Source organism: Diadema antillarum, unplaced genomic scaffold (genome assembly GCF_040938485.1).
Source record: "Diadema antillarum isolate AM-2024a unplaced genomic scaffold, OU_Dant_1.0 seq00001334_RagTag, whole genome shotgun sequence".
In the NCBI taxonomy this organism is placed as follows: Eukaryota; Metazoa; Echinodermata; class Echinoidea; order Diadematoida; family Diadematidae; genus Diadema; species Diadema antillarum.
The window spans coordinates 192,333-336,511 of NW_027272104.1; the positions used below are offsets into that span (position 1 = coordinate 192,333).

Below are 144,179 nucleotides of genomic sequence, written 5' to 3' on the forward strand. Positions count from 1 at the left end.
GCTAACTAAATTGATGAAACGTCCCCAGATTTCATTATTTAGTAAAAAAAGCTCAATGGGTAATGCTTTTTGTAACACCCAGTGTGCAGTGTGGATACAATCATACAAACGGCACTGACAAACGGGACAAACGGCTCTCTGTGGCGCCCTCTGTGGGCATTACTCAGTATGTGTATACGATCGATCACAAATGAAAAGAAACGTCACGGATCAAAGAGCGAAATTCAAAATCGTTTACATTACCCACGTACATCCCTGTGTGTGTAGTATCTTTCAACGCAATGGCGAGCATTTTGAGGGAGTTACAACCAAATGATGCAGATAAAAGGGTTAGTGCAAGCTCTCAAAATAACAAGGTTAGTCGAATTCTTATGATTTACAAAGTGGGCTGCAGGCACATGCAGTTTGCAGAGATGTCCAGCACTTCTATGTCTACCGAGTGGTGTCCTACACTGCTAGTGCTACAGTCCCTGACGTTTGATTACGTGTGTGTGACATGACCAATTTAACGACTAGACTAGCTAGATCTAGGCCTAGACTTTTGTTAGAGTAATTAAGACATCGCACTCCGAATGAGCTTATTTCATTGATTAATTAATATGAGAGAAGAAAATTGTATCAATTAAAGAGTCAATGTTGTTATGTTGCTACATGTATTAATATTTTATCTAATTCATATAGTGGATTTGAACTTCTACAGTCAATAGACTTGACTTAGCCAGGCCTTCTGTTGTTACTAATTGTTAGTAAATCAAATGATGTTACAAATACAATAAATTTGTGTCAGAGTTCTAAAGTAAATCCTGCAAGTAACTAGTATTAGTAATTAGATAAGGTCTAACCAGTTAGGATAAGGCAGAGCAAGGGTATGGTAGCTCTACATATCGACCACCCTTATTCTATTGAAACCTACTGCGTAGTTTTGGCGCACAGAATGCTTAGATCTGGTAGTACGCACTGCACTGCGCGCAGAGCACATATGACATAAAAATGGATTAGCTTTGACAAGTTGATGAGGATGGGTGGGAAACGCAAAAATTCACTGTCCATTTACTTTTAATCAAGGACAAAATTTTGAATGAATATTTTCAAGCGAATCGTACATGTAATGCAATGTCAATGGCATTTCTAAAAAAAAGCTTCGTACAACACGGTGTTCAATACAAATTTACAACTCGGGTTGTGTGCATTGTCAATGCAAAAACAGCGGTTGATCTCATTTACTCAATATTTAGGAGCATTGCCATTACCGATGTATAGCGATACCTCGGGGAGCTGAAACGAGGCCACGCAAGTTCGACGGCGATATTTTTGCACTGAAACTTTGAATCGAAAAGGGAACAACGGCATTTATGTAGTGCTGGATTTTCTCAATCACGTAGGTCAAGTTTTTATGTGAATTTTAGTGTTATATATTCTTATCAAGCAAATAAAGATTAGGCGGTCGATGTGTAGTTATGTAGGTCCATCCATACCAGTATTCGGTCAGCTACCGGTATTCGGTCACTTATCACTTGTCACCAGCCAGTAAGTTCAACTGTCACAACACACGCAAATCACATCAATTCACATACTTGCACACTCATTCACAACAGGAAACTCCCCCCTTAGCCCCCTCCAAAAATCCATCCAGAATCCCAAATTTTACCGTCAAAAGTTCAGAATTGGCGCTCCTTTTCAAAAGCGCGGGGATTGAACCCAGTTTTAAGAGTACGGGTCGCCGAAAAAGCGCTAAAAATTGAGAAATACGCCATTCTCTCGCTGGATTTTTTTTGCTTATCGCAAGCTTGGAGTGTGATGGTATCCTCAAAAACGCAAACGAAAAACAAAATTTCCCTACGTGCCGATACAGTGTCTCAATGTACAAGGGTTGAATGCAAGTGCCGATTCCCCAGTATTCGGTCACCAACGGGTGCCACAACGTTGCCGATGCAATTTTGCACCAACAAGGTAGCGCGCGGCGCATTTTTCAGCTGCCTTGAACGCGCATATCGCGTGACCGAATACTGGTCGCGGTGACCGTATTCTGGGAAATTTTCAAGGTGATATTACATTTGTATATTTGGGGATTTTGTGAAATTCTGTGTGATGTTTAACAAAATGAAAATTTTTTTTGAGATTAAAGAAATTTGATATACATGTATTTCACATACAATGCTGTAGATATAATGTATGTATGTATTATTTTAGTTTGAAAAATATCACAAAAAAGCTTAAGTGACCGAATACTGATGGTGTTGACTGAATACTGGGGGTGTTACCCTAGGCATAGAATAGATCTAGGCCTAAACTTAAATTCACTTAGATCTGGAATTAGAATATCTAACCTTTAATTTGTTAATGTTAGAGCTTCTTTTAGAACTTAGAAGTAGAAAATAACCACTAAGCAGAATTGGTTTAATGTAAACAAACCTGCACTGGCCATTCAATGCAATACTAATCCTATATCACTACTACCGACTAGAGCTAGTGTTGTTCAGTTTCTTCTTGGACTTGATTTGTTTGGAGGTAGGACTAGAAGTCTCTGCCGCAGCACGCGTGTTCGGCATGGTCGGTAACGTGTCTAAATTTAATGTCCGTCTGTCTGCTTCTGTCATTCAACCATGTTCCTTGAATATTCTTGCTTCTGGCATGATGATGATGATGATGATGGTATCATGGTCTAACTGGACACTTGGCACTTGCTACATGATATGAGTGATAATCCGAATTGGCGAAGTTGCGTACGAGAAAGGTGATTCTCGCCTTTCCGGATACTGGACGGGCCCTGGCCTAGACTAGAAACCTAACTGTTAGATCTACCTTATCTTTTTGTTTGTTTTGTGTTGCTTTTGCTTTTGTTTTTAATCCCGCGTTCTATTGTTATGGTGATTATGGTCGTCATTAGTCTCTTTAAACAACTGGTCTAAATGTATTTGAATTTTGCCTTTGGCAATCAAAGAATGCAAATCACAGTAAAACACATTACACAAAATGAAATTAAATAGCAAATGAAATATTCCCCATAAAGAGTATGCTGTGTAGACCCTGGTCAAAAAATGTATTAAAAATAGAGTCTAGACTATAGACTCTGTCTAGATCTATCATGGAAATAAAGCTGAATCTTGTTCTGAGCGGATGAGTCATAATCTTGTGACAAGTGTTTGTTTCGGTTTTGGCTTTTGCTCTTTAAAGTTTGCACTTAAATTAGACATTTTAATTTTCCTTTTATTTTTATCAGACTTTGTACAGTACATACTTGTGTGTTGCTCTGGCAATGCATATAATTCTGGATTCTAGTAGTAGAGGCAACAGTGTGTTAAACATAAAATTTTTGCTCTAGGTCTAGTAGTCGGTACTCTCACTACATTGGTGGAATCTACTCTAGTAAAATTATAGTTCTTGTAGTAGGATCTAGGCCTATTATAGCATTGCATATTTGTAAATGTTATAGAGGACTCTAGTACTCAATGCCTGACATTCATTATGTATATTTGTATGTTTTCCTACAGGTCCAGAAAAATGGGCAGAAAGTGGTACCTCGCAAGCCTCCAGTGACAAAACCCAAAAGGTGTTTCCAGAAGGTAACCTCCATCCCCCTTCCCATTAATCCTCGCTTGCATACACATCTATAGGGAAATGGACCGATGAGGAAAGGGACTTCCTATCTTGTGCTCGTAAATACAATGTATATTAATTTTGCTTTCAATGATAATGTTGTCATTCACCATCACTTGATAATAGAGGTGTATCCATCTCTCTTTACAAAGAAAAAAACAAAAACAAAACCTTCGGAAGCACAAAGTTACTGTGGAGCCCTTTGAAAGTCGTCTCAAAGAATCTATTCATGGAGTGTAATCACAAAAGACACCTCAACTCTGATACTTTTGTTGATGAAAAGTTTGCAAACTTATGAAGATGCAATAAATTCTATTCACTACAGAGTGTGGACTTTGCAAGAGACGTGCCATATATTAAAATTGTGTTATTTCAATCTTTAGGAATCGCTGGGAGAGGGTCTTGGTGTCAAGTGGAAGTTTCCAGCAATCCAATAAATATATTATGAATTGTATGATGAATTCAACGGAATGGCTAATGTTGAATAGGTGCTGATTGATGCAGTCAAAATGATGAGCCAAAAATCTCAGGAATCTATTGTGCTTGGTGTCTCTCGAAAAGATATATATATAGTAATCTATCCACACAGGGCATGAGAGTTTGGGTGGCTGATACCAGGACAGACTCTCAGGAAGCCTGGCAAGGTACAACTATTGCGGGACCAGCGAAAAATGGGAAAGTTCCAGTGTGCTTGGAAAATGGAGAGGTAAGTGTACCAGTGCAGTACTTAACCCTAACTTACATCTGGGCTATTTTGTGAGCTTAAAGTCCTGGGGGCCATGATGGCCCCTCCCCCCCCCCCCCCCCTTATGATCTCAGCCGCGATTCGCACGTTCGTTACAAAAATTGGCACACACATCACTCATGACGCAAATTATAGGGTTGTGTTGTTAAATTTCAATAAATCGCTTTATTTTATATTATATGAATTAATTATGTTAATCTATGCATAAAATTAGAATTTGGCTGGAAATCATTAAATAAAGCCCCCAAACTTCAAAATTTTTTGCTTGAGGACTCTTTGGTGAATTCTGATTTAATTTAGGTTAAAAAAAAATTTAAATCAATTTTAATCTCTTATGTATTTTATTGTTTTTATAATTTCGTATGTATTCTGTTCTTTTTTTTTTACTTTTTGTTATTTTATTGTTTTTTTTTCACTGGGAATCATTGGCAACACTATTTCAATCATAAGAAACATAAAATCAATTGCTTTTAATCACTAAAATTTAAATAATGATACAATTACGAATTTCAGATAGAAACCTGATTTACACAAAATCACATTTTTTGAGCAATTTTCAGTCTGACATGCACTTACATAATGTTGCGTAACTTCGATACCGCGTACCCAGACTTCACAAATTTGGTCTTAAAAGTTGCGCTTGGCTTCAAGGTAAATTGTCATGAATCGCCATGTGGATGCGTTTTCACGTTGCGGAGATGTCGCGCGAAGTGTCGAGGGGGGCCATTATGCCCCCCCCCCCCCCCCCCCCCCCCCCAGGTAAGTTAGGGTTAAAGGGGCAGATGATGCAGGTATGAAGAAAAGTGAACTTTGCTCTATGCTGTGGCAAAGCATCCCTCCGTCATGATATTCAGTTAGTTGTTATCCTTTTCTGTTTGTATCAATTTTCCATGTGCCTTCCTTGTAATTTGTTTATTTACTGGTCAGTTAGTAAGTACAGTGTTTTTTTTTTTTGAAAGCATATTTATGCAATATCATCACTACGTTTATCAAGTACCAAAAAGCAATTTTTTGAGAACCAATGTACATGTTATTATGCAGGTGTAATTTTTTTTCATGAAATATCGTTCTCAAGAGCTTTTAATGATAGTATCTAGTGTGAAAGATTGATATTATGGCAATTCCTAGAACTTGTGCACTGTTAATATATGGTAACAATAATAACTAATAATGGTATAATATGAGACCAAGTTTTTATGGGGTCAATTTGATCCCCCCTTCAGATCTCGGTCGCCGATCGCGCGATCGCCGCAAAATTTTGCCTGAACATAGAGCCGGATGTCAACTACAAGATTACATGGTCATACAATAGAAAAATGTTGATTTTATATTTTTTAATAAATTAATTATGCAAATTTATGCATGAAATCATATTTTCACCTATAACTCCATCAAAAAGAATGAAGGATTGCTAAATTTTTTTTTCAGAGTTCCTCAAGACATAAACAATTTTCTTGTAAAGAATAGCGCAATCAAAACCAGTTTCTTTTGTTTTTTATTGTTTTGTTAATTTCTTATGTATTTTATTGTTTTTTGACTTTTTTTTTCTATTGTTTTTTTTTTCCAAAATTTGTTGCAGGCACTTTTTCTAGCTTATTTACATTAGACTTGAGTAATTTCAATGTTCAAAAGTTGAAATAATCTAATTTATATCAATTAAACAAAAAAACACAATTTGCATTGGATTTGCACACGAAATCATGAATTTGAGCTGTTTTCGGGTTGACATGCATATGCAAAACATTGCGTAACTTCAGAACGGTGTACCCGGGCGTAGCAAATTTGGTCTCAAAATATGCGGGAGACTTCAATAAAAAAAGTCATGAAACGATGCAGCAAAATCTTCGCGCGTTGCGGAATTGATGCGCGAAATGTCGAGGGGGGGTCAATTTGACCCCTCGCCCAGTTAAAATAGGGTTGACTAATTTTCAGCGTCGTAACGGTATGTGCGATTTTCGCGAAAATGGTGTCAAAAGATGTGCGAGACTTGAAAGTAAAAAGTCAGCAAACGGCGCGGTCAAAAAATTTCGCGTGGCGGAGTAGCGAAAAATGTGGAGGGGGGGGTTGATTCAACCCCCCCCCCAGCCTTTTTAGGGTTAATGCGGAAGGAATTCTCTATGGATGGATGTCACAGAGCTGTGATTGATTCAAATGTCTGTCTTGCATTAATTATGCAGGTGCGGGACATTCCCATTATCAAAGAGGATGTGCTTTTGCTGCGTGGTAGTAACAACTACTTGGAGGTTGACGACCTGACCCAGCTGTCGCCTCTGAATGAAGCAGAAGGTGAGATCTTGATTTGGATGAGATCGCAACAGTGACTGTCATGATGTCATTCTTCAAACTGAAAAGCCCTTAGACAGTACCAACAATCTCTTTTGACTCTCTCTCTCTCCTGAGCACTCAAATCACTCCTGGTGAATGCAAACCTAAGGATGTTTTAAAACTTACAATCATTGTTAGTCCTACACTGTATAACTAAAGTACCACCTCACAAAGAGTGCATTGTATCAAATTCATTGATTCATTTGTTTTATTTCATTCTTCAGATAAAAAATAGTAAAATAACAAGCATTCATATATACACAATATGTACAGGTATGAAAATGTTTAACAAAATATTGTAGCATATTAATGCAGTAGAACAAACAGAGTGCATTATAATAGAGAAAAATGACATAGGATGTACCTAATGTATCAGTAAAAGCCTTTGAGGCTTGACAGGTAAATACACTCTTTATGTGTGACATAAAAATAATTACAGCACAAAATTACTCAATGTGTGTTTGTGTGAGCATGTGTGTGTCGATGAGTGGTATATAAACTGTTATTGTTAATGTGAAGAAGCGAGAATACCTGAATGTGCTCCGGGCACACTGCTAGGGACAGAACAAGAAGTTCTCATTGAACCATGTTAATTTGCATATAGCCTCTCAAACTATAGATCTTCTATCACTGTGAGCTTCTCTTCGTTCTTAAGTGGTGCCCATCATACCATCAAATGCTTTGGTCAAGTGGAAGTTTGACCTGTTGTAAAGGAGTGATACAGTTGTTAGTTCAAAGGTGCCACTGAAATCTGTTAATCGTAACATGATTTCATGGTGTATTTCTTCATGAGCTCATATCAAACTTCTTTAAATCAGCCTGTAACTGGTCCTCCAATCAAAGATCTCTTTACTTTCTTCCTCAGTTCTCGAGAGCCTCAGACACCGGTTCCTGAACTCTCACGTCTGCAGCAAGGCAGGCATCACGCTGGTCTCACTGAACCCCTTCAAGGAGATTCCTGGTCTCTATGAAGATGAGGTCATCCAGAGCTACCACCAGCAAAGCAACTCACAGGTGGGTGGACAAACAAGTCAAATAATACATATTAAAGGGACTGTACAGCACTGGTTGAGGTGAGGATTTAGCTTGTGCAAGTAACGTTTCATTTCAGAAGCTGGTGGACAGAATGATCATGTGTCCCAAATAGACAAGAATAATCATGACATTAAAGGACAAGTTCACCTTCATAGACATGTGGGTTGAGTGAATGCAGCAATATTAGTTGAACACATCAGTGAGAGTTTGAGCAAAATCGGACAATCCGTTAAAGAGTTATGAATTTTTGAAGTTTCTGCTCAGTCACGGCTGGATGAAAAGACTACTATAGCTTGTGATGTCACATGAGTACAACGATATAAAGAAAGAATAAAGAAAATTCAACATATTTCCATTTTTCTTGCGTAACAAAAGAACACGCGACTTCTCTCTTTCAGAAGGCAGGGGGAATAATATCACCCTTAACATACCTCAATAGCAAGTCGAAGAAATGTGCACTTTATTCAAAAAGTAAAGTCTTGTGAAATTCTTTTTTAATTTTCCTTATATAGTTGTACGCATGTGACATCATACACTGTAGTAGTCTTCTCTTCCAGCAGTGACTGCGCAGATACTTAAAATATTCGTAACTTTTGAACGGATTGTCCAATTTTCCTCAAACTTTCACTGATGTGTTCTACTAATAATGCTGCATTCTCTCAATTCTTATGTATATGAAGGTGGACTTGTCCTTTAAATCCTTTCTCCAAGGTGAAATAAGGCACAGAACATTCATTATCCACTCCTAATTGTATGTTTCTTCGTAGGACTAATTGTTGTGTTCATGCAGACGTTTTGATGAGAAGTGCACTTAATTGTTCCTTTGTCCAGCTTTCCTGTGTAAAGGAAAAAAAAATCTAGGATGGATGAAACTACAGTTATGTCTTACATGCTACAGGTTTTGACTGCAACAGACACATTGTCTTTTCTCACAGAATGGTAGCCCTCATGTCTTTGCCATTGCTGAGAAGGCCTTCTCCAGTTTGCGCTATGCCCTCGGCTGTCCAAATCAGTCCATCGTGGTCAGTGGGGAGAGTGGTGCTGGAAAGGTTGGTCTCCATTCATTTGCTCTCTCTCTGGCATGTGAAGGGATTTCATTCATTAGGACTTTTAAAACTCGTCTACATTGTACTGAACCACTTTTAAAGATGAGAATGCTGCAATTTCTTCCCATGTAGTGAAAGTAACAGCAATTCTAGCTTGCTTCGCATTTCATATGTACACTCAAGCAATGTTTATTTCATAATGATTCAAGAATTTGTATACATTCTACCCTGCATACAGCATTTGTTTGGTTATGCAATTGAAAATCAATAGCAATTTGAAACCGATATCTGCACACATGTAATATTTTGGAATATCTTTTTCAAGCTGGAAGTATATACTACGAAAGCATATCCTTTCCAAATATTTTTCCCATATTCTATGTGGAATACACAAATACCTCTGGATTTACTAATTTTGTATGACAGACAAAAGATTGTCTTTAGGTGAACCACAGTAGTCACTCCTTTCACCGTTTCCAAAATTATATTTTCTGATAATGACCTTTCTGACTTCAATATACAGTGTATATCAAACATCATCAAACATTATCAAATATTATGAAACCTAGTGCTACACTGGCCAATAATAGATACATAAACATAAACATGATTATTATTATCTTTATTTGTGATTCTCTTCCATCCTGCACCTGAAGACTTGGAACACCAGATGTCTCATGAAATACCTCACATCGGTAGCACTCTACAAGAACCCAGGGTGAGTTTGATCTTGAAGTCACCATGCCTCAGATCAGGAGCTCCCTCAGAAATGAATGATGGCCTGAAATGTCATCAATGAAAAGCTCTTGTTCCTGTGTTTTGATATTGTGATAGGACTGCATATTATACCCTTTCACTGTGGGTACAGTTTGCAGGGCATGAGTGTTGCAAATACTTTTGAGCAGTATGATGTAACATTGATCATCACTTTTAATATTACTTCTCTATACCCTTCAAGCATTGCAAAATGGGCTTCCATTTCTGTGACATGGAGATTGTATGGAACCAGTAATAGTAATGCAATATGATAATAACAACAGTAATAACACTGTCTATTAAAGGGATGATATAGTATTGATGGAGATGAGGATTGGGCTGTTCATTTTTTTTTTTTTTTTTTTTTTGAGATACCAAGAAACCACTCATGAAATAGCACAGAGCATGCCATTCTAAGAGGAATTCAAAGTTTATTTGATGAAATTCGGTTTTGGAATGGCTGAGACATCCAAAAACAAAGTTAAACAAAGCTATTGTAATAAAACGTGGGTCCCACCTTTTCATAGGATTGCTCTGTTTCTGATATATCAGCCATTTTAAAACAAATTTTCCTAAAATAAACATTGAATTCCTCCTGAATTTACTTGTTCTTTCACATTTCATTAGAGGTTTTTCATTACCTAACCCCCCCCCCCCCCCAAAAAAAAAAAAAAAAAATGGCGATGTTAGAAACCTGAAGTTAGGTCTAAACCAATAACTATACAATCCCTCTAAGCCCACACCTGTAATGTGTACTATAAGAAAATTGGGGAAAGAACCTGCAAAGAATCATTGATGTGCATGGGATGGTGACCCTATGATGTAGGGAAGCAAAGAAGAGGAGGATGAGTCAAAAATATGTCATGCCTACACCATGTGAGATTTCCCACATGTACCAGTCCTATGCATTATAACTCTTGCTTATTTGTCAGACTCGGCGTACAGCTATATTGTTTCTTAACTTCTTTCTGTTACTCTTTTTTTACTGAACTTATTTCTGTTTCTCTTCTTTTTTTTTCTTTTTTTTTTTTGCAACCATATAATTATATATATATCTTTTTAAAAAACATTTCTGTTCCTGCACTGTTTGCATTCAAATCTATGCGTAAGAGCTATGAGTTGTATCAAGGTGAACAAGGTGAGAAGTGATGTGGTGGAACCTATTGAGTAGAGTAAAATTTTCATGATTTTTGTCGCCAGGGGCTTTTCTCCACCGCCTGTCAAGTGCATTGAGAGGAGGATCCTGGATTCAAACCCCATCTTGGAAGCCTTCGGTGAGTCTCAAGTCTTCACTGAGGATTTCATTTTTCTTGGAATTGTCATGGAAGCACCACATGTCATTACATTCTATGGGATCTGGAAAAATTACATTCCAACAGTTAGTAGGGATGATAGTCATGTGATTTGGAGGAGGCAAGAGTGATGCTTTCTCAGGTGATGGCTTAAATATTAGTGCATTCAGGTAACTTGATGGCTCACAAAGTTTGATCCTCAGTGATTTGATAGCGTGAAATTGTGAGACATGTTGAAAGAATGCTGTTACTCTGAATGAAGTCAATTCCACTGGAAATCAGGAAAAGGCATTGATCACCACTTGGTCTTAATCTTGGCTTGCAAAAGTTAGTCTCTTTCTTACTGCCTTTTTTTCTTTTTAACAAAAGGAAGCACTAAGTTTCACCGACTATTTTTTTTTTTTTGACTTGCACAGGATGAACTAAGGCAAGGTTATCTGATTTCAAAGAGACATTATGAAGATACGTGATAACATTTGTGGAAATTGCCAGGAGTACTCTGATGCACCATGAGATCTGGGTTTCTTCCAGCATGCACCTGAGCATCAACTGCTGACTGTCAAAATGATATCAAAACTTGGTTGAGGTCCTATGTAAACCCTTTGAATAGAAATACAATCCATCAAAATAAGGTACAATTTGAATTAGTGCAGGATATGTTTTGCTAGGAAATTTAACCAAAGTGAGGTTTATACGAAGCACAGGTCTACCTGTGTTGACAACTAGACACAGTAGTTAATGTGTCAGAATATATTGGTTCTTCATACCTCAGGTAATGCTGGAACCCCAAGGAATCATAACAGCAGCAGATTTGGGAAGTACATTCAACTCCAGTTTGACAGGTGAGATTTTCTTATTGTTTTTTAATTTGTATCTGTGTCAAATGAGTTCTAGCATCAGCTTTTTCAGGAGGAAAGATTCTGTATTTTTCTTTCCATGTAAAAGTTTGTATTCTTTATCCACCTCTTTCAGTCAATCATTCATTTAGTTATTTCTCTTCATCCAGCTACATTGTAGCTGCCCAGTTCCTTTCCACATCATATACCACTCCATTTCCTGCCTCTCTCATCTTTGCATCTATTTTTTTTCTGTCTGCCTATCCATCTATCTTTCTAACATAATTGAATTAAATGTAATCATATCTATACATACACTTTACAGATTTAATTCACATAGCTCCTATCAGCATTGATGATGCATGATATAGATTAAGGAAAAGAGAATTTGAAGTGTAGTGTGGTAGTCTTTATATTTCCATTAATGGATTACAGTATTTAAAGCTACAGGAACAGATAAATGTATTAAGAAAAATGTCTTTCATTGGCCTTGCTTACACTCTGGAACAATTTTGATATCACGTACCACATGTAGTCTTGATTTGGAAATGGTGTCCTGGAATGTGTGCCATGCTTGTGAAATGCTGAAAGTTGGTTCACATGATTGGTACATCCCCTTCACAGAGGTTCCCATGTTATTGGAGCTTCCATCCAAACCTACCTCCTGGAGAAGACAAGGGTGGTCCATCAAGCCACAGGAGAGACCAACTTTCACATCTTTTATCAGGTGAGATCGAGATCTACTGATGACCTATTTCAGCCCTATGAAATATCTGACCACTCCAGGGAGTATCCTAGCTTGCGAAAAAATGGTGTGTAAGTAGAGTTAATCTTGCCTTGGGCATCCTGTCTATGGTGGCCACCTGCCATTTACGACCACTGAAAAATCCCCCCAAGAGAACAGCCATAATAAAGACCCTGTGTGTAGAGGCTACCTGCCTAACGCAGCCAGGGACCACCAAGTTTATATCTCGCAGAAGACTTTAACCTGTGTTTATCAGCCACAGATCCATACAAAGCGCGGCCAAGTTGATAATTCAGCATGTATTTCTGTTTTGCAGCTGTGTCAATCAGGCATGGTGAACAGTTCAATGATCATTCAGGCAGAGTAATAGACTTGTGAATAGCTCACCTACTGTAATCACACTAGGGTACAATAACATTTTCAATAATTGCATTGTTCAGTACATGAAATATCACATACGTGTACATGTAAGTACTTACAGGTGTCAATCATGATAATATGTACATGTATGTGAGTGATACACATGACATAGTAGAGAGCCTGCCTATATGGCAGCCACCTGTCTACGTATGTAAAATAGCAACTCTTTTATGTCTCTGTTGGATGGTCGCTATAGACAGGGCAGTACTAACATGTAATGCTCCTAACTCTGAACAATTCTTGCTCTGTAATACTTTCACATTCTTGTCTTTTGAGATAACATGATAACTGAGGTATTAAAGTCTTCAGAGATAACATGAGAAATACTGTGGTATGTTGTACATGTGAATTCACAAATGGTATTGTCTATAAACAGTATTACCCTCAAGTATCCCCCCCCCCCCTTTGTTCCAGCTCATCAATGATTCAACCAGTGACCAGAAGTCGGACTGGGGTTTGACCACACCCACTGGGGATGATGTCACGTTTGCTTACCTCCCAGTTGAAGAGATGGAGCATGGGGTAACCAATGAGAACCAAGTGTTTGCCAAGACCCAGTCTGCTATGAAGAGTGTTGGCTTGAACAACTTACATCAAGACAACATATTTCAGGTGAGATATTCCAGGAGTTTTCCTCTCTCTTTCAACATGTTTAGCAAATAATAGCAATAGTGGAAAAATTCATAAAGAGTACTAATTGTACTACAACCTGATATTAAAATGAATTTTTTCCCCTTTGCCTCTAAAACGTTAAGGAAACGGATTGTCATCTATGTACCTTGTTCTAGCAATATGTATTAGTTAGGCCATGAGATAAACCAACTGCATAACTGTTACCCATGTGAGATGTTAAAATCATGGTAGCTGTCTGTAAGAAAATGATGTCAGTCATTTGATACTTGTAGTAATGATCTTGAATCATTCAAGTTTTAGGTTAGAAAAGATCACTAATTTCTCATAGATGCACTTTTTAACTCTTCATCATTTCATAGATGTTCTTGAGTCAACTGTAAATCAGTGCTTAGACATATTATGTCAAGTCTTTTGATATCAGACATACTGTAAAACATGATATTTTAGCAGCATGAAATTTTTGCGAATTGGAACTGACAGCCTTTTTCATGGCATGAAATTTTTGCAAAGTGCCTCTGGCATTCAATGGTTATAGTGTAGACAAGAGCCTTCACATGCATTTTCATTTTGCGAGTCTTGGCTCTTGCGAAATTTACGAAATTAAAATGCATGGGAACGTTTCTCATTTTACAGTAGGAAAAACAATATTACATGAAATCTAGTTGGGCACCATTACATGTCATTGCATATTTATTTTCGGGTTGTTTTTTTTTGTGAGTGATTAGTTCATTATTGCCAGTTTCTAATGGTTTCATACCTGTTCTGACTGTACATTGTGAAAGATCTCTCACTTAAGTACATGTATATCCCACCCTCCAACAGGTACTGAGTGGTATTCTTCACTTGGGCAATCTTGACTTTACATGTGAGGAGGAGTGTGATCCATGTGAGCTCGATGAAGAAGGTATGTCCATCTATTACCTTGGCATTTCATACAGATAATTATAACCTGTGTCGAATTGTACTGTCATGAGAAGTGTTCTGTAGAGGCAACTGTCATAAGTTTCGTACCTTACTCATTGCATACTAACTTTGCAAGTGGCTCAAGTTTTGATGGATCACTGACAGCAGATGAAAAAGTTTTAGAAGTAAGTAAAGCTCAGTGCCTAAGCACATAAATTGTCAAATAGAATAATATGCAAGTTTCTCTGGACTTCTATGTCAATGTATGATCCTAGTTTGCCAAGATAACTTTCGCATTCTCACAGACAAACATGCTTACAAGTCAGCACCACTTGCTCAACAAGCCAGTTCGGAGTTCCAGTTTCAGGACGAGCAGAAAAAAGGTCATTTGTCCTGACAAGAATGTTGGTTTTTAAATTCACTGAGTTAAATACAAGCATCTGTGATGTAAGGTTTATTCAAGTAATTGTTCGTGAACGGTGCTTTTCAGTACATCCACCTGACAGCAAAGTGGTATTTGGCAATCAATACAAAAAGATTTCAATACATTCTATAAAAAAAAAAAAATGAAAAGGACGCTTTCCCAAATGTTGATTGATGGACCATTCTGCTCACTTGGTCTACACAAGTTCATCCTTTGGTTGAACATGACTACTGCATTCTGTAAATTGTCATGGCAGGCAAGCTTATGCATTTCGTTGCTTTGAAAATGAGTGAAGTGCCTAACCAACTGAGAAAATAGTAAGGTCTATGTGCACATGAGCTAACTTCAAACTGGCTTTAACCCGTTGCAGATGGGCTGATTTTACTACAACACGCATTACCCATAGACACTTGCCCGAGTATACTTGGAACTCGTCCTCAATTGGCTAATATTATGATATTGTTCTGGCTGTGTGCTCTCTGCAGAGTGTGGTCACGCCTTGGAGCAGGCCTGCCGTCTTCTGGGGCTGGACCGGGATGGTCTGCTGACAGCGCTCACCTTCCGACGCATCACAGCCTCGCACAGCAAGAGGCAGAGCGTCTTCATGAAGCCGTGCTCCGTAGAGGAGGCTGGGGTTAGGAGGGACTGTATGTCAAAGGTCATCTATGCCAGGTGGGTTACATAGTACAGTAGAAACTCAGTATAACGAGATCATGGGGACCAAGACAATTTGTTCTTTATATCAGATATTTTGTTATATCAGTAGTCAGTAAACAATATAAAACAAAGGAAATAAATTCAGTAGGGCCGGAGTAATTAGTTTGTTATATCAGATATTTTGTTACAGCAGATCTCTTTATACTGAGTTTCCACTGTAGTGCGCTGGATACAGTCAGTCATGTGAACTGCACTATTTGTTTCAAGACCCAGTAGCATATGTATGGAGGATTTATGGGTGGTCCAATTGAATTTTCCTGTGGAAAACAGTGCTCTGTCATGAAACTAAAAAAAGAAATGACTATTTTTACTATTCAGCACTTTTATTGAAGCTAATTATGGTAGAAAAGTGGTCCATGACAATTTAAACATTCTTCCATTAAAAAAAAAAAATCTTGCACATTACAACATGGGTGTCAGGTATGCCAAATTTCATTGTGATTGCGCTACTGATGGCCGTGATCTAGGGAGAGGGGAGGGGCAGAATCAGCCCCCGCCCCCAATAAAAAAACAACAAAAAACAAAAAACAAAACCCCCTGACCTGTTTAGGGTTAAAGAGTTGCTCGTTTCAGGCCTAAATGCAGTTGCAGACAATCAAGATATGTTTTGATTATGTATGTATATACTTTTTTGTTCTGTTTTATATCTAAACTATTTGTGCACGTTGTGGTGCTGAGGGAAAATTAATGTGTTGATATGTGTTCCTTAGATGCAATGATTAAGAATGATTCAAGGGAAAGTCAACAAATTAATTGAAATCCCTTGCATAGGAAAATTTTTGCATGTCTAGGGTAACCACCTTTCTATATTTCTTACAAACATTTTCACTTCTGTCTACAAGACGCTTTGCAAACTGATTAACAATATTACTGGAGGAGAGACGCTGATAATTGCATTGGCTTGCTGGTGATTAAGAGTGTTAGTTCCTTGGGCTATCAAAGGAATACTGATTTGTGAAATCAAATGTCATGGTCCTGATAAGTTACATTATAACCTATCAGGTAACAGATAAGCTGTTTCAACTTCAAACTTTTAACAGTTTTAAATTGACTGATTTCAATAAACTGTTTGGTCCAATTTTGTGGGCATATTTGTTTCAGACTCTTTGATTGGCTCGTTGCCTTCCTGAACAAGCACACCTCAGCCAATCAGTATCAATCTTTCATCGGCCTGCTTGACATCTACGGCTTTGAGAGCTTCCAGAGTAACAGCCTTGAGCAGCTCTGCATAAATTATGCAAATGAGAAGCTTCAGCAGCACTTTGTCACCCACTTCCTCCGCTCAACACAGGTGAACAAAGATTTGTTTGACACTAGTCATGATCTCACTTCAGACATTCTTGCAATTTGTGAGGATATCAGTGTTTGTTTTAGAAATCTTGGAAAAAATTGTGGCATTTTTCACCTTTGGGGAGAATATATTGTTTAGTTTTGGCATTGATGTCAAGTCATTTGAAGGTGATTTGACAACTTAGAGTGGTATTATAGTAGTCATAGCACATTTACAGCAAGAGATGAACCTCCATTCTTGTGTGGGAATATGAAGTTAGTACTTGCTGGGAAAAAAAGAAATGGTCTGATATACAATCTTGAGTGATGCTGTACCAAAACAGTGTTCATGTCCAAAAACTATTCTGATGTATCAGGCAAGGTCTTTTTGGTTCATATGGTAATCAAAGACATGTTGACGTTTTGCAAGAACACTCGTGTTGTATCCCAAGGTCATAATTGTGAACAAGCACCGTAATAAAAAATATATGAATTGAATAGGAGTTGTGTTCTTTTCTTTCGAGCAGAGAGGAAATGCACACTGAGACAAACAGTTTAAACTGGCATAGGAAGGTTTTATGAATATGAATAGTGCTTGCTAACTCCAAGATTGCACCTCTAATTGATGGATGTCCAGTTTTTGCATGGTATGGAATGTAATTTACAGTGATGTTTTGTTTGTGCAGGAGGAATATGAAAAGGAGGGCATTTCATGGACCTTCTGCAACTTTAGTGACAATCAGCCTTGTGTGGAGACTATCGAAGGAAAGCTGAGCGTCTTTTCTCTCATGAATGAGGTAGGGATAAAATCATGGTGGATTTTTCTTCTTTTTTTTTTCTATTTGCTTTGAACTGCCTTGATGTCAATTGGTTTGATACTGCAAGTCTTCATCAGTAAGAAAATGGCTTCCAGTCTTTGCTTCTTTTTGTGATTTTTTTTATGTCATCAGTTCTGAGAAATATCAAGTCACCGAGTTTGAGTTTGAGATTAGCATATGGCAGCGGACCATCTTTTGCTTCTTCTTGAATGTTTTGTACAAGGTATTTATGCTTTTAAAGACACATAAATAGGCCCAGTAGTTCCTTGATAACTTTTTTTCCTTTATTGAAGAATGTTAAATGTTGTGCAGTTTTGCACCATTTTTAAAGTTGTAAAAGGTACTGGCTGGTGTGTGACAGGTTTTCAGTCTTCTGGACAGCATAACTGACCTCCTTCAAGAATAAAGATGACATTTTATTAACTGAGTCACATTTCTGCCCATTTGAAATCATTCAAAAATTATAAATTCAAATTCTGTTATATCTGTGTTTCTGTTTCACTGTGTATATCTTGAAAATCACCAACAGGTTTCTGTTCAAGTTTGGTTGTGATGACAGACCTCCTACATACTTTACGTTTATTTTGTTTTGAGTTTGTGATGTTCATCCGTGCACTTGAAAATGAAATAAACAAAACATGAAACATGGAACATTAAAAATGAAACTTGAATGAGAATTCTTTGCAGCCTGTTCATACTTTTTGTGACTCATGTCCCTCATCACTCTTGCTCCCCCAGGAGTGCAGGCTGAACCGACAGTCAGACATGACTTCCTTTGAGACCAAGCTGCTGGCTGCTGTGGAGAGTCCCTACCTCTCCAAGGCTCCCCTGGGCCACCCCCACCCAGCCTTCACCATCCGCCACTATGCTGGCAACGTCACCTACAACGTCTACGGACTCATCGAGAAGACCAAGGTCAGATGAGGCACTATCTCAGAGATGCCAACTGTTACTCTTTTTTTTTTGTGGGCAGTTCTTTGTACTGTGTGTCTCCCCCTCCCGTCTCCCCTCCCGTCTCCCCTCCCCCCCCCCAAAAAAAAAAAAATACTGCAGGTTTCATGGACAACACTGTTATTTCTCAAAATGTATGGTACATGTATGTCTATTGCGGGAGAGGTAGAAATATTGTTCTTCCACACAAAAATGTGCCTTTTCAGCCTTCAAAATACTGCAGTGCTGTTCACAAGGTTGGCATCCCTGCTGTCTGGTAGGCATTTTTACGCTCCAGTTGCTTCATAGTACTGTAGTAATTTGTGGGACATAAACTACTGTAAAAGTGGATATTTTCTTGCGAGTAGTTTTTCGCACTCGGCTTGGTAAGATGAATTGTTTTTAATTATGTGGAATCAGTACAGTAACTTCTGGAACGTATTCATGCAAAAATATTCATATGCCTTTATTTTCACGCTAGCTTCTGGTTGCGCAAAATGCAGGAAAATTTCCATACTGCGAAAATCCCCACTTTTACAGTATTGGGTAGAACTCTGGCCAGTACAGTTTGTAGAAGTTTTTGTTATCCAAGAGATATGTAGATTAGATTAGATATTTGTGATGGTGATATGCAGGGAGATAAAGATTGATAATTCTGATTAGAAATCATAGTGACGATAATGACAGGTAAAGAGTGATATATTTATCAACATTTAGCTGGGTGAGGATGTATGTGGAGATTCTAATGTCACTTGCAATTTTGATAATAAAATTGGGAGAGATGGAGATGGATTTCCAATTTCTGGTCATCCTGATGCAGGATCCCATCCCACTGGAGCTGGTAGAAGTCCTCCAAGGTAGCACCAGTCCTTTCCTATCCAAGATCGTGGGACCGGAGCTAGCCAGGATCCAGGTGAGGCTTATGATAAAGATGTTCATGGAGGACTCGCCTCATCTGTCAGGGCAGAACCCGCATTGATTTGCTTTGAAATCAACAGTTAGAGCCACTCTTTTTTACAGTGTCATCCAGGGAGAGACAAGTTTAGAGCACTATGGTAGTGTACATCGACAGCCCTTCTCATGCATAAGTTTACATGTGAGGATGAACACGAGCGTCTCCATGGAGATACCAGTTATCTCAAAGACCCTCTTTTGGCCTCAGTGATGGCGGCAATGCCACTGTCAGATGGTAGCTGCACCCAGTGAGCATTCATACCTCTTCTCCAACAACAACAACAACAACAACGACAACAACAACAACCACAACAGCAACAACAATAACAACAGCAACAGCAACAACAACAACACATGCGCTAATGCAACAGATCATGTAATATCCATAGTAGTAAAACTAAAATGATGACAGATCCTGAAATTATAAAGTTTTAGAATCTCTTGCCACTGATTACCACTGATTGCAGTTGAAGAACAGAGAAAGAGAAAGAGTGAAACAAAACAAATGAATAAATCAGGCCAGAGAAGCTATGAGACTATAGAAATGATCAATATGCATCTTCTTTTAAAACAAAGAAGTCATACTTGCAATAGTTGCATAGTTTTACATGTGAGAAGTTGTGTGTATATGCATATGTATGCACCTGTGTTTAGACTGTGTATCATTCATGTCTCACATTTCTTTTACATTTCAGGATCTCCAGAACAAGAGTAACAAGTCCAGTATGAGCAAGACAGTGGTGTCACGTTTCAAAGTAAGAACCTTAGATGGTAGAATACACACTAATGTTTGCCCCATTTGGACTTGTGTGTTATGTAAAACAAGTCAGTAGGGATTTCAACAGTAGTACTTTTTTGATTATTATTAATCATTGTTGTTTATCTACTCATTATGGCATGACTCCTGGTAACCGTATATGGAGGTAGCCTTTTTTATGGTGTTGTGAATAATGCCTGCAATATAAGGTAAAGCAACCCAAGTCCAGGTCATGCAACTGTGTCCCTGATATAGATTGCTTTTACCTAAACAGCTGGGGAATTGGGAAGAATGTATTCTTTCTTGGGTCACATTAGGTCACATTTGATTGTGCTGTTCTTTTAGGGTGGAAGAAAGAAATAAGAAACCGTCAATGTGACAAAAATGGACTAGTATCTTAAAAAATTAGTCCTGCACACATCACAATTTTAGTTAAAGTATCAAGCTATTGTGTCATTGTCTCATGACTGTATTAAAACCACTTAGCAGCAGTTGCAACCAATTCCAATCCTATTACAAAGGAGTTTTGGTATGACCTTTGACCCTTGACCCATCACTTGAAATGTAGGAATCACTGAGTGAACTGATGAAGACCCTGACAGCGACGAGTCCTCATTACATCCGATGCATCAAGCCCAACAGGCAGTGTCAACCCGGTTCCTTTGACAGCCGCTTTGTGGCGTCCCAGCTGAGGGCCTGTGGAGTACTGGAGACTGTTGCCATCAGTGCTGCAGGCTTCCCTGCCAAGTAAGTGGACAAGCTTTTCTCTGCTACAAAATGATGTTACGGATATTAATAAAAAGTGATTGGACTAGAGCTGTCATGTGACCAGTGTTTTTATATGCCTAATGAAGGCCCAACTTTGTGCCAGCCAGCAGGAAGCTAAGGTAGAGAAACAATAGAAAGGATTCATTATTGGGAAGTAAGGCCATTTTCAGCATATTATGTGTGTATGGGTGGAAATGAGCTGCTTAGCAATGGTCTGTACTCTCTAGTGCTTTTCTAGTTTCTATGCTTTTTTTTTTTTTTTTCTGGGTTGACAGCGAACCCACACGTTGTTCTCATCTTTGTCCACTTGCAAGTTACCTAATGTTGACTGAAATTTTTTTTTGTGTGTGTGTATTTCAAACAAAACAAACAAAACCATAATCTATTGTCTCATAACTTTTCATGAATAGCAGTCAAAAAAGCATGGACCTCCCTCTGCAATTTTTAGTGTATGGAGGCAGTCTTTAAAAAAAAGGGATGATAGTAGGATGTGTGCACTACTTGAAAGAAGTTGTTCTGTGGATCAAGGAAAGACAGCTGAATAAATCTCTTTTTACTATTTCATTAGAAACCATTACCATTATTGTCCTCTCATCATATGTAGATTGACTCATGCTAGCTTTTGGGAGAGGTACAGAATGCTGGTACCACACCGTGATCTTGACAGCACTACTCTGTCACTGAGGGAGAGGTGTAGACTCATTCATAGGATCTTGTTTGGTGAGGAGAACAAGGAAAATGAGTCAGATGGCGCAAGGGGAGCACACCTTGGAAAGACCAAGATTTTCCTGAGAGAGGGACAGGTAAATGTAATCAGTTGAAAATTTGTGAAGGCAGAATTACAAGTAAGGGCTGGTATTATTGGCATTTTTCTACTATATTTTGATTGTTTGAGATGCAAAGCAAAATGATATGATTTGCATATAATTTATGAGAATTTAAAGATCCCTAAGATGTCCAGATCCTGCAAATATAAAGTTCTCTCCATTTTTTTTTTTCTTTTTGGTAGGCTATCAGATGAAAATCATTTTAATCTGTAATGTACAATGTATGCCAATGTTAGAATTGGGCTAACTCTTGACCGTTGGGTAACACTGAAGTCAGCATATGTTCTGTCTGCCTAGATTTGAAGGAGGCTAACCATTGACCTTTGAGTAACCCTTGACCTTTGAGTAACACTGCAGTAACACTGCTAACCCTTGACCTTGAGTGCCACTGAAGTCAGTTTACGTTCTGTCTGCCAAGACTTGAAGGATACTAACACTTGACCTTTGAATAACACTGCAGTCAGTGTATGTCTGCCAAGACTTGAAGGATACTATTACCCTTGACCTTTGAGTAACACTAAGGTCAGTGTATCTTCTGTCTGCCAAGACTTGAAGGATACTAGTAACCCTTGACCTTTGAGTAACACTGAACTGAAGTCAGTTATGTTCTGTCTGCCAAGACTTGAAGGAGGCTAAATCCTTAACCTTTTAGTGACACTGAAGTCAGTGTATGTTCTATCTTTGTAGCTTGAGTATCTGGAAAGCTGTCGTCTGAAGCAGCTGAACCACTGTGCTGCAGTCATCCAGAGGAGCTGGAGGCTACACCGAGCACTCCTGCAGGGACAGAGGGAGTGGGCCGCTACCATACTGCAAGCTGGTAGGTTGTGGGTTCAAATCCCCATCACATCTTCCTCTAGTTCTGTTTTTCACATACGTGTAACATGTCTTGTACAGATGACTGTGACAATGCTTGGCAGTTTTGTGTGAATCACCTCCAATGATAGTAACTCTGACTTTGATTCATTCCACGTTGATTGCATGTTTTCATAAAGATATTTCCATTTCAATATCTGGCATATTCATGTTGCAAGAGGTTGGTGTCTATACATTAGAATTGTTACTCATTTCCGCAAAAATAAGCATATTTCCTAATAATCTCATTGCTGCTTTTTTGTTTAGAAATATTTGCAAGAAAGACTGATTAATTTTGGTTTAGAGTTTAATTTCTTTTCTTACATACACTCTCATGGCTGATATGAGGCTTTACTTCACTTGATTTAAGTAGTGACAAAAAAATTGCAAGTGAAAGCCTCCCGCTGTTTTCTTCATGATGGAATAAAGATAGTGCCTATTTTCTGCATGCTGCTTGCAGGTTACCGAGGTTGGCGTGTCAGGCAAGCCATCCAGGTCATGAACGATGCAGCCAGAGTCATCCAACATGCCATGCTGGTCTACATGATTCAACGGAAGAAGGAGAGACTGCAAGAGAGAGATGATCACATGACACAGGCAAGCCTACAAACTCAAAGACAAACAGACATGACACCAGCAAACATACAAGTACACAGATAAACATTTTTAACACAGGCAGACATACAAGCGCAAAGACAACAGTCCAGGCAGAGGCAAACATACAAGCATACAAACAGACATGACATGGGAGGCCAGATTCAATAAGCTAATTCACAGTTACAGTCTGAACGTATGCACATAAAGGTCATTGCAGACCTTCTCTTGAAATTGCCTGGTAACTGAGGTATTTGAAAAGCTGAATATGTCTTTATCAAAACTATGTTATAAGATGATATTCCTGTATGAAGTGCAACATGTAGGTTTATGTTGTAATGAACAGGTGAATGTGCATTCTTTTCAACCAAATTAACACAAGTTATTCATGCAGCACTAACATATAACTTACCACTTTCTCCATGCCTGTTTTCAACTGCTCTTCTAATTAAAAGATGAGTCCATGTTTAAGAAAAGTCTGTGGTTCAGAGGTCATTGGAGACCATTGCTAATTGTGAAGAGGCTTTTGGACTAAAATTCGTCGGGTGCCCGTGCATTGGCCGCTAACGCAATACAAATTGTATTGCGTTAGCGGCCAATGCACGGGCACCCGACGAAATGTTGTACGTCAGATCACCAGAGTGATAACCTGATCAGAGTAGTGCTCTCATTGGCAGGGCTCAGCATTATTGGTGGCCTAGTGGCCTGGGACCACTAAAAATAATTGATTCTCAGGAGTGTACCGTCATCTTCTTATTTCAAACAGTTTGAAGCTTACCAGATGATAATATCTCATGAATTTGTATTCCCCCCCCCCCACTTCCCAGGATTTGGACCCCATTGTGTCACCTATGCGAAACAGGAAGTCAGTCCATTTTGCTGCAGACCTCACCACTGTCTACTCCCCGAGTCCCGCCCAGACCCCATCTCCAGATTCCCCAGTGTGCCCCGCCCAAGACTCAACCTGGCCACACCCATCTGCCCAGCCCCGTCCACCTGCCCTGGTCCTCAACAACCTCATCTTCACGGAGAACTCGCCCGACTTTGGATCCCTGTCTCCCATCAGTGACTGCGACCAGGACATTGCGGGCTTTACTGTCGATGATGTGCAGAAGGAAGGGAAGGATGAGGAGGAGATGGCAACTGGTACGAGGGATGAAGGAGGAGTGGTTTCCATGGTTACTGGTCTTCTCAAGAAACCTGCCGTGGATATTGCCCTGATTGGGGCAGTGACAGCCCTCTTGATCACTGGACCTCTTAGGTGGACTTAAACACGTCATGCTAGATCTAATCCAAATGTTATTAGGGGAATGAGTATTATGTGGCATTTAATTTAGTAGAATTTTATGCAACAATGATTTAAAAAAAAGAGTCATTATATGGTGCTCTGAAGATAAAGTCTACTGCATCAGCTTGCTTTGATCAGATCTGCACTGATCTGTCGTAGCTTTGGAAGATTGATACACTCAAGGGTGATTTTTGTCAACTTCATGGTTGTCATTTATACAGCTTCCATAACCATGGAAGAACAAGGAAGAGAATCACTCAAGTTGTATGTAATTCCTCTGCGAGAGAGAATAGCCAGTGATATGATATATGCTTGCGGAATTTTATGTTTTTCTACCTTGCAGAAAATGAAATGATTTTATTATATGTAGTGTATGTTGGTTTTGAATTGGAGATAAGAGATAGGAGCAGATAGGAGATATGAACAGAGTATTGATTGATATGTGGAATCATTAGTGCAATCTGCCACCAAACATTAGCTTTGTACAAACACCTCAGAAAAGAGTGATTGTCCATGATTATTCGTCAGTGCATCATAGTTGTATTTAACTTTTAATACAAATGCTTTTGTCACAGAGTGTCTCGGTTTAAGTTCAAGTTTCTAATGTCAAAGTTTTAACACTCGGGTTATAGAGATTTATATGTAACGTGAGGGACAATGGAGATCAAATTTACAACAGTTTAGAAATTCAACAAATTAGCCTACTTTTTCGTTGCAAAAGTAGTTTATATTATACATGCTCATAATGGTTGCATACCAATACCAAATGCTAGATTTTTGGTTTTCTTTTCTGCTCATTTTCCATTATTTTTCACTTTTTAAACAGTACATTTTCATCTTTCTTATGTTACACTGTAATAAAATCTCCCATTCCCCAAATGGGGCCTGTGATTCAGTTTTGTGTAAACCGAAATTATGGAGGCTATGCCAAAGGCATTGGACCTTACCAGTTGTAGAATCAAATATCCAGCAATGACACAGATGCAGTGTTTCCTGTCTTGTGCCGAGAAGGAATCCAAAGTTGAATGATGTAACAAGAAATGTGTAGATGTTACCAAGCATGTTTGTATTGTGCCAGATTATTACACAGTAGTTTACTTAAATTTATGCTTTGCACTCATGTGCTCAAAAAGTTCAATATGCATGCAGTACCTCCAACATTCCTAGGCCATCTATTACTCGGTAAATGTAGCAAAGTGGGCCTTTCAAAACATCAGGTCCTGCTTTCTTGGTTATTTCTGGTGATCAGTCAAAAGTGATAACTTACAAGAAATCTCAGATTGTGTAGAAAAGTTTGTTCGATTCTTGTTGGCTATCTCGATAAGATAATGTTAGGACCGTCACGCCTCATACCTCAAATAAGAAGATAAAGTGCGCTTTAAAAATGCCATTATCTCTTAATTTGATCAGAAACGTTTGTTGTTTTTTCAGCTCGAGGGAAAATTTGAATTACACAACCTTCCCGGATTTGAAAATTTTGCAGTTTGGCTTGACAATCCTGTGGGAATATATTTCAGATCTCGATTTCATGTTATGAATAAGTCTTCTTCCTGCATCTCTCAATTTCTCCCTGTTCCACCGAGAATGTCAGGTTGCTTCCTTGGTAACTATTTTTCCATGTTTGCTTTTCATGTCACTTTGAAAGGATGTTAGAAATCCTGAATTATCCGGTATATGCTCATTATTGTAGAAAGTAGGGATTCTGTTAAAACACTAAGAAAAGTCTATCAACTAGATAGACTGAGAAAAGCACATCAACTAAAGCGATATTCAACTTCTGCGTGTTCAGAGATAAGCATGTAAGCCTGTGAAAGTAAATTGTGACTTTTGATTTTCATTAACTTAGCCACTTATTTGACATGTGCGTCGATGACTTGCGTGGAGTTGACTGTATCTGGGGCCACCATGTATGTCAAGTGTATTCATTTCAGTTGTGTTCCATTTAAAGAATTGAGGTTTTCCTTAGAGATTCTTATTGATATGACTGTATTCAAAAGTGGATATCAATATTTGAAGTCTTAGATATGATTTTAATTACAAAGTTAGAGAAATCATGACTGTTTTATGGGTGTAGATTGAGTTAGTGTACAACTTTGTGCAAAACTGTTGTGGAGAAGAGGGATTCATTGATACATAAATTGTTCCTTTTTTATTTGAGACACTGTGGAATACATATGTATTAACCTTGTGTATAACAACATTAATAAGATCAGCTTGTATTCCATTTGGCAAAATCATGTTTGAATAGGTATGTAAGTGTAAAATTTATGAATATGGTGCTTGAAGTGTATGATGAGCTGAAATGAACATGATTTAAACCTCCATGTTGTTCACAGCTATATACAAACTGCAATATTGAATAAGAAATGTGCTTACTATAGTATCCTGGTAATAAGGATACTACATGTATTACTATAACAAATTTATTACAAATCTAGTTCATATATTGTTGTTTTTACTGATTAATACTCAAGGATAAACATAACATTGTTTGCAGTGATACACAAGGACCCATAAGAGATGATTGTACTACACTGTACATTTATAACCATTATCATTGTTACTATTCCTTGAAACGCTTTTGAAACGAAGCAATAAAAAGAAACTACACTCACATTTTGTTTCTGCACATATTTCCCTGCACTAACCTATGGTCAATTCATCATTATGTCGATAGAGCTATGAAGTCTGTAGAATTAAAGAAAGAAAACACAATATTATCACATATAGACAACTGTACAGTCAACCTTGCTTAAGTTGACCTAAGTCGAATAATCGCCTGAATCGAAGGTTTTTTCAAGTCCTCTTTTCTTTATGTTCTATCGATTTTTATCCCTCATAAGTCGATTTTTCTCTAAATCAAAGCTATTTCTTCAGTCCAATAATAGATCCAACTTAGGCAAGGTTGACTCTATTTTAATAGTCACAGAATACAGGAAAAATTCAGCGAGGAGTTGACGTAACCTACAGTACACTACAGATGTATCACTATTAAAAGACAGTTACAAACAGTACAATACCCCCACCAAACACTTCTGTTCTGATACACTGCTGAGCATAATCAACAGTAACTTAAACACATACAACAAGCTGTAAAATAATAGCTAATACAATAATAATTGCTACACAGACATGGATGTTAACTTTCCAAAAAACGACAAATCGTGTCTTACATTTTAACTTGAAATAACAGCTACATTAAAAAAAGCAATAAAAGAATATGAATATGACATTTTATTTGAAGTAGAAGTATCAGTTATGCATGCTGCAAAATTTGTTGTTAATTGTAGGACCATAATGTACTGTTACCATGGCAACTTTCAGAAAATGTGTCTTTCATGTCTTTGCCTCGTGTCACTTGTGGGCTAAATTTATTCTTGATTGCTTCAAAATTTGGTAAAGTGGTCCACATTTTCCTGATTTTTGGCCATAATGTGCCAACGCTATGGTAACATACTTTCTGCTACTTTTGAAAAATGTTTTACTTTACATTACAATCTCCATTTGCCAAATTTCTTCTCAGTCGCTTGCAAATTGAAAAATTACAATCTGCAAGGCTCTTTTCCTGATTCGCGGGCCATAATGGGCTGCTTTCATGGGAACGCACTTCTACCACATGTAAAAATCTGTCCTGCACAACTTTGTATTACAGTCATCATGTACCCCAAGTTTCCTTTAAATTGCATAAAATCTAGAGAATTTCAACACAAAGTGTGCAATTCTTTTTTCTGATTTTTAGACCAAATGCACTGTTACCATGGCAATGAACTTTCCAGTACTGTTAAAAAGAAGGACGAAGAGGTATTGGTGTCAGGGAGATAGTGTCAGGTTGTCCACGAAGCCATCTTGAAAAGTATTACATGTATTTGCTTTTCCTCGCAATACTAACACTATTATGCATTTAGATATCACAAAATGAAACATTCAAAGTTTCACTATAAGTATCTGGGGCCCGTTGCATAAAACTTACCATTGAATTTCAGTGGTAACTACCGTCAAAATTAGGCATCACAGCCAATCAGCATCAAGGATTATAAAATTTACCGCTGATTTGAAGACTTACCGCTAGAAAGGAGCGGTAAGTCCAGCGGTAAGGGTTTTATGCAGCAGGGCCCTGGTATGCAACATGAAATTGGAAAAAAAAAACAACAACAACAACAATAAGCACACAAAGTTAATGTGCACCAAAACTCTGGAATTCTCTTCCTTCCCATCCCCGAGATGCATCAACTGTCAACAGCTTCAAGAACTCACTGAAAACTTACCCCATTTCGCACTGTTACACTCAATAATTTTCTGTAGATTAAGTTTTCTTTATTTGTTTGCATTTTTTTTCTGTTTATGCATAATGTTATGAATGTGAACCGCATATAGAGACTTATGCTTTTGTTATGCGCTATATAAGACATCATTCTTATTATTATGATTAAGTACGGCAAAATTTCTACCCCTTATAAATCTCGGTGCGTAAAGAAATTATGCCGTCACACAAATAATAGTACACTAACACATGTAAGAATCTCTCGTTTCATTTAGCCTATTCAATCCAGTTATGTGAGGCTTTATCGTGCTGGTGATTACCATGCTATATACAGTACTGCGCCTTATGACAGAAATGATTCTTGATTGTAGATGAGCCTGTACAGGTTCCGTGATATTTGAGAAAGTAACCTTCCATCATAAGTGTGAGACATTAGGTTTGAGGATTATTCAGCTTGCATCTCGGCAGCTAGCGATCAGTGACTTATCATTGTCTAAAAAAATAATAATGATTAGGGTCTATGTAATTACAATGATAACAATGAATGCTTCTAGAACGATTGTATTGTTGTCATAATTAATACCCCATTACCACTCATCACTACTGCTATCATTATTACTATCGTGAGCGCTATTTTCTATGATTATAAATTGACATTACCTTTTCTTTTGTAGGGATATACATTGTGCTACTGCTACTCCAGGACATCCCCAAAACAAAACAAAACAAAAAATAAAAAAGCAACAACAACAAACTCCTCTTCATCATAGATATCAGAGAATTTTTCCCCCATGATTCATCGTTTTCCATGATCCACCTGGTACTAATACCTAGACAAGAGCAGCGAACCCAACTCGGTTGTTTCCACGGTCGAACATCGTGTATACACTGCGAAGAAGGGCTGTCCCAAATACCAGATTGTGTGATCACCAAGATCGACGAATGTAGCGAGACATACGGCTTCACGACCTCGCGTGAGCTATATCAAACACAAAGATGCAAGAAGGAGAAAAACACATACACAACTGTACGTACGATACACGTATCGGAGATAAATAAGTAAGTAAAATAGCTAAAGAATTAAACAGAGAAAAAAATAAAACACACGCACACACACACACACACACACACAATTTTACTTTAATTTTGTGGCTCAACACAGGAATCTCTTGGATCGAAAAGATAAAGAAAAACACACACTGTACAAAGAAAAAAGCATATGATACAACATGAAACTGATAAAAAAAGAAATAATTCTTTGAAATTTGCCAGGTATGACAAAGTGCTTTAAAGACCATTATGTATGCCTACTGTGACGTAAGATGAAAGAAAAAAAAATCTCGAAATTTCAACATTCAATTCAATTCAATTCATTTATTTTCATTCTTTTTTTTTCTTTCAACAAAAACACAACACAAGATAAATCAGGTATTACATCATAAACAAAAATATTTGGCTTTGCAATAAATAAATGATATCGATAAACATAAGAGCGCATACTGGTTAAAAAAAATAATACAAAGTCATGCTTCAGTTGAAAAAAAGGAAGAAAGAATAGAGAGGTCCACGAAAAAGCAAAGCTTGTAGATTGTGAACCACTCATAAAACTTATGAATTACTTATTTACAAACACTTGTGACAAATATGATATACGACAGGACGGGACAAAACAGAAGAAACACAACAACATGACACAACTTGCCAGAATAGATGAAAAGTATGGAAGGAAAGAAAGAAAAAGAGAGAATGAGAGAATGAGAGAATGCCTACACGCTAAACAAGGGAAATGGAACAGGGGATGGATAGAGAATGTGCTTTATAGAGTTGGCGCTGCATGCAGCTGTGCAAGGATTGTGATGGCTACTTCTTTACGTAATAATGAATTCAGTGATTGAATGATTGGTGGGTGGATGATAAAACCTGAGGTTGACGAGACCTATATATAGCAAAGGGAAAAAAAAAGATATCAGAGAGGATTTAATAGAAAAGATTTCATTAAATCAGAGAGGATTTAATAGAAAAGATTTCAACTTGCGCTTAAAAGAATACAAAGATGGGGAATTTTTTATTTCACAGCTCAGTGAGTTCCAAAATCTAGGACCGGTGTATATAAATGTATTCTGAGCCAATAAAGTTCTCAGGAGGGGTAAGTGAAACTCATTAGATTGTCTAGTGGGATAATCATGAAAAGACTGGTTCCGTGGGAACATTGAATTGAAAATACTGGGAAGTGCATTTGCATTGTAATTAAACATAAATTGACCAAGTTGCAAAAAAAATACAAATCTTTAATTTTCAAAATCTTACATTCAGTAAATAATGGCTCTGTATGGGAACGTGGCGGGACGCCACAAATAATAACGAATAACCTTTTTTTTTTTTTTTGGTAATAACAGTAGTTTATCTAGTAAATTTTGATGAGCACTTCCCCACGCTAGGAGTCCGTAATTAAGATAAGGTAAAATTAGAGAAAAATACAACGTCAACAAGAGGACAATGGAATATGAAACTTGAGTCTATCAATAATACCAATATTGCGTGAAATTATTGTACTGATGTTTGTAATATGCGGCCTCCACGAAAGTTTATCGTCCACTGTGATACCAAGGAATTTTATATGAGAAACTCGTTCTAACAAAGTGTCATCAAAAGCAATACCTGCGCCTAAATCTTCTAAAGAATTACTATAAAGCATATACTTAGTTTTCTGGAGATTAAGTGATAATTTATTAGATCTTATCCACTGAGTTACTTTTTTCAATTCGGAATTAACGATGCGTATCTGGATTTGGTAAGAAAAGAAAATATCTTTCCGTGTATTCCATAATGAGACAGTTTATAAAGTAATATTTCATGATTAATTGTATCGAAGGCCTTGTAGAAGTTCAGGAAGATACCAATAAGATGAGAATGATTATCAATAGTATGCGCAGCGTGGTCAATAAACTTTAAAAGAGCATGAATGGTGCTGTGTTTCTGACGAAACCCAAATTGAGAATTTGTAAAAACATTATGCAAATTCAGAAAATTAATTGTTCTTGTAAATATCAATTTTCCCAATATTTAAGATGAAGATGACAGCAAAGAAATAGGTCTATAATTACATATATCAGAATCATCTCCTTTTCTAAATAAAGGGAAAACCTTAGCTATTTTCATAAAATCAGGAAAACGCCACTTGATAAGGATTTATTGAAAATATATGAAAGTGGGTCAGCAATTGAAGATATGATTCCCTTTAAAATAAAATTACTGATATCGTCATAACCGGCACTTCGCTTGTTATTCATTGCGGTAACAATATCTATTATTTCATATTTTGTTGTTAGAACAAAAAAAAAAATAGAACTAGAATTGGATTGACCTAAGAATTTAGAAAAATGTATATTTGACTGCGGAATTTTTTCTGCCATATTCTCTCCAATCATTGAAAAATAAGTTAAAAATATTGATTATATCATTGGGATCTTCAAAAACTATATTATCATGTCTTATTTTTGTAATTTCTGATTTCTTTCTTGATATATTCATAGCCAGCTTCAACACCTTCCATGTATTTTTTTATATCATGTTTATATTTTTCTAACTGAATCATATAATATTTTCTCTTTTCCAACCGTATAATCTTAGTTAAAATAGTTTTTATACGAAGTGTATTTATTTTTTGACTTCTCAGTTTTTTTTTTGTTTTTGATTTATAATATAGCCTATTTTTTCTATTTATTGAGCGAAGAAGAGATTTTGTAATCCATGGTAATTTTTTTTTGGGGGGAAGTTTTATAATTAACTGATTTTTCTTTTAATCTGGGAATATATTCATCTAGATATCTATTAATCATCCCTGAAAAATTCTTAAACGATACATTTATATCATCATTATCATAAACACTAGACCAATCAGCCCTATCTAAGTTAGCACCAAGCTAGCCAAATTTTCTGGTGTAGCTCTACGTCTGGATGAAGAAGAATGAAACGTATTAACACAGTGTTTAAGGTAAAAACATTTAACACAACGTTGAGATTATTATAAACAAGGACAATTATGGGAAGATTGGTGTGAATGATTAAGGACAGAAAAGATATATCACGTAAGTTCACTAATTCTAACACGTTTGATACTTAACTAGGGCATAAATATGATTTCCCAAGACATCACACATTCATGAAATTACAAAGGGTTATATTTCATCATAGGGGCTCATCACACGGGGACTCACTTGAGTCTTTGACTCAGGTGAGATTAAAATGCGTGCAGTTATCAGGTTCTGTCTGAGTCGAGAGTTATTCCCCATTTTCTGGATAAGAAGAGCACATGTTTTAAACAATGTACACATGCACTCAATGATTTTGACGGGCCACCAAAATACAAAATATCTTTTAAAAGATAATCACCCAACATCTGATATTCTGTTAGGTCCGGGCCAAGGGCTATCGCTAATGTGAAGCCTTAATCTATTATGATTATATCATAGAGTATCATATAGTGTAAAGAAACGCACAAAATATGCCGTCTTATCTTCTAAGACCAAAGCATGAAATGAATGAAAAGAGGTGAAGAATATAATTAACAGAAATGAATTACGTAGCATTTACAAACACTGACACATAGAACTGATCCATATTTTATATTGTCTGCTCGGCCAATCTTCACATACCAGTATAAGTGTGGGCCAAATTTTTTGAAATAACCTTTGCCTTTGTGTAGGCCTACTGAGTGCCGATTGGCACAGAAAACCCCACAGTGTTGTACACATCACTTTCCAAATTCCCTGGACAGAAAAGGTTAACTTTTCCCCAGCCGACCCATCTCCATTCCCAGAAATTTTAATCCATATTCTCCTTCTAATCTACCTTGTCCAAGCAACGTAAGCCTACCGAATGATATCCTGAAGACTATAATTTATAGAACAAAAATGTAAAGAAAATGTGTTCTGAGTCACCATTATGTGATTTCTGCTCAAAGTGTAGACCTACGGATTTGTCAAATTCGCCAAAACTCCAGGGTAATTTTTGTCGCTTTCGTCTTAACGTACTTATCGGGTTTAGGCGATTTATAGAAAGCCTTCGGCGATTACCAGAGTAGTAACAAATCACCTTTCCTCTTCCTTGCCTTCTTTGCATTTTCTTTTTCGGCATGAAGGCGGGTGGACGAGTTTTAATGAGTCTCCTTGCTTTTGCATAACATGAAGACTTCCTATACCTGCCCACTTACCTTGTTAACATAGTCCCGCCCGGTTAAGACGTATGCCATGCCGTTCAGGGTGAAGGTAATGTCAGGAAGAACGTCAATGTCACTACAGGGAACAATGTACTGTCAAAGAACATAACCACAAAGATTGCATAACCACAGAATTGCAAACTAATACGGTTTGACATAACGACACACTGTTTTAGAGTGCAATCGCATATATCATTGTATGTAGATGCATGAGCATGACTTGCATCGTAAATCAACGAAGTGCCAGCAGGTCAGATTTTTTTTCTCTCTCTTTTTTAAAAAAATGATTAGAATCAAAATGATGAAAAAGAGTTTGCTAGCTATAGCTTTAAGAATATGTAAGTCTCTAAATCATTCAAATTTGATATGCCTGACCCGTTAATGTAACCAATTAATAACCTGTTGATGATGAAAGTAGAGATGCCACTAAACATTCTAAATAATCAAAATGAACCATGTGGTTTAGGGTTCATTCGACAACAATACTATAGGTGTGGGAGATAAAAGGGGGATTTTAAACTCATCATTAGCGTCAAAGGCGGCCTTGCGACTCCAAGGTCAAAGGATCGAAGCTACAGGCGTACTAATGGCTTTATCCTGATAGTTCTTATATGCACAGTATATAAATCATTTATTTATTTATTCGTTTATATCTATTTACTTATTTATTTACTTATTCATTTATTTGTGATTTGTTTATTCATTTATTTATTTAATTTTCCTTCCATTGAAGTGGGGGGGGGGGGACAAAATACCTATCGATTTAAAGCTTGGCATTTGGAGAATTCATATCAAACCCCCCAAATTTTGTGCTCCCTCTTATGGATATCATGGAAATGCATATCAAATGTCAAAATAAATATTGTTGTGCTCCACGAACCTCCCCGTATGTTACTTCAATAGCGTCGAGTTTCTCCATGAAGCCGTCGATGAGGGGGGTAGGCACACCCACAGCCGAGCAACCAGTGTCAACTACTGCCTGGTAGTTTACAGATATTACACTCGACCCGAGGGTTACACTGTGAAAAGAATATAAACACAAGTGCACCAACATCAAAATGACACATGGAGAAATAAAGGAAACACATTTAGATATCAGCAATTCAATGCAAAAGTATTCAAAACATCGAAGGAGAAATATTCATTTTGTAGTAACTCTACACTAAATGCGTGCCCCTTACTATTTATTGATATGTACTGCTGTGACATACAGTTCTGTCAGGTTGTTGTTGTTGTTGTTGTTTTACTATAGAACAAATTTCTCAATTAAAAAAAAAAATGAGAAGACAAACAAAGATGACAAAACTCTCTGCAATAGCCAAGCTTTTGTGAGCCTTTTTGTCTGCCAGCATTTAGAATTACTTTTTGGTGTCTCCGGGCTTTTTTTCCCGCCATTTTCAAATGTGAAAAACATATTCACGACTGGTTTCGGCCCTTCACGGCCCATTTCGGGTCTCTCTTTCTTTCAAATGACATTCCAGAAGACCACAATATTAAACGGCAAGTTCACTTTGATATATGAGTGGATTGAGTAAACGCAGCAATACTTGTAGAACACAACTTAAAGAAAATCGGACAACCTGTATGTTGAAAGGTAATATTATTCCCTCCTTCTTTCTCGAAGAGAATTGGAAGAGAAGAGCAAAGTGCGCTTTCATTATGAGAGAAAATTTGAAAATATTTTGACTCTTCTTTCTTGTTATCGTTGTACATACGTGACATCAATATAAATATAGAGAAGAATATAATGTATAAATTGAAATATAAATTCGTATCATTCGAAAGTTAATTGTTCGCTTTTCCCTCAGACTTTTACTGATGTGATTTACTAATATTCCTTCATTCACTCAATCTACATAATTAGTGAACCGTCCTTGGCAAACGACTTTTATGTGTATCATCGATTCCTACCTCTCCACGTTGATCTGCCACAGTCCTTGATGAGACACATTTACGTAGTGGAAGTCTCCAGTGTAGCGTAGAGGATCTGCTCCGCCGAAGACAATCTCACCTGCAGGACGATCTGAAGAGTTCCTAGACAGTGGACACGAAGAAAAAGAGAAAGAAATAAGCCGGCCGTTCCCACTCTCCTCTTAAAATTCCTGCGTAGAGCGACGATCGTTTTCACTGGGGATCCAACTTGATATTTTTGAAGTTTTTAATGTACATTCCATTTTGTGTGTGTGTGTGTGTGTGCGTGTGTGTGTGTGTGTGTGTGTGTGTGTGTGTGTTGAATAATTGCTTTGGTTCAAATGCAGTATAAACAGTCTTGTACATGCCAATTTCAAGTACATAATCACAACAATCGCGTTTTTATTCGGAGAACATATTGAAATGAAGACTTGGTCACAGTCATGTGTTTCGTTTTGATATTATCACATACGTGTATTTTTTCTTTTTGTTTTATATGATTCCTTGACCCGATCTAAACCTTCTAATCCACTCTCCGTACAAGGACGAGTTCTTGACGACTCACCTGCCGAGGTAGACTGAAAAAACGGGATCCTGAATGAGTCCCTGTTTGACGAGGTTGTCGAAGACGGGCACATTGCTAACTTGGGCTACGTTCGGATACGCCAACCCCAAAATGCCGTCGAACCTCGAAGTGAGCAAAGGGAACCCAGACACGGCGGTGGCTTCCCCGAAAAACTGGGCCTTCAGGGTTACGTCACCTATCTAAAGATATAAACGATTGAAACGTGTAACAAGCTTTGCATTTTGGCAATGGATAAAAGTGCTGTTTAGACATATCAAGATGGTATAGTTCAGGTTTATATAGGCTGCTTTTTTTTTCTTTTCAAGAGAACAGAACATGATATCCCTGGGGTACAAATACACGTACTTAAGATTATCTTCATCAATGTTTGCATCAGTCATTCTGACTAATATTGTTGATGTTTTGAAAGATATCTATATATGTTTTTTTAAACCACGGAGGTTTTTTTTTTCATCAGTGTTATTCCCTGTGGTTAAAATGATCATGTGCTCGATTTGTGTGTATTACTATGAACACCAAGTGAAAAGAACAAACTACATGTATAGTTTGGGATCTGAACCCATTCCACTGGTATTCGTTATTCCGCTTGTTCGTTTATCCGAAAATGAGATAGGGTTCGCTTTCATACGAAACACACCAATTTCCTGTATCTTGATGTTCCTTAATGTGAAAATGAAATAGGGTTGTTAAACGGATCATTTTGCTGCATTATTCCGAATGTTTGTTTTGGATTGATAATCCGACGTAAAAATAAGGTTCCTTATTCCGAAGGTTAATTAATTATTCCCGATGTTCGTTTTCGGAGTGGCAATCCGATTTGAAATAATATGTTCGTTAATCCGATAAATAGAAATAAGATGCCGTTTTTGGATTGACGAGCCTTCAGAATGAATCCTCGTTTTTCATTTTCCGATTAACGAAACTACGAAATATTCCCAACGAACCATACTTTATACTTTATTTTCGGGTAACAAACCTTCGGAACCGACCCTTATTTCATTTTGGGATTAACGAACCTGAGGAATGAAGCCACGTAATCGCTGCACCTGCTGCACTATATACCACTGAGCTGAAGCCACTTCGTGGTGGTGATACAATGTATACAATAATGTTAAAAAAAAGAAGAAAAGGAAACCGCGGTATTAATACTTTCTAAAAAAAAATCCCTTCTTTAAATTCTGAGAATTTTCTTATATCTTTACACCAAATGGTATTACACGAGACATTGAGTTTTTTATTTACTGTCATTACCATGCCACAAAGAGAACATTTCTTAATCTAGGAGGAGAGAAATATTCAAATATAGTTTTTTCTCACCGTGACAACATCTTGGCTCACAAAACCTTCGGCGTAACAGTTAGCGTAGACAATTGACCACTTGGTGCCATTCGCAACGTACGATGAGGACTTGGAACTGTTATAAGCGTGGTGGCGTCCTATAGAACGAAAGCAACATATTTTTATCAGTCCAATAACAAAAGTGGTGACACCCCCCCCCCCCCGTTAACTAATTCAGTCATTTCACGCATATGTTGTTATATCGTGAAAAATCATGTTAATATATTCCAAGTCAACATTGAATATGTTCGACTTTATGGAACTTAGTTATAGTATACATGTAATTCGAAGCCATTTAACATAGCTGTCGATTTTCACATAATTACCAAGATTTATGATCATTTTTATGTTTTATTGAAGTATTTCATTCCAAACTGTTTTTCTTTCTTGGTTCTTAGCTAGTTTCAGTTTAGCTAGTGTCAGTTTTACCATAGCTCACATGGTTTATCACATCATTTTAATCTTTCAAACATGTATGTTTTCCTTTTTAATTTGGGGTATCGAATTTTGTTGTCTGGCAAAAAAAAAAAAAAAGGTGTCGAGCCTTGTTTATAGCACTTTTCCTTTCAGCAGCGCCAAGAACCACATCAGGGCAATTACCCGCGGAGGACAATATTACCCAACGGCTACATACTGATCAGAGATAAGGTTAGAGTAAATACTGTTAGGTTTAAGGTTAAAGTTAGGTTTAGGTTCAAGATGAGGATTAGGGTTAGGGTAAGGGGAAGGGTTTAGGGTAATTGTCCAGGGGGTAATTGCCTTATAGACCAGCACAAAACAAAGAGAGATAACACTCTTGTAACCTGAGAGAAGACAGCATCACTTACTGATCCAGCCAGATTCTGGAGAAAACGAAGACGAAGCAATCCAAAGGTCAGTGCAGCCTGTATCAAATAGAACGCTGAAGGTCTGTGGCGGTGTTCCAAGTGAGAGAGATCCATAGTACTGGGCCTTTGGGTGGATCATGTGACCAGAAAAGAAAGATAAATAATACTAAAAGAAAAAAAAATTGTAAATCATTATAGGTTACCTTTACAATCGAGTAGACTAATAGGTCGTATATAGGTTCTGCAGGTGTGGATATTGTTTTTTAAGTTCCAATGTCATCATAGTCATGGTTTTCTTGAATTGTTCATTTCAAGATGCTTTAACTAAATGTATCGTGAGTTGAAGATTTTGATGAACAAGCTAATTAAAACTATGTAACAAGTTACTCTAACACCAATTTTAATCGTTAAGTTTCAAAGGAAATTATAAATATGTGTATAATTTTTAAGTTGCCGGGGCTACTGCTAATTCGAGCCCTATCATATATATATATATATATATATATATATATATATATATATATATATATGTTGATAAGGTAGTCCACGTGTTGGCAAGATAAAAAGATAAGTAACAAAGCTGCAACAAAGTTCATGCTGTATTCACCAACGGTTTATTTCTTCACACAAATTTTCGGGCGTCTCGCCGCCCTTTCTCAAGTGTTGATACTGAGAGAACAATAACAAAATTAAGCCATAACAATATATTGCAACCGTGTTACTAAGGATGCGCGCTTTAACGCATCCATGCTAGGCATCCTAACACCCAGCGCGCATCCTGGCAACAGTACAATGTTACGTCATAATGAAATTACAATGAGTATAAAGCATACATGAAAAAACTTGGCACGACTGATACAGAAGTAATTCCTCTGAATACGCAGCTGCGGTGGTAATGTAAAAGCAGTGCATTATTTCTTTCAAAATTCAACATACACATAAATTAACTTTAATTCTAGTGTATAGATAATCTTTACATAATCTGAAATTATCATGATCAATATAAACATTCGATTTTTTAAAATCAAACTGAATCGTCACACTGATGGTTATGCAAAATATGTGCAAGCAGTTTACCATTCCTTTCAAACTTCAGCATACACATACATTAACTTCCAAATTCTGGTGAGTAGATAGTCTTTAAATAATCTGAGACTATAGCATGAATATGAAATACGTGAAAAATCATATTTTTCTTCTTTTGATACAGATATCACACTTGGCTCCGGCCACACCCTCCATCCGACGTCAGGGGACTGCAACAGCAAGAATGTAGTATACAGCCTTACATGCAAGCAATGTCCCCTGGCTGTCTACATCGGAGAAACAACAAATTTTAGACAACGTTTCAACAATCACAAAAGCACAATCATTAGAAGTCAAACACAACATCCAGTCGCACAACACTTCAACAAACCAAATCACACACTAACAGATCTGCAATGTGCATTTTATACAAGGACATGGAAGCATTTGAAGAAAGACACGTGAAAGAACTAAAAACAATCATCCGCACACGAAGCTTCCAGGGACAGGGCATGAACATAGATCTATCATGGCTCACGAACTACACTTTTTACAAGTAGGTGCGCCGCTTATTGTTGTATGTTCTCCCGTTTACCCCGCTGCAATAGATCTTATTATTATATTGCTTGAGTGATATAATGCTGACGCTCCTTTTAACCATTTCTTGGAACCAGTCTTTTTTCCACTCCGAGACGTATTGTGACGTATCTTTTTAATCAAAAGAAGAAAAATATGATTTTTCACGTATTTCATATTCATGCTATAGTCTCAGATTATTTAAAGACTATCTACTCACCAGAATTTGGAAGTTAATGTATGTGTATGCTGAAGTTTGAAAGGAATGGTAAACTGCTTGCACATATTTTGCATAACCATCAGTGTGACGATTCAGTTTGATTTTAAAAAATCGAATGTTTATATTGATCATGATAATTTCAGATTATGTAAAGATTATCTATACACTAGAATTAAAGTTAATTTATGTGTATGTTGAATTTTGAAAGAAATAATGCACTGCTTTTACATTACCACCGCAGCTGCGTATTCAGAGGAATTACTTCTGTATCAGTCGTGCCAAGTTTTTTCATGTATGCTTTATACTCATTGTAATTTCATTATGACGTAACATTGTACTGTTGCCAGGATGCGCGCTGGGTGTTAGGATGCCTAGCATGGATGCGTTAAAGCGCGCATCCTTAGTAACACGGTTGCAATATATTGTTATGGCTTAATTTTGTTATTGTTCTCTCAGTATCAACACTTGAGAAAGGGCGGCGAGACGCCCGAAAATTTGTGTGAAGAAATAAACCGTTGGTGAATACAGCATGAACTTTGTTGCAGCTTTGTTACTTATATATATATATATATATATATATGTAGAGAGAGAGAGAGAAAGAAACACATACACATAATATATTATATGAATATGATATTATGCATAATGTATATTGGTAGATGCCTGTACTACTTGTGCATACCAGGAATCTACATCCCAAAAATGGCATTTCCATGGTGACTACGCACAAAAATGGACACACCCGAGGGGAAATGTTAGAAATGCTCATAATGTTTGAAAGCAATACTCATAATTGATAAAAGATCATGTCGAACATTTGAAAAAGAAATGGAAGTATACAGAAAAAAATACATCCATTCAAAAAGGTGATACGCTTGTATTCCTCTTTGTATCACCTGACTATACTTAATACTGGAAAATGTCGATTTACACAGATAAGCAATCATCGTTCTATTCCTCATAAAACCCGTCGCATCGTTTGGTTTTGCTAAGCGTACATCAAGATAGTCGCTCATGTTGACAGCGAAGGACGAGGCACGGCGACTGCGGCCTGGCGTCATGTTGGCTCTGGCAGTGGGAGTCTGGTTTAGGAGTCTCTTGTTGGTCATCTGCCCTCGATCAGAGTCCATCTTGTGGAGGGGAATCCTATAACAGAGGGGGTAGGGTAAAAGATGAGCTCATGCCAGCTTCTTAGACAGAAAATCATAAATGCAAGTGGAAGAAGTTTTGCTTTGACGTCATGTGGTTTGACCAGCAATCGACAGCAAACAGTATCAACCGGGGCAAATTTACGAAAATCTCGTATTGTGATATCTGCTGTGTTTACAATATTCTCTTCCCCCAAGCAGGTAATCATATTTCTGTATGATGTATTTTAGCTTCTATACAAATCACACGAGCGTGCACTTACCGCTGTCGACAAATAACTATTGATATGTCAATGTCTGATGTGTCTGATAATAAAACCAGTATAATCATGAACAAAAAATTATTAAAAACATCAGTTATTTCATGTCACAAGACTTTACCTCAAGTGTAATGAAGCATTACAATCATACCTGAAAAGTTTCCCATTCATCACTCCGATCAACATCAGCAAAGTCACAAACGTCTTCATCTTCTTTAATACAACGCCAGAACATGCAGCTCCGCAAAAGAACGAGGGCCTGAGTTTCAGTCGGAGAGGCAGGAAATGTAGGTAATGACCGGTGTGAAAGAGGTTTGCTAACTTATCTTTGGACTCCTGTGTCAGCTCTCGTACAAAAATCATACCACGAGGACTGGATCTCTCATTTCATCAAACGCAGATCGAGGGCAGGCCCATAGGCCTATTGTCGACAAGCGGACGAAGGGTCAGTTCGGACAATCAAGCGGCATTATTCGAAAGAAAAGCGCAGAAGCGCATGGGAACGGTCACTGGCACATTGGCATCAAATACAAGCATCAGTGTCTGCCCCTCCTATCAAATCTAGGTATTATATCACAGTTTCTGTAAAAATAGAAAATAATATGTGTACAAGTGTGGGTGTGTGTATGTGTGTGTATGTGTGTGTATGTGTGTATGTTACTATCTGTGCGTCGAATGGGACCAAAATGGATGTAAAATGCTGATGATGAGAATCGCACTTTAACGCGGGGGGGGGGGGGGGGGGATTCGGTCAGATCCTTGATTTGCGGTTTAGTGAGATTTCTACATGACAAAACCTCTCAGTTTAAATGTATCCCAAATTATTGTCTTTCCTCCCAGGGTCTGGATAGGTCAAATTCGTGAAAAGAACTAGGCAGCTACTGATGCATCAAGGTCCAAGTTCGCTACATTATAAGGCACCCTGTTGAATCAGGTAGGTGGGAGAGCTCTCCCACTTCCCTGGGTGAAAAAGGCCGATTATACCAACAACACTAAATTGAGAGTTTCTATTTGTATCGACATATGAAATAAAATGACGATGGAAATAACCAGTGGAGAGGAAGACTAATTTTATGATAAGAAGAAGTAAACTAGAGAAGATTAAAAAAAAAAGACGGGGGATAAAAAGGAAAGACAACTTTGATTAAAAACAATTTGTCCAGAAAAAGTTTCTGAACGTTACACATATGTACGTATGCATGTGAATGCAGTAAATATATAGAATACATATTGGTGTTTGCCTTGTTCGGCTTCCGCTATTTCTCGATCCACGTGTATATATAGTAGACATGGTAGATATCACTATGTTTCCCTTGTCTGTCTCTAATGAGCTTTGCTGCCATACCTCTCGGAGAACAATTAACTGAGATGATGTTTTATATCTGCTAACCCTTGCCGAAATAATTAACTTATCAATTTCCTTCGTCATTCGCTCATCTCAGAAATATTTGTTTGTTTTCTTCTTTTAAACAGCTAATGACCCGGAGCCTAATAGTTCAACTAGCTTCAGTGCATGAATGGGCATTGATATGACTTTGTTAAAGTAGAAATGAGATAAGATTACTGAAAACAGAAATAATCCCATGCAACCTTTGGTTTATTGCATACACTGTGTATACTTAGAATTAAACACATTTTTTTAATTGTCCATATCTTCTTTATAATGTATTTCATTTGGTTAATGCTTAGGATACCCGTCCATTATCTATATCTTTATAATAGTCCTACAAGTACAATGAAGTAGGACAATAGTCTGACAGTTCTGCAGTGAAACATTTAAGCTTGTCTTCATAATCCAAACCTATATGATATATGCAGGAAAGCATCGCCTGGCACGCTACACTTAAATCATTTTGAATTCTGCCAGTACGTTTGTCTGTGCGTTGATTCTTTCATCATTGTCATGCGGAGCGAATGTCTGATTTGTGTTTTCCCCAGTGTGGCTTCTGATCTTTGCGCTGTGGTGCCGAGTGTCGATTTCAGACAAAGAGCGCAGGAACGTACCAAAAAAAAAAAAACTTTTATTGTACTATGTTGGAGACATGCCTCTCATTGTACATTGCAAGAATGAGACGGGGTTCAGACAGAAGAGGTGTTGAGGGTTTATCAGGCGGTTATCATAGAATTTTATGTGATTCGTGTGAAACGACAGATCACCTGCTTCTATATAAATTCTTGTTTCTTTCTTTCTGTATAAATAAAAAAAAAGTATGTTTGACGTCATATGACGAGTGCGTCAATAGTGATATAGCGACACTGCAAATATGCTGGAAAATAGAAAGCACATCTTAAAGCCGTTATAGTTCATAGATATCATGATTCAATGGCAGTCAATTTTTTGGTCGAAATACCGAATGACATGATCTTATTCAATGGGTAGCTCACTCGGACGATTGTATCGCTTCCTTGATTGTGGTAGATGCGTAAAGTAGAGTGTGTGTCTCTAAAAATATTTCAGTTTAACGTGGTTGAAATTAAATTCACGCTTCTATTCAGGAATATTTTTTATACAATACATAGTGATCTTGGCAGATCCTGTAACTTGTCCGGGCATGTCCCCACCCCCATGTGTATTTTATAAACATCTCAAAATTTGCGTAGCCAATTGCCTAATCATGGATTATACGGATAACCGAATTTGTCAGTATTGACAAATTTCTAAGTCTAGTTTTCTTTTTATTTCTGTCATTCTCCTTACCAGTATACTATCTTCATTAAAAGTTAAAAGTTATCTTCATAAAAAGATACGAGAGCTCTTCCACATTCTTGTTTACAGTGTGAAGCTATTTTCAGCTGTTCTATAGACACCGTAATTTATCATTACTTGCCCGATTTTACCATCAATTTAATTCAATTCGAGTGATTTTATTTCCACATGAACCAATAAAAGCAATATACATTCCGTTTAGATGAGTGCATAATACTTTAAGAAATTTTGAATCACATAAGTTTGAACAAAACGTTGATATCAACTTTGTTTTTAGATAAATAAACAAGTAAGCCATACAATATTATCTTGTAACTCTATAATTATTATGAGCGTGTATGGAGGGGGAAATACTGATATACGTTTTGGACACACTGACGGTGCAATGTATTGTGATGTCACAATTCAACTTGATAAAAAAATCATGGGTTTGTTTTGTAAAGACTGATGATCGTTTCTCAGTCAAAGGTCAAAGGTCATGTCATAGCATAACGTGCTACCGTGTATACCTTGATTGATGAGCTTGAGGGTATAAGGACGTAGAAATTGAGTATGTCGTGATTCTGCTGATGGCTCTAGTCCTCTGCAGTCTGATTTGGATATACTTGAATTAGTTCTAATGTCACTGAAAGAAGTCATGTTTTACCTGTCTTTCCTTATGATGTTGATACATCACTACATTATAAAAGATTTCATGCAGAAGACAAGGCATACGACTGGCTGCGCATGTGTATAAAAGTCCAAAATTTCCACAAAAGAGAGATGTTTGTTGGTTACAGCTCGTTATTCCGACAGTTCTTTATTTTTAAGGTACGTTATTCTGAAAGGAACTCTGAAAACCGAAAAGTAAATGAGGTTCTTAGGAATAACGAGCATCACTCGTTTTGGTGTTGGTGTAGAACAGCTGTAAAACAACACCTTTAACCACAGCATACGCATATGCATGTTAGAGCTTTCTTGGATACTATCAAAGAGGTATAATAAGTAGGTCATATTTAGGATTTTTCATGTACATTGTGTTCCCATGTTGGGTGCGTTATGATATTTGTCTTGGTGGACGTTTGATCTTGTAGAGCAGAAGAATTAAGAGGTTCTGAGACTAAGTTCACCTTGATCAATATTGGATGAACCGATATACTGAATGCCTTAATTTCCATGAACTGTTTGTGCACGCTCATATTTGGGATCATAGTCCTGGTAGCGTTTTGTTTTTGTTTTTTCTTTTCTTTTGTTTTGTTTTGTTTGTTTGTTTGTTTCTTTGTGTGTTTTTTTTTTTTAGGGGGGGGGGGGGGGGAGTACTTCCCACTATCACTGCTTTGGAATATCATGTATAGATGTGAAAAGAGCAAGTTCTATAGTCGGTTCTGACGGTTAAACTTGCATGATGCCAGAATAAGCCAATGGCCATCCCCGCGCGACTTCAAGCTTTTCTGCTTGCGAAAGCCGATTAGTCCCCATGTCCGCTCGTCGACAATTTGAGTGCGCACCATACTATGTTATATGAATTATGCGCTAATGTCCTGGGGATGTGATTTTGGTACAAAAACCGACGCAGGAGTCTATGTCAATACCAAAACTCTGTCACACCTACGTGTTCTGCCTTCCCGACTGACACCCAGACATCTCGTTTCTCAGTGTCTTCTCATCACTTGCCGTTGTAAGAAGATGAAGGCGTTTGTGGTTCTTCTGATGTAGGTTGGAGTGTTAAATGGAAAATTTATCAGGTATGATAACATTGCTTTAGTCGACATGCTTCGCCTTCTCGAGTTATGATCTATAGTACATGTTTTCATCATACTTCATTCACCAATACTTGAAACGACTGACTACAGAGAAGTTTATAGTAGAAACCTGTCATTGTCATCATATATGTGGCAGCATGTGATTAAGAAAATACTACGAAAATTTCACAAAATTTAATGCTTCATAAGATATACCCATTACATCAACGTATTAGAGGCATAATAATGTTACGGATAATAATATCAATAATCTCCCCATTTGCTTTCTACGAATTAAGTCAAGTGCTCTTTCATTATACTAGAGTATAGTGAAATGACGTTCTTCATACTTCCTTTACAGTGTTGCTTCTAATGACGTCATGAGGTGTAGTAGTCTCTTTATCCAGCGACGACGGCACCGAAACTTTAAAAACTCATAATTCCAAATCGGTATAAAAAATAGAAAATTTGAATGAGATGAATGAATTTCAATGTTGAAACCTTAAATCGTATGAACCTAATCAAAATTTGCTTGGCTCCTTTGAAATGTCTGTTGCAAAAAAGCAAAAACAAAACAAAAACAAAAACAAATTTGAATAAACGAAAATCAATTCGAATATCGATATACGGATTCAATCACAACTGTTGTGTGTTTGATTGCAATGCAGAATGGAGTAGAAAGTCCTACGACTAGCCAGTGTCTCTGACTTTAATGTATTCTTTCTTTTTAATTGATCAGTATTGGTTTGCCTCAGATACCTCTGCAATGGAAGTGAGGTAATAGAGTTGAATCATCACAGAAACAAAGTTTGATTCAGATTTGCTCAGTTTTCTGTTTTGCCTCAGATGGGAGTTAAATAAGAATGTCCGTCAAACCTGTCAAAAAAGAATATCAAAAGTTTTTAAACGGTCAAATTTGGCCTAACTGGTAAATTTTAAAATAATTACATAAGTAACTAGCGATAGCACATGCATTTTCTCTTGGAAAGATGCTACAAAAGAAATGTAACGTATTATGAAACAGAAAAGAAATGTGAATTGATAGTTTACTAAACTCACTGATACCAGAACGTGTTCGACTTTTAAAGTTCTGATCGCAAAACTTAGAATTAACCGGTTCATAAGCACTGCTTGTATTGTACACGAATGCTAAACACATATGTTTAACTGTATCGACACTCATACCAAATTGATTCTTACTTCCCGTTAGGGACTCGTAGGTCCCTCTACCAGGTTTACCATGTACTGAGCAATGCAGAATACACATACATGTGAAATTCACAGCTCTCACATTGTTATAATTCAGTCACGCACTATTTGTTTAGTCTCTATCAGCAATCTCCTTTAACAATTCATTCTTTAGATCTCACAGTTGCTTCGTGAACCAATGGACCCCACATCAAATAGCATGAATGATGGCTGAGCAAATATACAGGAAGATGCAAATGTGCAAACTATTTTGAGACACCCTTTTACAAAAAGTAGTCCATTTGAAAAGGCGCCTTTCACAGTTGGGCATTGCTTTCTCAGTACCAGACGCTAGCCAACTTAATGTCGTGTGTATCAACGTTGAGAGTGTCTCATCCATGTTATTCCCCATGTATCGTGTTTCTTTCATGTTTTGGGTATGTATTTCGCTTTCTTTCCCTCTTTCAGGCCAGGCCCTGTAATTTCCACATATATTTCTCTCAGGTCTTGGCGGAGAGTCCGCCAACCCCCATGTGTTTTCTTATGAACCTATAGCTTATACAACATTTAATTTTGATTCTCTGAATATAGATGAATTTTATATGATGCAGTCAGACAGTCGGGCGTAACCGGGACCAGGACCATGAGGACCGGGCATGAATACCTTCTGTTTCCAATAAGTGTTATAAACATGGAAGACACGGATCCATGACATACTTCACAAAAAATCCATGTCTCAGTGAGCGCTGAACAAAAGTAAATTTGGTTTTATGCATGATGTATAGATAACAAGTTAAACAGTAATTTCATATTCTGAAATAGCATCTAGATTAATAACTTTTAGTTACTTTCAAAGTTATCATTGTCGAAAGTTAGATTGTATTATTTTCTTTTTTGGAGGGGCACAAAAGGAAAACATACAATTAACCAGAACATCAAACCTGCACGTATTTTTTCCCCCTTTTTTTTCACTTTCAGAGTTGTTTCTACTGATGTTCCTATTTCCCTTACAGAATATTTTCGGGAAGTTCCAATCTACTCGCAATCTCGAGACAAACTCAAAACACTCTACACAAAGGCCTACGCGTATACAACCCTCACCTTACACCCGGTTTTCTTATAATCGAAATCATGTTTATGCCCTAGTATTTCAAAATCATAAGTGATTACGGTCTATTTACGAGATGCACTTCTGAATACCTCAAGATTCGGGTCTACCTGCCACCATTTGAATGTGGTAACTGATCCGCCTGCTCTTAATTATCCGACGCTTCAGGAATGATAAAAGAAAACAACGTGTAGGGTTTTGATCTTCGCGTGACGGAGTGTTTTATAAGGGCCTGAAAAAGACAGCTGTTCCGGAGCGAAAATAGGTGAGAGTTAATCGATCATGACTTCTCAATGGCTCGAATGTCTTTTAATAAGTCATACTGATAATCTGTTTCAGGAGCCATTTCCCTCTGCTCTGACACCTTATTTCATATGATTTTCCTAATTTGAATATCTCGTTCATTCTACTTTAATCGGCGTACATCAAAATCTTCCGCTTGAGCGCTAACATGAAGTAAATACTACAAGCAGTGGCGTACCGTGGGTCAAGACATTGGGGGGCACCTCATGGCAGCAACACCAGAATTGCATAACGGTACAATTAAATGCGAGCGAGCGGAGCGAGCGAGCTTGAAAATTTTGACATTTTTACATAGTCCCCTAACTGCCGTTTGTAGCTATATATATATATTTGTTTGTTTGTTTGTTTGCTTGTTTTGGAAATTAAGGGGGTTGCACCAGGCACAACTGTTGGCGATTGCTGGCAGTAACATCAGGACAATGGCATAACGATCAAATGCGAGCGAGCGAAGCGAGCGAGCTTGAAAATTTTGACATTTTACAGTCCAAAAACTGCCGTTTGTAGCTATATTTTTTCGCTTTGGAAATTAAGGGGAGGGGGCGCACCGGGCGCAACTGCTGGCAATTACTGACAGCAACATCAGGAGAATGGCATAACGATTAAATGCGAGCGAGTGAAGCGAGCGAGCTTGAAAATGTTGACATTTTACAGTCACAAAACTGCCGTTTGTAGCTATATTTTTTCCGCTTTGGAAATTCGGGGGGGGGGGTGCACCGGGCTCAACTGCTGGCAATTACTGGCAGTAACATCAGGAGAATGGCATATAACGGTTAAATGCGAGCGAGCGAAGCGAGCGAGCTTGAAAAATGTTGACATTTGACAGTCCAAAAACTGTCGTTTGTAGCTACATGCATATTTTTGTCGCTTTGGAGGGAGGGAGCGCCCGGTGCGCCCCCTGGATCCGCCACTGGTAGTCAAGGGTGTCGATTAATGTTCATGATTGGGGGAGGTATGACCAGCGAGGGGGCGTCGTAGTGGCCAAGCGGGAGAAGGATGTCCAAAATCTGCACTTTATAAAGAGCATCCCCTAATTTTTTGTGTTTGTGAGTGTGTGTGTGTCTCATATAGATGGAAAAATTAGGAAATAGCCAAGGTCAAGTCTTATCATTGACAATGCAATGCAAAGCATTTTAATATAGACTAGTATGTAAAGCAACACTGCAAAATCAATGATCTAGCTTTGATATCAAATGTGTACAACCTACATCACATTGCGCAACATTGCAGCGACTCTTTTTGCCGTTCGGATGCTCTGAGTACACTGCGCACATCCTGCTATAATTCAGAATGCCGACCAGCTTTTTAATGTTTCACACTATATACCTCTTTAATTATGGTTAAAAGAAATCTTTGAAAAATATCTTTTTTCTTGATCACCCTTTCATGTCGATTTCAAAAGCAGTTTACTGCCCCCATGCCCCCCCCCCGTAGTTACGCCACTGACTACAAGTTCATTCATTTTACCAAGACTTCTTCCACTAGCTTGCATATTATGATTCTATGATCTGAGAAACTAGCATAAGCTCATCTTCCACCCCACCCCCTCTGTTATAGGATTCCCCTCCACAAGATGGACTCTAATCGACGGCAAATCGCCAACAAAAGAGTCCTAAACCAGACTCCCACTACCAGAGCCAACATAGTCCACTGTATAGTCCAGATACTGGACGATTTTAATCGTCCGCATTACCCACACTAACACACGCATGAACTAGGTGTACAAAAACATTTCCCACTTTTGATCCTTAATAGTTCAAAAACTGTATAGCGTTATTATCAGACAGCACTGACATTGACACGAACAATAGCTGAATAGTGTACAATTTTTTTGGAGGCAAATTGTAATTGATTGTATAAATCAGTTCATTGATTTCAATACTTATTTTAAAGTTAGGTTTAGATTTTGCTCTGTTTTCAACCCTCTGTTTATACAACTTTAATTTTGCACAGTAGTGTATGGGAATGTGTGGTTAAACACCCTGACAATCTATTATGGTCCTGAACAATTTCCAGAACTGGAATGCTCTACATACTCGAGAGAAATTCTACTGTCACAGCTAGTCTTAATAATTCATCCTGAAATGCAGTGTATGCAAACACTTGAGAACATGTCCTTACTATTTTCATACGCATGCATTTTACCCTTTACGATGAATTAAGGGTGCGTTTATCAACTCTTTTTCTCGGCAGAAACAGGTTTTCCAAACAGCTTTCAAGGAATTTTTACGAGTTGATAAACGCAAAGCTGTTTTGAAAGCCCTTTCGGAAAGCCTTTTCGAAAGCCGTAAAAATTTGTGGCTTTCCAAACAGGTTTCCTAAACAGGTTTTCAGAAACCTGTTTGTAAAAGCCTTTTGAAGTTGATAAACGCAAAGCTGTTTTGAAACGGCAGCTGTAGACTAGCAGTGCCCAGGGCAATCCATCACAAATTATTAATAAAGCATTCATGTGCCTTGGAGCAAGAGTGCAGAAGCCTAGTCAGCAGAGCTCTAAAAAGGTGGTATTCATAGTATTCAATGCTATCATGTCTATTGTTCGGGATCATTGTAAGCACACACTCACATACACATTACTGGTTTTTGTGTAAAGTTCAATTTTGTACAGAGGGTTCACATTTAACCAAAATCTGCGATAGTCCACAAATTGTCATGCAGACACCATTGACGTCTGTTGCGACACGGATTGTCGCCCCTACACGGATTGTCGCCTCCTGCTCGGGGCGACAATCCGTGACGGGCGCTGGCGGCACGGATTGTCGCCCCCTACACGGATTGTCGCCTGGCGACAATCCGTGACGCTTGTGCAGTTCCCAGTTTTTGACCTCGAAGGCGACAATCCGTGTTGGCAAAAAATTTGTTGCGACACGGATTGTCGCCCCGTCACGGATTGTCGCCCCGGGCTCGGGGTGGTTCCTCCGGTGTTAAGCTTTGGTGGGATGGGTATGACTGGTAAGTTATGCGTATGTGTGTGTGTGTGTGTGTGTGTGTGTATTGTGAGCTGTATGATATATGATGTGTATGATTTGTTGTGTGTGTGTGTGTGTGTTTGTGTGTGTGTTTGGAGTATAATAATACAATATGTAGAAACTGTGCATGTGTGGTGGTTACATAGTGGTAGTGGTTTGTTTGTCTGTGTGTATACGTGTGCCTGTATGTTTACGTGTGTATGTGGAATATAGTGGCGCTACTGTGGCAATACAAACGCCTTCAGAGTGTATGAGCACGTGTTTAAAGAATTCACACCAGCGTTGATCTAAAAATAGTATGGGTGTGTCAACCAAATATCAGCGGTGAGGCGGGCTAGGCGAGAGAGAGACCGAGAGAAAATACATACGAGGGAGGTACCCTCCCCAAATGTTATTTGTCTTTGTTCATTTTTCCCTGCGGTCATTTTCTTCCATCAGTCTTATAAACTAGAACGTCCATACCACTATTCTTTGTCCCAGAATAGGTTTGGCATGCTTTATGCATGAGCGAATAATTTCCACACGCCGTAAAAAATTTGTCAATCGTTACTTGATTAATTAGCACAAACGAACTGCCATTGCACACCGCTAATACATACGTAATACAAACAAACACCAACAAACACTCAAACAAACCTCATAATGCAAACAAACCAACTCAACACTTTTTTCCTTGATATTTATTGATTTCATTCAAATCATTCATAAATCGACCCATTCTGGGTGCAACATGAACAAAAAAGTTACAAATGGCAATTCGAAACAAAAGCAAATCCATGTGTCAATTTATACCACAAATAATCTCACTTCAACATAGATAACTCGATTATAGACCAACCCTACTAATAATTTCTTCACGAGAAAGTTTTGACATGTATAGGGCCCTACCAAACCTATATTCCTTGAATATATTGGTTTGGATCATGTAACACCTTCTCACTTAAAAGGGCATATACATAAAAAAAACTCCACACAAATATATTACACAAATCTAGAATGAAATCAGTCATAAAAAACCCCACCTCCCCCTCCCCTCCCAAACCGAAACAAATCTAGGGCCTACATCTATCCTAAATATTAAATCCTACCAACATCCGTCATACCATTTACAACTATCCTTCTTCAAATCCAATCCCCAACCCACCAACCCCTGATTAAACAAAACCTAAATCATCCCACACCCACATTCACCGACCCAAATACATACATACACACACACACACACACACACACACACACACACACACACACACTCACGAAGGTTCGTTATTCCGAAGTTTCGTTTTTTCCGAGGCTTCATTTATCCGAAACACATAATTCCCTATACCTAGTGGTTCGTTGATCCAATAATGAAATTCGGAATAACGAACCTTCGGAATAATGACCCTTCGGACGAATGAGCCTTCGGACGAATGAGCCTTCAGAATAACAAACTTTTGCAATAACGAAATGTAACCCCCTTCCCACATACCGACGCACACCCGAACCGATACCACATCCTTCCTGATGAAACGATTTCCCAATGTTGATAAATAAGACATAATGGACCGTATGCAGAAAAGCAGCATCCGCCCGCACGCAAGCTCCACTCCGAATTCATATACAAATCTGCCAAACAAACTCATCAAATTCAAAGCTGCTGATAAAATCAATATCAATGTTTATGCCAGCAACAGCTTACTATATAGGTATCCCTCCCCACGCGCAGCTAAAAAACACATACGCAAAAAACTGACATAATAAACACATTCTTCCATCACACACACACACACACACACACACACACACACACACACACACGCACACGCACAAACGGACACTAAATTATCATGTGCACGCGCACATACACACTTCCTTGAAACCTCACCATGAGTTTTTACATGGCATGTTTGCATGGATGTAGCCATGTAAGTTATGTGTTAGTATTTCAATGATTATGTCCAGAACGATATTACCCAGCAAAATGTGCTTCGAGGGCGGGCGACAATCCGTGTAGGGGGCGACAATCCGTGCCGCCAACGCCCATCACGGATTGTCGCCCCGAGCAGGAGGCGACAATCCGTGTCGCAACAACGTCCTTGGTGGGCGCACTGCATGTGATACTTTACCACTACGAATACAGTCCAGGAAGTGGACTACATCAGTAGCTGCCTATATAGTTCTTGCCTAGTTTGACCTATCCAAACCCTGGAAGGAAAGAAAATAAGTTGGGTCACATTTAAACTGAGAGGATTCTATCGTCATGTTATTTAAGGACTCGATACAAATAGAAACTCTCAATATAGCGTTGGTGGGATAATCGTTCTTTTTCACCCACGTTAGCAGGAGAGTTCTCCAACCTCCCCGGTTCAACAGGGTGCCGTATAATGTAGCGGACAGGCGCTCAATTCTTTTCACGAGTTTGACCTATCCAAACCATGAAAGGAAAGACAATAATTTGGGACACATTTAAACTGAGAGTTTTCTATCTCCGTTTTTTTTTTCATGAGTCGAAACAAAATGGAAACTCTCAATATAGCGTTGGGGGTATAATCGGCCTTTTTCACCCAGGGCAGCGGGAGAGTTCTCCAACCTCCCCGGTTGAATAGGGTGCCGTAAATAAATGTAGCGGACACGCGCCCCATTCTTTTCTCGAGTTTGGCCTATATCCAGACCCTGGGAGGAAAGACAATAATCTGGGAAACGAGAGGTATTGTCACGTAGAAATCTCACTCAACCGCAAATCAAGGATCTGTTTAGGGGGGACTGACTTGGCATGGGTCAGTATATTGTCATGTATAAACTATAAAGTCATGGGTCAATGGTCAATTCGTGGCATGATGTGTTATCTCTCCTGGTGAGTAATTGAGCTTGTGTCAGATTAACGACAAATAATTTACTTTTGAAATATTCACTGTGATTTGGGCTATTAGGCAAGCTGTCGGATGACCCCTTCCCCCAACACACATAAACACAAATACACACACACGATTAATAAAAGACAAGTTCCGCGGTTCTTGATTGGTCTACATTCGGGCAAATCTCGTTAGAACAGGTTGTGACCCTGTATAAGGATTTGTGTTCACACATGCACACAAGACTTAGACAATGAAGAGATTCGACGCATTTATCAACACGTTTGAATTTAACTAGATTTCAGAAGTGAACCAACAACTTTAGATTTACTGTTTCGGCATAGGCATGAAACTCACGGCAAATCAGTGGAATACCCACTACAAATTAAGAAGATCCCTGATTACCAGTTATCAGACAATATTACATATAATAACAGTTTGCAATATTGTTATGATTTAATTGTTATTGGTCTCTAAGTATCATCACTTGAGAAAGAATGAATCTCTCGACAATTTGTGTGCCGAAATAAACTGTTAGTGTTCGATACAGCATGTACTTGGATCTTTTTTAAATCAAGGATATATATATATATATATATATATATATATATATATATATATATATGTGTGTGTGTGTGTGTGTGTGTGTGTGTGTGTGTGCGTGTGTGCATGTTTGTGTATTTATAATACAATTTCAAATGTTTTCTGCGATTCGTATGATGTATACAAGCCGTGATTCAGCAACAAAGAAAGATACATCGTTAGGAGTCGAATGAGGATCATCTCGGAAGGTGACTTTGTTAGATTTGGAAGAGTCTTACTGCCATTGATGAGTAAGGATACAAATCAGCGTGTGACGAGTAGAAGTGCACTCTGTAGGCTCCTATATGAATGAACTGGAAGGAAAATCCCGCAGGGGACATTGAATTGATTGATAATTACAAAAATGTAAGGGACAGAGACCTATGTCCCCCCCCCCCCCACACACACACGCACCCACTCCGTTAAAATGCGACTCTCATCATCTGCATTTTTGACGTGGGATTCTCATATAAATTTTGTCTGTGGTAAAATATCCCGGATTGTCGGAGTTATGAATAATCTGAAAAATATATTGCCTTGTAATGTCCTTTTGTTATTATACAACGCTTTCATTTTACCTCATATAATGTATTGTAATGTGTTATGGGCCTCGTTACATCCCTTTAAAGTGTCAAGAGTGCTACGACTCCAGAAGAAAGCACTCCGCGTTTGCGCGAACACTCATTATCTTGCTCCGTCAAAACCATTGTTCCACCGCTTTCACACATTGAATGTCCATGACTGCAATGTCTTACAAGTTACTTCTTTGATGCACAGGTATTTTACCAAGAGCCTTCCCCCTTACCTCGCCGAAATGTTTTGTTTGAATGATAAAGTGCATAGTTACAACACCCGTCAGTCATCCAAATTCCACCGCTGGAAAATGGAAACAAACATCCATTCAAAATCAGTTCGTCACCTTGGTCCGGTCATTTGGAATTCACTACCGTCCAGTATTCGAAATTCACAATTTAACAGGTCTTCTAAAAAACAACTTGAAATATTTCTCCTCGCTAAATATTAGTTTCACATTTCTTCACACTTGATCCCCTATTTGTCTAATTTACCCAACACTGCATTGCATTTTCTGTTATTTTGCGTGTTTTCCAACTCTTTATAGTCAGGTGATCCCATCACTGCAAGCCCTCGAGGCTTTTACGGGACACCTTTTTCTTTCACTTTACTTCACTTCTCCCCTCTTGTTCTTGTTCTTCTTTTTTTTTGAAGTCTGACTTTTTCAAAAGTCTGACTTGGTACTATAGGTTATTGCATGATGACCTATGTCATCCCTTTGTGAATTGTATTGTGAACTATGTTATATTTCGTCTTTTTTAACTGTATATACTGTAAAGGTAGAAAGAATAAAGGAGAGTCCTATGCTCTCGGTCAATCAATAAAAAAAAAAAATTAACATCCATTTTGGTGCCATTCGACGCCCAGATATTTTACAGTACCTACATCTACACACATGCACATCCCAACACACACATACACACGTGTACACATATTATTTCAAACTTTTTCAGAAACTGTGAAAAAATACCTAGATTTGAAAGGAAGGGCAGACAATGATGCATGTACCTGATGCAAATCTGCCAGTGACTTTTCCCATGCGCTTTTGCACTTTTCTGCTTTCGAATTATGCCGCTTGCTTGTTCAAATTGACCTTCGTCCGCTTGTCGACAATAGGCCTATGGGCCTGCCCTCGATCTGCGTTTGATGAAATGAGAGATCCAGTCCTCATGGTATGATTTTTATACGAGAGCTGACACAGGAGTCCAAAGATAAGTTAGCGAATCTCTTTCACACCGGTCATTACCTACATTTCCTTGTCTCTCCGACTGAAACCCAGACCCTCGTTCTCCTGCGGAGCTGCATGTTCTGACGTTGTATTAAAGGAGATGGAGACGTTTGTAACTCTGCTGATGTTGATCGGAGCGATAAATGGGGAACTTTTCAGGTACGATTGTAATACTTCATTACACTTGGCATGGTCTTGTGATATGAAACAAGTGCTGTTTCTAACGAATATTATAGTTCATGATTTATGATATTATGTAAGGCACATTCTGTTGACATATCTAGAGTCATTACATTGTCGGCAGCAGTAAGTGCATGCTCGTGAAATTGGCAAGACTCTAAAATACATCTTACAGAAGTATGATATGTGAGTATTTCAGTCCCTTTCTGTTTCAGAGTTGTATGAGATTTGCTTTTTGCGTGTCTTTTTTTAATTCAACTGTCAAAGAGCATAGCTCTAAGTGCACGTTCTTTTTTATGACACTTACATTTCCTTTACATAAGGCATTTCGAGGGGGGGGGGGTGGATTCTCCAAGACTTCTGGAGAAATTGTATATATATCTTCATATTGTTGGCACCTCGAATGGTTGCAGGAAGGCGGAACACAGAAACAACCAACACTTTAAACGTCATGTGTCCATTCTTAATTCAAACACTGACTGATTGTTTTACCGATATTTCTAATTTCGCTGTATACTTGCGCGATGATTATCGATTTTTTTTTATAGTCTGCATTCGATCAGTAAATACCGCCATGTGATACAAATTTGAATGCCGGATATGTTAATTGATCTCGTCTGTTCTTAATTGTCTGACTCTTCAGTATTCAAAAAGATAAAAGAAAAACTACGTTTAATCTGCATACATCATCAGCTTGTTCCTTAACATTAAGTACCTAAAACTGCATGTATCGGTTCAACAAAGACTTCTTCGACGTTAATAACTCGTGCAGGTGATTTCCTGGAATCAATAGTAGCATAATCTCACCCCTTCCTCCTCTATTATAGGATTCCCCTCCACAAGAAGGACTCGGATCGAGGGCAGATGGCCAACAAGAGACTCCTAAACCAGACTCCAACTGCCAGAGCCACTATGACGTCAGGCCACAGTCGTTCTGCCTCTTCCCTGGCTATCAACCTTACTGACTATCGTGATGTACTTTCGTCAAATCCACATAACATTATCGTTTATCATTGTATACATATTTTCTACATTTTTAGTAATACGTCATCACATCATACAATGTGGTATACAAGTGAATCCACATTTTGTATTATCTTACTTTTTTTTCTAGCATCCATTTTTTTCTAAGTTGATCGAGACTTGATCATAAGTTGACATGACCAGCTCGCATGAACTTTTCCACAATCACATGACAATCAACCTTTTTCATTGGGTTTGGTCATCTAAGTCATTTTGAAGTCAGTTTTAGATAATGTCGAGTTATTGAGTTTCCTAAAAAAAGTTAAATTTGACGGTGAATATAGCTCTAAAAGTATCTATGGAGGCTTATTTTCATTTTGTTCAAATTAATGTCCTCAACTTACACTCTGTACATTAAAGTAAAAGCATACTGACACGAACAATATTTTTTTACAGGATACCTTGACACTGAAGTTTGAAATAATACCTACACCTGCAAAACTCGATTAAATGATATAGGGTCTTCTCGCTTGTATACTTAACCTGCTTTACCACCTTTTCTGTCACATGATCAAGATCCAGTACTATGGATCTATATCAATTGGAACACCGCCACAAATGTTCAACATTGTATTTGATACGGGCAGCAGTGATCTTTGGGTTCCCTCTTCCTCATTTTCCCAAGAATCCGGCTGGATCAGTAAGTGTCTGTACCCCGTTTCTCTGCTTATAATACGTTATGTTCTATACGCACCGATGATTACAGGAAAAGTGCCATGACTCGCTGAATGACGTGGTGTATTCAGTGGTATAGGTTTCACCTGAGCATTCAGGTACGTCGCAGTACCACCTTCTTTTTATTTTCGCATTAACGAACATTATTCCATTTTCTGATTGCAAACATTATTACAATAATGAGGTTTTTTTTTCCGATTTTGGATAAACAGATCTTCGGAAAAGGGAACCTTATTTCACTTTGGGATTAACAAACCTTTGGAATAACGGATATCACCAGCGCGTAGCTCCCGGGCAGATGTGCAAAATATAAATTGGTTTGCAGGACAGTTTTCACTTGGAAACTCGCATTCCATTGTCAAAGTTTTGAATTAGTTCGCAATGAAAAGTACCTGATTTTTTCCCCATCAAACTTAAATACATGTAGGTTAAAATATTTTCTTTAGCAGGGTAAAGACACCATCAAAAGGTCTTACACTCCTCTACAAACATTTACCCACTCCTATCAGTCAACCAATCATCTTATACAATGAGCAAGAAGACGTGGTTTTGTTTTTCTTTTTTATCAGCTAAAGGTTTATGATTTTTTTTTCCACAGGACGACATCACACGTATAACAGTTCCAAGTCGTCAACGTACGTTGCAAATGGCACCAAATGGTCTGTGTCATACATCATCTGTTACTGTGAAGGTTTCGTAAGCCAAGATACTGTTGCGGTGAGCAACCCCAACGAGCATCTGCTGATTGTACAAACTGATATCATGTAACTTGTGTAACGGTTATTCTAGGTACATAAGATTTCATTACAATTTTTTGATCTGTAGATGTGATTTGCGGAAAATAAAAGAATGAATGAATCGGAAAATATGCACATGTATGCCAGAATATTGCTCCCTGTATAAAACTTATTCCCTTCACGGCATCGTAATGGACAGAGACTTTAAAAAAACCTCATGTCTTGAATTAGACACTGTACTACCTATCATTAACGTTTTGAGATTCATAGAAAAAATGCTAAATCTTTAATCTTCCTGTGTTGTAATGCTTGTTTCAGTCCTTTACTTTCTTCATATTCAGAGGAAATTTCACTTCGGATAAAAGTGATTTTCTCACTGTTCTCACAGCGTTTCTCTCACTGTTGTGATGTGTCGGTGACAACCAAGCAGCATACAATTGATTTAAAATGATCCTGGCTACGAAGAGTTTATATTATATCCATCCCTGGCTCGCACTCGTGTATTCGGGTCACCGATATCATGATAATCATATTCTCTTCCAACAAACCAGCCTACAGATCTTAAACCACGCTATGATTCAATGTCAATGGCACTTATGACAGACACGCGTGTTTTAATCATTTTAATTTTTAGATTGCTGGCATGACCTTGAAAAAACAGTTCTTTGGAGAAACTACCTCAATGGCGTGTCTCCCCTTTCTCAATGCGAGGTACGACGGGATTTTGGGATTGGGGTATCCGAACTCCGCCGAAGTTAGCAAAATGCCCGTGTTCGACAACCTCGTCAAACATGGACTCATTCACGATCCCGTTTTTTCATTCTACTTCGCCAGGTGAGTGACCTAACGCTTCCTTGTACTGTTCTCACTCAATCACAGAAATGTTTCCCCCCCCCCCCCATACAAAGAATTTGCGTCTAATTACATGTATGTGGGTGAACAGCCAGTATGATGCTGGTTTTTCCCGTTCAATCTCGCACTTTGTGAAGATAAAAAGAAAAGAGAAGTCACCCAATTTTGCATGTAGTGCATGAAAAAGTATTGATAGGTTATTTAATTTCTTAGATGGGGCATCCGAAATCGCCAGTCGACATTCAAATTGATTCGCTGTACAGTACCCTACATAGGGTAACCAAAGTCGCCAATTGGCGTATACGACATTGTATGAATTCCAATATACATAATTCCGGGACATAATGCAACCGACTAGTTGCTCTCAAAACCTCGGGCACTGGGTGTCTCTGGTTACCAGAACAATCTTCGTTGTATGTCTTTACATAGAATTTGGAATACAGTTAATTGTATCATGCAGCAAACTAGTAGATAGGCTGTTTCTTTACGCTATATAGCTACGATAACAACTCATTGTTGTGATAGGGTCGATTGTAGATTCTTTAGTGTCAACGGTCGGGGGTCCCGAGCTTGTCCTGTAAAATACTTATATCCTTTGGACAAATAACATATCTCATCTGGGTTTTCCCTTTCCAGCCAGTAGAGTATAATACGTATCATTACATTGTGAAATTGGATAATAAGGAAAACACTTAAAGACATAATATATTTATAAATATTACAGTGTAACATGTCGATAGAATGTAAAATCGAATACACTACTTATGAACATGAATACCTTTTCGAGAAAAGAAATGGTCTGACTTCAGTCACGTGTCCTTTCGCTCAAAATTTGAATGCATTAGAGCCAATGTAAATGACATTTTTGCACTTTGATAGATCGTCTGAAAATATTAGGAGGGGAAACTGCCCCCCCCCCCCCCCCCCCCCCCCGCGTACGGCCAGGAATGAAAGGGACGCTATACAACTATACAATTCAACAGCGTAATGAAAGATATTTTCGTTTACCTCTTTCAGAAACAGGGCGAATAGTACACCCTTAACATAATTATGTTAGTAACAAGTCGATGAACCGTATATTTTTCGTGAAAAATGAAATTGTAGAGAATTTCCTAATATTTTCTTTAAATTGTTATCCAAAATGCAATTGGCGGTAATGACGGCACCGAAACTTGAAAAAAGTGATCAATATTTTGAATGGATTCTCCCATTTTCTTCATCTTTTGCTGATATCTTTATTCAATAATGCTGCTTTAACTCAATCCTCATTTCTATTTGGTCTTCGGGATCCTTTGATTGAGTAGCTTTAATAAGAAACTTACTATACTGGTACGACACAGATATCTAGGATGAACCTCTATAGAATTTTCGTCGAATTTCAACATGATTATGGAATAACTGGCATTATTGTATCCTTTCTCCTTCACACCGTGTTCACTTTGCATAGGAACCCTTCTGATCATCCTGGAGGTGAGGTTGTCTTCGGCGGAGCAGACCCTCTTCGCTACACTGGAGATTTCAACTACATAAACGTGTCTCTTCAAGGACAGTGGCAGATCAACGTGGACAGGTGATAAATGAGAAGTCAGATGTGGCATACGTGACGTCACGTTTCATTTGAATATGAGCGAGCTTAAGATTCGAGACGCGAACGCTATCAGAAGACAACGTGCAGAACACAATTTTGCCTATAATAAGCGTCGTCTTAGCGTTAGGGTCGGAGATTTAAAGCTCGCTAATATGTGATCTTCCGGACTATAGAGACCAGAAATGGGCCGTGGAGGGCCGAAATTAGTCGTGAATATTATTAGATTAGAGAATGGTAAAAATAGCCCAAGGAAACAAAAGTTAATTGTGGATACTGACTGACCATGATCTCGGCTCATTAATTTTTGCGATACTGCTGACATTTTCCTAGTTTTTGTGCTTTATTCTATGTTTATTCGTGAACATTGTTCTGCTATTCAAAACTGCAATTCAGACCATGCAGTACAAATAGGTAGAAAATAGTGATTTGTAGTTACTTCAAAATTCCAAGTGTATCGTTACTTTATACTTCTCCTTTGATTTTTTAAGGAATAGTTTGAATCTTCTACTTTACTACATCATTTGTTATCTTATCGTTTGCACACTTGTGTTGGCATTCTATTTACAGCGTAACCCTCGGGTCCAGCAAATTCAGCGCACATTACCAGGCAGCAGTTGACACTGGTTGTTCGACTGTGGGCGTGCCTAGCCCCCTCATCGACGGCTTCGTGGAGAAACTCGGCGCTATTGAAACCCAATACGGGGAGGTACGTGGAACACAACAATATCAGGGGCAGCGGGAGGGGGTATAGGGGCTTGTAAAAAATCGAAAAAAGGGAACGAAAATCACAACAATTATGAATTTCCAAAATTTTGTCCTTATATTCTTTCAGTCTATAATCCGGGAGGGGGTTGTCACCATTTAACCCGGTCCTGCACCCCACGTACGAACAGGTGTGACTCTACAAACGAGTTGTAATGTAAACGCATTTTCCCGTTATGTTTGAAGCATAGTCATTAAGTGTTTTAAAGAGAGAGTAAATAAATTATTTAATTTCTCTTCAGTTTCATGAACAACATGGCATCGATTCCTGAAAGGGATTTTCAAGCACTGTGTTTCATTCAATTGATGAGAGGTAATAGTCGTCGCTGTATATTATTTAAACTCCATATTTACAGTCTTCAAGATTTGTTGACGTGTATTACATCTACTTCTGCTAAATCTGCTTCATTTTAACTGGAATTCTTTTTTTTTCTTCGTTAAGATTTTTTTTTCGTTCCGCACACAGAATATATGTGACAGAAAAACCAATAGATACAGACAGTAGTAACTTTGGTACCTTACAGTTGTCATGAATGTTGTTATGAAGTGTACCAAGTTGTGGCTGAATCAACGAGCCCTTCACAGTGGTTCCGTTTTTCTCATTCGATCCAAACACAATAAAACGTGACTGTAAGTGCTCTCCAATCACCCCTAAGCCTCAAGGTCCCCCTTGCTAAAAGACATCATTATATAGTTTTCGTCTATTTTGGCATTTAAGAAGTGTGAAATTTGAATGAGTCATGTACACCTAATATATATATATATATATATATATATATATATGGGTGAAAACGTTGAACGATGTACAATTGGCCATTTTCGGGCTTTTCGATATTCAAACCCTTGTAAAATTGTCACCTGGGGGTGTTTTTCATGGTTTTAGGTATCATTTGGTAGGGGAGGGTTGTACCTTTCAGAAAATATATACTTTGTAGTGTTCTTACTGCATTTTCTTTAAAAAATAATGCCTTGAAGCTGAAAAAATTGACAAAAATGCATATTTTGGGAAAAAATCCCAGAATCACACGTCTTAATTTTTGTTCTAATGCAATTCTAAAGCTTTGTTTTTCCTTGTGAGTAAGCCTACACACTTCAACTATTTAATCAAGTACTTCTGCCATGAACGTGTGTATTATTTATCTTATCAGGAAACGTTGAATTCACTTATGTCTGAAAAAGAACGTCTCTGAATGAATTATCTTTTCCTTGACGCCAAAAATTCAGGATGACTATGAAAACATGTAAGGCCATATTTATTTAGCGTCTTATCCATACTACCATTCCATCAAAATTTGTGAATGAGCTGTGTGAAATAATCGTGTGGTGGCTCATTAAAGAAAATTATACTGAATAACCATCAGAGATGTTCAGTTGTTTAATGGTGTCATTAATGAAAGTGGATTATGCTTGAGATAAAAAGTGGTTATTAGTATGTCAGTGTGAGCCAGGCGACTATGATGATTGGCAACTTTAGTAGCATACTGTCCACAAAAGTGAGTTCTGGTTGAAATCCCGACTTGGCGAATGTCTCTGATCAAAACGAATGTCCCTGATTGAAAGTCTCTGAAGGGATATTCCCTCATCTGACACTTTCGCACTGCATGATACTTTATTTGCGTGCTTATTTTACGCACTGACGAGCCATCCTGGAATCGAGTCAGCACAGTTCAACGACAGATATGCCCATAAATCTTGAAAATGTGAGTAATAACAAAAACTTTCCTGGTGTTTGTGCCGATTTATTAGAATTATTATTCCGTAGATTTGCCAATCAATATCATTTGTGAAATTATGTATTTTAATCTTTGGATTAGAGGTAAATTAAAAAAGGACAGACAGTAAATATGTAAGAATCTGCACGAAAATCAAAGACCGCACGTCTCTGAGCAAAATGAAAAACGTCTCTGAAAATTACTGTTTCATGAAATAAAGACATCCGCTATACAAATTATGAGAACATTAAAGTAAATTTATGTCTGGATGGGCTCAGTTAGTATTATAGGAACAAGTAGAACCAAGTTAACACGGGCGTGTTGTAATATTAAGAAAAATGAAGCTTCCTGAAAGATGTTGAAATATGTAAAAGAGTTTCAAATTTAAGATTTTCTGTTGATTGAGCAAGTGTAAACACATTGCCAGGACAGAAAATATGTTTTATGACTAGTAATAGGTCAATAGTCTATGATTATTATGTAGTAGTCACTTTAGTTTACGTATTTTTTGTGAGAGAGGCAGAAATGTAAGAAAAACAGGTTTAGGTCAGAGACGTTCTCTGAACAAATAGGATCTGCTCTCAAACCAATATCAATGACCCACCATGGCGAATTGGTGCCTATGTTTGCAGCACATTGGTTCCTCAATCCAAATATAATGCCAATGTCTTGTAAAAATCAAACCCATTAAGTACTGATAAACAAAGATGTTTACGTCAGAGACGTTACATTGAACGTTTTACACATTTTCAACTACTACAATAAGGAGTAGATCTTTCATTATTCCACAGTATATGGCCCTCGTATACATACATCGTTCTAGGTAATTTACGCAATCTAAAAACAATGTTGATTTTATGATTTTGATCAGAGACGTTCATTTGTGCGTACATTGTTCTTCCAGTGCATGATAAATTTATTTTAATATCATTTTAACTCTATCTTTTTTTTTTCTTACAGCAAGATGGGAAGACCGGATGGATTTTAAATGCTCCGAATATTAGAATTTCGTCCTGCTCAGGATCTTTAGGCTCAGTCATGTTCATGGAGCCTACAAGTTCCAGACAACGGCCGTGGTACTGGCAAGACCGGACGGACATCTTGGAGGTGCCATCTGTTTACAAAATAATGACTATCCCAACCCCTGTTTCAGGTAGCAAGCGACGCAGTCGGTACCATGCACTGATTGAGGACATGGAATACCAAGTGGAGAGGAAATACAATTCAATGTTATAATGCGGACTCTGTTTTTCATGCACATCACTACGTTTGCTTTTGAGGCTGTGAAATCTGAGGCTTACACGCTAAGAAATAAATGTTCAAATTTGCACCTAATTTGTAGCAATAGCAGCACACCTGCGGTGCATACTTGCACCCTAAATTGTGCTTAATTGCACCCTTAATTAACTGCCTTTTTGAAGTTTTGCTAATTTCTGCAAACAAGTTCTCGTACAGTTGATAAGAATATGCAAATAAGTGAGCTAACCATGTCATAACCTCACAATTTTCCATTGATCGTGTACAAAAAATAACGAAAATTCAATTTTTCTGTCTTTGAAATCTGAAACATGATGCTATTCCTGGTTGATTACCTTCAGAATAGTAATCAGTTAGATATACCCGGATTAAAGCCTCGGGCATATTATGCTTGAATGAAAAACTGAAAATTTCAAAAGTTTATGTGCAAACATTATGGCAAGTTGTGAGGGAATGACAAGCTTAATTTGCCATTAGCATATTCATAATGACCGTTCAAAAACTGTTTCCTGAAAAAATTAGCGAAACTTCAAAATGTCATAACTTCATTATTTTTTTTCTTGAGCCCGTAAGATTTTATTCTTTCTTATCAGCGGCTAGCTCATATTTGGGCTGAATTTCCCTGTAATGACTCCTTTTCTCTTAGAAGTAAGGTGAGATGTTCTAGTGATATTATTTTTTTTTTTAGGTTTGTAAGCCAAATGCATGAGAAAAGGAAAAATACTTACATCTATGATGAAACAAGACAATGTCTAATAAGAATGTCCCTTTACCTAGTTTCCTCTACAACACTATACTTATGTATCGCCTTCGAGTAGAAAGAAGGATTGATAATCCCCACCGATGTGACAGGTAAAATGTGGTATTGTAATGTTATCATTGTCAACCTCTTGAAAGAGGTTTTCAGTTCATTTTTGGTCAAACGTTTGCTGTACCACACCGTTGATATTCTTTGAGTTTGGCGTTTACAATTTATATCTGCCATAGTATACAAAAAAGCACGGCGGAATTTGATGCTTCTAGGATGAGTATAGGTTAATTACAGATTTCTGAGACAACATCATAACAGTGGCCCAGGTACGGTCCCTAATAAAAATCCGAACTGGCCTGACATACACATACAATCATATTTGAGGTATAGTGGTCAAATTAAAATAGTATTAGTAAATTCGTGTTTACCTTTGTTATAGATTTGGACTACATTTGAAATAAAACATATACAATATTGATAGCATGTGGGCACACCTTCGCATACACCGAAGGTGAAATACAAAGTAGTGGTCATCATAAACAAAAACATTCCTTGACATATGCCTCGGTAAATGATATCTCAATGAATGTGGAATGTTGAGGTACGAGCATCTTTTAAAATAGGGAGTTTGGTGTTTAATTCTAGTGATAACTTACAGCCGAAACGTCCCTGATGGAAAATCAAATGTCTCTGATATAAACAAATAATTTAGGTAAGGTAGTCAAAATTGCATGTATTTCATGTAATTTTTATTGGTCTGCCATTCAAAAGTGTTGTATGATATGAATAATATAACAAGGACAGGTTTGTTGTTGATTTTTGGAGTAGAAATCGAAATTCCTCTTACAATTTGGAGGTTTGTAGTTACAATCGGTTATTATGAAAAATAATTCAAGTTGAAATTACCATTCTGAATTGTTCACAAAAGATAAACATGTGTTCAATAAAAGAATAATGTTGTTTGTTCAAAAACCTCGTAATTATGGATCAGAGGACATCGTTTTTATTGTCTATGTCTGAGGAACGTCTATGAGTGAAACCTGAACGTCTCTGATCAAAACATGGCTTACTTTCAGCATCTGTAAAGGGCTTTTATGGGGATTTGACCAAACGAAATGCACTAAATTCATTATTAGTATCTAGTGAACATTAACATTTAAACAAATGAGACCCCTGCTATATGTTTTGTTCAAATGAGATGAAAGTGAAGATAAGAATATAAAAATCTCTGCTTAAATGACAAAAACTCCACTTTTACTTTAACTTCCGTGTGTATTGGCTTTTGTATACTTCACAGGAGGTAAACAATCATAGGAACAAATTAACACAGTCTTCAAAAGCATGAACAAGATGAAAATATATTCATTTGAATCTTTTTCTACCCTTCATTTGAATTTTCACTAAAACAATGTTTATTTTAGTCAGAGACGTTCGCCAATATGTCACAGTTCTATCTAATCTTGAATAAAAACAACACCCTTGGAGATATCCCAGTATAATCGGGTTTCCAAGAAAGCTGATATCAATGACATTTGACTGAGATATATTTATATCAGTGAGTGACGTTTTTTAATTTTGACCCCTGATTTGCCCAATTGTACATCGTTCAACGTTTTCACCCATATATATATATATATATATATATATATATATATATTTATATATACTGCGGAGATGATCATAAAAAGCTTTTCAATGTCGCCAATCGACTTTTGAACCGCAAACAGTCATCTCCATTGCCCAAACATGTCGATGGCTGTGCCATGGCTGAAACTTTTAGTCAGTTTTTTCATTCGAAAGTTGAAAAAATCCGAGATAATTTTAATTTCAATTGTAATGTTGTATTGTCTGAATCTGAACCTGTCACCTCTTCCACACTGGAAACCTTCCAACATACAACTACTGATGAAATCCTTCTTCTTCTTCGTAAATTGCCTCCTAAATCCTGTCCATTGGATCCGGTTCCAGCCATTCTCTTAAAGGACAGCGCACCATCGTTCGCCCCGATTATTTCTCAAATTGTTAACCTCAGTATCGAGCAATCTACCGTACCTTTATCTTTAAAGAAAGGTCTGATCCGTCCTTTACTGAAAAAAAAACATCATTGGATAAGGAATCACTGACAAGCTATCGCCCTGTATGCAATCTCCCATTTTTGTTCAAGATTTTAGAGAGAGTTGTGTTTTCGAGACTCTCAGCCTATATGCTGGAACATGGTCTATTCGATCCTTTACAGTCAGCTTATCGCCCTCACCATAGTGTGGAGACACTTTTGATGAATGTTTCTAGTTATATTTTAAGGGAAATGGATTCCGGATCCGTCACAGCAATGGTACTGTTGGATCTGTCTTCGGCCTTCGACACTGTAGATCACAGAATTCTTGTCAATACACTTACAAGTTTGGGTATACAGGGACAGGCTCTCGAATGGTTTAAATCATACTTATCACACCATTCACAGTCTGTTCTTTTGAATGGTGTCACATCGTCCTCAAAGCCATTAGGCTGTGGTGTACCTCAAGGCTCTGTTGGCGTGTGAATTTATCCTTTTTGGCTCTAAATCTCACTTGAAAAAGTTGGATATTAATTCTATTTCAATTGTAGGTAACGATATCCCTCTGTCAAAGTCATGTCGCAATCTGGGTGTTATGTTTGACTCTCACATGGCCATGTCTGATCAAATCACCAACATTTCTAAATCAGTCCGTTATCAATTGCGCAATATCGGTTTTATTCGCAGGTATTTGACTCGCTCTGCAACGGAAAAACTTGTTCATGCACTTATTTCTTCACGCCTTGATTTCGGTAATGGTTTGTTTTTCAATCTACCAAACTCACGAATTGCCCAATTACAAAAGCTACAAAATGCCGCTGCCCGTATTGTTTCTTTGTCACGTAAACAGTCATATCACCCCTATCCTGGAGAGTCTTCATTGGTTACCTGTACAGGAGCGTATTCGGTTTAAGATACTTCTTTTGGTTTATCACGTTATTGAGGGAACAGCTCCTGATTGCAATGTTTGTTTGTTTCGTCAATACCAACCTCCACGATCTCTTCGATCCTCAACTTCAGGTCTCTTACATATTCCGTTTTCTAGGAAATCTTGGGGGGAACGAGCTTTCGCTCACGCTGGACCAACACTGTGGAATTCACTTCCACGTGAGCTGAAAAACTCAAGTTCCATAACATCATTTAGGAGTAATCTAAAATCCTATTTGTTTAGCAGTGCATTCTGAAGACCAGTCCCTTTTGAAGACAGACTTTCATGTCCTTTTTTTTTTCTGCTTCTTCATCTTCTTCTATTACGGTGTTGTACTTGCATCTTCAGTCTTTTTGCTTCGAATTTAATTAAAGTGGAGAATGGCGCTATAGAAATTGTATGTATTATTATATATATTCATATATACATATACATATGTACATATATTCATATATGTATATATGAATATATGTGATAAAAACCTAAGATCCTATTGCCATTTTAGGTTTTTATCACATATATATTCATATATACATATACATATATATATACATATATATATATTCATATGTACACACACACACACACACACACACACATATATATATATATATATATATATATACATAATCTGAAACTGTTAATCTCATTGATAATTTGTTTCTATGTCAGTAGCAAAAAAAAATGTTGTTCGTATCTCAGTGGTTTTGTGATGCTGGGCATACTTGGCATTAATGGCAAATTAAAATCATAAATCAATCATACTGTTTTAGTTTGCCATTCTATGTTCTTGATCATGTTATCTCTATGGTTATTTGCTTCGATAGTACGTCATTCCCTGCAGTAATATTGACGCTCTTCCTGACCTTACCTTCACCCTGAACGGCATGGCATACGTCTTGACGGGGCGGGACTATGTTAACAAGGTAAGTGGGCAGGTACATGTATAAGTCCATAGGCAACAAAATGCAACTTACTGCAATATACTCTCCTTGCCGCCTTCATTAGGCCGACAAATGCACAGAAGGAAAGGAGGGGGTACTTGTTAAAACTCTGTCTGGTGCCTCGTTATAGAAGACAATTTGACGTTTGTTTGATTTGTTTTTAACTCGCCAAGACACATTCTTAGGATAACAAGACGTGAAGTCGACAAAAAGCTGCCTTTAAACTTTAGCGAGCTCTCTACTCACATCTAAGATTATAATACGGATTACTGTATCGGTGAGTTAGAGAGCCTGGTTTTTTAATTTCTTTTTTAATCTAGCCTTGAGGTTAACATGACTGACTGGGTTTATGTCGTTTGGACAAGGAAGATTTGAAAATGGGTGAACAGGGCAGGGAAGTGTGACACATGTCTCTGATCGGGGCGAATTGCAGGGAATCTATTTTTGATTCTATGTTCCTCAAAAATCAATCATTTCATAAATTTCATTTACCTCTTTTAAGAACGATTTTTGCTAAAAACACACTTATTTATGTATGCCCAAATTATTGGAATTCTTTGAATCATGACTTAAAAGATGCTCCATCTATATACTCTTTCAAGAGAAGACTGAAGTCTTTTTTATTGCAATCGTATGACTCTACAATACTGAATTAACCTTTTGGCCTTTTTTTTATATACTAACCTGTTTACTTTGTCCCCTATTCGAAGAATAAATGGTATTTTTCCCCTGGATGTTTGCAATGTTGTCATCTATGCCATTTTACCCATAGCGTCTAGTAGTTGACTTTCCGTATGCTACTTCGTTTCATATATCCCTCTATTTTCTATTTTCTTGTCTTTCTTTAAGGCGTCAAAATTTCACTTTCCCCAGCAACTGTCTTCTGTTTCTCTTGGCATGCTTCTGCCGAACATCGCTGTTTATGTTTATGTTGTTTCTGTTGTTCTGTTACTGTTTCTGTCTCTGTTTTGCGTTCCTGTCTGCTATTTTGTCTTCAGTTCGTCAGTATTGTCCATCCCGTTTTGTCCTGTACAACCTTTTCTTTAGTATTTGTCTTTCTGTCTAGTCCTGTTTTATGTTAGTTCGCGTCTATGTAAATGTATTTATTTGTTAATCTAATTTCTAGTGGGCTTCCAGACTTCTTCCACTTTGTTTTTTTTTTTTTGGTATATACGACGGTTCAATTTATCTTTTCGTTGATGTTCTTCTCCAGAGGGACGCACATTACTACAAGCTCTGTCTTTTTAGTGGGTCCCTCCATTTTTCGCATTTAAAACAACGGTATATATGTATTTCACTTTGATCACTTCTGTTTCTTTCTTGCAATACAATGTATGATTACTATAGGTCCTCAATTGTTGTAGTCTTTTTATTTCACTATGTTCTACTTACCTTATTTTCTGTTACTAAATGAAGTGAAACATATGTTTTTGTTGAAAAATGAAATAAACTTTGAACTTGAACTTAAACTTTGAACTTGAACTTGAATTGAGATGACTTGGAGGAGTAGTTAGAGTTAGGGCTACTTCGAGAATTTAGCCTACACCATGCCTACACCATATCCACTGGTTTGTAAAGAAATGGCGTAATGGATAGAACACAAGTTATGAATCAGATCTATAGCAGTGTTTGGAAGTTCTACGTTCATTTGGATTATATGCTTGTAATTCGTGCATGCCTCTAATTTTCATCGTACATAGTCCACTATATTGTATATTCAAGATCATTGAAAATTTTCGCATATTACGTTATGATCTAAATGTGTGTATTATGTACAATTTATATATGACACGGTTGTATAGTTATACATGTATCATGTCTGTGTTTCCTTTTAAAGTTTACGTTTGCATCTTTGTGCTTGATAGATCACTCAAGGTCATGAATCCTTATGCATCGCTGCATTCCAAGATTTTGGCGACCATGCACTCTGGGTTTTAGGGGAGCCTTTCCTTCGCACTGTATACACAAAATTCGACCGTGGAAACGATCGAATCGGATTAGCTGCGCTTGTCTAGATACTTGTGCCGGAACATCATGGATTACGAGGGGTCTTCGTTTCAACGGTTTCTCTTAAATTCTGATGTTAATGCACAAAATGCGCATAAATACCCACAATTTCACATAGCAACATTTCTATCCGAGGGTCTCACGCCAATCATTTGTGGTAATAAGTTTTGTTTTTCATCTATCCTAGTGACCTACTGTGCCGAAATATGAAGAAATTATCCCTCATAAGAGATGTTTGAACGGACTGTCGGTTTGGTGCAAATGTTGTGGATGAAACTGTTCCACCTTTCAGGTCATAAAAAGAAATTTGAAACATTTTTTTCTTTTTCAACAATATTGGAAAGTTTGTTGATATGGTAACAGCGCATTTTGGCATTCAAGCAGGAAAAACCTTGCAGGATAAAATTGTTCCTTTTTTTACGCTATTCAAGAGAAATTTGTCACGCATGATGACTGTCATGTAAAATTGTGCAGGACACATTTTTAGAGTATCGGAAATACGTTGCCGTGGTAACAGTGTATTATAGAACCTTGCTTCTGACCATCCGAGCATTGAGAAATTAGGGTTTCTGGGACGAACACTGAACTAGGGCTTTCTGTAGCTCAGTCGGTAGAGCACCGGGCTAGCAATCCGGAGGTCTCGGGTTCGAATCCCGATGAAATCCCATTTTCTTTGCTGATTTTTCTACTAATAAATTATATTCATTTATTGTCAGTTTTCTCCTGATTGCGTTTGTTAAGTACTAAAAAAAAAAGCTGCACCACTTCGGTGATCCCTCGCATTTCATCCCCAAGTTGAATTATCCGTCGGGTTTATGCCAGGTTCAAGTGTGTGCCTGTGTGTCACACACAAACACACCGCTATAGCTTCCGACGATCCGAGCATTGAGAAATTAGGGTTTCTCGGACGAACACTGAACTAGGGTTTCCTATAGCTCAGTCGGTAGAGCACCGGGCTAGCAATCCGGAGGTCTCGGGTTCGAATCTCGATGGAATCTCATTTTCTTTGCTCAATTTTCCAACAACAATTTGTTACAGTACAGAAGTGTTAGGTGGAGATATAAATCACCTTTAGTGATATTTCTAGAGTATAGCTTATGTTGGGTTCCACTCTATACTGTTTCATATCTGTTTGTATAGTTTCGTTAATACATTATTTGCTTTTTTTATGCATTTTCTGAGGGTCCCAAATCGTGTAAGCTTTACTTTTTAGTGGGATCCTCCATTTTGCATTCCCATCCTTTTAACTAGTACTATTCATATGTGTATATTTAAGAAAAAGATTTACGATAATGTTTTCTTCATTTTGTTACTCTTCACATGTATTTTGCTAACTTACGTCTTTGCAATTATTGCAAATATGTTCTGTTTATATTGTATATAACTTTTTCTGTTTAATTGATGGAAATGAAAAAAATAATGAACTTATCATGTGAACCTATGATTCACAATGGGTGATTTCAAGTTCGGTGCTAGTAGCACCGTCAATAAAACCGAACTTGAAATCATGTCGGTGTAGGGAGTTGACCTCAAAATTATGACGTATTTCCGGTTTTTGGTGCTGGGCTCGGTGTTGAATGTCGCCTGCTGAATTGAGCTCCGCCGTTTGTGTTAGCGATTTACGTGCTTTTTCCCCATTGATTAACACTACCCCCGGGATTATCATTTTCGTAATTTCAAGTCCGGTGCTGGTATTAGCGCTGCCGTGCGAGACCCGCATTCACTTCATTATAGATGCATGTTTTACACGCGAAGTCTATGCTAATGCAATGGTCCCCCTCGTAAGCTACACGAACACTCTCGACATGGCTACATAAATCTGACCCTTGGAACAAAATTAAGGTAATTTTCATTTCAAGAAGAGATGAAATTTGTGCTCTTTTAACCAGTCTTCCTCATTTTGTGTCCAAACTATTAAAGCAGTCATGGCTACATCTTTTTTTGTTATTTAACTTTAACTATGCGCCATCACTTTTTTTCGTCGCACAATTCCCGCGGAGATCGCGGTGCTGTGATTCCAACACCGATAGTGCTGGTGACCGATCATTTTGATCGGTATTGCTTCGTAAATCTGACCGTCGGTGTTGGAGCTCGATTTAAGGCTGTTATTTGAGGGCTAGCACTAGCACACATATCTTCAAATCAATTCATTATAGAATTTAAAAGAAATGCTGGACAGCAGAGAACTTACTAAAATTTTGATTTATTTGTATATCTATCTCTTCTTACGATCTTTAATTGTTGTAAAAATTACCGCTCATACGTGTTTACGAAAAAAAATAACAACGTACCACATAGAAGAAAGATTACAATTTTAGAAAGCTATATACATTATGATGGAATTAAAGTAATAAAGTATATGATGGTTGATCTGAAGTTGTTCTAACCCTGAGCATTATACTTGAGGTAAATGCTGGTGAAAGAGTGAGAGAACTTATGAACTGATTCAGGAAACAGAGACATATGGCTATTGATGGATGGATAAATGACTACAGGTTTGTTGATTATTTGAGAGATGGTAGACAGTAGCTTCGAAAGTGAGACTGCCATAGGGACACTCGCACAACGTTATAATGAGAAAAAACAAAGAACACGGAAGTATAATCCTCTCAGACATGTACACTTCTGAAGAAAAATGATCTTCACAACGAGTTTATCAAAATCGCAAAAAAGACAGCAACGATTATTATGAAACTTTGTTTCATTATTTCATTTTCGAATCGTAGATAATTATGTTCATTCTACTGCTTAACAAGATATCTAGATAATCCCAAGCAATGTATAGGACCTAGTGCAAATGAGAAGGCATTTTCAGTCTTAAAAAACAACAACAAAAGCATTATCACTATTTACAGACACGTTACAATTACATAAAAACATTCTAAATCATGTAGTTTATGGCAATACAATTTTCATCGCTGTGCTACAGCCACCTTCAATCCACCAACAAAAGTAAGACTTCCTCCCCTTATGATGCCATTCCAACATCATCATAAATTCGGTACTCCTCTTCCTCCCCTTCTCTTTGTAATGTACGCTTGAATTAATCAAGAACGATGGAATCAACATTCAGTATCAATCCATGCAATATTATAGCTTCTTACTCTGAATAATACGAGTGCACAATGAAAAAAGTTTTGTATCTCGCATAAAATGTAATATCACAGTATCTCCAAAGTGGTAACCAAGAACCTATTCTCTTATTCTGTGTTTTTATACAGGGCAGTCTTTTCAGAACACAAAAATCGCTTCACAAGAGAGCCCTTTTTAATCATGATAAAGCAGTTGGAATATAGTCTATAATCCCCTACACTTTTGAACATTAAATGTTACAATGCATCGCAATACAATGCTAAAGTAAGGAAAATTTAGAAAGCAGGAAAAACGCATAGAATTTAGAATATTGTTGACCATCGTATTGTGTAACAATATAAAATTAGATAAACGTCATATATATAAAATAACAATACCGTACACTTACTTACAATGATATGTGATCCATTCATAAGAAGCCTATTTTCTTGCACGTCATTGTCCCAAAACACGCTGTCAACAGCTTAGCCTTACATAATGATGTAACCATCAATGCACTCAGAGAAAATATCACGCGAAGATCCTGTCTGTCTCCTCGTCTGACCAATACACGTGTACTACTTTGAAAGCAAGTGTTTTACTACCGGTAAAATGGTACTAGAAATATCGGTTGCCTCGCGAAGGAAGTGTATCAACGGTAAAGTACAAGGATTAAATGGGAATGATATACAATTAATTCACGGATCAAGTGAATGCAGCAATATTACAAGTAGAACACATCAGTGAAATTCTGAGGAAAAATCGGAAAATCCAGTCTTACATTATGATTCTTTAAACTTTCGGTCCCGCCATTACTGGATGAGGACGCTACAACAGTTCGTGACTGCAGGACAACAGTATTTAGGAAAATACAAGGAGAATTCCACAAAACTTCAAGTTTTTAAACATGACTCACACATTTCTCTGACTCGACTTCCATCGTCTGACAAATGTTAAAGTTAATGTAATTCTTCCGGCCTTCTGAAAGAGATTTGATAAGTACTCTTTTCATTATGCTACAAAAATACAAAAGTGTTGAATTGACTTTAGATCTGTGTGTATGGTTGATTTTGTAGAGACCTAATCATAACATTTATTTCGTCCTGTAGTACCTACTAAAACAGAGTCATTGACCATTTTTGTCAATTTCGTATTTTATGCTCTAGTAATCGGTTGGATTTGGTATTATGAACTTTCATCTATAAAAGATAGGAAATGGTACTTCTCTAGGATTTTATACGTAGATTCAAGTTCTCAATTTTTCGTGTTATGCACGATTAGTGATACTTCATTGTGCAGCCAATCTGCTAATCATACATCAAATCTGTTTTGTTATATCTGATGTATTTTTCACTGAAAATGTGAAAGTGAATTGAAATTGAAATACGGAGAAAGAATGAAATTTAATGAAATACAAATCTTGTGACTGCAACATAAGAGTACAGCACATACATTGATATCCTTCAAATAAGCATTCACGTGTCAGAAACATTCATGTACAGTTCCTCTTGCAATGCTATATTTGAGTCACCACTACAGGCCCTACTTGTTTTGTCAACCTCAGCGTATGATTCCTTACAAGGAAGTGGTGCAGCGGACGACGCATCTCTTTCTTTGTTCACCTCAGCATATAACTCTTGACAAGGTGCTGCTGGTGCAGCGGACAATTCATATCTTTCTTGGTTCAACTCATCATACAACACCTGACGAGGAGGTGGTGCAGCGGATGACGCTCCTCTTTCTTTGTCCACCTTTGCATACATCTCCTCACGAGGTGAAGGTGCAGTCGACGACACTTCTCTTGCTTTGTCCACCTCAGCATATAACTGTTGACAAGGAGATGGCGCAGCGGACGACAATCTTCTTGTTTTGTCTACGCATGCATACAGCTCTTCACGAGGAGGTGGTGCAGCAGACGACGCTTCTCTTGCTTTATCCACCTTTGCATACAGTTCCTCAAAAGGTGGTGGAGCAGTCGACGATGCTCCTCTTGCTTTGTCCACCTCAGCATACAACTCCTGGCAAGAGGGTAGCGCAGCGGACGACGCTCTTCTTGTTCTGTCTACGTTTTCATACAACACCTGACAAGGATCCTGAGGTGGTGGAGCAGTCGACGATGCTCCTCTTGCTTTGTCCACCTCAGCATACAACTCCTGGCAAGAGGGTAGCGCAGCGGACGACGCTCTTCTTGTTCTGTCTACGTTTTCATACAACACCTGACAAGGATCCTGAGGTGGTGGAGCAGTCGACGATGCTCCTCTTGCTTTGTCCACCTCAGCATACAACTCCTGACAAGAGGGTAGCACAGCGGACGACGCTCTCCTTGTTTTGTCTACGTTTTCATACAACACCTGACAAGGATCCTGAGGTGGTGCAGCAGACGACGCTCCTCTTGCTTTATCCACCTTTGCATACAATTCCTCACAAGGTGGTGAAGCAATCGACGACGCCACTAATGTTTTGTCCACCTTTGCGTACAATTCCTCACAAGTTTTATGTTCTGAGGGAAAACAAACTGAATCACCAGTTCCATGGTGGTCATGGAGGTGTCTTCGTCTCATTATGGGTAGGGAGATAACAGTGGCATCATCTTGAGGATGCAGCTCACTGTATTCTTCGGAATCGAAAGCGTCAGAGTATTGCGGTTTGTTGCTAGTATCAACTTTATTATGTTCTTCGGATTCTAGTTGAAAGTAGAAAATGTCTGCAGAAGATTCGGCTGGTAAGAAACCCTTACTGGTACGGGACGTTGTGTTTTTTCTGTCAGAGGAAACTTGTCTCTTTGAATTGGAACCGGAACCTGGGAGTTTGGAACCGGAACCTCGGAGTGCAGGCTTGTAACTTTGCCCTCTGTCGTCGTGAGGGGGGTGATTGATATGATTGTACTCGTGTTCGTCAAAGATAATCTGAGCGTGTTCCTTAGAGTCGACACCTCTGGCTTCTTGAACAGACGTGTTGCAGGGGCTGGTATTCCGTCTTCGAGGACATACACGGTCAGACTGGTTACCGAAGTTCAGCGAATTATAACATTTATCATCAAACAAGCGCGCTACACGTGGAGATTCTACGTCATCCGTAGACGTGTCATTTAAACACGTTTCTACATCCTGGTATTCCCAGTCCTCGCACCCATCCAATGTTTGATCCAGCGATGTTTCCTGTAGGCCGCAGTATTCAGAACAACTAGGCATACAAGTCAGCGAAGTGCTGACAGCGGACTTGACGATCCTCTGTATGGGCGGTTTACAAGTGGAGATTTGCTCTATCTTGGCGATCTGAGAACACCCCTCGCCTACCACCGTAGCGTCTTCGTAATTGTTATACGGGTTTTCCTGATGAGCTGCGACGTGTCCGGCTCTCATGTCCGGATAGTCACGGAAATAGTGGCCTACTGCCCCAGCTTCAGCAATGGCAGCGGACTGTGAAACAACATGATCCACCGTGCTCAGATTCTGGCTTGAAGTCCCAACAGGATACATGTCTATATGTCGATCACTTGAGTGTTCATTCGTCGGGTTTGAGTTTTCTGAAGGCCTACGTCTGAATGGAAGAAGGGGAAAATGTTTAGCAATTAGTTCTTATCGTTAGGTTATATTGCTCGGCATGATTTTCTTTTTTTTTATCAGTCAAACAAAGTAAATACCGTTATTTGTAGAAAAAAAAAGACCAATTCAAAATCACATACATATTGAATGCACATTTGAAGATGGGGTACAATACCAAGTATTTGCGTGTGTGTATACTTCTATGCGGTATGCTCAAAATGCTGCGTTTTTTGTGTGTGAGTGATCTCAATTGCTCAAGCAGGAAAATATATATCATCTTAATGTACGCACACACATACACGCAAACATATGGTATCTGCAGATATATAATTTGTATATTCGATACATATACTACCATGCAACTTATGTATGTACACGTCATACACGTATGTGGTAATGAGATCGCATATCACTGGACTGATATCAGAACTCTCCAACTGCCTCGTGTGCTTAATAATAGGCTCACCTTTTTGGCTGTTTCTTGCACCGAACTATGACAAACACTGCGAGAACGATGCACAGCAAGGTCCCCAGGCTGTATGCAATTCCTTTTGGTACAACATTGTCCCCTTTGAAGAAATCATAAAAAATTCATCAAATATTACTATTTTTTCCTATTTCGTTATCACGACAACCATGTAAAAATGAAGGAACATCATAATCTTATATGAATGACATCCTCAGTGTGATATAAACAATTTTGTCTATTAAGTTGGCCATGGTTGTCACCTTTTCCTTGTGTTAGTACATTTTCTGAATGACTACATGTAGATTTAACATACATCCTACCGCCTCTACTCTGTTTGGTTAATGTTCCAGCATGATATATACCTGTTCGTTTGGACTTCTTTAATGGTAGATTCAGTATGAAAGTTAACACCTTTCATTCCCCCCCACCCCCACCGAAAAAAAAAGAAAAAAAGGAAAGAATATGCCGATACTCGGACAATGATTGTACATAACTTCATAACCTCAAATATTATAACTTACTCTGTATGAGAAGATAGTCTTCCGACTTTGGGAGAAGGAAAGAATATTATCTTGTAAAATCCTGCAAGTGTGTCACGCTAATGATGTTTACTTACCTCAATCATGTCAATATGAGTGTCATATTAAGGCGGAGACTCACAATCCTGTTTTGGCGCAGTAGGCATATAGTCATTTAGGCTACTATGTGCCGTTTGTGTCGTATCATCCCAGATTTACTTTTTCACCTTTGATCATGCCTTTTGCAGACGCCAAACTCCATTATCATCATAAGTCTTTAAAAAAGTCCGGCACTTGGCGATAGCGCCTTGGCGCTGGCTGGAAAGTCATGGGGCATAACACGGTCTTGCTAAATTCCAGTAAATGGAGGTGCAGATTTCCACTTCTCTATGCACAATTGCATGGTCAGAAACATGCAGTTTCTCCCCTTTCCTGATTAACAGCTATGTAAAAGTCCTTAACCTTTGAGAGGTGTTTCAATGGATTGTTCAGGATACGCATTAACGTATAGTCAGAAGGGTATACTCAAACGTCAAACGAATTAATTAATAGCGTTATGAAGAAGTCGTCATCACGTGCAAAAACCCAGTTTATTTGTTTTCATACCACACACAAAGCTTGTACTTATACTCACCAGACGTTTTGCCTGTACTTGGAGTAGGCGTTTTGTCTGTATTTAGAGTAGGCGTTTTGCCTGTATTTAAGGTAGACGTTGTGCTGACTTTTTTATCCTGCCACACATTATCTGTGAAGAAAATATACACACAAACAGAAACCTCTACAAATGAGAAATTTAACATGAAAATGCACTGTCATCTCTGCTGGAACATGTAATACTGAAGAGGAGGAATCTCTGCAGTTTACTTGAAAGGGATCGCGTAAGTTTTGATTGAGACCAAACTTGAGGTTTCTATCATTTTGGGGGAGATAATGAAATATCCTTTATGAATTATGAAAGAGCATGTAAGTCCAAGAGAAATTCAAAGTTTTTTTTTGATGAAAATTGGTTTCGAAATGTCTGAGATATCTAAAACAGAGCGATCCTAATAAAAGGTGGGACCCACCTTTCATTACGATTGCTTTTACGTACTGTTTACTTACTGTTTTTGGATGTGTCAGCCATTCCAAATCCGATTTTCATCAAATAAATTTGAATTCCTCTAAGAATGGTATGGTCTGTACTATTTCATAAGTGGTTTCTTGGTATTACTCAAAACTTTAGAAGCCCAGTTCTCATCTCCACCAATATATGTATCCTCGCTTTAACATTGATTTAATATCTGTTTTTATCTCTTTAAGAAGAACTTATGTCAGTGATGACAATCTAAATGGGTAAGCATTGTGGTGAACGTTTCTGTCGCATATTTTCCGGTGACGAAACAAGGTCGGCACAAGGCAACGTAAGACAAATGTCCAAATACCTGTCTCTAGTAATATCTAGCGGAAATCTTACGGAATATCTTGGAGATAAACAACGAAGACTTTATGTTGCCGTCCATGGCAGAGTGACGAAAGTCTTATCCCGTCTTGAAACAACTTATAGTCTTCGGTGGCTTTGACATTTGAAATGCAGATAAAGACAGAAATTATAGATGTAATAATATGTCGCATTTAGTGTAATATGCCATCAAGAGAATTTAAACTCTGAATTTGAACTTGGCCTAGAAAAGGTTAACCAATTTGAGACTTGAGCCTGTCCTAATGGTTCGATTTTAAGAGAAACATCTAACCGTTACTTGTGATTCTACGCTACGACATTACAGAGCTTAAATCTTTCAATTAAACATACTATAAACCATGCTTTATTTTATGAATGTAAACGACTGACCGATTGTTGTTTGTTCGACTGGCTGGCAAGATGGTACTGAAGCGTTCCAAACCGGGAAGTAAGTCGACCATCCTGGTCGTCCAGCACACTGAAGTGTCGCGCTGCCATTTATGACGAAGCCTTCTCGACAGGTGAGAGTTATCACTGACCCGAACCTCGTGATGTTGGAGTTCCAATTACCATCAGGTAGACGGCTAGGATGACTGCATACCCCGAACGTAACTGTTGATGAAAAGGAAAGACAGGAATTTCTCGGAAAGTATATCAAAATTACAAAGAGAAATCACGAAAATTACTTGAAATACTGGAAAAAGAACATAATTTACTCTATCGATTTCTTTATGGAGCAAATGTCTGTTGATATGTGTGATGTTATTTAATCTTAATTTCGTAACATATTTTTAAATCGGGAAAATGATCATTTTCTTTGTCAAGCGTCGTGATTTCTGCCTAGAACGTTATCTGAAAATGGTTACTATAATCAGACTAATTGATGTCAGGGTTGAACTTGTAAACATGAGTTTTGTTTTCAAGCAGCGTATTCTATTTCTTATGAAACGGGAAATATGTGTACATGTATAAATCAAATAAGCACGATCGGTATGTTTCGAAGATCTTCAACTAAGACAACTTGAATGCTCTTATAGATATGTGCTGAGTAATAATAAAATAAAAAAATCAAACCACCATGATACATGAATACAAAGATATGCTGCCGGACGTATATATCTTTTCAAAGTTTAAAGCGAGAGAGATTAATTTCACATCAAAGCCTCAATTTAGGTACTGAGTAAATTTTGACGGAAATAAATGTTCCATGAGAGCATTTATATGCTTTGAGAAAACGCTATGGTTTTAACAACAACGTTTAATATGCAAAATTTATATTTAGGAATAACGTGCTATCACACGAACTCAAACTGACAGCAAATCAGCAATCGAAGACATGACAAAATCTTGAATAGCTGTTCGAGGTTTTGGTATAATAATGTATCATACGCTATACGTATTTCGCATAAATGGTTTAACCATGGTCTCTTCCAAAAATGTGCATTGAAATGAAATGAAATTCAATGAAATTCAATGAAATTGAAGATTCCGAGATTTCATTTTCGGGCTTACATTCATCCGACAAACGAGCGGTTGAATAAAATCAAGCTACCGATGTTATATCCCTACAGTACCAAGAAGTCGGTAAGGGAGATAATGCCCCGGGCATCATGCCGGAGGCTTGCGTAGTAGGCCTGTTAGCATTCGCGGGCCCATTAGAAACAACATAAGTCCTTCCATGGCCGCGACTGCCTGGACGTTATTTTGTGATTGGCCGTTTAGCGAATCTCTGATTAGCGTTAAAAGAATCGGCGTAACATTCATTACAAGCAATAAAGCAATTTTGGGGCTATTAATGTAAATCATATTGGATATGAGGTAATCATGCACTTGCCCATCTCACAAAAGATAGTGAAGTAATAGAAGTAACATATTTCCATTCCGTTGTATATCCGGTTGTATACAACGACTACGCGGCGAATCTGTATCGAGTGTTCTGTCGATGACGTCACACCAATAGGGCAGCATATAGTAACTGATTTTGCTGATTGTAAAGGCTGGTCGTTTCCAGACCAATCATCTGTACTAATCGATGATTTATTACTCAGCAAACCGGTGATTCTGGTTCCATGTCCTCTATGCTTACTTAAGCTATCGTTTCTGGCGCTTAATTTCGCTCATGTTCTAGATCACATATATAATTGTTGATATGATGCAAAGTTTCTTAGTTTTACAGGGGTGTGTTCAGCATTTGCCAAAAACTGCCCAGGTTGTGTGCTGTGTTGAGCACACAATATTACCTGTTATAGAACTTACCATACATCTAAGGTGAAAATAAGGGATCAAAAATTTGATTCTACCTATTCCAACTGTACTAACTTCAAGGACAAGTCCTGAAACACCAAAGAGAATTCCGTTTATTTCTCTCAAAGTGTCTTTTTACTCTTTTCTTACCCATTATTGATAATGTGTCATATCAATAAACCTATCAAAAAGATATGTTGATAATTACTGTCATAATTGAGCGTATAATTGCTATGATGAATATATATCAAAGATTGATAAAATTCATAATGATAACAGTAATAATGAGTATCAGAATGAGCAGGAGAGAGAGTTGATGAAGGCATCATATACCATCTCCAGTAGTAATTGATACTCACGGTTTACAGAATAGTAGATATTTCTTAGGGTTTCAAGATCTGCAAATCCTGAACACTTCCAATCGTGAGAACAAGTTCCGCAGTTAGAGACGAAGCTGGTGTATTCTTCTGTTGGAAAACATATACACTTTCCGGGATGCATAGAAGCAATGCTATTGTTACTGTCTTGACTCGTACAGCTTGTCACACACTCTTCTAAAGAACGAACGTCAAATCCTCGGTAAGTGAAAAGATGGTATACCTGGCCCTTGTAGCATCCAAGAAATCCAGGTCCTGCTCGGATACAAACAAAATGTGATAGTGGTACTCTGGTTATATGTCATCCGTGCAATATCGCAACCAGTTACTAGACCTACCTTTACAGCTAAATGAGACCAAAAAGGCATTCCGGAAAAAATTCAAATTAATGAATTCTTACGTCGAGTTGTTTTTACTAAACTGATACTAAACTGATTGACACACTACACTTCATTAACGAAAAAAAGCACAGTGTAATCTAGTAGTGCTTTAGCCCAGCTGAAAATTCACGCGTAAATGAATACTTGGTTTTAGACTCCGTTTCATAATAGTCGATTTTGACAAACCGCGATTATGTGATCTTATTACCAGATTTATTCACCTCATGCAGCATTGTCCATTCGACAATTTTCATAAACGCAGGTTGTTTCTTGTCTCCTGGGGCATTATAGATAATAAACTATAAGTGGTAGTCTATATTGGCATTTTCATTTCTCTTTGTTCCTTCCATAACCGTAAATCCTTCTGATGACTGTACAAACGAAAAGCAAATGCCGCAGTCAACTGCGAGACTTGATATCATATTGAAATCGTGGTAGACCAAATGGAAAGTGCCATGTTTATCAAAATGTTATTGAGACAACTCCATTGAAATGATGGACGTTGAAATTGGCGAGTCGAATGTTAACGAATATAATCCACTTACACAATGGAACTATAGTAGACAGGGTATAAGTATTTAACGAAGATTGGGTTTACGGTTCACCATGTGGTAGTCCTAAAAAGAAGTGTTGGAAGAAGAGATAGTAGAAAATTGAAGAGGGAGCAGTGAGAAAGGAGAGGCGAGATGGAGAGTAAGCGAGCGTAGAGGTATTCTTTCTTGAAAATGTGTGAATCCTGAAAAGGACTATGAACCAGAAGAGAGCAAGGAGAGCGAAGAGAGAAGGCTCGACGTTCCGGACAGCTTGACTGTCCATCTTCAGGAATGAGCCAATTATTTGGTTTTGTTCTGCACAACACCGATTTCTAGTTTTCCTATCTTGGTGGGGTTCGATAACTGATGTTTCCCTCGTGACCTCCAATGCTATTTTGAGCTTATTAGGTGCTTATTTTCCCATTGTCTTCAGAGTTTTGAATCACCCCACTATTTACCCTGCACTTGCTCTTCAAGAGGTAAAACATATGTAAAGTCGGAAATAAAACAATTCTTTTTTTTGTAACCAAAATACAGTCCGCTAAAAAGAGATGCTATTTTGTGGGCTATGAAGGCTTTTCTTCTTTAAGAATACAATGACTACGTAATAAGTTTACTGAAGTTCCAGCAGCTTCCCGTCACTGTGCCCTTAGACAGTTGCTAGTTTCTTAAGTCCCCACGCAGAATTTGTTTGTCTTCGTTTCCTCTATTCTTTGTAATTCACTTGGTAGATCCGTAAAATCATCTAAATAGTCAACAGTCATTATTGTAAATAAGCTCTTCTTAAACAGTGCTTTCACTATCTAATTTTGATGAATTTTAATGGCCATTTGATATAATAATCATTGTATCATAGGATACTAGAAAAAAAGGGGTATTTGATTACCATTACCATTATAGGTAAAAAAGAAAAACCTGACTGTGAATGTAAACATGAATGAAAGCAGGAGGTCACATCCGATTGATATAAAATGATGTCATCGTTCAAAAATACAGATGCTCTTCAGAGTTATTGGTGGAATCTTGTTGTGATGAAATAGGTGCTTTATAAATATGTATGAGGCATTGCTTCGGTGCTCCTTGCCTGATGTAGCATGTACGTCAAATATTGCACCAGTATAATGAAAGCAAGTCTAGTCTGGAATCCCTTTCTCCTGGAAGTGCAATCCAAAACTGAAAAAAAAAAAAATAAATGTAGGCCTAACTACCGTGGGCACAAGCCTGCTCACCTTCTTTCCATTTAGGAAAACAAAATGTACAAATTCCAATAGGTATTATTAAATTCATGTTATATAACATTAATTTTTTAAGTTCAGGCAATCAGTAATGCCTTTCAAAATACAACTTCCAATTTTATTTTCCACGCCGTTCACACCTTTGGCTAGAATCGACCATAGGCCTGCAGCGTATTCAAAATCTCACCTCGACATTTGAGTCTGATATGTATATTCGAGGAGCACTCTGTAGTCGTCACTGAACAATCCACTAAACGTCGAGAATTATCTGTGGATAAATATTGTGAAAATTCATTATTTTAAGGGGGAGATGGTTTGATTAAATTGCTGCTGCTGAAAAGTCGCCAATGTAAACTGTCATACTACGTCAGGTTGAAAAACAAAATAAAAAAGAGATAGATGTTCCACACATTATAATCGAAGGGAAATTAGAAGAATCGAAAGTATATTTTAAAATAATCAAATTAATATTGGCGCTATCCTGCAATTTCAACTTTTCCGACCATGCCCGGCAGCACATAAACATTTTAGGACACAAACTTAAAATCTTATCGTATTCAAAATATACGTGTCTCAACCTTCCTTAGACTCATAATGCACGTGTCATGCATAATAGCATATAACACATTATGCTCCTTGTAGCTGAGCATTGCATCATTTGTACGACATGCACAATACAAGAATTACCGTCAGAACAGGAAAGCCGCTGACTTCTGTTACGTGTTGCTGTAGTAGGAACAATCTGGTCCGAATACTCCTGTGCCGCTGGGAAGCCGAGCTCTCCGCAGACCAATTTGGCAGCTGCGTGGCTAAATCCATCGGAACAGACATAGCTGTCTGGTTCGAGGAGCACCAAGCCTTCCAGTGGAGAGGGTCCACCAACCAGTTTTACAGATGGTTTTCCTTCGGTCATATTGATATTGATGATGTAACAAAGAAGGGTGTGATAGTTGCATCAATGTGTGTTGCATCAATATAATTACACTGCTAAGTCTGCTATACTGATCTCTGCTGATAATTCCAGTGTCTTTCACATAGTTGCTATTCTGCTTGATATCATCAATAGTTATGTTACCCCTTTCCTTTTTTCAATCTACTGTAAATCGTGTTATCACGTTGCTTTTACGGTGTTCATATGGTTGATCGACGATGATTATCATTCCACATAAAACATAAAAACCAAAATAAAACGTCTCCGTTAGTTGTTATTTGTTGCAGGCCTCCAAGAAAATCAGTGTATAAACCATGGATTGGTATACCCTGAGTGAAGAATACTGAATGAAAATGTATATATATAAAGGAAATGACATACAGCTTACCACTCCCTAATGATAAATGCACTAATGTGAAATGAAATAATAGTAATAGAAAATGATAGGTTATCTTCTTTGTGTATAGTCTCAAAGAATGATGATGAATAAGTTTATTTTTTCTGGCATTGTACATATAACTTGCGTCAGGTAATCGTTTTTATGACCGATTCGGGAAGGATTTTATAGCCTGAAAGATCAGATATAATTCGTAGCCTACAACCACTAATAATTTAGTATAGGAATGACATTTACAAGCTGAGAATAATCATACCATTACACAAAATGTACAAGCTCTCACATCTCATGAAATGACCTTGCAAATTCATAATGCATTTTAGTACAATATACAGATGATAAACCAGTCCCTCATCCCCCCTCCCCCCGCCTACATCCGATTAGTTTCGGGTTAATGAATCTTACTTTTGACTAAGGAACCTAGTTCAGATTAATGATTTTTATCATGGACTTTAATTTTTATCATGGACTTTCATTTTTATCATGTTTCATTTTTCAGTTTACAGGACCATCAGTTTAGATTATTGCGATACTTTGAATTAAGAACCTATTTGGTATTCAGATTAATGAACCTTATTTCGGAATGATGACCATCACCTAATCGAGCATACAACAAAGAAGATGGTGTATATCAACATGTAGCCCCGGTCACACAGCACTCCACGTCTAAATCACGTACAAAAAATTATGAAAATCTGGTGGACGTGGTCGTAAGTGGTAATTTTTTGGTCAATTTTGGTTTGGCCGGGCTTTGTACGGGGTATGGCCGTTGGCGGCTGTTCCACTGCTGAAGCACTGCCTAAGCACGGCTAACCACGTCCAGCCACGTGTATGTACGCGGAAAAATCCATTTGTCAGTGATAAGCCGCTAAACACACGCTATTGCCCGTGATACCAACGGGTAACACGCGTCAGATGACCGTGCTCTGCCCGTGACAGACCGCTAAACTTTCGCGTCTTATTGCGTCTCCCCACGTTTCAATCACTGCCGGAACACGGATTATCACGTGTGTTTCACGTGTGTTGCACGTCTTTACCACGTGTGCCGACCGTGGTTGTCCGCGGAATAAGATTTTGAGCAGTTCAAAACTTTTACCGCGTCCGACGCCGTTCCGATTTTTCCCCGCGTCCTGCCACGTCTATAAATCGACCGTAGCTCGTCTTAAACTCGACATCAACGCGAACAACATTGTCTGCTTCACGGGAGACCACTTTTTGACGTGTTTTGGCCGTGATTAAGCCGTAAAGCGCTGTGTGACCGGGCTTTAACATTTTCCAGTAGGCCTACAATCACATATTGTTATCTTCTGACACCGAATGCGAATGATGTACAATGCAAAAAAAAGAAAGAAAAAGCAATATCATGCAACAAAATTTTTGTCAAGGCCTTTTCAAAATGTTTGTTCTAATCTTATCAGGATAATGCGCACCTGTGATTGCGTGTTCTTTTTATTTAGTGTCTATAAGAAGCCTATATAGGAAGTTATAACATTGCGAAGATTTGCTGATTTTTGCAAAAGAGTTCTCGACGAGTTGAAATGAATGAGCAATCTAATAACCTTACAATGAAATTGCCTCCCAATTTTGAAATTGATCGTATAAAAAAAATGACGAATATTTACTCTTCTGCTTTGAAAGAGTTAAACAGAATAGTATTCCTGCCTGAATAACCTCAAAAAGATCATCGGTCAGATAATACAATGATTTGAAACTAGGACGTAGAAAGCGTTTGAAGAAAAAAAAAAGAACCCGGAAAATTTCAAATTTTATGTATACTTTATGACACGTGAGGCAATGATATTATCAATTCTATATCATACAAATTTCGACTGTTCGAGGGGCACGGTTAAAACCATATGCTCAAAGATGATTTCTCAACAGTGCTATGTCTCACGACTTCTTCTCGGAGCACAGCACTGTTGAGTTATACGTTTCACAAATGTATGATTATGTAGTTCGTGATGAGCTTAACATCATGACTGATTCGATTGAATCTCTTTTTATTGAAATATCTGTTCCTGGCAGTAAGAATATTATCATAGGTGTAGTATATAGACCTCCTAATACAAACACTAAATCATTTCTAGATTATTTTTCGGATTTGGCGAAGAACCCAATTTTTATTCACAAAAAATGCTTCATAATGGGAGATTTTAATATAGACTTATTAAAACAAAATAATATGTCACAAGATTTTTTGGAAATATTTTTATCTGCTTCTTTTTTGCCTTTGATATCTAAGCCCACACGAATAGTTAATGAATCTGCCACCCTTATTGATAATATTTTTTGTAATATTCTTCCTCCTCCAGATTCCCATATACTACTTTCAGACATAACAGACCATTTCCCCATCTCTATTAGTTTCTCTTTAAATGATAGTATTGATAATAAATATGGTTGTTTATTGAGACGAAGAATCACTCATGAAAACATAGCCAGTCTAGGTGCTAGTTTAGACATGACAGACTGGTCTTGTATCTTCGATACAAATGATGTAAATTTGTCTTTTGAATATTTTATGCAGAAGTTTCTTCGACTCTTGGATATCCATATTCCAAAACGTAGACAAAAACAATCTGATTATAAAAAAATACCTAGGCTCCCATGGATCTCTAAATCACTTTTACGTTCAATAAACAGAAAGAATAATTTATATTATAAATTTAAAATGAAACCTACTGAGCAATTGAAACTTAAATATACTAGTTATACAACTACGTTGACGAAAATTATACGCATAGAAAAGAGAAAATATTATATCAAGCAGTTATATTTGTATAGGCATGATATGCAAAACACATGGAAGGTTTTAAAGCAAGCAATGAATATATCAAATAATAAATGTAATATTACTAAAATTAGGTTTGAAGATGAAATCATTGAAGATTCTCATCAGATTTGTAATATTTTGAATAATCATTTTTCTTTAATCGGGGAAAACCTTGCAAGCAATATGCCCCATTCAACGAAACATTTTACAGAATTTTTAGGTCCACCAAATTCTAGTTCAATGTTTCTTAGTCCAACATATAAGCAGGAGATAATCAATATTGCTTCAGATTTTAGTTCTAAAAAAAGTGCTGGACATGATGACATCAGTAATTTTCTTTTGAAGGGGGTAATATCTTCCATTGCGGATCCTTTAGCTCACATATTCAATTTATCTCTTTCCAATGGCATTGTCCCTGAGAGCATGAAAATAGCAAAAGTTATTCCTTTGTTTAAAAAAGGCGACAAATAAGATGTTAATAATTACCGACCGATTTCTTTGTTATGTACATTGTCCAAAATTCTTGAAAAAATCGTTCATAAAAGAACTATTACTTTTTTAAAATTCAATCATATACTTTCAAATTCTCAGTTCGGATTTAGAGAAAAACACAGCACAACACATGCATTATTAACTTTTGTAGAAAAAGTGGCACACGCTATTGACAGATCTTCGCATCTAACAGGTTTGTTCCTGGACTTCTCCAAGGCCTTCGACACCATTAATCATGATATTTTACTTGATAAATTACATCATTATGGAGTGCGTGGGAAGGCCTTGGAGTGGTTCAGGAGCTACCTCATGAACAGGAAGCAATATGTCTCTTTGAATGGGTATAATTCACAAATGTTGAATATCAAATGTGGGGTCCCACAGGGAAGTTTATTAGGTCCGCTTTTGTTTCTCTTTTATATAAATGATTTTTGTAGGTCATCAGATGTTCTTTCCTTTATTCTCTTTGCGGATGACTCAAATTTATTTTTTTCGCACAATAATCCTCTTACTCTTGTAAATACAATAAACTCTGAATTGGAAAATGTCACCGAATGGATAAAGGCAAATAAATTATCTCTCAATCTTCAAAAAACAAAATATATGTTTTTTAGCAACTGTATAGAGAAACCACCTGTTGACATTGTTTTTGATGGGACTCCACTGGAAATTGTTTCCCACATTAAATTCCTGGGAATAACAGTTGATAATAAGCTTTCATGGAAATTCCATATTGATAGTATATGTAAAATTATTTCACGAAATATTGGTATAATCAACAAGGTTAAATTTTGTCTTCCTTTGTCGTCCCTTATTACATTATATTCATCTCTCATAATGAATTATTGCCATACTTAAATTATGGTATTCTTGCTTGGGGAAACACATATCAAACATTCTTAGATAATTTACTTTTATTACAAAAGAAGTCACTCCGTATTATATGTCATACTGCATTTCTTTCTCATACTGACCCGTTATTTTTTGAAAACAAAATATTGAAAATCAAGGATTTGTATCTGTATAACCTAGGACAATTTATGTTTAATTATGATAAAAAAAATCTTCCAAATATATTTGAAACAATGTTTCCAAGAAATCAGTCCGTCCACAATTACCCAACAAGGCGTTCGAATGAGTTTCATTTGCCCTTTTTCAGAACTCTTCTGGCTCAGAACACCTTTATTTATGATGGGCCAAAGTTTTGGAACTCACTTCCTAATGATATTGTAACAGTACGAACTTTGAATTCTTTTAAGAATAAATTGAAATTATTTTTATTGAAATCTTATAGCATATTACCGAACTAGGTTTGTTTCATTAACTCAATTAAGTTATCACTTATTTTTATGCATTAATCATTACATATCAATTATTTTCTATCATGAGAGTAAAATAATCTGTCGAATATAAGTTCTCCTCAAATATGACAGTCATCGAACAATGCACCATTGTGTCTATTCTTTGCTTTTAATATGTCCGCGCTTTTGTAGTTTTTCTGGTATATGTACCCAATCCTTATATTCACAATATCATTCAAGGGTGCGTATTACTACACCTATACGTCCTGGAAATCTGTTTGCTTGTGTCCACGATGGCGTGTGTTGCAGTTTCATTTTTTTTCCCATTTTTTTTTCGTTCTTTCCTGTTATTTCATTTCTGTCAGTTGACATTGGTTTCTTTGATTTTGTTTCATATATTTGTTTGTAGTTTCATGAAGCCATTATTTGCTTTTTATGTATTTCTGAGGGTCCCATATCGTACAAGCTTGGCTTTTTAGTGGGACCCTCCATTTCCATTACCATTCGTGTAATATGCATATGTATATACCTTATAAATGCAATATATGTCGTTACTCATCATCACATGTCTCTTGTTGATATACGTTTATCGAAATTACTACAAATTTGTTTTGTTTATGCATTGAATATAATTTCTCCTGTTTATTTAATGGAAATGAAAATAAAGTTGAACTTGAATTTGAACTTGAACTTGAGAAATACCCGAGGGCATAGTGTTAACCGTAACCCGAAAAAAGAGAATTGATGCTAAATTAAGGCTTCTGGTGGTCAGCAAAGTTACATCAAGGAGAAACAGCACAGCGCGCAAGAAGTATATGTACTGTGTGCAGAGGTGAAACTATCTTCAAATACTAATTTTCGCTATATTGTTAATGCAGTCAGCTTTTACGGTTTCCATAACTGTACCATGAGTGTACCATTCAGAATCGAGGATTCCTGAAATGAGGTATACAAAATGGACTATTTAAAGACTGTTTTGTGAAAATTTGCGAAGCTGCACAAGGTCTAGCATTCCTTATTTTTATTTTTTCCAACTTTGTTCCAATTTTCGCTATTTCGCTTAGAGATTTTAGTCTTTCTTATTGGACTACCTTCTAAATTGTCAGAAATCTCCTTTTAAAGTCAGGTGGGTTTTTATGCGAGGCTCCTTGAAAGATTTTGATTTTGATTTTGTGTAATGTTTTGTCATGTTTATAACGGTGCTAAATTCTATGAAGACAGACTTAACCTTAACCATAGGGCTTTCTTTGATTTCGTTCACAGGCTTTCAAATACGAAGTTTTCCTAAGTTAACGAAACACGCCGATGTAGTCACCCCACCCATCCCCTCTCTCCGGCGACGTATCTGTCCGCCGGCATAAGCTTTTTGTTTTGTCCTGCCGATTTCGGCTTCCAATCGGTGATACTCCCAACAAGGCTTTTTCTTCCTAGGACGCGAAAGCCTGGTAGAGTTTAAATTTTAATGCATCATACTTTTTGTTTTAAAATTTTGCCACATGAATTGATGAAAGAATCTGTGCAAGGCTTTGTAGTTAAACCGGAATCTCAGTGAGAGTTTGCTTTTAAGTCCGCGTGTTTCTCATTATAGTTTGTCGTTATAACAACTATGGGAAATATGGTATAAATTTAAAAGTATTGTAGTGTATTACTGCCTATATTTCATGGAGTTTTGATAACCGTGACATTGTTAGGTGATGATAAAATGATTGAATTGTCAAAACTATGCTTTTCTTTCCCCAACTCAACTTGTTAAGGCTTGTCTAGATGAACTCTTGCCATGCCTAACACACATTACGAATTCTTCATTGTCTTCTGGTAATTTATCCGAACTCTTTAAGCATCCCAGGTCGACGGATCACTCTCCCACTGAAGAATTCTAACCTCAATCGAAACGAGTTGAAAAATTACAGATCTGTAGCTAGTCAGATGTTCCTTACTAAAATACAAGAGAAATTGTCTTTTCTCAACTTCGTGCATATCTAGATTTAATAATAAAACTTGCTTCTTGAAAAGCAGTATAAAGCATATCGGCGATTTCGCTCGACAGAAATAGCATTGATCAAAGTTTTCAGTGATGTTTTTCTTGCTGTTTTATAGGGTCAAAAGTTATTCTAGGTCTACTGAACTTTCCGCCGCTTTTTACAAGTCAGATCACACCACTATGACAGACCAGTTTCAATTGGGACTGTTCTTAACTAGCTTGCTACTTAGTTAGGTAATCGTAAAACAGTGCATCGTTGATAATTTACTTCTGTGAATGAACTTCAAGGAATCGAACTTCTTTGGGGGTTTCGCAGGGGACTGTGATGGGTCCATTAGAGTATATATTGTACACTGGTTGGTTTTATGACATCATTCTGCCCATGTAGACATTTATCATGCCATGTATGCAGACCTAACCCGATCGTATGTAAACACGAGTCCGAGGAAGCATAAAAAATCTGCAGAAAGTTGTAGAAGTATTAAAATAGATTTTCACATCTGCGCTTGTTTAAGCGTTAATTGTCTATCATGAATTCTAACGTAATGCATGTGCATATTTATTGTATTTCATAATCAAATCTACGTATCTACGTAGAATTTGTAATTTACTTAAAAACTTTTGTAATACGGGGATATGAAAACGAAAAGGAATATGTGGATTGAGTGAATGCAGAAATGTGAGTAAAACACATCCGTGAGGTTTTAGGAAAAAATGGACTATATCCTTTCAGAAGTTATGGATTTTCCAAGTGTCGTATTATGTACCGCCATTGCTGGAAAAGAAGACTACAATTCGTGATGTCACAGTGGGACAACGATATAAAAAATAAAGAGAATTCTATATTCATTTTTTTTTTTGTGTGTAGCATAATCACAGAGTACTTATTAGCGTACCTAGCTGTATATCAGAGTTCCGGGGGAATGATTTTACCTTCAATGCTTTTTACAAAAAAAAATATATATATATTATCTTTATGTGATTTTCCTTATCATCGGCCAAGAAGAAGAAAACCCAAGGGGGAAATTGCATGCTGGAACATGTAGTCATAATCATAATAGTGCTATTTATACTTACCTTCGAAACACTTCAGCAGCAGCTTGAATTTCACTGGGTATTCATATAGAAATTATCCGTAGCTTCATCTGGTGGGTCAGTGATACAACTGGAGAAGATGTCGTGAGATTCTTAAACAGAGTGTGAACAGCCTTGTTATCTATTTCATCCTGTATATGAAATTCCATCCTTCGGTTGTTAAAAGGTGTAATTTCCAAAAGGATTCGTCGTCCACGAGGTGCCTGTATAAGCCATCTTTGTCTATTTACGCAATCCTCATCACACGACAGATTTCGATGAAGCGGACCCCAAGAACAGTTCAGAGGAAAGTCTGCCGTAGAGGAGGTTGACATAAATTAAGAATTTGACATGGAGCAGGTTCCGAACTCTTGATATGCCATACGAGAGAATTAGTAGGTTTGTACTCACTTAATTAACTGAGGAAGGCGAACCAGATAAAAAGTCTACGTCGTTACTGCACGGTCTGTATGATAATCAAGTCACACCCTATAGCAGCAGAAATCTTACTGATCAGTTTACTCAAATATTTTATTCATTTATTTAATTGTTTATTTTAACAGAGAGGATACAATACTTCAATTCTGTATTGATTATTTCTAACTCAATGTGTATTCTACCTATGATTTGCAGTTTAACTTCAATACCGCCTATACTGACCCGAGTTGTGAATACAAAATCAAATAGTGAACTAAAAGATCGGAACAAGGAGAGAGGGAAAAGTCTTGGTAAAACTAGAATTCTTTTCTCTAGAGCTATCAGGACAGTTAGCACTGCAATTACCAGAGTGACATGAATAAGATTAAATATGTACCTGGTCTTTTTTTTCTACTTAGAACACATGAACGTTATTACATTACCAGTCCAAACTTGAACGGCATCCATTATGCTGCTCGGTTTCACAGAATCTTAGAAATACAATATTTCTATTCCCTGTTAATTTGTGTTTATTATTGTTCCCCCTGAATGTTTCGGATGGTCCAGGAAATGACTCTGATCTCATCCCCATCAATGCCGGTGGTAAGTGTTCAGTATCGCCTTACTAACCCAGTCTGCGAATATCACATAAAGCGCCGTCCTGAACACTGCTGAAAATGTGGAATAAAATGAAGATGGGTGACAAGCAACCGGGTGTAATTTTCCCCCTGTCATATGTAGCTGTAAGACGTATATCAAATGTGTAAGAATAATTGCATAATACGTACACATCGTATTTATCACCAGCGTCGAAGAAGTTAGGAACGCACTGTAAGAGATGACACCAGCAAACAACCACAGAAAGAAAGCCATTCTTTCTTCGATCGCTGAGTATCAACATCAATGTTGCAGCTTATCTCAATATTTATTCCGAGGAAAGTCCGGACCCATGCAGAGTAGCCCTGCGCAAGCAAAGGCTCTTCAATCGTATTAAGGTTCAAGAGGTGAAAACAGATTTATGTGAGATGAATCGAGCAAGCAACACTGCAAGCAAAAACACTATTCTCTCTGTACATGCTGTAGCAAAGAAAAAAAAAGATCAATAATTATGGAAATTGTTGACGGATCCAGGTTCGATGCAGAATATCCCCGTGTAATATTGAAGCTAAACTCTAATTCCACGCTATATCACAAAGACTCAATCTGAACTCTTTTACGAGCTGTGGAAATTATGATCAATAGGCAGTGCCGATGATTGTGATGAGTCTTCCTCTGTTCCCGTCTTGAGAGAAAAAAGATCCGAGTGCGCCGTATATGAGACTGCGCAACTATACTCGACCACTCCCTTCTTGTGCATCTGGCAATGTCTGGTGTGTCACAATGAAAGTTGAGAAGTGATATCTCATTAAATTTCCTCTGCACTCAACGAAGAAAATGAATACGGATGTTAGCAACCACTGGAAAATTACATTCACATCTTCTCTTTGTATTTTCAACAAAAACAAGAAGTCTCTCATCCACTTTCATATCCGTGATCCTTGGACCGTTCGAGGCACTAATGAGGTCTTTGCGTTTGTACGAGTTGTGAATGAAAATATTAAATTCAGTACTTGTTTTCACCGGAGAGTCTGGTAAACATCTACTGTTACCATTTAAGCATCAGATGTCAGCCAATATCGTCATTAGAGCATAATTTGAGAATCTAGTAACAACAGTATAGCTGATGTCATTAATAATAGCTTTCGGTTTCTAACACGTAAAAATACGGCATTAAAAAAAACCAAAACGATTGTCTTAGGGAAGCTCAGGTAAACCGCGTAAAGACTATGAGTTTCAACAGGTTCAAACCTCCTAGGAAACGTATCAAATTCAATCATCAAACTTTTGATTCCGATTAATGTGACATTAATCGTGCTTTTTTTTTAATTATTTTCAAAGCTTGCATATCAGTTCCTACGTGCATCATTAACAAGCCCGAAACTTCCTCTGTGACAAGTTTAGCTGCAATTTCTCTCACAGAGCTTGATAAAATGAAGGATTATTGATAGTGAAATCTTGTTTGTTTTACGATTAATCATATTATTCACTGAGTCATCGAATTTTAAATGAGCCAACCTTAGGTAACTGTTGAAGTTGAAAGTGCGTCGGTATTCAATATATGCTTACCTGCTCTGTTTCTGAAAACGAATGAACAAATAAAGACAACACAATGATGTCGAGAACAACCGGAAATGAATAAGGATACCCCTTGGTACAGATGAATGTCATTTGAATGACCCTTGTACAGCACTAGCTACGCGGACACTAGTTTAAATCAAATTTAGCTCTGGAATGATCCTAGGCAAAGACTACATATCAGATTGAATTGAATGATTCGATTTCACAACTGTTGAATATTGAAAATAACGCAAAATTTGTGATTTATGATAATCACGCCGAAAAGCATTTATTTTGTGCATCGTATAACATTGCCGTCGCATACTGATTTCTATCTAAAATGTGTAAACTATGCGCCTATGAATTTAACAATGTCAACAATTCGTTGATTCAATTCAATAAATAAGCTTATTTTATCCTTAACATATTTTTGACTTTGTTGCTTCACTCTGGTTTCTGGCTTTGATTCCTATATGTACACACTTGGACAAGGTGTCTTGCTTGCGATATCCGTCGTAATACTCATATGTCGATTCATTGACTGATTGAATAGGATGTGTGTTGAAATTGAAAATCATCTCGATACATCAAATACACCTGCAGTGTGGGGCACGAAACGAGCTAATAGCTCGCACCACGTATTAAGTATGTGTTAAGGCCGTGTCACACTTTTCCGGGCAAGCTACGCGGGCTTGTTGCGATTAGGGATTTTACCAGCACGCAGGAGAATTTTCCGCGGGCGGACAAGAACGTTTGCGAGTTTCGCACTTGTGTCTTTAGAAAATCCTGCTAGACGCCTGCTACTTAAGTTCTATTTGCATGTATTCCGTGTGACCTGCGTGCGAGCTTTGAAACCGATCCGTCTTCTGTTACGAGCGACTTACGGGTACTGCGAAGTACCTGCAAAGTTGCCTGTGAGTTGCTGCCGGTAAGGGTCTCCTACTGGTGTTCTACGTGTACCTTTGCGAGCGAACCCCCACGACTCACTCGGAACAAGTTTTGAGCACGCTCAAGGCCTTGTTATACCGTATCCGGGGAAGTTTTTCGGGTTGACTTGCGAGGAAACAAATTTACTACCCGGAGCTCTCCGCAGTTGGTCCGCACCTGACAGAACCTAGCGCGTATCTCGCCCGTAGTTGCCCGGAGGTGCGCACGCAAGTCCGATTTACCCGCAGCCAAGTTTTTAAGCATGACCAAAACTTTTTCCGGATGAGTCGGGGGGATTGCCCACAGAGGTCCACGCAGAACGCCAGTAGGAGGCCCTCAGCGGCAGCACCTCGCAGGCAACTCCCACGCAGGTACTTCGCAGTCCCAGTATGCGGCCCAAAAATGACATTCTGTGGGACTTCTGCCATTCCTTCAGAGGAATTCCTTCACTGAGTTAGCAGCCACCACGCGCCTGGCACACAGGTCACACAGTATACCCGCAAGTAGAACTTAAGTATAGAACGCGCCTAGCAAGTAAGACACATACTAAACTCTCCCAAATCCTTGTCCGCCCTCAGAAATTGTCCGGTATGCTGGAAAATCCCCACACGCAACAAGCCCGCGTAGCTTGCCCGGAAAGGTGAGACAGGGCCTATACATGGTCGCGGGTGAGATACATGCTAGGTACTGTCATGTGCGGGTCATTTGCGGGGACCTTCGGGTAATAGATATTGTTCTTCGCAAGTCGCACGCAAGGCTTGCCCGGAAAGGTGTTACACGGCCTTTAACGCATATTCATTGTACAGAGAAGGCATATCAGTATGTACACAACAAAGACTTTTAGGAATGCGCTATCTACACGCAAGCTCTCTCTCACACACACACACACACACATGCACGCGCGCGCGCACACACACACACATGCGCGCACACACACACACACACACATGCGCGCGCTCACACACACACACACACAAATGCAATGTAAAAGAAAAATGAACATTTTACTTCATCAAACAAGTTCAGGTCCTTTAGTGATATCTAAAATAGTGATTGTGATTTTTTTTTTTCAAAAAGACTGACATCAACGTTTTCAAAACCTTATATCACCTTTTTTTTTTAATAGATCGAGCGTCTTTATTTTTCTTTTTTTATCCAGCTCTGTGCCCAACACAGTTCGAAAATACTTGCTACACAATTATGTCATCGCATTATCAATCAATGTTTTTTAGATGTTGATACTCATAGATTGTATTTTCAGCCTGGTTCTGGAATGTCCAGTAACTGACGTCATATTTCCAGGTAACGACATGAGCAGGCCTTTGGTTACCTTGTGTCGACAGTGTATAAGGTACAACATGAGGGATAACAATTCCTCTCCATAATTATGTTGCGCTTGACCATGCAGGGCAAAGTGATACTCCTTTCGTACAGGAGTTGTGTAGCAATCACACTGCAGCAGTCAGATGTGCATCACAGCCAAACAGTTAGATTTGGCGTGATTGGGGTTGAATGATGTGACAATATGTTTAAAAGGCCAACGACGGTGTAATATTGATGATTGTTATTTCAGGATAGAGGTGTACAATACGAAAGAGAAGATTATGTACATGTTAAACCGTTTCATACTTAATTTTGAAGTTTCCACAGACTTAGAACGAGCTACCAGGTTCCCGTATGTGGAACGGGTTAAAATGAAATGGTTTACAACATGGTCTATAAAATACCAAAGGTTGGTCACAATGCAATCACATGACTTAAATGCATAGAGGATCGAAATCGTTAGCAGTGAGGCGATATAATTCTAGAAATTGACTGTTAAAGGGTGATCTAATTCGGTGAGACTGGATAGGTGGCAGGATCGCATGATGTACGATGTTATAACGATTTAGAACAACATCCTCCACGTGCTAAAACTTTTAAATTTCTCGATAATGTAGTATTAACTGAAAAACAACAATTATGACTCTTTTTTCATAACTCTCTTTTGACATGGATGACCATGTACAGAACGTGAAGACCTTTGTATCTAGAGCAACTGGTGTGCTTCGATGATTGAAAGACATAGCTAATAAGCAATCTGTCATAACATTTTCTTTAATGCTTTATGTTTATCATTATTATTACACTCTAACATTGGGGAAATTAGGCCATCCCACGAGACCGAAACCCGCGAGTCATGCTGCCCATGAGTTCGACATTGAAAAAAGATCCATGAGTTATACAAGCCATAAGCTCAACACTATAGATAAATAAGGCCAACGAGTCCGACATTAGGCAAATAAGGCCCATGAGTCAGTGAGCAAACATGGATTACGAGTTCGACACTAGGCAAAAAAAAAAATAAATAAAAATAAAAATACCCACGAGACCGACACTGCATACATGAAGCCCTGTGATATAATGAGTACAGTGCGTATGCTGTCACCAACTACCATATTTCACTTGTCTGTGCCTGCATCTTCATATATGATTTTATATTGTTCTTTATCCATTTAAAGGTATTGTTTACCTTTGGGAACAGTGATCTAAAAAATGTTCAAGATATCACATTTGATGCCTATGTGTAGGTCTGTTGTATCACAAAACATCGTACCTCATAGAATTTTTACAGTAAAGCCTAAAATATGAGGAGATATCAGTATTTCTCAAAATAAACCATATTTTATTGTAACTTTTGATCACATTTTGTGTATTTAACAATACTTAACATCGATTATACAGATTTAAATTGTTACAGTGGTTATTTCTATCCCTAAGTCACATTTTAGAATTATTTTCAAACCACTAATGCTGGGTTTTTCTTTCCTCTGCAAATAGTAAATTATACCTTTAAGTCTTCCGACATATCTGGGATTGAGGATGATTACCTTGGCTGGAAAACTCATTGGTCATATTGCGAGTTGAAGATCTTGTAACTATAGGTTTCAGTTTTCTTACATGTCAAGCATTAGCAATAGATTTTGACATGTACATATCATGATAGATCATGTTGCTATACAGCACGATGAGCTGAAAGCACTCTCGACAGCTTTCGGTTTCATTCAAGGAATAAAAAGCACTTTGTTATATAGTCCATTGAGCGTGGGAAAACAAACGATTCCCCCGTAAAGTCTGATAATATTGATTGAATTCCCGACATCACATCAAAACAGACATCATTAGTATTTCTTACGTCTATCATAGTGAATCTTCTTTTCCTAGATATTTAATACATCCAATGCAATCAGGTCATGATGCATAATTTCTTACTAAATGAAGCATTAAAAAACGCACTAGCAGCCTAGCAATTAAAATGAATGGCAAAATGACAACACCCGATCAAACAGTGCAGTATCTGGATCCAATAGGTTACATTCGAAGATGGCTGATTTCTATCTAATATTCATTTCGTTAATTCTAACCTTCCTTGCCTAATCATTTCTTTGCTTTGTCTCAAAATGAAAAATTTCTCCTGCTTCCAGGTCTTCTCAATCCTTTTCCCCCATCAAAGGAATTAAACAATTGTATCACTTCTTATCTCTTTGACTGGAGACGGTCCCTTGGTGGCTTGCTCCTCTTCACAACACTGTGATCGGCAAATCTTAAAGTGGCAGGGGTGAAGAGATGCCTGGTATGCATTTACACGGTTGGAAGTCCCTTTCTATTTTGTGTGTGTAGACCCCCATTTCGCAAAGTGAATAGCCTTTAGACATCACTGTATGACGTAGTGTTGGCAAGAGTCTTCAGCAGTCTCCAAGACCAGATTAATGTGTCCTATAAGTGGAATGGCTTTAAAAGTAACCCTTGCAAGGTCTTCCAATGACCAAAAAGCAATTTTCCAGCAAATTTGTCAAGAGATCTCTTCGGGACATTGAAAAGTGCCAACCGTTCAGTGCGAGACCAATAAGACCATAACAATGAGGGATCACTGAAATATCATCTGACATACTCAATGAGATCTCCATGAGATCAATAGAGATCTCTGAGAGACTGATTTTCATTGATCCCTTGCAGGTCTGTATAAAATAATCTCTCAGTGATCTTCACCAAAATGTAGCAATTTTGAGAGACTGCATATGAAAGACTAAGACCCTTTACTCACCCAGTCGCTGTGAACGGTTACCGGTATCCCGAAAAGAACAAGGCGGAGATGGAAAAGAAGAAGATGGAAGAGTGAGAAAAAATGTTCATAGCAAACTTGTTAAGAATCTGCATCTTGGCATACCAACAAAGTGAATTTTATGCATGCCTTTTCCGAAGTTCCACTCTTGATTCTGGCTGTCATGTATACTCTTCGTTGCTAATACGAGATGACTGAAGCAAACAATGCCAGACAGAAGAAATGTGTGTCAAAAAAAAATAAACACAACAACTGTGATACGAAAACTAAAATCAATTAATCGATATAAATTCAGACGTTGCTCTCGATCTTGTTCTCCCTTTCAATCAATCGAGCTTTCAGCCTGTCATCAGGCCTTCATCAGGATTTACCAACAGAACAATGATATTATTCAAATGGCATAATGTGCCATGATATATATTGCAGTGTCATATAATACCAATCTTCTGAAGCATTACCTTTATATACACATATCAATAATGATGTTCATATAAAATTTGTTAAGAATTATCACAACACACTGCATTTTGGCATACCAACAAAGTGAATTCTACGCATGCCTTTTCCAGAGTTCCACTGTTGATTCTGGCTTTCATATATACTCTTCGTTGCTAAGACGAGATGATTGAAACAAACAATGCCAGACAGGAGAAATATATGTCAAAAAATAAACACAACTGTGATACTGAAATTAAAATAAAGTACAGATATATATATATATATATATATATATATATATGTATATATATATGTATATATATATTCATATATATATATATATATGTTTATATTATATATATATTACATTGTATATATATGGATTATAAATGCACATCAAAAGAAATTTAGACTTGAGGCGGACGTTGCTCTCGATCTTGTTCTCCCTTTCAATCAATCGAGCTTTCAGCCTGTCATCAGGCCTTCATCAGGATTTACCAACAGAACAATAATATTATCTAAATGGCATAATGTGCCATGATATATATTGCAATGTCATATAATACCAATCTTATGAAGTATTATTTTCATATACACATATCAATCATGATTTTAATTCAGTGCAAAAAAAAAATCATTCTAACATCATCTCATCATCAGAAATAAGTTTCGTATCAGAAATGGAAAAACATATTAACGAATAGATTCAACTCTTATACCAAACTTTTGAGATTTAATAATCATACTTTAAAACTAACATCATTTCAAGTTTGATGATTACAAACAAAAACATTATGTATGCAAAGGCATATAAACATAAGATATATCGATATATGTCTATATGCATTGCACACATATGCATACATACACAAACATACACATCCATACACACACACACACACACACACACACACACATATATATATATATATATATACACTGTAACTACAGCTAATAGGACACTATCTAAATCAACATAATGTATATAATAGCGAGAGAGAGAGAGAGAGAAAGGGTGATTATCATTCTTTTGCAACCCAACCCTACGAAAACGTGGTCAATAAGAAGAAAAAAAGAAGATAATTTCAATTTATGCAGAATTGCCTTCAACTTGTGGTTTCACAGAAACAATACATTTTATACCATTTATATCTTTCTCTTTATAGCATTTGCGATTGTTACAGCATTGGTATAACCAACATAGAAGATAAGTTATTCTTTCTTGTTCCTCTGTCTTTCTTTAATTTGCCCGTACGTGAATGGTGCGTGGTTTCAATAGATTTTTGTATTCCTATAGAAGTAAAAAATTCTGTTGCTACCCGTCCTGCAAACAGTCGTAATAGATCTATGCAATGCAAATACACGTTCACTTGTTTTAATTTATATCATCCTGACCGTCACTTATGTAGCCAAATAGATAGCTAAATACGTGACTCATCATTTTATCTTCAGATTACTTTGATACGAAAAAAAAAAATCCAAACCAAGATTTTCTGGATGACTTTATCTAAAATTCATGGCTATTTGATACTTTTTTTTTTATTAAGACAATGGAATGCATATCCCCAGGCCGAGTATAGCTGGGATTTCTTTTCCATATTACTAATTTGATGTAATTAACAATATATATATTTACAGATTGTAAGCAATAATGTCTATACTTCATGTACTTATTTATAGGAAATATGATTTCTTTTAAATGCAGCTGAGCTTTCGTAATTCTAGTGTAATATTCTTCAACTTGCCAAGTTATATTTTGACTTGATCATATGTGATAAATCGCACATAATCAGTCTTAAAACAGCAGTACTTTTATCGGACCTACAAACATGGAACTTACTTTTTTGTAGTATATAAGCGTACTTATATTTCTTACATCCTTTATTACTCCAGCATTACAGTTTCATTAATAATTATCTGTTTCTTCGTTTGTACATGCTCAGTAAAATGCAATTATATTTGTTTATTTTTATGTTACTTAATTTGCAAAAAAAAAAAAAAAATACCTGAAATGAATTAACCGCAGACAACCGTTTTGGCGTATACAGCATACCGAATGCATCGCAATCATTCAAGTATCAAAGCATTTACATGTCGGTAACATTCATGTACACTTCCTCTTGCCAAGTTGGTTTTGAGTCGGCATTGCGGGCCCCTCTTGTTTTGTCCACCTTTGCATACAGATCCTCAGAGGGTGCCTTTCCAGCAGCCGATTCCCAACCTGTTTTCTTCACCCTTGCGTACAAGGCCTCATGGGTTGCAGGTCCTACGGCGAAACTGGAATTTTCAGCTTCGTGGTGGTCATGGAAATTGTCCCCTCTCATCATAGGTAGGCAAATATCCCTTGCGTCCTTTTGAGGATTCAGCACACTGTACTCTTCGGAATCGAAAGCGTCGCGGTATGTTGGCTCGTTGCTGGTTTCAACTTTACTAGGTTCTCCTGGATCTAGTTGATAGTAGAAAGCGTTTTCAAGCGGTTCGGCCGGTGACGTGCCCATACCGGAACAGGGCACAGCGTTTCCTCTGTCAGAGTTAGACTTACTCTTCGAAGTTTGACCGGTGAATGGGAGGGCAGGATGGTGATTTTGTGCTCTGTCGTCGTGAGAGCCATGATTCACGTGACCGAATTTGCTGCGTCCAAAAATTGTCTGGGCGTGTTCGGCACATTCACTTGTCTTGGCATAGTCGTTAACTTGTGCCCTGTTTAATTCAGCAGACGTATCGACAACTTTGGCTTGATGGATGTGTGTATTGCAGTGGCTAATTGTATTCTGTCTTGGATTAAAGACATCGTCCGATCGTTTCAGAAAGTTCAGCGAATTGTAACACATGTCATCAAACAAACGAGCTCCACCACGGGGTCTTAATGCTGCACCATTACTATTCCTGTCGTTTCTCATAACGTCTACATTTTGGTAATCCTCGTCCTCACAGCCGCCCAATTCTTTGTCCAACGATGTTTCCTGTAATCCACAGTATTCAGAACAACTCGGCATTACTACTGAAGTCACTGAAGTGCTGACAGCTGACTTGACGCTGCTCAGCGTGGGAAGTGTACAAGGGGAGATATGTTCCATGTCTGCAGTCTGAGATCCAACCTTGGCTGCCTCCGTAGCGTCTTGGTAGATGTGATACTGGTCTTCCTGATGAACTGTGACGTCTCCGAATCTGTTGTCCTGATGGTCAAGGAAACTGTGACCTACTGCCCCAGCATCAGTACTCGAAGCGTTCAGTGAATTGTCTCTCATGGTGGGATTCTGGCTTGAAATGCCAACAGGATGCATGTGTATTTGTTCTTCATTAGAGCGAACATTCATCTGGTTCAAAGTTTCTGACCGCCTGCGTCTGTACGAACGGAGGGAAAGACATTGAACCATTAGTGCATTATCATGAAAGTGTGTGATGGTTATGAACATTTTTGCCTAATTGAAAGTTCTGTGATGTCAGACTTGCGGGTTAACGTAGTAGGAAAATTCAGAATTAAAAATCGAGAGGAAGACCTAGCATTCTTTTGTTTGTTTGTTACACTGGTGAGTTTGTTTATGTATGAGTGTTCGGGATGAGCCACAAATCTCTCATCTGAATGCACAAACATTTACATTCATAATGACTGTTATCATAGAATACCTAATTCATACATTTTGAGCAATATACTTTATATATTTGCACAATTTACTCGTACTTGTTTATAAGTATTGAATAGGCATGCAAGTCCCATCAAGTCCCATGCCTATGTATGTATTTGTGTGTGTGTGCTTAAAGACTCACGTTTTCTGCTGATTTACACTTATTTGTTTACGAGTCGAATAGGCATATAAGTCCCATCAAATCCCATGCCTATGTATGTATTTGTGTGTGTGTGTGTGTGCGTGTGTGCTGAAAGACTCACTTTTTCTGCTGATTCTTGCATCGCGTCATGGCTAGTATGACTAGCAGCACCAGAGCGACACATAGAAAGGTCCCCGTAAGGCTGTATATGATAACTTTTGTCTCAGATGTCGAGTCAATAACTGGAAGATATTTGATACAAGTGGAGCATAATAGTAATTTACCTAAGCAATCACAAAGGGATTTCGTCAAAAATTTAACGATATTTACAAACATGTCAGTAAGCTTCGTTGTAGTTTAAGTTTGTTTATACGACAAAATTAATCATTCTAATGGGACATGGGATGGGTATAAAGGATGTCTTCTAGGTTTGCAAAGATTGTTCAGGCCGATTGCTAAATTTCAGCAGTTTGAATAACAGCCTATGGTTTTACATATTGCCTGGCAAGTGGAAAACAACAGAAGAGACAATAACATTTGATAGTTTACATACATCACTCCTATATAGGAAGGTCTTTTAGGGTTACTTTCATGACTTCATCATTTGTTTATTGCTTGTTCATTTTTATTTTTGTTACGTACAAGGAGAAGGGCAAAACGAAGAGCTGAATTAAAACTACGGACTGAATGTTGTGGACTTCTTTGGGTCGAAACTCACTTGAAGAAGACGTTGGGATTGACATCACTGAGGTCGTTGATTCTAGAAAATGTTTTCTATCGCCTGTTGACAAAAAGAAGATAAGGGCAATTCATAGTAGTAGTAGACAAAGTAATACCACAAACAAACCACCCTCTTGAGGACCAACTTTAGTAAGGCCCAAACAAAAATTTCTATACCTGTTCATAGCATTATGTTAGGGTAAACATGGATGCAAATTTATTTCCATCTTTCGACTAGGATTGTCGGGTTCAGGTACGGTAATTTAAAAAAAAAATGCTTTACTTTTATAAACTGATGTGGCAGGGCGAACGGCGGATGGAATTTTATTTTGTCCTGTATCTTTTTTCCTTTTGTTATGTACAAGGAGAAGGGCAAAACGAAGAGCTGAATTAAAACTACGAACTGAATGTTGTGGACTTCTTTGGGTCGCAACTCACTTGAAGAAGACGTTAGGCTTGACGTTGCTGATGTCAATTCTAGAATATGTTTTCTATCGTCTGTTGTCAAACAGGAGATCGAATTAAATTTTGGCCCTTTCAGTATAATAGTTGCAAATCTGTCAACATTAGCACACAAGTTGACATGGTGCTCTCGTAATACACACACGCACCCACACACACAAACAAACACACGCATATACAGTACATGCATATATATATATATATATCTATATATATATATATATATATAGTATATAATACATATTATGTATAAATGCAATTACCCCTTTACAGCGCAATCATGCCATCTTTTTTAGTTTTGTAAAATGATATAGACGCTCAGCTCCATCTTCGTAATACTCACTAGAACTCTTGTCTGTATCGTGTGTGGGCGCTGTGCTAATTTTGCCATCTTTCCACTTATTGCCTATAAAAAAGAAAACAAAGAAACAAACGTATAAAAGTACACTTTCATCTTTTCCTAGGACACTTTGCTCATTAGGAAAATGATGCTTTGTGTATGTTTAAAAAATAATATGTCATTGGAAGTCGTTTTCAAAATAATATCGTACATTCGTACATAATGCCGTGCAAGTTAATTTGATGGGATTTAACCATTTCAGTTGCATATTTCTTATGAACACTGAATTCGGCGTTTGTTTTTTTCTGCTAGTGACCATAGTCATACTACATTTTGAGACTATTTGCAATCGTCGGAGGTGTAAGTTTGTACTCTGCTAACTGGTTTGATGCGCTATCAATGTCCTATTGATTTTAATGATACAAAATATTAAATTTATTGTAATCTATACATGCATTAGATTGGCACATAATGAGTTAGGTATACTAACCATCTCTGAGAACACTAAAATATACTCTTGCCTCTGTTCACATTGCTTGTTGGATCATTATGTATGCTATATCATAACGAACGCACCGATTGTTGTTTGTTCGACTGCCTGACAAGATGGTATTGAATCATTCCAAACTGGGAAGTAAGTCGACCATGCGGGTCTTCCAACACACTGAAGTGTGGAGCTGCCATTGATGACGTAATCTTCTCTACAGGTGAGAGTTATCTTGGACCCGAACCTCGTGATTTTGGAGTTCCAATTACCATTAGGTACATGGCTAGGGTCATCACAAAATCCGACTGAAACTATCAATGAAAGAAAAAGCCAGGGATTCCAAACGAAAAACGGAATCACGAAAAAGAATTCAAATAAACAAACTTAGTCAAGTATTACAGAATCAACTTTGCTATTTTTGATAAGGTGCAAAGGACTGCTAATCAGAGGTTTTGGGTTGTTGTTTTTTACATATAAACAAATTATCTTATCTTTAGAAAGGAAGCACGATCTTTATTTCTTTTATTTGTTTTTCTGAGCCGTATACTTTTTTCTTTAAACACCGTAAGGAATGATAAATATGAAAGTTGCTGCAACCATCATAAAGAAATAAACATCAGGGTTGAAAATTGTGAAGAGTGTAATATCGATTATAGACGTTGTAATACGTTTGTAACAGTTTTAGTTTAAAGAGGAAATCCACTCCAAATGTAAGTTAATCTAATAAAAAAATAAACCAGTAATATCGATTATAGTCGTTGTAATACGTTTGTAACAGTTTTAGTTTAAAGAGGAAATCCACTCCAAATGTAAGTTAATCTAATAAAAAAGTAAACCAGTAATATCGATTATAGACGTTGTAATACGTTTGTAACAGTTTTTGTTTAAAGAGGAAATCCACTCCAAATGTAAGTTAATCAAATAAAAAAGTAAACTTTACGAGTTCAACGGTAAAAATTTGACTGAAAACGGATGAAAAATAAGGAAGTTATGACATTTTGAACTTTTGCTAATTTCTGCAAAACAGTTCTTGCACAGTGGATATGAATATGAAAATGAATAAGCTAACCATGTCATACCCCCACAACTTTCCATTGATCGCGTACAAAAAAAAATGACGAAAATTCAATGTTTCCGTCACTGATGTCTGAAACATGACGTTATTTCCTGGATGTATACCTTCAAAGGGGATTTGAACCCCGGGCATAATTGCGTTTGAATGAAAACTGGAAATTCCACAATTTTGTGTACAAACTATATGGTAAGATGTGAGGGAATGACATGCTCACTCTGACATTTGCATATGATTATTGACCGTTCAAGAACTGCTCCCCCCCCCCCCATAGCGAAAATTGAAATTGTCATAATTTTATTATTTTTAATCTAATTTCAATCACATTTATACCGTTGAACTCTTGATATTTTACTCTTTCTTATCAGCCTTGTATTTGGACTGGATTACCCCTTTAAAGCAAAAAAAAAAAAAAAAGTACCAATGACATAATTAGACAGCATCGACTGTGTTACTGAGTGTCACAAGAATAAACTTTTGCTTAAACAATCTCAAAGATTGAAAAAGTAGAAATGTAGATTGATAATAAAGATGGTTAAGATGAGACAGAACTTTGATTTTATACTATCAACGAATCTCTGCTTCTAACACTCACGGGAAAAAGAATAATGAAAATTTGGTAGGGTCGCCAGACTTGTCTCCTTCGGACATCCCCAGCTGTGAGTGCAGGCTGGATAGTTGCAGAAAGTGTCATAATCATCTGGTCGAAAACATATACACTTTCCTTGATGCATGGCGGCAACGCCATTATTCATAGACTTTCTCGTACAATTAGAAATACATTCTCCATAGGAATGAATTGCAAATCCAAGATGAGAGAAAGCTTTAAATACAGTGCCGTCTCCTTGATAGCATCCAAGAAATCCCGGGTCTACGTAGAAAGTGGATATAAGTATGATGTAGTGGTTATTCTGCAAGAAATTTCTTTGTGTAAACACTATTAAGCAAATTGGAAAATAGTCATATTTTCAACAATAAGAACTCAAACATTGGAAAACTAAAAGAGCGTTTGAACTCAGACAGCAGTTCTTACATGCATTAGGCCCTATATCATGTTATATATATTTCATATCGAATGAATGCGTAAGTGGCATTAGAGGGAACGCCTTTTTGATTTTAATATAGACTAATACAATAATATTGTCAATGATGAAAAATGTTGTTTCCAAATGCATGTACGGTTGGTAAACTCTGTATGCGACCATTTTTGGTTTACTGAAACGTATTGTTTGCATACGTACATCAGAAATTCAGGCACTTATTTATGGCTAATGTTGATATCTGTGCACCCACAAGGCATATTCACATGTTTATATGCACATCTAAACACATTGTACATACTTAGTCTCACCTCGGCATTTGAGTCTGACTTGCCTATTCGACGGACATTCAGTGGTTTCCAGTGAACAATCCATTAAGCGGAGAGGAACTGTGAATTGATGTGAACATTGCTCATAAATTCATTGTTCAAAAGGTTTTATTATCTCGTCCCTCACAAAAAAAAAATTCAGTTCATTTCATTTATTTCCATATCCAAATAATACAAATTTATTGCTACGTGCGATTAACAATTTGTACAAGAAGGTGGGAGTGTCATAAAGCAAATACAATCATGATACAGCAGCATGCTTTATAATTATGTGGTTATACCAAATGCCTCATGTTTGTCCTTCAAGTACGAGTTTTAAACTTTTCCTAAAACTCTCAGTACACATGTGGATATATTTCTACTTACTGGATACTGCGGTACAAAGGAGAAGGGTTTCTACAGTCAAAGATTTTCGATTCCAGGTACATTGATCCTTGGAAAAAGATATCCCACCGGAGCTGTACTCTTCTTATACTGGTGCATATATATAAATGGGTTATATCCACTATCTCTTTCTGAATCTTTTATGTCGCTGACTATTCTGCCTGCATCTCAAAGCAATTGAATAGTGCAAAACATGACTCTTGCATCTCATCTCATCAATGGCATGCAAACTCAATAATCTCAAATTTCAAAGCAACCACATGTAGTTGCAGTAGTAAAAATGATATTTCAAAATTTAGTAAAGTCAAGGTTTTTGTACAAATCCTCTTATTTTCAGATTCCCAGGCTTATTTAAGATGTCCGCGACATTTTTCCCTTCGAAATGATATTCTTTTTTAACATGCTGCATAATATTATTGTTATGATTACAACGATTATTTCTAGATTGTATACATTATCTAAGGGACATCCTGCGACTCGGATGATCTGAGCCTTTCATACTGTTTAACCACTTTATGATACGTATAATGAATTAATAGAGCACTACTTCAACCGTTTGTCAGATGGAAAGTAAGTTTTTCTACTTCCCGAGCTTTTTTTTTATTTATTTTGTTTCGTAATTTTTCAGATAGTAAAAAGAACGGCAAACACACAAATAGGCATATTACATTTAAGTTGCATCAGGCATGAATTCATGGATTTATTTTTTCATTTTGATAAATAATGCATAAACCACGTAAACTGTTTGATACATGCATAACAGATTTACTCAAAGGGACATGGTTGATACCGTGAGGACATGAGAGCCAGATCCAGTTCCCTGATTCCGTATTTGCCATGTTTTCACTCCAATACCGTTCTACCGCTGGAAAACCGAGCTCTTCGCAGATCAAGTCAGCAGCTGTGGAGCTGAATCCATCAATACAGACATATCTGTCTGGTTTGTAGACTACTACACCTTGTGTGGGAGAGGGTCCATCAACCAGCTTCACAGATGATCCTTGAAAATCAACGAGATCCAATGAGTAAATCGGGTTCATTGATGATAATGATAATTAGTGATCGGTACATGTCGCCTTAAACCTGACTGATAATGTATTAATTTCAATCTGCACGATGTGTTTGATTTGCTGAGGATTTCTGTGTCTTTGGCAAGAGAGCGAGCAGTCTCGTTATTAGTGTAGACAATGAACTGACCGAATTCAACATATTTTCTGTAAATTAACCACCTTCAAGGGGAAAAAGAAAGAATGGAAAAATGAATGTAATTAAGCGATGCCATTAAAAAACCTACCCGATGAAATTATGTTTACCGATCTACTGTTATCTGAATGTATTATTTGCAAAGGCTGTTTGGTCTCCAAAATAAAATAATGATTCAATGACCGGACATGGAATGCGAGATAATCCCACAAGTGCTGTATTATGCAATTGTATCCAGACAAACTTTCCAGGTCATTAACGAACTATAGAAGTGTTTGGAGTTGCAGATTGTGAATATACACGGATTCCATTCTTTAATTTTACACAAGAACCAATAACATCGAAGAGTTACACGGGATGAAGTTGTAGATTGTGTATGTAAATTATTGCATTGCAATAATTAGCCATTAATGCCGATAAATCCTCTCAGAGAAAATTAACATAACACGTGAATATTCTTCCTCTAAAGCAAACACAATAAGCAACGTTTAACAAACAAACAAATTCAGACCTATACTTCATATCATATATTCTTTTATGAATGATATTCTTAATTAAATAGAAGAACCTGTTAAATATTCATATGTTTCTGTTGGAAATAGAAAAATGAATGAACCTTCATTAAAAATAGAACCTGATTAAAATGATTAAATGATCACATTTATTTATTTCTTCTTTTTGTGACCATGTCCACCAGTGCAGTTCAGTGTCCTATTCTAGATGACACATTCATCTCCTTTCGTGAAGTTGCTTTGTTTTTTCGGAAGAAATGCCTTATTTGGGTTAAAGAAATGTCAACTGTGTTGGTCTCTTCTCGTTTTTCTTTTTGTGTTCTCTACCCCCCCCCCCCCCCAGAATATGATGAAGCCAATATATTTGGGCATGTGACCATATGATGATTTGATCAAGAATTGATCATCATTATCACTATCTTTGTCATCGTGACATGATCGTTTTTGTAATGATGACTTTTGAATTTAAGCTTTCTTTATAGAGTTACACCGCATATCAAAGCAGAAATGGAATAATCAGTCTGAATGTGTTTTGACAGGTAATATGTCACAGACTTTTGAAGGTTTTGCGCCATCAGATACGTTGTGATGGCTATGTATGTCTATTGTGTATCTGCAGATTTTAATCAATCATCTCATATGCGTGCGTTGAAGTTATTGTTATCGCATCATTTTGAGTCGAGTCTGTTTCCACTTTGTTCCATTGTTTCCCAAATGAAATGGATCTACAGTGAAACAGTTATTAGAAATTATTCTCATGAAATACAAAGCATTAACTGTAAGCATTTTGTTTGTTATCTTATTTTGTCTCTCTTTATATTATCCTTTCTTCCTTTAGAGCGAAGGCCGCCCTCTTCTCCGCGACAAAAGATTATTTCACCTTCTGCGTACTAAAACATGTCGCAATCGTTATATAGAGGGGAGGCGATGGGGATACCCTTTTTCCGAAACTTTACTTGTTCTCAGACACACAAAGAGGATATTTCAGTGAGATAATATTCTGCAAAGAAAAAAAGAAAAGAAAAAAGACGTTATATCACCTTAATATCCGCTCTTTTTTCTTCGTCGTCTTTATCTCTCTTCTCCTTATTCGGGCATTGCAGAGCATTGTTGAACCTACATGTTCATCTTGAGGCTTCTCCTATCCACGCATATTTTATCTAATGCACATACATCATTTTTTTAAAGCAAAGTTTTTTTTTAGTTTCATAAACGATTTTTTTTTCTAAATTTTTGATTTGATAGCTGTAGCTGTGCTGTGTATGCGATTGTTCGGTGGCGTATAGTTTTCAAATGTAACAATACTGAAAGATAGAAACCGGACCTCTTCAAGCTTACTATGCAACTATGAACATCCTTCTTTTTTATGCATATTGGTTACCTTTGGTCACCAAAATTAATACCAAAGATTTCTGTGAGCTGCAAATAAATAGGCCTACTTTGATAACGCCACCTGCATGCCAATTCTCCATATTCCATTCTTTCTTTGTCACTGATAATTTTGTACATAGCATCTATGCTCATAGGAGAATTGAGTTGTACTCTACTTATCATACTCATGTACCTTCCTCTGAGTTACTATGAAAATAAACAAATTTAAAAAGTGAAATACAATGCCAAAGAAGAGTTTGAAAAAGTAAGGCTATTACAACAGTAATGACTATTGGAGAAAATAATATGAAACAACAAGAATGTAATTACTTGAAATGTTAAGTGGCAACGAATGTAGAATGCATGCAAATATAGATTCTACATTTAAATGTATATTACATTAGAAATTTCACATTCCGTGAGGGGTCTGCAAAAGAAAAATCAAAGGATACGATAATGAGTCATATTCTTGCTTCCTTCTCTGCTCATGTAAGATATGCTAAAAGCAAAAAGTATTTACCATTACAATCAGTGACTGATCATCATCGTTATTCATAAGTTTATTATTGCTTCAACGATATCATCACCAGTCATCATCATCATCTTCAATGTAATCGTCATGATCATTATCATCACCATTATCGGTATCTCAGGTTTTGTGATTGTCACGACTATATTTTTATGGCACAGCAAAGCCAAATGTCAACTGACCCGTCACTATCCACAGTAACTACTGTCAGGATTTTGTCCTCTCATCTTCTGGCTCTTTAAATTTCTTATTGATTAAAACACTGATATAATGTCGTGGTAAGTTACAAAGACTCACTTATATATTTCCGCTACCGTTGATACAAAAGTCTAACTCCGAGAAAAAAAAATTAAATACAAGTTCAAGTTTAACCCTGTGGATGGCTACTGGGTTAGAGGTATCAAGTCGAGTTTAATGTACTAATTTGCTTTGACAAAGTATTTTTATGAATCAAAGTAGTTCAGAGTCGCTCCTCTGTACTTTGATATTACGGTTTGAATGCGAATGTAATTCTTGCCAATTTTAACTTGATACATACCACTTTGAAGGAGAAATTATGCGCTACCTGTTTCTTTTCGAAAACTGTGTAAGTATACATGTTTGCACATGTTAAATCTTGTCATCACCTGCACGATCTTCACAAGTGTTAGATACCCCCGGTATATCTGTATACATATTTGCGGTTTCATGACGAAAAAGTATGCCGAAGCAAAAATGGAACAGGTTTGACTTCTGTTCCAGGTTCCAGGAAAAAAAAACCCACACTTTTAGGCCTATTTATACTCGAGATAAAGTAATTATACTCACCGTTGAAACACTGCAACTTCAATCTGAATATCACTGGGAACCTATATATTCCATATTCGTATCTTCGTCTTATGGGTCTGTGACAGGAGAATAGAAGACAGCGTGTGATTCCTAATCAGAATTTTGGATGATTTCTTAGATATTTCATCCAGAATATCAATCCCAATTACTTTGTTGTTGGTAGACTCAATTTCTGAAAGAATTCGCCGTCCATGGGGTGCCCGTATAACCCAACTGTGACCCTTTGTGACGCAGTCTGCATCACACGACAGATTCAGCGACGGCGGATCATCAAAACAGTTCAGAGAGAAATCTGCAGGGGAAAAAAAAGAAATCGATACGTGAAAGTTAATCTCTGAACATTTCTTACGAGCCTATACGAAATCCCCATACTGAACTCACTGTGTTAAGCGCTTGGATAACTGAATATACAGCAGGCGTACAGTCCAAATTAAGAAAATGAAAACTTTTTCTCAATACTCTCTGATCAAGTCTAAGTTAAAAGTTTTAATGTTCAATTTGACAGAATAATTTTCGAAAAGAGAAAACGATATCTCTATCTTCTGTATGTATGCGTTTCGTTGTTTAGTATCTTACAATCTATCTTTCTTTCTTTTTTAGCTTCGCACTGCCAATCTGGAAAACGACTTTGATTAGCCTCATCTGCTCTCAATGCTAGCTGTTTAACTGCTATACTGGATGTCAATAGTGAATATAAAATCATGCAGTGGTTTAAAAATCTGGAAAAATGTAACATAATAGTGTTAGACAGACTTTACTAGGTTTTCCATTCATAGAAATGCAGATAATACAAGGGATGAATTACCAAGTAAAATATGTATATCACAGAAACAAAATACCTACACTCTGTAGTTGCGTCCGGCGTTGACGATGTAAGGAACGGGCTGTAAAAAATGAGGCCAGCAAACACCCATACAAAGGAAGTCATTCTTTCTGCGATCGCTAACAAAAGCAATGAAGGCAACCAATTGCTGTTGTGTGGTCTAAATTGTAGACCAATGTCCGCCTAACGTAGAGTATCCCTGCAAATGCAGGAGCGATGATGTAGCAAACAACGGATTATGAAGGACGAAACCAAAGCATTAATCTAGTGACGCATGTTCTCCCGATTGTTAGATGACATTTAAGGCAGCTGAAATTAAACACTAGGTACGCCAGGAAATCTTAGTTCAATCCACAGTATCCCTACACACGGCTAGACAGCAAAGTGAACGCATATGTTATGATTGCAGATTATGCAACTGAGTCAGGATATTCTCCTTTATGCTAGCTGTTATGCGCTGTACAGAAATTATCTAAGAGATTCTTTTTTCTTTTTTTTTAAGCAGAAGAGGGCTCTCAAAGTGCGTGTGATACCAATGCGCAACCATTCAGCCACTCCTTGTATGAGTGTTCGTGTGCCTTGAAAGTTCAAGGGTGACGAGAATTTTCTTGCCGTTCGAGGAAGCAATGGTTGTAAGAGCATTAGAAACCACTTAAGCATGTCATGCAATTCTCTTCGTAGCAACAAGACGTCCATTATTTATTCTTTGATTACTTTCGTATCCGTGATGGTTAATGGGGTAGTAGGAAATTGTTACCTTCGCAATAGCTTTCGTGTATATCAATAATAAATGATAGATTTAATTAAATGCTCTCATGAGAGATTGTTTAAAAGCTTCAATTTTAGGATGGTTAGGTTGACATCGTAAACAAGCTACTTTCGGTTTCATGGATTTCAATTTGATTCACAGTCTTTAACCCATTGCTTGCCGGAAACTTATTCGTAGTGGGTTTATTTTCTTTTTAAGGTCTAGAAATCAGAATATCATACGAAGTCTGCTAAAATGAATTTACTTGATTTTGATTGATGTAAAGTTATTTTCTCATCTTCCAGAAAGAAAGAAGGAAAGCTGGAAACTGGGTCATGAATATGTATAGTCCTACCCTTATACAATACGAAATATCATATCAGTGTATCATGAAAGACATACACTCGATCCCTTGATACAGTGAAGGGTCTAGGTTTAAATATCATACAGTTGTATCTGTCATATCTTATTATATACTGTACGATTCAAAATTGCTTTGTAAAGATTATTCTTTTTTATTGATCAACAAGTATGATTGTTTAATGGATGCTTTTTTTGTTTTGCTTCACTCTTTGTTGGGTGAAAATAAAAAATGAAATTGAATTGAATTGAATTGAATTAAATTGAACGTAAGGCCATACCGAATTTGAAAAAAAAATTTTAGAATCATCTAGAACTCATGAACCCTTTTTGTAACGATTCATATTAGCATCATTATCATAAAGTATCATAATGAATTTAGTTATGCAGACTTTGAATAATTCCGCTTCAGGATAATAAGGACAATTCGTTCATCTTTTTCCTTCCGGTGCTTAGTAGTTATCTATTTCTCGATATATACTGAGAGAATTCCTTATCACATTCTATTACACCAGGAAATGTAGTAAAAAAACTTCACATGACACAGGCACGAAATGACAAATGTAGGCAATCTGTATTACAGGCTATTGTATTTCATGTTGCCCGTCCTTCCGAAGTTTATGAAGTTTCAGTTTCAATCAGCAAAACGTCGGTACAAAAGACCCTAAGAGAAAGTAATAATGATCATGCTGGTCATCACACATACACCCACGTACATCCACACAGGCATACATAAAAAAAATGCACTGTTCTTATCACCGCCGATTTCTTGGTGAGTTTATTTCCTGGAGTCTAGGGATATTTTGATCACCACATTTGTCTGCCAACACAATGTAATCGATATCGTTTGACTTTGGGATTATTAAGCGTTTATTTACAGATTTTACGGAATTTTTTACAAGCAAATGCATCAGAATGAAGTAACTGGTATTCATTGTGAAGTCATTTTTCTTTCTATTTGTAGCCATTGTACAAAATAATTTGTCATGATTTGTTGTCCATTCAATCTTAACTAAGTAAATATAATTTTGAAGGGAAGCAATGGGCCGAATGCATAAACGCTAGCAATTTGCTTGTGCTAGCCTTTTACTCGAATCCGTACGCATAAAAACAAGCAATTACTTGCGAGCAGAAGCTTTTGCTAGCAAGCACAAATAATGGGCCGAATGCATAAAACAAGCAATTGCTTGTAAGCAATTGCTTCAAGCAAAAGCACAAGCTCGTCTAGCAAAAGGTCTAGCTCAAGCAATTGCTTGCGTTTTCAACAAAAGGGACGTCACGCCTGTGCGAACACCAGAACAAAGGCGAGTGTGGCAGCAGGTACTGTAAAACATGATATATTCGCGGCATGAATTTTTCGCGAATTGGAGCCGACAGCCTTTTTCGTGGCATGAAATTTTCGCGAAGTGCCACTGGCATTCAATGCATATAGTGTAAACAAGGACTTTCGCGTGCATTTTAATTTCGCGAATCTTGGCGCTCGCGAAATTCGCGAAATTAAAGTGCACGCGAAAATTTCTCGTTTTATGTAATATTTTCTGTGAGTTTTTGGAATGTTTTTTTTTTCTGATCCATATATTTTGTGTGTATTTCACATCTACATTCATAAGATTGATATTTTATATCTATTATACGATTTATGTGAATAAGGTATTTTGGTTTTTATCTAATTTTGATCAATAATGATGTACAGTATTGTTAAAAAGATAGCAAAGTTAAGAGATTATATGGATTGAAATGATGATTTGATGGAAGTATAAGATGAAAACAAATATATTTGATATTTTATATCTTTTTGCATATCTCTTCCCTAGTATTCTCTTCTGTCTCTTTCTATCTTTCTTGCTATCTCCTTTTTACAAGTACCCCTTCTGTGTTTCTCTCTCTCCGTGTCCATACACAAGTGTTTGATATCTCTTGTTATCACTGCCCCCTTAAATTACTTTTCAGCACATGTATAAACAAAATATAAAAGTTGTTGCAGAAGTATAATGATTTGAGTGTTTATATATATATATATATATATATATATATATATATATATATATATATCTCAGTTTCCATACACGAGTGTTTGACATCTCTTATATGTTATCACTGCCGGCCTAAATTTTTTTTTTCTTCAGCACATGTATTTGATGTAAACAAAATTTGAAAGTTGTCGGAGAAGTGTAATGATCTGTGTATTTTTGATATATTTTAGTCTATACGTTCGTGTATGTATATGATGGTGATATGAAGATTATGTATAATTTTCCTAGCAGATTTCTCAATGTGTGTGTATAAGTGTATTTGATTAATTCTGCTATTTTGGTTATCAGGTGGCTTTCTATATGTATGTATATAATTGTGTAGTTTTATCTTTTAATCGTAGACTGATTGTATGATTATATATGTTACCATAAAATGAAATATTACACTGTACAAAATTCTGCAATTCAGCCATGTTCATGGTTGCAAATGATTTTTTTTTTAATAAACCATTACCATTACCATTACCATTTACAGTATTTGAAAGGGCATGTGTGTGCGGAAACATTTCCTGACATATAATAGCAGAAGAGCTATGAAGTGACACTCATAAATGCACACACAGTCGCACACACAACTACACACACACACGCATTACTGGCTGATTCCCATCACTGCTTGCAGTTGCCCGGATCTGCCAGATAGCACATGGAGATAGGTCTCCTTGCTCTCCACCGAAGTCAGACATCCTACATGTTTTTCATTACATTTTGCATGCTAACCACTGGACATTCCCGTTGTTGAAATGAAAAATTTCTTACTCTACTTATGAGTAATTTCTTGTAGATTTATACCACTCCTTCACAAGTTTGGTCTTTCTATCATTAATATGAAAATCATACTTAAAAGGGAACGTTCCAGATAAGCAAAAGCTCAAGCTCAATTTACAGAGCTTTGAAAATCGTAAGCAATTGCTAGCAAGAACTAGTAAAAGGTATGTTTTATGCATACGTTTTTAAGCAAATGATTGGTCTCTAAGCAATTGCTTGTGCTTGCTAGCAAAAGCTTCTGCTCACAAGCAATTGCTTGTTTTTATGCATACGGATTCGAGTAAAAGGCTGGCACAACTTGCAATTGCTAGCGTTTATGCATCCGGCCCAATTGCTTGCTGCCCGCAAGCAGAAACCAAGCATTTACTTAAAAATGTATGCATAAAACATACCTTTTCCTTGTTCTTGCTAGCAATTGCTTACGACTTTCAAAGCTCTGTAAAATGAGCTTGAGCTCTTGCTTTATAACTGGAACGTTTCCTTTTAAGTATCATTTTCATATCAATAAAAGAAAAACCACACTTGTGTAGGAGTGGTATAAATCTACAAGAAATTAATCTTAAGTAGTGTAAGAAACATTTTTGTTTTAACAACGGGAATGTCCAGTGGTTAGCACGCAAAATGTGATGAAAAACAGGTAGGATGTTTGACTTCAGTGGAGAGCAAGGAGACCTCTCTCCCCGTGCGATCTGGCAGATCCGGGCTCCTATAAGCAGTAATGGGAATCAACCAGTACGTGTGTGTGTGTGTGTGTGTGTGTGTGTGTGTGTGTGTGTGTGCATCTGCTATGTCAGGAAATGTTTCCGCACACACATGTCCTTTCAAATACATGCTGTCACACTCACTTTTGTTTTTGTGTTCGCACAGCCGTGACGTCCCTTTTGTTGAAAAAGCAAGGAATTGCTTGTGCGGAACAAGCAAAAGTTACAAGCACAAGCAAAAGGTTATGCACATGGATTCAAGCAATTGCTTGAGCTAGACCTTTTGCTAGACCAGCTTGTGCTTTTGCTTGAAGCAATTGCTTATATGTAATTGGTTGTTTTATGCATTCGGCCCATTGAACTGAATGGAATAAACAAACAACAACATTAATTTGTAATGTATGGTTGGGTATTTTCGAAAGGCAATTTCAGGGATGAAATCTACATACAGAATAAACCTTGCTCAGATTAAAGGGGCCTGAAATCCAAATGCATGTTGATTTGTGTTGATTTATGATACCCTGAACATCACTTTTGCGGTGAAACGAATATTTAGAAACATTCCATATATTATTAATGATTTTTTCTTCTATTTTTCTGCAGATTACTTGGGAACGCCCACAAAAAATCCTACCAAACCAATATTCATATTCTTGAGATGACATCATCTGTCAATCATTGCTCAAGTGCTGAAATGTTTAACAAAAGACATTGGAATGCACCTTCCCCTTGACTCAGCATAACTTGCATGTTTCTGTCATATTAATGTGACTAACAAAAGACATGGCGAGGGAACATGCAAGTTATGCTGAGTCGAGGGGAAGGTGCATTCCAATGTCTTTTGTTAAACATTTCAGCAGTTGACCAATAATTGACAGATGAAGTCATCTCAAGAATATGAATATTGATTGGTTTGGAAGGATGTTTTGTGGGCGTTCCCAAGTTATCTGAAGAAAAAGAAAAGAAAAAAAATCATTAAAAATATACGGAATGTTTCTAGATATTCGTTTGACCGCAAAAGTGATGTTGAATCTATTATAAATCAACACAGATTAACATGCATTTGGATTTCAGGGCCTCTTTAAGGCAAATGGTATGTTGTGAAAATAAACTCATGTGGGAGGGGACGCTCCACATAGAAGGCACAAGTCTTAGAAGTAGGATAACAGGGAACAATATAGGGACATTTGGATATGAGCATAGTTTTTGAGGGCAAGATGGCCGGGAAAAGATTAATACGGTGATAATTACGTTTATAGTAACTTGGTAGACGAGATAGATACGCCATGAACTACGCTGTAGATATCTTAATTTGTTATACCGTAGTCTTATTGATTAGTATACAGGTACGACAGGGTTTACTTTCGGTAGTACACATTATTTTCACACTTTTAAGAGATGATTCTTCAGGATAAAATTGTCCAATTTTCCGTCAAAGTGAGATTTAACAATTGCTGCTCTGGGGTTTTTGATCACATCAGTACTAATTCAATATAATCACAATAGGTTTCGCTACCGTTGTATACTCTGTCTATTCCACATTGCCTTGTTTAAATAGCCTTATTCTTTGTTACTAAAGAAAGTGAAATTTATGTTTTTGTCTAAAAAAAGAAAAAAAATAGATTTGAATTGAATTGAATTGTATTCTTTCGTTCATCAGCACAAGGCAGTAATCTTCAAGAGGCAAAATGGACTTCTGTTATGTTCATCCGGTGCTACAGTTCACAAGCTCTTCGTGATATTATTAACGAAGGTAGATCAAGTAGATTATGAAAGCTAAACAGCACAGGAGAAATATGTCTCAGAATAAGATCACATTACGGTGGGTTTATTACAATCTCAAAAGGACAGCAACGTCGTTGTGTATGAAATCAGATTTTATGTCACATCATTTCATACGCTCATTATATCTCAACACAGAAATCTATGATAAATATCTGCAGGGCTGATTGAATTCTGCAATTGTAACCAAGCCATGCCATTATTACTATAAATCCTAAAGTGCCTACCAATTCTATCTTCATCATGTGTCATCTTTAATTTCTATCATCGAAAGTATGAAATCATTCCCCTCTTGATGCCGCCATTTATCATCTTTATGCATATTAATCTACCTTAATTCTTCTCTCAACCTTTTTCTCTAATGGTACACGCTATACCAAAGATTGGGTTTGGCTCAAGGAAATACGAATAAGAAAGTGTAACAAGAAGTGCTTCCAAAGGTAACTTAGTATCTGCACATTTGACTGCCATTGTCCAAAGCATGACAGCAACACTATATCCCCCACACGCTAAAAACCTCCAATTCAGTCTTGACAAGCAATGATGATAAAAGTAAGCAAATGATGCACATTCTTGATTACATAGGCTTACACGTAACGAGACATTTCTTTGATGTTTGATCAGGCCATGTGCGCAGTGATGTACATTATGTCTGGATAGGACATTAGGCAACACTCAAATGGATTATAACTATGGAATACACAGTCCATATTACACTACTGCATGACCAAGGTTATCCTTAAACGGTGTGATTTACCAACTGACACTGCACCATTTAGTTTTCCTTAAAACTAGTATACCTACTATCAGACAACTATTATAGGATTTATCATAAACAATTTTTAATAGCTATACAAAACGGAAACACATAGAATCATTTTCAACGACATGGTCATGTTCAACAAAGGTATCAATTAGAGTGTTCATACTAGATAAGTGAAATCACATCCCATGCCACGTCACTACTATTTTGAAACTGGATTAAAAATAGTATTTATTGTTTTCACTAGACAACGATCACTATATACGAAGTGTGAAATCCCATTCATAAATCAAAATAAATCACGAGTTCTACCGTTATCAATCAGTCTTTAACGAGTAACTTGCATGGTGAGGCCTTACCGTTTCCATATATTTTCCCTCGTGCTTACCAGTTTACTATATACGTGATTTGAGGCTAACATTGGCTATTAAAAAAAAAAGGTCGTATGTTTAACTGCACCTTTATAGTGTAATTTGAATGTAACCACATTTCTGGAAATTCGATTCAACACGGTGTCCCCCCCCAAAAAAAAAAAAAAAAAAAAACAGAGAGAAAAACTTTGTTGAAAGATGACAATGAATTGGCAAGCATACACTGCATTCAGTCGTATAACGGAAGAGTGGACTATAAAAAAAAATCTCAACACAGTCTCAAGATAACTGATATTCACATAACTGTATCCTGGGACATTATTGATATTCAGTCATACGGAGAGCGAAAGCAATGTTACATTAAGAAATCTTTTCATCGCTAAGAAAAGGCATGGTTTCACTTTCAGCGTTAAATGAAAACATGCTGGAAACGGCGACGCGGCGGTTTAGATCAGCACATTCGACGAAGAATTCCATAGATAATATGTAGAGTAAAGTTACCATCTATACTGATTATCCACGGCAAGGCCAGTCTCTTACTTCATTATCAAATTTACGAACAGACACTTCCTGCTTTACCTTTCAATGAACAGAGAAGGGTAAGGTTGTATCAAGAAAGCATAACACACTAACAGCTAGGAAATAGATGAACTTACGGGCATAGTACAGGCATAGAGAATAATGCAAAGTTTGTTACTGCTGTGGCATGTAAAGCATAAGTGTACACACTGTAATTTCTTGCACACACTCACTGCTTACACACACACACACACACACACATATATATATATATATATATATACACGCACACACTCACTGCTTACACACACATGTATATATATATACATATATATATATATATATGTATATATATATATATAATTATGTTTGTATATTATACATAATACATGAGAGAGATAGAAAGAGGTGATTGTTACGACCAAAATCACTCTGAGAATGATCGCACAAAAGAAACAATCAACTGATGTTCAGGCGGTTTATTAACAGTGATATTGTGGGTACAGACTGGTAATCGGCGTCACATCAATACAACAATGATCAATAGAAACAGTTATAAATCGATAGTGGAATCACTTACACGTATTAAATAATCCTTTGAAAGTGTCCAAATACGATGTTCGATGCACAGACGAATGATCCGTGACGCACCGATGAATGATTCCTCCGACGTAACTCCAGAGGCGCAGGTTACGATAGTCCACGGTATAGATCCGGGGTAAAATCCACGAAATATGTCCACGGCGAAACGTGCAGAGTCCAAACGTTGTGACGACCACGTCCAGTTGATGCGTTGAATGATGATTCACTTAATAATGTTCAGCTAAGAATCCAGCCCATCACAGCTTTGCCATAGCAATGTCCATTGACATAAAAACATGGAGTCTATCTCCAATGACGGCAAATTCATTCTCTGCAGGCAAAATGTCTCCCCGGCCTTATCTCCACAAACATAACAGGTCAGCAGGTAACACAGGACTGACTATAACAAGTCGCTTCAGAGCCAGAAGTGACGTAACTCTCAGAGCAGAGGTGTTGGGTACTCTCCCTACTGCAGAATTTCTCTAGCTTATATACTATCTATTCACCCCTTCTAGCACATTCTATAACTCTCTCCAACCTACTAGCCAGTCTAAGTTCCAGGAAACCTGGATGACTCACTGCCTAACTATGTACAAAACATCACTGCCAAGAATAACTACCAATCACATTGGGCTACAGGGACAGTGCCTCACTCAGCCAAATATGTTAGCACTTCCCAGAACTTTCTGGAATGGGTGAAATCATTCTAGATTGAGTGAGCTATAATGTATTTCCTGTTACATGCATGTACTGTATAGCTACATTGTATACCACCTAGAAAATTCTCCACTTATCTGGTCAGCCTGTATGTACTATATCTATACCACATAGAATGTTCTCCATTAATCTGGTCAACCTGTGTACATACACATTAAAACAATCATGCATGCAGTACATCATACATGTACATAACTACTAGTGTGTACATTTGTGACACCATCCCCCATGGGAAAAAGAAAGCCTTGCTGTAGCAAGGGTTTCTTTTACCTTCACAATTTATCATTGTTATTTACAACGAATGTGAAATAAAGTCCAAGTCAAGCAACAATAATCACATACTATCACATGCCTTTTGGATAGCTGTATTAATTCCATGTTCTCTTTTCATGGATACCATTTACAATGATATTGCTTGGATTCTCGGAGCTTATACAATCATATCAAACTGTTTTGCACACATTAATGAATATGCTTAACACATACACTGAAAATGATATGCGGTGAAAACTTTTCACCTTTGATACTCTCTTCATGTTACACTCTTGACAGAGCGTCGGCAATTACATTGTTTTTGCCTGCCACATGTTTGATTTTGAGTGCATATGGCTGCGTCATCATGCTCCATCTGAACAACCTGTTGTTCTTCATTTTGAACCGGTCTAAAAAGACCAAGGGGTTGTGGTCAGTATAGACTGTGACCTCCCCTTTGCTATTTTTCAAGTACACTTCGTATTGCTGGAGGGCAAGGATGAGACTGAGAGCCTCCTTCTCAATTGTGGAGTACTTCTTCTGGTATGCGTTCAATTTTTTGGAGAAGTAGCTAACTGGTCGTTCAGTGCCTTCTTCATCTTCTTGGAGCAAAACCGCTCCCACTCCTACATCGCTAGCATCTATTGCCACCTTGAATGGCTTTGCGAAGTCAGGAGCTGCCAAAACAGGCTCATTAGCAAGGACTGCCTTTAGTTTCTCGAAGGCTCTTTGACACTCATCAGTCCAGGTGTACTTTGCCTTGCCCTTCAGCAGGTTTGTTAGGGGGGTGACTACTGTGCTGAAATTTGGTACAAATTTCCTGTAGAAAACAGCCATGCCCAGAAATCTGAGCAACTCCTTCTTGGATTGGGGGATGGGAAAGCCTAGTATAGCCTCTACCTTGGCTTCTCTTGGCAATACTTGTCCCTGACCGACTACATGCCCGAGATACACCACTTTGGCCTTTGCAAATTCACTCTTTGCCAGATTAATCACCAATCCAGCCTCCTTGAGTCGATCAAAAAGTTGCCGCAAGTGTGTAATGTGCTCTTCCCACGTGTCACTATACACAAGGATGTCATCAATGTATACTACACAGTGGTCAAGTCCGGCAATGATTTGGTTTGTCAGCCGTTGGAAGGTGGCTGGAGCATTTTTCATGCCGAATGGCATTACTTTGCATTGGAACAAGCCATCTGGTGTAGCAAAGGCAGAAATCTCTCTGGCTTTGTCGGTCAAGGGCACCTGCCAGTATCCCTTTAGAAGGTCTATTTTACTGACATATGCAGAATTTCCGACTCTGTCAATGCAGTCTTCTAGTCTGGGAATGGGGAAAGAGTCTGTTTTCGTCACGGCATTCACCTTTCTGTAATCTATACAGAATCTCTGAGACCCATCCGGTTTGGGCACCATGACGATTGGGGAGCTCCAACTGCTTTTACTCGGTTCTATTATGTCATTGTCTAGCATGTATTGAACCTCTTCCCTTACTTTTTGCAGTTTGCTCGGGTTTAGTCTGTAAGGGTTCTGCTTGATAGGGTCAACATCTCCTACATCAACATCATGTACAGCCAGAGGGGTGCAACCTGGTTTGTCTTTACACAGTTCTTTGTACTCATGTAACAGACTAGTCACATCTTTCCTCTGATTTTCAGGTAGGTAGTTCAGTGCCTCATCTACTTTCCCTAACATCTCTGAGTTAGACAACCTGGCACTAGAGGGCTCACTTCCATGCTCATCTTGAGCTTCTCCCTCTTCCTCTACTTCCTCTTCTACCACCTGAGCTACGCCTACCGGCTGACCAGCCTTTCTCTCATAGTACTCTTTCAGCATGTTTACATGACGCACCCTCTGATCTTTGCGTCTGTCTGGCGTACTGATCACATAAATCACATCATTGAGTTTCTTTTTGACATAGTACGGGCCACTGAACTTGGTTTTCAGTGGTTCACCTTGTATGGGCAGCAGTACAAGAACTTTGTCACCTGGGTTGAAAGTTCGTGCTTTGGCATTTTTGTCTGCCTTTCTCTTCATAGAGTCTTGTGACACTTTCAAGTGATCCCTAGCTACCTCACAAGCCTTTGAAAGCCTTTCACGAAACTTTGACACGTAGTCAAGTAGGTGGACCTCATCATCCTCCGTCATGAATTTCTCTTTGATGAGCTTCAGTGGGCCCCTAACTTCATGACCGTACACCAACTCAAATGGGCTGAAACCCGTCGACTCATTTGGGGAGTCCCTCGTTGCAAACAGCAGGAAAGGGATGCCCTTATCCCAATCCTCGGGATACTCCTCACAGAACGCCCTAATCATTGTCTTTAGGGTCTGGTGGTAGCGCTCCAACGCACCTTGGGATTGGGGATGATAAGCTGACGACTTCAGCTGCTTCACACCCAAACGATACATCACCTCTTGAAATATGCCTGACATGAAATTTGACCCTTGGTCAGACTGCACTTCCTTGGGCAACAACCCATACCTAGTGAAAAACTGCACTAGAGCATCTACTACAGTCTTAGCAGTGATATTTCTCAATGGGATAGCCTCTGGAAACCGTGTAGACATATCCATGATTGTCAAGAGGTACTTATGACCCGACCTAGTCCTAGGCAAAGGTCCAACACAGTCAACTAGAACCCGACTGAATGGTTCTTCAAACGCAGGTATCGGAATCAATGGCGCCGGCTTCACCGAATGCTGTGGTTTACCAGCCACCTGGCATGTGTGACAAGTCTTGCAAAAGTCAGCCACATCCACATTCAACCCCGGCCAATAAAAATGCCTCATGATCCGATCCTTTGTCTTTCTGACGCCTAAATGGCCGCCAACAGGTAACTCGTGAGCAATCCTCAAGATCTCACCGCGGTAACAGGGAGGGACAACAACTTGACGGACCACCGTCCAATCCTCATCAGCTGGCCTATGGGGAGGTCTCCACTTCCTCATCAAAATGCCATCTTTGACATAATAGCACTCAGGGACCTTTTCAGCCTCAGCCTCAGAACACGCCGTCTGAGACAAGCCTTTCAACTCAGAGTCTGCCTGCTGTGCTTCAACCAAGGAAGACTTGCTAAACAGCCCATCACTGTTAGCCTCGGAGCCTAATACAGCAACCCCATCATTCAAGTCCTTGAAAAAGGTTTCTGCCAACCAAACACCGGAATTCTCCTCCACATCAACAGAATCCGCATCATCTTGAACAGCTCTACGAGCCTGAGACCTAGTCACAACACAATCTGGGAAAATCCCAGGAAACTCCTCCTGCAACTGCTCAGTTTCAGCAACCACCACTGGTTTATCCGAAACAACTGGAGACACAACCACCTTGTCCCCAGCCAAGTCATTCCCCAACAAGAAGTCAATGCCTGCCATGGGCAACTCAGGAACAACTCCAACAGTAACATGACCAGAAACTAGGCCACACTTCAAATCCACTCTATACAGTGGCACTGACATATAACTGCCATCAACAGTCTGAATCAAGACTTTTGCATTCACTGCACTATCTGGTGGAAAAGTCATACCACCATCCACCATCAACGACTGAGAGGCCCCCGTATCCCTCAGGATGACCACTGGCTTACCTGCCTCACCAGAAGTACATGGGGTCACCTCACCATCAAACAAAAAGCTACGATAGCTCTCATCCACCTGCTTCATCCTATCTTTGAATTTGGGAGATTGACTTTCAATGGCCTGTGTTTCACTGAACGGGACACTGTTTTCGGGTAGGATACTTTTTGACATGACAAATCCCAAGTCCTTCTTTGTTTTGTTTTGCAACTTCCAACACTGTAACTTTACATGCCCTGTCTTGTTACAGTGAAAACATTTGATGACATTTGCACTTGTACTGGACCCTTTGTCAGATTGAGGCTTTGGTGCCGATGAAGTTTCAGAACTCGTGCCTTTTTCAGGACCAGCATTCTTTGGATTGCTCGACTGATTTTTGTCTCTCTTGTTTCCAGAGAAATTCCTGAAAGGTGGTCTGTTGTCATTTCTGTGGGTCAACTCATACTCATCAGCCATCAAGGCTGCTTTATGCAAACTTGTCACTTTGTGATCATCCAAATGTGACCTCACACTGAAAGCAACACTCTTTTTGAATTCTTCCAAGAGAACAACCTCACGTAGGTTATCAAAATCCTGATCCACTTTCAGGGACCTGTACCACCTATCAAACATCATTTCTTTTTCACGAGCAAACTCAACATGTGTCTGGCCTGGTCTGCGGTACGAATTTCTGAACTTGTGTCTGTACGCCTCTGGCACCAACTCATAAGCATTCAACACTGCTTTCTTGACTGTAGCATAGTCACGTGATTGCTCTTCAGAGAGAGATGAGTACACATCAGCTGCTTTGCCGACAAACACACTTTGAAGGAGCAAGGGCCAAAATTCCTGTGGCCAGTTCAAGCTGTTAGCCACCTTCTCAAATGACACAAAATATGCATCAACTCTGTTTTCCTCAAACTTTGGCACCAATCGAATGTTCTTGGCCAAATCAAATTCAGAGGGAGCCCTTTCATGATTTCCAACAGTCTGTGCATGAGTCAATTCCATCTCACGCAATTTCAGTTGTTGCTCCACTTCAAGTTTCTTCATTTCAATTTCTTTCTCCAGTTCTAATTCCCTTGCCCTTTCTCTCTCCTTCATTTCCAGTTCTAGTCTCATCTTCTCTTTCTCCAGTTCTAATTCCCTTGCTCTTTCTCTCTCCTTTATTTCCAATTTAGCAAGCTCAAGCCGTGTCTGATCAGAAATTTGAGCTTGATCTGGAGTGTCAATTTCTTCTTTGAGCTCCATGTGACCAGCTACTAAGTCAAGAATCTCTGCCTTTCTTGCACCTTGTGGAACATCTACATTTAAATGCTGTGCAATAGCAGTCAAATCACATTTGCGTAACCTTTGCAAATCTTTGAGGGACAAATCTGTCCTCTGAACAAATGCCTGAACATCCATTGTACTGATTGACATTGTCACACTGTAATACACACAATATACAATTGAACAATCAATTCAACTGGTATTATGTCTGTACCAATATTCTAAGTTCCGGAACGTTCCAAATTCTAAATTTTGGCTTAAATTCACTTCTCGGACACAAGCCCCCAATTTTGTTACGACCAAAATCACTCTGAGAATGATCGCACAAAAGAAACAATCAACTGATGTTCAGGCGGTTTATTAACAGTGATATTGTGGGTACAGACTGGTAATCGGCGTCACATCAATACAACAATGATCAATAGAAACAGTTATAAATCGATAGTGGAATCACTTACACGTATTAAATAATCCTCTGAAAGTGTCCAAATACGATGTTCGATGCACAGACGAATGATCCGTGACGCACCGATGAATGATTCCTCCGACGTAACTCCAGAGGCGCAGGTTACGATAGTCCACGGTATAGATCCGGGGTAAAATCCACGAAATATGTCCACGGCGAAACGTGCAGAGTCCAAACGTTGTGACGACCACGTCCAGTTGATGCGTTGAATGACGATTCACTTAATAATGTTCAGCTAAGAATCCAGCCCATCACAGCTTTGCCATAGCAATGTCCATTGACATAAAAACATGGAGTCTATCTCCAATGAAGGCAAATTCATTCTCTGCAGGCAAAATGTCTCCCCGGCCTTATCTCCACAAACATAACAGGTCAGCAGGTAACACAGGACTGACTATAACAAGTCGCTTCAGAGCCAGAAGTGACGTAACTCTCAGAGCAGAGGTGTTGGGTACTCTCCCTACTGCAGAATTTCTCTAGCTTATATACTATCTATTCACCCCTTCTAGCACATTCTATAGGGCTTTTTACACTTGTAAATTTTTGCTTAGCCCCGGACCAACGGTGGGGCTAAGGGGGGGCCTTAGCCCCACCGTTGGTACGGGACTATCCTTAGCCCACTTTCTGTTTACACTCGTTTTTGCCAAAGTGGGCTAGCCCCACCGATAGTACGGTACTATCTGGCCCTGCAAAATAGCAGGGGTTAGCACCGCAATTGCGGTGCCAAGCAAGTGAGTGTAAACAGAACGAAAAAATAATCCTGGGCTAAGCGACGGAGACGAAGTGCGACCCTCACTGACCAATCAGAAACGAGGTAATCAAGTGCTGCCGGTGCGTGCGTGTACGTGTACAGTACACAGCGTAATTATGAATATTCATGTGGTTTGGAAAGTCCGGGGCTAAGAAATACGAGTGTAAAAAGGTCAGTTTTCTCCTTAGCCCCGGACAAGAGATAGTACGGGACTAATTGGCGAGTGTAAAAAGCTGAAAAAATTGATACGGGACTAACGATAGTCCTGGGTCAGAGAAAGTCCGGGGTTAAGAAACACAAGTGTAAAAAGCCCTTATAACTCTCTCCAACCTACTAGCCAGTCTAAGTTCCAGGAACCTGGATGACTCACTGCCTAACTATGTACAAAACATCACTGCCAAGAATAACTACCAATCACATTGGGCTACAGGGACAGTGCCTCACTCAGCCAAATATGTTAGCACTTCCCAGAACTTTCTGGAATGGGTGAAATCATTCTAGATTGAGTGAGCTATAATGTATTTCCTGTTACATGCATGTACTGTATAGCTACATTGTATACCACCTAGAAAATTCTCCACTTATCTGGTCAGCCTGTATGTACTATATCTATACCACATAGAATGTTCTCCATTAATCTGGTCAACCTGTGTACATACACATTAAAACAATCATGCATGCAGTACATCATACATGTACATAACTACTAGTGTGTACATTTGTGACAGTGATGGACATTGTATTACAAAATGAAGACAACGCCATTTCGAAATTATTTTGTTTGGTTTTGTGTTGAACACAAAGATGAACCCAACTTGTGCCTTTCCTGTTTGGGATTAATTTTCAAACACTTTGTAGCAGATGCAATTAGAATTATTAGGATAGATATATGAGTATTTTCATACAGCAATTCTTAATTAAGTAAGTAGGTAGTTGGCATGTCTGATACCAGAAATATGTTTCTCTCTCTTCGCGAATATTCATAAGTGAATATTGTTGGATATTAATTTACGTTAGGAGAGATGTTCATATCTTTAACGTCATTTCAAATGAAATGAATTATATTGAGTAAGAAATCGTGCAAAATGTTCTATCATGGTTTTATTTGTCTTGGAATTCTGTAGTCGTGCATGCAAGCATTTGTGTTTTAGGATATGCATGACGTGCTCTCTAAGTGTACCGGTATTTGCATGTAAAGTTGGATGAATTAAAAACATAGTCATGTCACAATAATATCATCAGTACTACTTAGTCTTATACACCAGCATACTGGGAATGTAATTCCTTTATCTTTGGAACCATGCACCTGTGGCTGTCGTACTTGTCACCCATAGTTTTCAACTTTTATTTTTGTAGTTGGTCATTTCATTTATGTCAGAAATAAGTGACCATTAAACGCCATTTATGTTATTTGACTAGCAAGCATGCTTTTATGTTGGCCTCTTACTTCTATTTTCCTGCATGATGTATTCCAGTTGTAATTTTATGCTCAAGTAAAATTCAGTTGTATTTGGTTTTCTGTGCATCGTGAAGTGAATGAACATAAATGAAATGAAATTAATCAAATTCTGGGATTCCATCCGTATACAAGATACGACCACAACATGTGCATGCCATTCTTCAAGTCATGTGTCACTAAAATTCATGTACAGTTCCTCTTGCCATGCTGGTTTTGAGTTACCGCTGCAGGTCCCTCTTGTTTTGTTCACCGTAGCATACAACTCCTCACAAAGTGGACGTGCTGTTGACGACGCTCCTACCGCTTTGTCCACTTTTGCGTACAATCCCTCACAAATTTGAGGTTCCAAGTTTGCGGTGTCATGGCGGTCATGGAAGTCGCTTTCTGTCATTATGGAAAGGGAGACACCGTTGGCATCATTTTGAGGATTCAGCACACTGTATTCTTCGGAGTCAAAAGCCTCAGGAAATTGCGGCTCGTTGCTAGTATCAACTTTACTCCGTTCCTCGCGTTCTAGTTGATAGTAGAAAGTGTCTCCAGAAGGTTCGGCTGGTAAGAAACCCATACTACTAGAGGACGTATTAGTGTTTCCTCTATCAGAGTAAACGATTCTCTTTGGACTGGAACCGGAACCATGGAGTGCATGGTTGTAGCTTTGCGCTTTGTCGTCGAGGGGTGCATAATGGATGCGATTGTACTCTGTGCAGCCAGAGATATTGTGGGCATGTTCGTTAGGGTCGCTTAATTCTGCATATTCATTTACCATTGCCCTCTCTAGCTCAGAAGTGTCGACAAATCTGTCTTCATGAACATGCGTGTTGCAGGTGCTTGCATTACATTTTCGAGGGTATACTTTGTCAGACCGTTTACCGAAGTCCAGCGAATTGTAACACCGCTCATCAAACAAGCGCGCTTCACCAGATCTTGATACTGCACCATTCGTCGCCCTGTCGTTTCTCCGAACGTCTACATCCTGGTAATCGTCGTCCTCACAGCCGCCCGCTGATTGCTTCAGTGATGTTTCCTGTAGGCCACGGTATTCAGAGCAACTGGGTATAGAAGCTAGTGAAGTGCTGACGGCGGATTGGACGCCACTCAGCATGGGAAGCGTACAAGAGGAGATTTGCTCTTCGTCTGCAGTCTGAAAACCCACTTTGGCTACCTCCGCAGCGTTTTGATAGATACGATACTGGTCTTCCTGATGAAATGTGGCGTCTCCGAATCTGTTGTCCGGATTGTAACGGAAAGAGTGACCTACTGCACCAGCTGCAGTGCTGCTATCATTCAATGAATCAACATCCGCCATGGTGGGGTTCTGGCCTGAGGTGCCAACAGGATACATGTGTATTTGTCCGCCATTAGAGCGATCATCCATGGGGTTTACAGTTTCTGACTGCCTGCGTCTGTATGAAGGGAGGAGAACGACATTCAATGATTAATGTCGACCATTATTACTAGTTTGTTTAGCAACGTGCGATTCAAACTTTTTGCAGAGAAACATAAAACGAACAATTCTATAAAGTAAAAGTGTTCCAATTTATCCAAACTCCTGTTGAATACAGAATATTCTTTTCTGTGCTTATTCACCCTGTGCGTTTGGAGCATGTATGAGTATTTCCGTTGAGTCAAATATCTCTTTTTTGAACACACGCATTCACAACTGTGGGCAACACCCATAGTGATACGTACGATTTACAGTTATTTGTATATGAGGAGGTTCGCAGTTTAAAGGGATTTCACAACCTTTCAGCTGATCCTATGGTACTTGTGTATTTAAAAAAAAAAAACTCACTCTGTTAGATGATTCTTGCACCGCATTACGGCTAGTATGGCAAGCAATGCAAGAACGACACACAAGAAGGTGCCAAGGCTGTACATGATGATTTTCGTCTTCTGTAGCAACTCAGTCACTGAAAGAAATTGGATAAAGGTACAACATCATAATCTGTAAAGGAGAAAATCAGAAAATGAGTGCTGCCATACAATATGACCAGATTTGAACACATCTCTACACGTCTCTAATGCCCATGTAATTATAACGACCAAATACGTAGAGCAGTATTTTGAATATCATCGTAAGTCTTTACATCTCTGCTGTCAAGCTGTGAGTTACTATACCGCCATGAAAGCACAATCGGTAGGCCCTAAAGCTACACGGATCTCATGGGAAGGCCGTTTCCGCGTGTATGTGTGTGTGTGTGTGTACGCCTGGATATGAAAAACTCCTTTGTTAATGTGTGCGTGTCATATTCAAGCAAAGAATATGCACACCTGTTTCTATGTCTGTACAAAGAGTGCATTTTAAAGTTTCAGCGCCTCTTTTTTTTGACATGCAAAAATCAATCACGATTTTCATTAATACAATGATTGCACGCTTAACAGTAATCCAATACATGTATTAGACTACTCACCTGAAGGAGACGTAGGACTTGACCTCAATGATATCGTCAATTCTAGAATATTCTGTCCGGCATCTGTTTAAAAAAAGAAGACCAGAAGGACATTGATATTATAAGATCCAGCGACAAAAAAAAAACAAACAAACAAAAACAGTGTTGCCTTGTATGAAAATGCAATACATTCTAGAAATCGTGTATTGTCCGTTTGATGACGATAAAGCACATGGCAAGCTCGATTCAAATGTGCTCTTTTCCAACATTTCCAGCACACCAACACACACAAAGACACACAGAGACACACAATACAACACGCTGAACTTGCATTTTGTAATACTCACTAGATGTATTGTCTGTAGATGCTGTGCTGATGTTTACATCTTGCCATTCATTGCCTGGAAACAACGTGCGTATGTGCACAGAAATGGAAGAAGTAAACACAATTTCCTGTACACTCTGTAGGTTTTAGAATGAAACAACAACTATGCATTAAGTTTTCAAGCTTACTAAGCTTACTTGAAATTTACATGTGCAACATGTGAAAAGAAAAAAATAAAACAGTTTGGTACCCCTCCTGTCTTCATGTTCCAAGCTAACCAATGGAAAACATAGAATAACTCTTGCGTTATATCAGTGGTCTTACTTCATGATAACATATTCCATATGTGCTCTAAACATATCAATGAATATGACGAACCGACTGTTTGTTGCTCGACAGCCTGACAAGATGGCACTGACGCATTCCAAACCGGGAAGTAAGTTGACCATCCGGGTCTTCCAACACACTGAAGTGTGGCGCCTCCGTCGATGACGTAACCTTCTCTACAGGTGAGAGTTGTCATGGACCCGAACCTCGAGATATTGGAGCTCCAATCACCATTAGGTACATGGCTGGGGTGATCACAAACCGCAACAGAAACTATTCAAGAAACAGGAAATCAACACACATAGAGTCTCGAAAGTTACACACACACACACACACACACCATGTATATATGTATATATAGATATCTATACATGCACACACACACATATATATGTCTATGAAATGATGTGAAATGAAATGTATTTACCAAACAAACAAACAAACAAACAAACATCGTAATACAACAGTCAATAGCAAAAATACAGTTTGGCAAAAAAGAATATTACACACACACACACATATATATATATATATATATATTGTATATACATATACATGTACATACATATACATTCAAAAAAATTGATTTTTCATCAATAAAGCATTCATTACTGGAACGTTTCATTTGGTTGAAATGTGTGAATCGTATTATTTGCTTGTAACATATCACATCCTTTGATATTATTTAAACTTCGCATATCATTTTGTCTATATACCAGTCCCCGAGAACCATAAAATAATTGAAATGATAGCTGCTGCAATTATTGCAGTTTACGTCAGAACTGAAGATTAGGAAGATATAAGTAGGGACTGTAAAAACTGCGGCAATTTTTGCAAAAACCAAAATAGAAAAAAATAATTATAGCAATATGAATTTCGTTAGTGATTAATGTCTCAATGAGGAAGTATAATGGTTATCAACATGATTAAACATAATCGTAGATTGCTAATAGAGATAAAAACGACGGTAATACTGACAGTTACAATGAGAGTTAGAGAAGCAATAGGTATCATTTAATACCTATAACTTATTGTTACAGAATCTTTTATTGCTTTTACTTACTGTTAAAAAAGTAGCGGAAATTTTCTTCCTCATTTGGACACTCCCAACGGTGAGAACAGGTTGAGGAACAGCTGCTGTAATCCATTTGTTGAAAGCATGAACACATGCTCCGATGCATGGCAGCGGTGTCATAGCGAATTGGGCGTCTTGCACAGGTAGACGCACATTCTTCGTAAGAATGAACTTCATATTCAGGATGAGCCTGAAATACCTGATAGTCACCCTGATAGCATCCGAGAAATCCAGGCACTACGATGAAACATAATGATGGTTATTCAACATTAGACTTACTTCTAAAAGCAGCAATCAGACGACCCAGTGTCACTTGATAGGTAATTTTGATATGATTAATGAATAGAATAAAGACAAACAATGCTTCCCTTTAATAAAGCGATGATCATTACACATGAACCTAAGTAAAGTAAAGCATACCCAGGCAGCATGTATTAGTATGAAGATGTGTGTGAACAAGGCTCAATGCATCTGTCATTAATCAGATATATGCTGCTGCATACAAAATGCAGGGTTGGGTTTATAGGCCTACTGTGATAACATTCTTGCTCTTCGCTGCTTAATTTCACTAGCATAGGGACATGGGAGAGCAAGGCACCTATAGTTCTTATATGGCTTTACAGACAGACAGACAGACAGACAGTAAAACAGACACATACACACCCATGTATTACAGTATGTATTACTGCACACGCTCACATAATACATGCCTACGCACCATGCATGTGTACATACAACCTCACCTTGGCACTTGAGTCTGGCAAGCTTATCCGAAGGACATTCAGTGGTAGCCAGTGAACAATCCATTACACGTTTAGAATCTACGGATCGATATTGTGAATATTACTTACATGTTATATTTACATGTATAAAGATATAATTATGTCTTTCTTGATTGAAATGTATTTCATGATAGTAATTTACTGTCTGAACATACAATATCCTCTGTTTCTCTCAAATTTTAAACTCCTATAGATCATAGTACGTTTTCCCGGCAAATTGCGCACTTCTGTCAGTCTATTTGATAAAAGGTTCATTCAATTTAGCAAAACCTCTCGTTATCGCACAGGCTGTCTTTAAAAATTGCAATATGTGCATTCAATTTAGCATTTCGATCAATGAAATTTGCACATGTGGCTTTCGAATTCGTTAAAAGGGCATTCAAATTGGCTGGTACTCTACCTTCATTCAAATTCGCCATCACTTGGCGAAAAGGTAATATGAGTCATTCAATTTCGCGAATCGGCAGTAAAATTCCAAACATTTTTATTCAAATCAACGTCATGTTATTTCTTATTTGTAGAGGTGAGAACATTTGAATGTGTATTTCTATGTTGCTTTTTGTTTCATCCATACACTGTTAAGCAGTAGAGTTGTATCATATTATTTTGACCCTTTATAAGTGGAGTTTGTTGTTCTGTAAGGCCCCTTTCCTCTCATTATTATGTCACTATATAGGCTTACAAGTACCAATACTACAGATTAACGTCATCTTCTTACAGTCATGTCAGCACAAGTTAAATACAGTCGTATATCTCAAGAAGACAACGAAAGAATCACCACTGATCATAGGAACATTTGATGATCATAACCTTGAGTTCCTAGAACTGGCCGACACACTCAGAAAAAAGCGCTCAAAGGCCAGATAAGTTGTGGCCACATGCACCATATTCGGACTGGGAAACTCAATTTTTCAAAACATAAAAAAAAAACTGTTGCCAAAATATCTAAAGTGAATACGAAAATATGAACTGTAATGACGCTTACAAAGCAATAACTATGTTGAAAAAAAAAGATAAAGAAAGAACCAAAGCATAAACATGTGTGCGAAATAGACTGCAAAATATGTTAAATTGGATGCCCAAAAATGAATTCGAATGAACGAGCGCAGCATATACGTCATGAATTGACTATATCATTCTAAATTGAATGAACAAATAACGAAATGGTGCTTGTTTTACGAATTTCATTTGAAAAGTGTTAATTAGAATGAGGTTAAAGGACAGGTTCACTTTCATAAACACAAGGATTGAGAAAATGCAGCAATATTAGTAGAACACATCAGTGAAAGTTTGAGGAAAATTGGACAATCGATGCAAAAGTTATGAATTTTTAACATTTTTGTGTTGGAACCGCTGGATGAGGAGATTACTACAGCTTGTGAGTCATATGCGTACAACAGTATAAAGAAAATGTAAAGAAAATTCAACATATTTTCACTTTTTTTCGCATAATAAAAGACCACTTGACTTGCCTCTTTCTAAAGGCAGGGGGGAATAATATTACCCATAACATATGTCGGTAACGAGTGAAGGGAATGTGTACTTTTTTCAAAAGATGAAATTTTGTGAAATTCTCTTTATATTTTCCTTATAATGTTGTACGCATATGACATCTAAGTTATTCATACACTGCAGTAGTCTTCTCATCCAGCGGTTACTGCACAAAAACTTCAAAAATTCATAACTTTTGAACGGATTGTCCGATTTTCCTCAAACTTTCAATGATGGGTTCTACTAATATTGCTACATTCTCTCAATTCTTATGTTTGTGAAGGTGAACTTGTCCTTTAAAGGTAATTTGAATTCTCTAAAATGAATTTGAATGAAGAGATCATAAAATTGAAATACTTAACATGTCAGCTTCTCTAAATGTTGCTAAATTCAATGCAGCAATAAAGAATAAAACTTACGAACAATGTCAAAAGCGAAATTGGCCTGGAAAACCTATACTAAAACCGCATGACACACGTGGTGCATGTACCACTACACCAAACACTGCTGTGTACATGGAAAGACTTTTAATATAGAGGTTCTCAGTAACACCAGATCCTAACAGGTGCTTATATACATGAACAAGATGGTTTACACCCTTTACGCGGGGACAATGAGCACACCATCCACCGGTACAGAATCATGCACAATCGCAGGACATTAAATTTTGCTTGTGGCAGACCATGTTTCTAAATCCCAAGATTTTTCGGTTCTTGAATAATTCCTAGAGTAGTCATCCCGCTTTATCAAAAAAGAGACACAACACAAACAATGATAAAGTAAAGAAGAGTATTCACTGTTACTGCAAATGAATTGTTTAGACGTGCCATTATCTTACGGAACAATTTCCACTAGTACTGTATCATCATTCTCTGAATACAGCCGTAATCTTTCATAGCTGTTTATCGAATGTTTATTTTTTCTCTCTTTCCCTTGTAGTATTTTCTTTCATTTGACCAAATTGTGACTATTTATGCCTATTTAGTACGCCATTAACGTGAATTCTAGGTAGAGCAGGTTTAGTGAAGTTGCCAGTACACCATAACACTTACCCTGAGAACATGTCAACCTCTGAGTCTTGTTGCGCGTTGCTGTACTGGGCAAAATCTGATGCGAATATCCTCCTGCCGCTGGGAAGCCAAGCTCTCCGCAGATCAGTTCGGCAGCTTTGTCGTTGAATCCATAATAACAGACATATGTGTCTGGTTGTATGAGCACCACGCCTTCCAAGGGAGAGGGTCCACCAACCAGTCTCACAGATGGTGATTCTTGAAAATAAATGAGGTCTAATTAAAAGCCTTGGTTCATTGAATATGACAGAAATGATCAACAAATGATCAATAATCAACATGTTTTATGCCAAATCACAATCTTCAAGGGATCGTACAGTTTAGGTTGAGACCTAACTTCAGGTTTATAACATTTTGTGGTGAGATAGTGAGAAAACTCACATTGAATATGAAGAGGACTGCAATTCCAAGAGGGATTCAATGTCTATTTGATGAAATTTGCTGCTGAAATGGCTGAGATACCCCAAAACAGAGCGATTCGAGTAAAAGGGGATATTACGATGGCTTTGTTTTACTTTGTTTTTTGATGTCTCAGTCATTCCAAACTGATTTTCATTAAATAAACTTTGAATTCGTATTCGAATGATATGCTCTGTACAACTAGTATTTCCAAAGTAGTTTCTTGGTATCTCACAAAAAGTTAAAATCCAGATCCTCACCTCAACCAATACTATACCATCCCTTTAATAGTAAAGTGATTAATAATAACTTGTTTTCACTTTTAAAGAGAACTCCTTGATACTATCGACAGTGCATTTTTGAACTACTAAATCAATTAAATCCTAAGAACTAGGTATTACAAGAACATTTCCCACTTTTGATCCTTAATAGTTCCAAAACTATATACATGTGTCAGATAACACTGTAATTCATATGAGTAATACACTGACTAGTGTACAATTTAGGTTGAGGGGATATGAATATGAAACATGAATCGGTTTCAGTAAATCCATGATTAATTTTTAAGTTAAGTTCCAAATCTTTATCAAATTTGAACCCTCTGTACAATTTTTTTTTAAAAACTTTACACGGGAATCAGTGATGTGTATGTGAGTGAGTGCTTACAATGATCCTGAACAATAGACATGAAAACCACGAATACCAATGGACACTGCTAGTCTGAATTCATGGTAGAGGGTAAAATGTATGCACATGAAAAAGTAAGTACATGTTTGCATGTGCTCGCATGCACTACACTTCAGGATGAATAAAGACTAGCTGTGATAATGGAATTTGTTCAGGGCCATTGTCTCGGTTCATAAACCACACACTCCCATACACACCAATTTACCCTATATGCAAGTTAAAATTTTGTAAAGAGGGTTGAAAATAGAGCAAAAGCTGAACATTAGCTTAAAAATAGATCGTCAATTTAGTTAAACTTAATTATGCTTTCATTTTTAAATTTCCTCAACAAAATTGTACAATATTGCTCAAATCAATATCTATTTTATCTGATGCATATATATATTTTTTTAATTATTCAGCATCAAAAGTGGGATTTTTTTTTACATCTACAGCACTAGAAGTAAGAATTGAGCGTTAAAAAGCTTTTGATCTGAATCGTGAGATTTTTCGGAAATATCTTACCCAAAATAACAACAATAATGCTGTAAATAGTATCCGATAAGGTTTTGATCATGAGCAGAAGTACATATTGTTATTGTTGCATTTTGTGAGTCCATATGGGTTCCCAAATTCTTCGACAGGAAAATGATAAAAATTGCAATCTGCGCTTTTGATATATCTGAAGTTAACATAGCATTAATGATGTCCTTCTGATTCTAGAAATTTTATATCTTAAAACAAACATACGCCTACTCTTCAACGCAATTGACTTTGTATCTTTTTTGGTAAAGATAGTAAAATTTTTAAATACTGTTATTAACAATGACTGAAAATTCAGTTTTAAAGCAGACTTAATTGGTTTTAGATTTTGGATAGTTTAGTAAAGAGAGAGAGAGAGAAAAAAAATAGATAAACAAAAATTAACTCATAAAATAAACCCAGTTAAATGTACTTTTGAGACATCCCAGCACACAGTTACTCTCATAGTGTGTCTCATCTTCTCTCCCCCTTTCCTTGAAAAATGCGCATTAAAGAATGGATATATTACACCTGTGGATACTTTTGCTCATTACTATGCCTATACAATGTTAATACTTGTAGATGTAGGTATCCCGAAATGTTTTCTGTGGTCATTAGGATGCGTTGCATTTCGTCATAAAGTCACTTTTAACTGTTGAATTCAGCAGAGATAGCAGACCTCGTAAACGATTGTTGCAATAATCATTATTGTAAACATATCTTTTATTGTTACATTGTTTACATCGTTGCATTCGTTACTCTTGTTATTATTCTATCATTTTTTAATGT

General features: G+C 37.7%; 4 protein-coding genes and 1 long non-coding RNA gene across 5 annotated transcripts; 2 read left to right on the forward strand and 3 right to left on the reverse strand.

The window, feature by feature from the left end:
* Nucleotides 1-248: 248 nt before the first annotated feature.
* On the forward strand, nt 249-24,643 carry LOC139708417 (unconventional myosin-XIX-like). Its single transcript, XM_071620367.1, has 23 exons — nt 249-356; nt 3,492-3,563; nt 4,187-4,303; nt 6,520-6,628; nt 7,533-7,681; nt 8,638-8,751; nt 9,405-9,466; nt 10,705-10,778; nt 11,569-11,638; nt 12,257-12,359; nt 13,212-13,409; nt 14,253-14,334; nt 15,243-15,429; nt 16,576-16,765; nt 17,430-17,540; nt 18,300-18,476; nt 19,312-19,404; nt 20,141-20,200; nt 20,771-20,949; nt 21,575-21,773; nt 22,485-22,614; nt 23,110-23,246; nt 24,071-24,643. Exons 1-23 carry the CDS (start codon nt 282-284, stop codon nt 24,512-24,514), a joined length of 3,132 nt encoding a protein of 1,043 aa, XP_071476468.1. The 5' UTR covers nt 249-281; the 3' UTR covers nt 24,515-24,643.
* An 8,096-nt stretch (nt 24,644-32,739) lies between these two features.
* On the reverse strand, nt 32,740-42,112 carry LOC139708418 (cathepsin D-like). The gene is made up of 9 exons (XM_071620369.1): nt 42,054-42,112; nt 41,493-41,640; nt 38,673-38,796; nt 37,825-37,943; nt 36,487-36,686; nt 35,922-36,044; nt 34,891-35,029; nt 34,005-34,103; nt 32,740-32,745 (listed from the first exon to the last, which is right to left on the reverse strand). The coding sequence occupies exons 1-9, from the start codon at nt 42,110-42,112 to the stop codon at nt 32,740-32,742; spliced, it is 1,017 nt and encodes a 338-aa protein (XP_071476470.1).
* A 15,097-nt stretch (nt 42,113-57,209) lies between these two features.
* On the forward strand, nt 57,210-70,975 carry LOC139708419 (cathepsin D-like). The gene is made up of 9 exons (XM_071620370.1): nt 57,210-57,268; nt 58,117-58,264; nt 58,829-58,952; nt 59,586-59,704; nt 60,359-60,558; nt 62,024-62,146; nt 62,732-62,870; nt 70,455-70,553; nt 70,937-70,975. The coding sequence occupies exons 1-9, from the start codon at nt 57,210-57,212 to the stop codon at nt 70,973-70,975; spliced, it is 1,050 nt and encodes a 349-aa protein (XP_071476471.1).
* A 6,150-nt stretch (nt 70,976-77,125) lies between these two features.
* Nucleotides 77,126-81,983, reverse strand: LOC139708420 (uncharacterized). Its single transcript, XM_071620371.1, has 4 exons — nt 81,636-81,983; nt 80,817-80,927; nt 79,662-79,764; nt 77,126-79,190 (listed from the first exon to the last, which is right to left on the reverse strand). Exons 1-4 carry the CDS (start codon nt 81,679-81,681, stop codon nt 77,126-77,128), a joined length of 2,325 nt encoding a protein of 774 aa, XP_071476472.1. The 5' UTR covers nt 81,682-81,983.
* A 2,223-nt stretch (nt 81,984-84,206) lies between these two features.
* LOC139708405 (uncharacterized) lies at nt 84,207-87,287 on the reverse strand. The gene is made up of 3 exons (XR_011709352.1): nt 87,077-87,287; nt 86,577-86,657; nt 84,207-84,496 (listed from the first exon to the last, which is right to left on the reverse strand). It is a non-coding gene; the product is annotated as an uncharacterized lncRNA (long non-coding RNA).
* Between the last annotated feature and the right edge of the window lie 56,892 nt (nt 87,288-144,179).

Coding starts and splice junctions, on each gene's coding strand:
- LOC139708417 (XM_071620367.1), top strand. CDS start 282: ATGGCGAGCATTTTGAGGGAGTTACAACCAAATGATGCAGATAAAAGG. Junction 357..3,491: donor CAAGCTCTCAAAATAACAAG/GTTAGTCGAATT, acceptor GTTTTCCTACAG/GTCCAGAAAAATGGGCAGAA. Junction 18,477..19,311: donor GACTCATCGAGAAGACCAAG/GTCAGATGAGGC, acceptor ATCCTGATGCAG/GATCCCATCCCACTGGAGCT.
- LOC139708418 (XM_071620369.1), bottom strand. CDS start 42,112: ATGAAGACGTTTGTGACTTTGCTGATGTTGATCGGAGTGATGAATGGG. Junction 37,944..38,672: donor TCCAGAATCTGGCTGGATCA/GTAAGTGATGCT, acceptor TTCGTTCTATAG/GACGCCACCACGCTTATAAC. Junction 35,030..35,921: donor TGGCAGATCAACGTGGAGAG/GTAGGAATCGAT, acceptor TTCTTTTCACAG/TGTAACCCTCGGGTCGAGTG.
- LOC139708419 (XM_071620370.1), top strand. CDS start 57,210: ATGGAGACGTTTGTAACTCTGCTGATGTTGATCGGAGCGATAAATGGG. Junction 58,953..59,585: donor CCAAGAATCCGGCTGGATCA/GTAAGTGTCTGT, acceptor TTTTTTCCACAG/GACGACATCACACGTATAAC. Junction 70,554..70,936: donor GGCGGGACTATGTTAACAAG/GTAAGTGGGCAG, acceptor CGTTTGGACAAG/GAAGATTTGAAAATGGGTGA.
- LOC139708420 (XM_071620371.1), bottom strand. CDS start 81,681: ATGGACGGCAACATAAAGTCTTCGTTGTTTATCTCCAAGATATTCC. Junction 80,928..81,635: donor GTTTATCTCCAAGATATTCC/GTAAGATTTCCG, acceptor TTTTCTTCACAG/ATAATGTGTGGCAGGATAAA. Junction 79,765..80,816: donor AAGTACAGGCAAAACGTCTG/GTGAGTATAAGT, acceptor ATTTCTTCAAAG/GGGACAATGTTGTACCAAAA.